The following is a 140,089-nucleotide window of genomic DNA, read 5'->3' on the forward strand; positions in this document are numbered from 1 at the left end:
AGTACATCTCTAAATGTAAGACGCTCAGACCACTGTACCACTGGGAATATCTAAACGCAAACCCTAAAGTAGTAACAAGAATTTTTAAATCATGCTTCCTCCTCAACAACAACAACAACTTACATTTATATAGCACAATTAGCATAGTAAAATGCCCCAAGGTGCTTCACAGGAGCATTATCAAACAAAATTTGACACCAAGCCATATATTAGGACAGGTGACCAAAAGCTTGGTCAAGAGGTAGGTTTTAAGCAGCGTCTTAAAGGAGGAAAGAGAGGTAGAGAGGCGGAGAGGCTTAAGGCCCCGGCAGCTGAATGCACGGCCGCCAATGGTGGAGTGATTAAAATAGGGGATGCGCAAGAGTCTATGAATTGGAGGAGTGCAGGGATCTCGGAGGTTGTAGGGCTGGAGGAGGCTACAGACATAAATAAAACAGAAAGAACACTTTGATAACTCTACTGATAATAATAAACCTGGACTAGCACGTGTATTGTAACTCTTAACATGTGGATATTCATAATGGCTCAAAGAGCCTCATGAGAACACGTCCACTGTTAGTACAGCTGTCTAGGATATACCTCTGGTACCCCTTGAAATTGAAATTAGGAGAATAAAAAGCGTCATCCATTGTTGAAGCAAGTTTATGAAATTAGTGTGGTGTCTTGCACTCCTTCCCAATCCATTTGCCTGCTACCAGGCACTGTACCCTAATATCATAGATTTCAATACAAAGCAAGCAGTCGTTGTTAAGTGATTTCTACTTTCTTTACAATCAAGATGTATTTATATAAGAATAATACCTTTAAAGTGACATTTTGCATACCAGATGGTAACGTCTACCCTCCCTAGTCTGGCGAAAGGAAGCGAATTCAAAGTGACTAGTCACATTTGATTGATAATTTAAAAACACATAAAATTCCTTATGATTTGAATTGGGACAGGTCCCTTATTTGTCAATGTGCATCATTTTTCCTGGCAGCAGAACCCTATATCAGGATTGTCATGTAAGGAATCAAAGGCAAACCTATATCATACCATTTGGTGCCCGCATAGCATTTTTAATACACCACTGATTCTGCTTTTAGTTTTATTAAAAAAGGTTAAAAAACTGGCAGGCACACACAACCCATCCATCCAAACAGGTACATTCAGAGCTGTGATTATGAGCCGAATAATGGAGACGCTTTCTTCAGGCTGAAAACCAAGGTGACAGATTGCAAGATAGATAGATGTGAAGGCTATTCAGCCCATTCAAGTTTATCATTCAGTAGCCCTCTTACAGAATCCACCTATTTCATCAATACTTCCACAGTTTTTGCCTCTACCACTCTACCCTGAAGTCTATTCCACACGGTAATCACATGAGATCATAGAAGGTTACATAGGAACATACAAAAGTACAGGACTGGAAAAGACCAGTGTGGTCCATCTGGCTGGCCCAGGATTGATGCGTGTCAGGAGAACTCTGTCCATAGGCAATGTTTATGCCTGTGGAATTCTTTTTTGACTCCCAGCGAGAAATAACCCCTGAGAAAGTACTGTATGAGAAAAGCTCATTTATACAATTCTTCAAGCCCATTTCCTCCAAAGACCCTATAAAATATGTGCTGTCGTGGATTTTGCCCAACCCAGTAAAGCTATGTGAAATTTCTCCCAACCTTCAAAAATAATTAACTGAACTCCGGTATATTTATGCAAACTTACATTCTAAACCAGGGGTAACCCACTTATCACCCTGTGAATGGATCGGGCTTGTGAGGTTGGGCTATCTTATGCAGGTTCGTTGTTGCAGGAGGTTCTCTGTCTTCAGGTACTGTCCTCCTCCCCTTCAAATCACCCCTCTCCTCAAAAAAACCCTTGACCCCTCTGTCCTTGCAAACTACCGCTCTAGCTCCAACTTCCCTCTTCTCTCCAAAATCCTTGAACATGCTATCGCCTCCCAAATCCGTGCCCATATTCCCTGCAACTCCATGTTTGAATCCCTCCAGTCAGGTTTCAGCCCCTGCCACAATACCGAAACAGCTCTTATCAAAGTCACAAATGACATCCTATGTGGCTGTGACCATGGTAAACTATCCCTCCTCGTCCTTCTCGACCTGCCTGCAGCCTTTGACACAGTTGACCACACCATCCTCCGACAACGCCTCTCCTCCATCGTCCAGCTCGGTGGGACTGCACTTGCCTGATTTCATTCTTATCTATCCAGTGGCTTCTCTTCCTGCTCCTGCACTGTTACCTCTGGTGTCCCCCAAGGATCTATCCTTGGTGCCCTCCTATTTCTCATCTACGCGTGCCCCTCGGCGACATCGTCCGAAAACATGACGTCAGGTTCCACATGTACGCTGACGACACCCAGCTCTACCTCACCGCCGCTTTCGACCCCTCCACTGTCTCTAAATGATCAGAATGCTTGTCCGACATCCAGTACTGGATGAGCAGAAATTTCCTCCAACTAAATATTGAGAAGACCTAAGCCATTGTCTTCAGTCCCCGCCACAAACTCCGTTCCCTAGCCACCAACTCCATCCCTCTTCCTGCAACTGTCTGAGGCTGCACCAGACTGTTTGCAACTTTGGTGTCCTATTTTACACCGAGATGAGCTTCCGACCAGATATCCACGCCATCACTAAGACCGCTTATTTTCACCTCTGTAACATTGCCCGACTGTGCCTTTGCCTCTGCTTCAGCTCATTTGCTGCTGAAACCCTCCTCCATGCCTGTGTTACCACTAAACTTGACTATTCCAACGCACTCCTGGCTGGCCTCCCATCTTGCACCCTCCATAAACTTAAGCTCATTCAAAACTCTGCAGCCCATATCCTAACTCGCACCAAGTCCCATTCAGCCAACACCCTGTGCTCGCTGACCAAATTGGCTCCCGGTTAAGCAACGCCTCAATTTAAAAATTCTTATCCTTGTTTTCAAAACCCTTCATGGCCTCGCCCCTCCCTATCTCTGTAACCTCCTCCAACTCTACAACCCTCCGAGGTATCTGCGTTCGTCCAATTCTGGCCTCATGCACATCCCCGACTATAATCACTCCACCATTGGCGGCCGTGCCTTCAGCTGCTGAGGCCCTAAGCTCTGGAATTCTTCCCTAAACCTCTCCGCCTCTCTTTCCTCCTTTAAGACGCTTCTTAAAACCTACCTCTTTGACCAAGCTTCTGCCCTAATATCTCCTTCTGTGGCTCGGTGTCAATTTTTTGCCTGAAAACGCTCCTGTGAAGCATCTTGGGAGTTTTACTATGTTAAAGGCGCTATATAAATGCAAGTTGTTGTATTGTTGCCGTAGACAGCTGTTTACTTGTGGACTGCAGGTTCATGATAAGCAACTGATTGACTTACAAAGAGATAGGCACCATTTAACTCTGATTAGTTGCTTACTCCATTCTGTCACAGAAACCAGTATGTTCTGCAGAGAATCTGATACAACAACAACAACTTGTGTTTATATAGCGCCTTTAACATAGTAAAACATCCCAAAGTGCTTCACAGGAGTATTGAAAGAGAAAAAATTTGACACCAAGCCACATAAGGAGAAATTAGGGTAGGTGACCAAAAGCTTGGTCAAAGAGGTAGGTTTTAAGGAGGGTCTTAAAGGAGGAAAGAGAGGTAGAGAGGCGGAGAGGTTAAGGCAGGGAATTCCAGAGCTTCGGGCCTAGGTAACAGAAGGCTCGGCCACCAATGGTTGAGCGATTATAATCAACGATGCTCAAGAGGGCAGAATTAGAGGAGCACAGATATCTCGGGGGGTTGTGGGGCTGAAGGAGATTACAGAGATAGGGAGGGGTGAGGCCATGGAGGGATTTGAAAACAAGGATGAGAATTTTGAAATCGAGACGTTGCTTAACCAGGAGCCAATGTAGGTCAGCGAACACAGGGGTGATGGGTGAACGGGACTTGGTGCGAGTTAGGACACGGGCAGCTGAGTTTTGGATGATCTCAAGTTTACGTAGGGTAGAATGTGGGAGGCCAGCCAGGAGTGCATTGGAATAGTCAAGTCTAGAGGTAACAAATGGATGAGAGTTTCAGCAGCGGATGAGCTGAGGCAAGGGCGGAGACGGGCGATGTTACGGAGGTGGAAATAGGCGGTCTTAGTTATGCTGCGGATATGTGGTCGGAAACTCATTTCAGGGTCATTTATGACACCAAGGTTGTGAACAGTGTGGTTCAGCCTCAGACAGATGTTAGGGAGAGGGATGGAGTCAGTGGCTAGGGAACGGAGTTTGTGGCGGGGACTGAAAACAATGGCTTCAGTCTTCCCAATGTTTAATTGGAGAAAATTTCTGCTCATCCAGAAGTGGACGTTGGACAAGCAATCTGACAATTTAGACACCGTGGAGGGGGTGAGATAAGTGGTAGTGAGGTAGAGCTGGGTGTCATCAGTGCGTATGTGCAAACTGACGCTGTGTTTTCAGATGATGTCTCCAAGGGGCAGCATGTAGATGAGAAATAGGAGGGGGCCAAGGATAGATCCTTGGGGGACACCAGAGGTAATGATGCAGGAGCGGGAAGAGAAGCCATTGCAGGTGATTCTCTGGTTACGATTAGATACATAAGAATGGAACCAGGCGAGTGCAGCCCCACCCAGCTGGACGACGATGGAGAGGCGTTAGAAGAGGATGGAGTGGTCAACCATGTCAAAGGCTACAGACAAGTCAAGAAGGATAAGGAGGGATAGTTTACCTTTGTCACAGTCACAAAGGATCATCCATATCTGTACTTACCCCTATGAACTTCAGTATTGTTCTTAAGCATATTTATCCAGTGCCTTTGTTTTTCCACACACCAAAAACTGGCTTTGCTGGGAGCCTATTCCACATATTCATGCTTTGTCTGGAAAATAAATCTAACCCCTCATCTTAGTTGAAGTTTGCTAATTTTGTAATTTCTAATTGCGTATCTTGCTTACATCTGTATCATCTTTGCCTCTCATTCTTTTAAAGAAATGGACCACATTTCCCTCAATCTATTTTACTCCACTGAAAACAAATTCAATTTTGTAGGTCAAGTTTTTTTAAACTTTGAGCTCTAACCCCAGAATCATTCTTCTCTGAACTGCCTCCAGTGTGTCAATATAAGGTATATTGAAGGTATAGTGACACATGCTGCCAATGTTCTAAATGTAGCCTTCCCAATGAGCTACATAAGGATAAAGTAGCCTGTTTAAACTTATAATCAAATGCCCTTGAGATGTAACCGAGTAACCGATTAGACATTTTGATAGCAGCTTCAGATTTACTGCATTCTTTGTGAATGGTCAATAATCACTCCCTGATCCCATTATCAGATACAGCCAAGTGTGCATTCAGCACTTTTACATTTGTTATTATTTTATATCCTGAGGATGTGTTGTATTCATGAACCACTCTGAACAGAATGGGTAGAGTGATCAATGATCTAGAGACCACTGGTGTTAAGTCTGTGTGTTCCAGTTGTATTAAGATTAATTACTGACACAGACTACAAGAATAAAGTTCAACAGGTCTTTACTAGTTGGAGGTCAGGACTATACTAAATACAATATCACTACACAGTATTATATACCGGTGGTCACCGCTGGTATTACGTATACAGCAGCCAGAGAAAGTAGTACATCTCTTAAGGTGGAACAGGCTTAAGTTCTCTTAAGGTGGAACAGGTTACATACACCACAATCCTCCCTTTTTAGCTTAACAGTCATATCCCCATTTAACATAACATAATAACATATATACATATATAACTTCAGGTATAAACAGTTCAAAGGTTCAGTCTCTCAGGAGGCCTTCTGATTCGGTTTGGATAACGCCTTTCAGTGGTCTCTGATTCTTGTTGCTGAGGTGACTCTTCTTGTTGGTTTCCTATGTATTGGACGTCATCATCAGGTACAGTCCCTGCCGAGGTAGATGCTTCAGGTTCATTAACGTCTTCCACAGTTGTCTCTGTCGCAACCATGGGTTCGACCCTTGCTCTTGATTCTACCAGTTGATCCGCATGACGCCTTATCACATTGTTACCAATATCTACTGTGTACATCAGAGGTCCTTGTCTGGCCCGAATTGTTCCGGACTGCCATTTTTCGTTTCCATAGCCCCTTGCCAACACTGGTTGTCCTACGTCGAAACTTCGAGTGGACTTGTTATTAATATGCCGGAACTGTTTGTTTTCCACTTCCCTCCGCACATTTGGTTTTAACAAGTCCAACCTGGACCGCAACCTCCTGTTATAAAACATCATGGCAGGACTTTGGTTAGTCACTGCATGAGCGGCGTTTCGATATGCCATTAGGAAATTGTCCACCTTGTGTTGTAACGGAATCTGATCATCATTCATGGCCTTTATTGCCTTTTTGAATGTTTGGACAAATCTCTCGGCCAACCCGTTTGTCGCCGGATGATATGGGGCAGAGGTATAATGTTTCACCCCATTCTTCTTTAAGAATTTTTGGAATTCTTCCGACACGAACTGTGGTCCGTTGTCCGAACATATCTGTTCTGGCAATCCGTTCCTTGCGAATATTGTTCTTAACACCGCAATTGTCTTTTCTGAAGTAATGGTATTCATCTTGATCACTTCTGGCCATTTGGAATGTGCGTCCACCGCAATTAGGAACATGGAGTCCATGAATGGACCAGCAAAGTCAATATGTACGCGTTGCCATGGGGCTGAAGGCCATTCCCATGGGTGTAGCGGTGCGATCGGAGGTGCATTTTGCACTTTTTGGCACCCAGCGCAGCTTTTTGTCAACTCCTCTATCTGTTGGTCAATGCCCGGCCACCATACATAAGCCCTAGCAAGACTTTTCATCTTAACTCCCCCCAGATGACCTTCATGCAGTTCCTTTAGAACTCTTTCCCGTAACTTGGGAGGAATAATCACTCTTGTCCCGTACATCAAAGTACCATGGCAGACGGACAGCTGGTCTCGCCTTGCCGAGAATGCCGGTAACAGAGGATCACCATGTGTTGGCCATCCCTTCACTGTCACCTCGTAAACTCGGGACAGTGTCGGGTCGTTCCTGGTTTCTCTTTCAATACTTGCATTGGTGACTGGTAAACACTCGATGATGGTCGAATGAAATAACTCAACAGGGTCAACTTTCGTCGTCTCTTCTGCTTCAGGTAGTGGCAGGCGCGACAGCCCATCAGCATTGCCATGCTGCTTTGTACCTTTGAATTCTATTTGATATTGATGTGCCCCTAGGAAAAGGGACCATCTCTGGAGTCGCTGTGCTGTCATCACCGAAACACCCTTCTTAGGGTTAAAAATGGCTGATGGTCTGTCAGAAGTGTGAATTTTTGGCCCTGCAGGTAATGATTAAACTTCTTCACTCCCCATACAAGGCTGAGAGCCTCCCTATCGATCTGCGCATAGTTGCGCTCAGCGAAGGTCAATGATCTGGATGCAAACGCGACTGGCCTTTCCGTGCCATTTGGCAACTTGTGTGAGAGTACTGCCCCAATACCATATGGAGAAGCATCACAAGCCAACCGAATAGGCAGTGTCGGGTTGAAGTGAGCCAACACTTCCTCTGAGGTGATCAATTCTTTGCTTTTGCGAAATGCCTTCTTACAGTTTTCGCTCCATTCCCATGGTACCCCCTTCTGTAAAAGAGCGTTCAGCGGGTGCAGTACCGTGGATAGATTCGGTAGAAACTTATGGTAATAGTTAATCAATCCCAGAAACGACCTCAACTGAGAGACATTATCCGGAGCGGGAGCCTTTACAACTGCCTCTATCTTGTCAGGAGACTTATGAAGCCCCTCCCGGTCAATGACATGACCACAGTACGAGATCCGCTTCTGAAAGAACTCACATTTCTGCCGATTAACTCTAAGTCCATACTCTTTCAGTCTGTTGAGCACCAGTTCCAAGTTTGCGAGTGTTAAGTCTGTGAGTTGTTCAAGTAATTAATACTCAGACTTAATCAGTAACAATAAAACAGGTCTTTACTGGTTGGAGGTAGGGACTATTCGTAGGTCTTTACTTCATGCCCACAGGCGGGAACTGAGGGGAGATCAGTACCCACAGTACTATTTATACCCCTATGGCCAGGAGTGGTACTGCGTATCACTACGCCCTACAAGTAGTGCAGTCCTGTCCATAGGTTCAAAGTAGCACACATATTACATACACAACATTCCTCCCTTCCTAGCTTTACAGTCATCTCCCCATTTAACATAACGTAATAACATATATACATATATAACTTCAGGTTTACATAACAGAATAACATAGATACATAGATAACTTCATGTCAAAACAGATCACAGATTCAGTCTCTGCGGAAAACAGTTCACAGATTCAATCTCTGTGGTGTAGTCGGTTCACGTTGCTGGAGTGACTCATTCAATAGTCCTTCCATGGATTTAACAGTTTGAACTTCCGAACTGAATTGGCTCCGTTCGGAGGGACCACGTGTGTGATCTGGTAGAGGTAATAATGGTTCAGATGGGTCATCTTCTGTTTCGACTTTTCCTTTTCTGCTTCTTGGAGACTCTCTGGGCTCCACTGTCAGCTGCCAGCTGCATGCGCAGTTCCTCCTTCTCTTCCTCCTTTTTCCGTAGTAGAGCCACCTTCTCCCGATGTTCCGTAGACTTTCGGTGCTCCTCCATGATTTCTGTATGGTGGGAGTCGAAGTTACAAGTTGGGCAGGACAGGACATAGTAATATTCGGTGTCGTCCTGATCTAGGCCAGCGAGAGGGTCTTCTATTTCCTCCATACCCAGCTGGGCGTTAGCCAGCTTTTGTTCCAAGTCCAGACATCTTTCCTGAAGAGACTTCTTCATGCGTACCTCTTCATCCAGCTTTTTCTGGGCTTTCAGCAAGTCGTTTACTAATGACCTCATTTGAGATTTTACTACTTCAACTTCTTTTGGAGATTGATTGATCGGACTATTCAATCCCTCTACCGGAGCAGCTGTTTCAGCGGTCTGTTGTTCTACGTTGACGTGAGTCAGCGTACTTTTGGCATCCAAGGGCTGCTCTGTTGCAGTCATCTCAGTCTGTGTTGCCACCTCAGCTCTTCCAATAACCTTTGAGAGCTCCGAACCCCTTTCGTTTGAATATTGAAGTTCGTGTTCAAGTTTTTCCCATTTCAGAGTCCTGTCCTTCAGCATATGCAGGAGTTGGCTGACCGTTAACTCCTCTGACATCAGACGTTTTGTGTGCTCCTGCTCCATTTTCTCCATCAGCTGCTTCTGTTGTCTTTCCAGATTCTCCAACTCTATATCAAAGAACTCTTTCGTTGCATTCAACTCTTGCTCACAACGGCGAAGCATTTGTTCTAATTGCTGTTGTAGTTTGAAATGGAGTTGAGTTCGAGCCCGGTGTCCCTCAGAAATGGGCACATCAGTAGACTTGCCAGACTCAGAATCCACAGTTAAACTATGTTGTTGTTGCTCAGTGGAATTCTGTGCTGAAACTTTGTCTTTTGCACCTGAGTTGGGCTTACCATCATCCGTTCCAGAGTCTGGGCCGACTATCTTCACCGAGTTCTCACTCGTTATTGTTTGTAGGAAATGCCAGTCCATATTCATTTTCCTAATCCACTCCCGTCCTAGTAGTGGAGAACCTCCTTCAGATATCACATATAAGTCCATTATTTGACTGTCTTCGCCCTTGTGGACCACTGCAACCTCTATTTTCCCGATGGGGTACACTCTTTGCCCCGTGTATGTTTTCAATATAATCTCCGTATCCTGTAGGGGAATATGTTGGAATAACTTTCCGTAATCTTTCTTATTTATGACCGTCAATGCCGATCCAGTGTCCAATTCCAGTTTTACTTGGACTCCTTCTATCTGAAGAGTGACCCAAATTGTCTGGAGGTCTGCACCCTTACCAGCGTTGAGTACTCTTAAGCTAGCCAGTTCATTACAGCTTAAGCTAGCCAGTTCATTACTGCTAGCGTCTGAATCGGACTCCTGTTCGGTCACCTTGTGTACCTTTGCGTGTTTTCCTTGCGGTGACTTCTTGTTGCTGGTCTTCTTCCCTGACCTGCATACTCTAGCTATATGTCCAAGCCTACCACAAGTTCTACATTCTTGGTTTTTAAACCAACACTGGTTCTGATCATGCGTTGTCTTTCCACAACGATAACATTTGCCAGAACTCACACCCAATTTGTGTGACCGTAGCTGCATTACTGCCGTGCCTCTCGCTGCGGCTTCGTGTGCTGCTGCCATAGTGACCGCCTTCTCAAGCGTCAGCTCATTCTCCTCGAGCAGTCGCTTTTGTGTATCCTGTTTAAATAAACCACACACAAATTTGTCTCGAAGTGCCTCTGTCAGTCCCGTTCCAAACTGGCAATATTTCGCTAATTTACGCAATTCCAGCAAATAATCAGCATTGCTTTCATGCTGTAGCTGCCTTCTGTCGTAAAATTTAAATCGTTCCGCTAGCATCAGCGGCGTGGGGTTTAGATGATCTTTCAGGACAGTAACAATCTCATCGAATGTCTTATCCGCCGGTTCATCTGGTGATAACAGGTGTTTCAATTGCCCGTATGTCTTCGCACCCATTAAATTTAATAATGTTAGAGCTTTATCTTGGTCACGAATTTTATTGGCCTTACAATAATTTTTTACTCTTTCAACATATATGGCCCAATCTTCGAGGTCACTATCAAAGGTGCTAATATTCCCGTGTTTAGGCATTGTAGATTTGCAATTTGTCAGATTTTTTTTTTTTTTACTGCTATCCAAGATGGCGGCTTCCCGCTCTTGCCGTCGTCCTCCGCCCACAAAATGGCGGTTTTCCCGCACTTGGCGGTCTTCACCCGTCCCCCAACGCCGTCTCCCTTCAGCCCCCGAGTGCGGCCCTTATCTTCGTCGCGATCGCCCGAGTGCGGCCCTTATCAGCGGATGCGATCGCTGGATCGCGAAGCGGCTCTCGGCTCTTATCAGGAGATGCGATCGCTCTGTTGAAACGCCTCCCGCTCGAAGCGGCTCTCGCGCCCTATTCCTCCAGCTCCCCCAGCCCCGTTCGTGCGGCCAACGCGGTCGACTGCCTGTCGCGTCGCTGCCCGGCTCAGACAACGGCTTACCCACCACCAAGCTGGAGAAGAAGCTGACGGTCGCCGATGGAGGCTCCGAGGTCAGGATGTCTTCCAGTGGGGCGGAGAGGGTGGAAACCTCTCTGCAACGTCCTGGCTGTGGACGAAGCTGCCGTGGAGTGACTGCCGCAGGGTCCGAATCAGACTCGTCGCCAGTGTTAAGTCTGTGAGTTGTTCAAGTAATTAATACTCAGACTTAATCAGTAACAATAAAACAGGTCTTTACTGGTTGGAGGTAGGGACTATTCGTAGGTCTTTACTTCATGCCCACAGGCGGGAACTGAGGGGAGATCAGTACCCACAGTACTATTTATACCCCTATGGCCAGGAGTGGTACTGCGTATCACTACGCCCTACAAGTAGTGCAGTCCTGTCCATAGGTTCAAAGTAGCACACATATTACATACACAACAGCGAGGTGTTCTTCATCACCATCACCTGTAATCAGAATATTGTCCAGGTAACATTGTGTGCCTGGAATTCCCTGTAATACCTGCTCCATGGCCCTCTGCCAAATTGCCGGAGCCGATGCCACTCCAAAAACCAGCCTATTATACCGGTACAAACCTCTATGCATGTTGATCGTGAGGTACTGGCGTGACTCTTCTTCAACCTCCATCTGCAAGTACGCCTGCGCCAGGTCTATCTTGGTGAAGTGTTTCCCGCCAGACAACGAAGCAAAAATATCCTCAATCCGCGGAAGCGGATACTGCACCGTGTGAAGCACCGGATTAACGGTGCTCTTGAAATCTCCACAGATGCGAACCTTCCCTGGTTCTCCTGGCTTGTTGCTCGAAGGACGTTTCATAACGGGAACAATGGGCGTAGCCCACTCACTCCAATCTACCTTAGACAGTACACCTGAACGTTCTAGCGCTTCCAGTTCCGCTTCTACAGTAGGTCGTATTGCATAGGGTACCGGTCTGGCTTTGAAAAATTTTGGTTGTGCATGTTCATCAATCTTGATGTTTGCCGTAATTCCTTTCAGTGTTCCCAGTCCTTGCTGGAACTCCTCTTTAGCATCATCCAATATTTTGGACAATCGTTTAGGTTTGACATCTGTTTCCCCGGAATCTACCGTTAGTGCTTTTAAGGAGTGCCAGTCCATATTCATTTTCCTAATCCACTCCCGTCCCAGTAGTGGTGGACCTCCTTCAGGTAGCACATATAAGCCCATTACTTGGCTTTCTTCGCCCTTGTGGACCACTTTTACATCTATCTTTCCGATGGGGTACACTCTTTGCCCCATGTATGTTTTCAATATAATCTCCGTATCCCGTAGGGGAATATGTTGGAATAACCTTTTGTAATCTTTCTTATTCATGACCGTCAATGCCGATCCAGTGTCCAATTCCATCTTTACTTGGACTCCTGCTATCTGGAGAGTGACCCAAATTGTCTGGAGATCTGCATCCTTACCAACGTTGTGTACTCTTAAGCTACCCAGTTCATTACTGCTAGCGTCTGAATCTGACTTCTGTTCGTTCGAACTGGTCTTTGTCACCTTGTGCACCTTGATGTATTTTCCTTGCGGTGACTTTTTGTTGCTGGTCTTCTTTCCTGACCGGCATACTTTAGCTATGTGGCCAAGCCTGCCACACGTTCTGCATTCTTGGTTTTTAAACCAACACTGGTTCTGATCGTGTGTTGTCTTTCCACAACGATAACATTTTACAGTACTCAAACCCAATTTATTTGTACTGAGTTCCGGTGACCGTAGCTGCATTACTGCCATGCCTCTCGCTGCGGCTTCGTGTGCTGCTGCCATAGTGACCGCTTTCTCAAGCATCAGCTCATTCTCCTTGAGCAGTCGCTTTTGTGTATCTTCTTTTAATAATCCACACACAAATTTATCTCTTAGTGCTTCTGTTAGTCCCGTTCCAAACTGACAGTACTTTGCTAGCTTACGCAATTCCATTAAATATTCAGCATTGCTTTCATCCTTCAGCTGCCTTCTGCTGTAAAATTTAAATCGTTCCGCTAGCATCAGCGGCGTGGGGTTTAGATGATTTTTCAGGACAGTAACAATCTCCTCGAACGTCTTATCTGCCGGTTCATCTGGTGATAAAAGGTGTTTCAATTGCCCGTATGTCTTCACACCCATTAAGTTTAATAAAGTTACTGCTTTCTCTGCATCTGGGATTTTATTTGCTTTACAATAATTTTGTATGCGTTCTACATACATGGCCCAATCTTCGATGTCGCTATCAAAGGTATTAATGTTCCCATGTTTAGGCATCGTTGCAATTTATTTTATCCCAAGATGGCGGCTTCCCGCTCTTGTCTTCGTCCTCCGCCTACAAAATGGCGGTTTTCCCGCGCTTGGCGGTCTTCACCCACTGGCTGCAATGGTGTTTGGCGTGCCGCTGCTGCTCCCCTTTCCCAGCGGTTAGTAACTCCCCCGACACTGTCTCCGCTTCACCGCGGCTCCCTCGGGCATTCGCGCTTCCCCGATGTCACGCCTCGCAGCCCTTCTTGCAGCCTGGTTATTAGCACCGGCTGCGTTCGCCTTCACCGCGGCTCTCGCGCCTTCAGTCGCCCCAGACGCTGCGCCTTTTTGGCCCAAAAGCGGCCCGGCCCTTATCACCAGCCGCGATCGATGTCCCCGCGCTGCGCCTTTCGGCCCGAATGCGGCCCGGCCCTTATCTCCGGTCGCGATCGATCTCACCGCCCTTATTCCTCCGTCTTCCTCCCCCCGTCTGTACAGCCAACGCAGCCGACTTTCTGCTCGCGTCGCTGACCAGCTTACCCACCATCGAGGTAGAAAGAAGATAGCTGACTGCCGCTGATGGAGGCTTCGAGTTCAGGATGTCTTCTGCACTCCGGGTTCTCGATGCCTGCCGCGCGACGTGTCTTCCAGCAGGGTGATGAGGGCGGATGCCTCTCTTCAATGCCCGTTCTGTGGACGAAGCCGCCGTGGATATAAACTGCCGCAGGGTAAGAATTGGACTCGTCGCCACTGTTAAGTCTGTGTGTTCCAGTTGTATTAAGATTAATTACTGACACAGACTACAAGAATAAAGTTCAACAGGTCTTTACTAGTTGGAGGTCAGGACTATACTAAATACAATATCACTACACAGTACTTATATACCGGTGGTCACCACCGGTATTACGTATACAGCAGCCAGAGAAAGTAGTACATCTCTTAAGGTGGAACAGGCTTAAGTTCTCTTAAGGTGGAACAGGTTACATACACCACAACTGGCATGTAGGATTGGTCTTGGTAGCAGGCAGTAAAATTCTGTTCTGTTTGCTGGTCTGTATTTCTATGCCCACATTGGTTCCATCTCAACAGTTTCATTACCAAATCAAAAAGTATGGGAGGGGATATAGAGGACACTGTGGATCTAAAAGAGTTGCTTACATTTGTGCTTATACATTGCATGAATTATTATTAGGGATGAGCAATAAATGCTGGCCTTGCCAGCGATGCCCACATCCCATAAACAAATAAAATTAAAAATTTTTTTTTTTTCCAAAACTTTATTTGATGAATAGAAATTTCCAACTAACCAGATCTGCCTCAACCCCCAGCTCCAGCAAGTGTGAGGGACTCATGGACTTTTTTGTCACTAAGATTGAGACCATCCATTCAGCTGCCTCTGCTGCTTCCCACTCTTCCCCTTGCCCGTCAAGCCAAACCCCCCCCCATCAAGTTTCCCCTGCCCTTGCCCGGAATCCTAGTTTCTCTCCTAGCTCCCTCATGCATTCTTCAAGCTCATATTGTCCATGAGACACACTTCCTGTTCCCTTCACCCATTCCCACTAAACTGCTAACCACCCAACTTTCTTTTCTGGCTCTCATGATAGCTGACATTGCAAACAATTCCCGCTCCGCAGGTATTATCCTCCTCCCTTTCAAAACTGCTGTTATCACCCCCTCCTCAAATAACCTTGACCCTTTACTTCTTCTACAATCTCCCTTTCCTCTCCAAAGTCCTTGAAGGTGTCGTCATCCCTGAAATCCATACCCATCTTTCCGAAACATCTCTAACCAAAATAACAAATGACATCCTCTGTTTTTTTTAAAATTCATTCACGGGATGTGGGCGTTGCTGGCAAGGCCGACATTTATTGCCCATCCCTAATTGCCCCTGAAAAGATGGTGGTGAGCCACCTTCTTGAACCACTGCAGTCCGTTTGGTAGAACTGAGTGGCCATTTCAGAGGGCAGTTACAAGTCAACCACATTGCTGTGGGTCAGGAGTCACACAGAGGCCAGACTGGGTAAGGATGGCAGATTTCCTCCCCTAAAGGACATTAGTGAACCAGATGGGTTTTTACGACAATCCGGGAGTTACATGGTCACCATTAGTGATACTAGCTTTTTAATTCCAGATTTATTTAATTAACTGAATTTAAATTCCCCAGCTGCCGTGGGGGTAAACTCATGTCTTCAGATCATTAGTCCAGGCCTCTGGATTACTAGTCCAGTAACATAACCACTATGCTACAGTTTCTTTGATTCTGTAGCTGTGACTATGATGCATTATCTTATCTTGTCCTCCTCAACCTCTTTGCAGCCTTTGACATGACTGACCACATCATCCTCCTCCAAGTCGTGTTGTTGATTTTCTTATGCTCCTCAGCATACTCCCAGTGTTAGCTTTGAATTTTATCATGACAGGTGTTTACCCAAAGTCGTTCATTTTTAGTCGTTCATTTTGTAAGTTTTCACCCCCCCCCCATCAACTTCTTTTACCTCCCAAGAGTGCCTGCCATATAGAGCCACACCTCCTCCTTGTTTGTCCATTCTATCTTGTCTAAACACTCTATACCCCTGAATATTATATTAATTTCGATCCTCTGGATTGAGCCATATTTCTGATATTCCCACCAAATCAGTGTTACCAACTGCCTTAACAGCCTCCAGTTCCAGCATCTTACTTCTAAAGGTTTGAGTGTTAATTTATAAACTTGTTATTATTGTAATGAAGCATCAAATATTACATGTATAAAAAGCAACAATCCCACACCATTGATTGAAGTGTTGCACGGAGCAGTACCATGCAATAAGTTTCTGAGCCACTTCACAGATGCCCAGGCCGCCTGTAACTTCTGCAGCCTGGATGAGTCTGTGTTTCACACCTACATGGAGTGCGAGAGGTTGCAGCCCGTTCCATTATTTGAAGGGGCTGTTCCTCAACTTCCGGCTCCGCTCCACTTCAGTCCCACGCTGCTGATCTTTGGTCACCCGGTGCAGAGGACGGCGGAGGACCTCCTCGCGGGTCTGGGCACCCAAGGTGGCCACTCACAGGTCCAAGTTGGACATGGCCTGCGGGGGGTGGGTCGCCCTGTCTGCCCGCCTCTCCTCCGTGGCTTTGTCCGAGCCCGGGTGTCCCCGGAGAAGGTGCCCGCCGGTACGATTGAGGCCTTGCGCGACCGGTGGGCACCGCAGGGACTGGGGTGGCATAGTCGACATGGGTGACAATATTAATTATTTAATTTTATAAGTTTTTTATTAGTTGTGCTCCATTTAAAAAGGGGGCACTTTTGTTAGTTTTTTTGCTTGATGACACTGAGGAAAGTGTCTCCTTAAAGAAAAGGCAAACCATTGATTGATTGAAATAACAACAGAAAATGCTGGAAAAACTCAGCAGGCCAGGCAACATCCGTGGAGAGAAAATATTTGGGTGAACCCTTTGTCAAGACTAAAGAAGCACAGGAAATGAAACAGATTAAGAGGCCAGGCTGGGAGAGAACAAAAGAGAAATGAAGAGACATTAAGAGGTATTCAAAACAAGACGAGATGGTGATAGGACTAGTGGAGACAAAAGATGGCTCTAGATTGGGTGTGAAATGCGCTGGCAGAATGGGAGACAGCTGCCATGTGGGAGAGAGAAAAAAAAGAAAGGGGGGGGGGAAAGGGCCAAAACAAAGGTGTGGATAAAAAATATAAGTAAAAATGTAATAGGGGCTGAGGTTATGATCTGAAATTGTTGAACTCAATATTGAGTCCGGAAGGCTGTAAAGTGCCTAATCGGAAGATGAGGTTGTTGCCTGGCCTGCTGAGTTTTTCCAGCATTTTCTGTTGTTATTTCGGATTTCCAGCATCTGCAGTATTTTGCTATGGTACCATTGATTGATTGATCTCTCCCCAGTACAATACTCCACTCAATGGCACCCTGCCCCTACCCAATTACTTCACCCTTTTCGCCCCTCCCCCCTGCGCCACGTATCCTCTTCAACGCGCAGGTCCAGTTCAGCAGCTGCTGCGCATGCGTGGAATGCCCTTCGTAATCCCATCCCCCCGGGGAGCTGTGGTCGAGTCGATCAGTTCCGGGTATAAACAGTCATCATTGGGGCTGTGTCGTGGGCACGCAGGAGGTGAGCTGCTGCTTCTCGGCTAAGGCCTAAGGTAAGAAGCTGTGATGCAAATATAAAGCTTTGTTTTGAAATGGTTTTTGCATAAGAGAGGAGCAGGCAGGCATGGGTGCGGGCTCCAACTCCTGGAAATCCTCTAAATAAACGACAGGTTTAAACGGAGCAGAATGAAAACAAATACTGTATGTTAATTAATTAATGTAAATAAAGGAATTCATTCGAATGAATGTTATAATCTAAAATGTTCAATGCAAAAGTACATCAAACAATTTACAAGAAATAAAATGGAAATGTAAAACTACTAAATAGGACTAGGCTTCTATGTAGGAATTGAATATATTGTGGAAAAATGATATAGATGAAGCATTTTTAAATTAAGGGAAAGCTAGCATTGTAAGAGTATATGTAAACTGAATTATTTAATATATAGTGATATTGTAACAACAACTTGCATTTATAACACACTTCTAATCTAGCAAAACATCCCAAGGTACTTCACAGAAATGTAATCCATCAAAATTTGACACTTGCGCTAAAGAAGGGGAGGACTGACTAAAAGCTTGATCAAAAGGGTAGGTTTTAAGAGCGTCTTAAAGGAGGAGAGAGAGGTGGAGAGGTTTAGGGAGGGAACTTCAGTGTTTACAGCCTAAACAGCTGAAGGTGTGGTGACCAGAGTGGTGGATGCTAAGATACCAGAGTTAAAGGAATGCAGGGTTCTCTGTTGTGTAAGACTGGATGAGATTACAGAGATAAGGAGGGGTAAAGCCATGAAGGGATTTGAACATGAGGATGAACATTTTAAATTTGAGGCATTGGTGGACAAGGAGCCAATGTAGCTCTGCAAGCACAGCGGTGATGGGTGAGCAAGACTTGGTGCAGGCAGCAGAGCTCAAATTTGTGGGGGATTGGAATGGTTGAGTCTGGCGGTAATAAAAGCATGGATGAGGGTTTCAGAAGCAGATGGGTGCCAGCAGGTGCGGAGACAGTGATGTTTGATGTGGAAATAACAGCAACTTGCATTTATATAGCGCCTCTAACATAGTAAAATACTCCAAGGCACTTTAAATAGGCAGTGATAGAAAGGATATAGGACCGGAACCTTTGCTTGAGGTCAGATAGGACACAAGATTGTGAATAGTGTGATTCAGATTGAGACAGTGGCCGGGGAGGGAGATGCTATCGGTGCCGAGGGAAAGGATTTTGTGGCGCGGGCCGAAGACAATGTTTTTGGTCTTCCCAATATTTAATTGGAGGACAGTGTGGTTTATCGTGGATTGGATGTCAGACGAGCAGATTGACAACACTGACTCAATGGTAGGGGTCAAGAGAGGATCTGGTGAGGTAGAGCCGGGTGTCATGAGCGTACATGTGGAACCTGAAATCATGTTTTTGGATGATGTCGCCGATAATAGGAGGGGGGGTTAGGATAGATCCTTGGTGGACCCCAGATGTAATGGTGTGGGGGTGGGAGGAGAAGACATTGCAAAGAGACTCGCTGACTGTGAGTGAGTAGGTAATTGTGGAACCATGTGAGGGCAGACAATGGCGGAGGAGGCGGGGCCGACCATGTCAAAGGCTGCAGAACGATCAAGAAAGACGCGAAGGAATAATGTGCCATGATCACGGGATATAATTTACAGTTTTGATTTGGACCATTTGTGCTGCAGCAGGGGCGGAAACCTGATTGGAGAGGTTCAAACATGGAGTTTTGGGAAAGATGGTCTAGGATTTGGGAGTCGGCAATATGTCGAAGGACTTTGCAGAAGAAAGGGAGTTTGGAAATGGGGTGGTAGTTTTGCAAAGACAGAGGGGTCAGGGGTGGGGTTTTTGAGGAGGGGAGTGATGATGGCTGTTTTGAAAGGTAGGGGGACAGTACCTGAAGAGAGAAACTTGTTCCCCATGTCCGCTAGCATGGTGGCCAGGAAGGGAATGTGGGTGGTCAGCAGTTTAGGTGGAATAGGGTCGAGAGAGCAGCGGTGGGTCTGATGGACAAGTTGGGTTTAGAGAGTGCATGAGGGGAAACAGGAGAGCCATTAGAGAAAATTGCAGGTTCAGGGCTGGGGCATGGGGGAATCTTGGGGGAAGTTTGGCTTGGTGGGGACAGGGCAGAAGAAGCAGCTGAATGGATGGTCTTGATCTTCATGACAAAGAAGTCCATTAGCTCCTTGCACTTGTTGTTTGAGGTGAGAGTGTAGGGGAGCAGGGGAGATGGATTTAAGAAGATGGTTGGTAGTGGAGAAAAGAAGCCGGGTGTTATCTTTACGTTGCTGGATGATCCTAATTGAGAAACAAAAAGAAAACAATTATGTAACAATTACAGTGCAGCCTCATTTTCTTTTCTCTACATTGTGGTGTAGAGGGAAGCCTATGCAGTTCTGCTTTTATATTTTTAAATCTAGTTGTTTTTTCTAGTTCCTGAAGGTACAGGGGTATGTTTGGCTCCATCCCAACTGGCCACTGCGATGAATCTCGACAGTGATGCTCCTTGCAATATTTAATTGGGAGGGGCAGCACTGTCGAGACTGATCCTATCCACACTAGATCTCTAAATGACAACACCTCTGACAGTGCAGCACTCTCTCAGCACTGCACTCCAGTGTCTGCCTAGATTATGTGCTCATGCTTTGGAATTGGACTTGAATCTACATCCTACTGACTCAGCAGCAAGAGGACAACCAAGTGCATTGAGCTGACGTGACAGCTTTGCATTTTGTTAGGGAACTGTACATGCGTCTTTGTGGTGAGACTGTTTTATAGAACTCTGTTATAGTGAGAGCTTTTAATAATCTAGTTGCTGTATGGCAAGCAAGGAAACCGCACAGGTGGCTTTGTGGTGAAAATGTGTTTTTGTACAGCTGTATTATATTTAGAGCTTATAATAATAATATAGCTAATGTATAGAGGAATTGTGGCATATAATAGCGTGTCCTGGTGAGAAACCACTATGAGTTACGTCAGGATGGAATCTAATTGAAGGGTTTAGAATATTTACATCTGATGTACACCGAGGAGTGAATTGCATGCTGGAGTTTAATCAAGGATTAAAAAAAAAAAAAAAAATTATCTACTATTGGAGCTCCCTTATTCTTGCTCACAGTGAGTTAGCGATGGGATGTTTCGTGCTATGTGACATATTTTATAGTGATTGAATAAGTGAAATAGTGTTATTACAAAGTATTATCAGATTGATAATATTTTTGGGATCAAATTATGTGATTATGCCATATTTTAGTGATAATTATAAACCGGTGGCCTTAATAATTTCAGTTTCTCAACGTTCACTTCAGATGGTTTGCCCACCTTTTTGGGAGGGGGGCGATGGAGGAAGAGTGAGAAAGACAGGAAGGAAGAAAACTTGAATGTGGACAAAGACTAAAATACTGGTTTAAAGAAACTGAAATAATTAGGGCCACTAACATATAATTACTACAAAAATATGCAGCTTTATTGTACTGTTAGTTTTCATTCATATAATAATCTGATAGATGATGGAATAATCATCATTTAAGACGCTCCTTAAAACCAGCTCTCTGACCAAGCTTTTGGTCACCTGTCCTAATATCTCAGTGGCTCGGTGTCAAACTTTGTCTGATAACGCTCCTGAGAAGTGCCTTAGGCACAATATTAAAATGAAAGTTGCTGTTGTACAATATATGTTCTCATTTTTCAAGGTAGAGGCCTGCCTGTCCATAGCTATCTCCAAGCTAACAGTAGGAAATTTGCTCAATTTTTTTGAGGACATGTCTTGACTATGAAGTGTGGAAGAAAATATAGTTGGTTAGAGTACATCTTCCTTGAAGCTGTTCAGAAGCTTTAAATGTGGTTCTCTGTCTGACTGCCCATTTAACCCTGCTATTTACGTTTTCTAGTGATGTGAAGACCAAAGAAGAATGGGCGAAATGAATTCCATCACCATATCTGTGGAGGGAATGACCTGCAACTCCTGTGTGCAGACCATTGAGCAACGGATTGGGAAATTACAAGGAGTCTGCAAAATCAAGGTGGCTATTGTACAGTTTTTTGAGTGCAAACTATTTGCCTCCCCCCAGTATGTTGGAGGATGAGGGAAGAATCCATGCTGCAGCGTAACCCATTGTTGAATAAATCTGAATTGCACTGAGATTTGAGCAGTAAACCAGGTCTGCCGCTGAAGTTCTCTGTTTATGACCCCTGAGTTACGCTTATTAATTTAGTACACTGCTTGGGGTGCAGTAACCTCCATTTTGTATGATACCATTTGTTGGAGGACAACTGAAGTAGGAAACTGAAAGTTACAGGAGGGTGTTGAGTAAGATTTATTGGCGAGAAGTAGTGGTTAGCTTGGACTTGTGCTGTTTCAGATGTCTTTGTGAAATAGCGAATGGAATGAACATTTTTTAAATTCCAGATGTTCTGAGTCATCATGTGGTGATTCAACACATGATATCGCTGTTGCTCTGGAATCTATAATTGAAATAAAATGAGTGAGCATTTGAAAATATAGAGGGGCATGGAATGCTTTGTCACAGAGTGATTGGGGCAGAGACCATTGGATCTATTAAAGCAAAATTAAATAAATATTTGAAATAGAGGAAGTTACAGAGCTATTGGGGAGAGAGTGAGGCAGTGGGATTAGTTTTGGATTGCTCTAGCATAGAGCCAGTACAGACATGATGGGCTGAATGACTGCCTTCTGTGCTGTAAACTTGTATGTTTCTAGTTTTTTTTTTAACAAGTTCATTTTTAAATGCTGGTTTGCCTTTCTGTGTTGGTGATGGATGAGGTGTTTTCAGTAGTACCACCATTCTCTAGAGAGTACAGTGACCTTGGTGTTGATGCACGAGTCGTCATTTCTTTTGTGCCTTTTCTCTCTGACCTTCTGTAAGCCATGCAGTTCAGTGTTTTAATCTGTATGTTGCTCTGTGCCTCATGATTTAGGTCAGATTTTACGGTAATAGGTTATCATTTGTATTTATCTTTAGTTGGAAACTATTTTGGAGCCTTTGGAAAGGCATTCCAAAGTCTCCTCATATATCTTTGAAAACAAAATAAACTTCCTTACCGAACTGTGTGCTAAGTGCAAAAGTTTACGGTTTCCAAAAAATAACATTTTGCTATTGTTTTCAGTCGGAAAGGCATCAGGTATCTCCTCTTTAGGCAGTCCCTCGGAACCGAGGATGACTTGCTTCCACATTAAAAATGAGTTCTCAGGTGACTGATGAGTCCAGTGCGGGACCTACAGTCTCTGTCACAGGTGGGGCAGACGGTGGTTGAAGGGGCAGGTGGGTGGGTGGGGTGCTTGGGTTGACGTGCACTGCCTGCGCTTGGCTTCCGCTTGCTCCCGGCGAAGAGACTCGAGGTGTTCGGCGCCTTCCCGGATGCTTCTCCTCCACTTTGTGCGGTCTTGGGCCAGGGATTCCCAGGTGCCGGTGGGGATGTTACACTTTTTCAAGGAGGCTTTGAGGGTGTCCTTGAAGCGTTTCCTCTGCCCACCTGGGGCTCTCTTGCTGTGCCGGTGCTCCGAGTAGAGCGCTTGTTTTGGGAGTCTCGTATCGGGCATGCGGACAATGTGACCTGTCCATCGGAGCTGATTGAGCGTGGTCAAAGCTTCGATGCTGGGGATGTTGGCCTGAGCAAGAACACCAACGTTGGTGCGCCTATCCTGCCAATAGATTAGCAGGATCTTGCAGAGGCAGCGTTGGTGGTACCTCTCCAGTGCTTTGAGGTGCCTGCTGTACATGGTCCATGTCTCTGAGGCATACAGCAGGGCGGGTATCCAAGCTATTGTGATCGGGTAGTTCATTACAAGGAGAAATTAAATGCATTAACCTTGAAACAGTGTCATAGACGGTCAGTTATTTCAAAAGGCCAAGGAGATATAACTGAGGGCAGGGTGACATTAGAATTTATGATTCCAAAAAAGATTGCTTCTAAGATTTTAACACATGACATTTGATAAGAAAAAAAATAATTGACTTGTACATTGGCTGTAAAGTTCTCAAGTAATTAACTGTAAATTACCTCTTCAATGACCCAGTCATTGTGCTTGAGAGCCTGCATTGAATGGTGTCCTCAGCATTAAAAATTAACCAAAACCCAATGAAGCCAGCAAAAAAGATAACTCAAGTTTCACTCTTGTGCTTTCTCATGTCATTTGAACTACTTGTTTTGGTCACTGAAAAAGGAATCTGTATATGCCAGAAATCTTAACTTTTAAAAACACACTTCTGGAAGTGCAGTGATCTGTATCTAAAAGAAAGAGTTATATTCCAGGTGTAATCTTTCATCAGAACTAGCCGGAAAAAAAAAGCCATTGAGTGGATTTTGGTTGAAAAATATCAGTGTTGCAATCATTCCGATGAGCTTTAAGCAACTGAGCTCTGCACTGATGTTAAAGTCGGCAGTTTCAAAGAGGTAAGCACTGCAGAAGCTGCCAGCAGGATTGCTGGAGATGGGTGAATACTTAATTTAGCACTCACTTCTGTAACTGGGTGGGTGGTGGTGGGGTTCGGAGGAGGTGGGGGGACGTAGTTGGTAGCGGGGCAGGGTTCCTTTGTTTCTTGTGAATCTATGACTGACCTGGTGACTGTAGTTACAGGCAAATGGATGGGGGGAGGGTGTGAGTCAGCAGGTCAGCTGGCTGATTAGCTGTACAGTGCCTGCTCATTTTACCAGCAGGAGGATTGTGCTCTGAAACAAAGATATGCTTTATTATCTTTATCTTAGTATCTTTGAATAACGTCCATAATGAGCATGGAGATAATCGACATTCCTCCATAGTTTTAAAAAGAAAAATGTGGTTGTTCATTTGCAATAGATTAATGTACTGGATGTATTGAGGCACATCAACCAAGATGTTGGAAACATAGAAACATAGAAAAATATGAGCAAGAGTAGGCCCTTCGAGCCTGCTTCGCCATTCAATATGATCATGGCTGATCCTCTATCTCAATACCATATTCCCACTCTCTCCCCATACCCCTTGATGGCTTTTGTGTCTAGAAATCTATCTACCTCCTTCGTAAATATATTCAGTGACTTGGCCTCCACAGCCTTCTGTGGGAGAGAATTCCACAGGTTCACCACCTTCTGAGTGAAGAAATTTCTCCTCATCTCAGTCCTAAATGTCCTACCCTGGACTGTGACCCTTCATTACAGATCCCCCAGCCAGGGGAAACATCCTTCCTGCATCCAGTCTGTCTAGCCCCGTCAGAATTTTATACATTTCAATTAAATCCCCTCTCATTCTTCTAAACTCTAGTGAATACAGGCCTAGTCGACCCAACCTCTCCTCATATGACAGTCCTGCCATCACAGGAATCAGTCTGGTGAACCTTTGCTGCACTCCCTCTATGGCAAGTATGGGATGGCAGGAATGACTTATGAGGAGAGATTGGGACGATTGGGCTTGTACTTGCTGGAGTTTAGAAGAATGAGAGGGGATCTTATTGAAACTTAAAAAATTCTGACAGGACTGGACAGACTAGATGCAGGAAGGATGTTCCCGATGGTCGGGGAGTCCAGAACCAGGGGTCACAGTCTAAGGATAAGGGGTAGGCCATTTAGGACAGAAATTAGGAGGAATTTATTCACCCAGAGCGTGGTGAACCTGTGGAATTCTCTACCACCGAAGGCAGTAGAGACCAATTCATTAAATATATTCAAGAAGGAGTTGGATATATTTCTTAAGGCTAATGGGATCAAGGGGTATGGGGAGAAAGCAGGGACCGGGGTACTGAAATTGGATGATCAGCCATTATCGCATTGAATGGTGGCGCAGGCTCGAGGGGCCAAATGGCCTACTCCTGCTCCTATCTTCTATGTTTCTATATCCTTTCTTAGGTAAGGAGACCAAAACTGCACACATACTCCAGGTGTGGTCTCACCAAGGCCCTGTATAACTGTAGTAAAACATCTTTGCTCCTGTACTCAAATCCTCTTGCAATGAAGGCCAACATGCCATTTGCCTTCCTAACTGCTTGCTGTACCTGCATGTTTGCTTTCAGTGACCTAGATCCCTTTGTACATCAACATTTCCCAATCTATCGCCATTTAAATAATACTCTGCCTTTCTGTTTTTCCTACTGAAGTGGATAACTTCATATTTATCCACGTTATACTGCATCTGCCATGTATTTGCCCACTCACTCAACTTGTCTAAATCGCCTTGAAGCCTCTTTGCATCTTTCTCACAACTCTCAATCCCACCTAGTTTTGTGTCGTCAGCAAACTTGGAAATATTACATTTTGGTTCCCTCATCCAAATCATTGAATAGCTGGGGCCCAAGCGCTGATCCCTGCGGTACCCCACTAGTCACCGCTTGCCACCCCGAAAAAGACCCATTTATTCCAACTTTCTGTTTCCTGTCTGTTAACCAATTTTCAATCCATGCCAGTATATTGCCCCTAATCCCATGTGCTTTAATTTTGCACACTAACCTCTTATGTGGGACTTTATCAAAGGCCTTCTGAAAATCCAAATACACCACATCCACTGGTTCTCCCTTATCTATTCTACCAGTTACATCCTCAAAAAACTCCAGTAGGTTTGTCAAACACGATTTCCCTTTCGTAAATCCATGTTGACTTTGTCTAATCCTGTTGATGTTTTCTAAGTGTTCTGTTATCACATCCTTTATAATAGACTCTAGCATTTTCCCTACTACTGATGTTAGGCTAACCGGTCTGTAGTTCCCGGTTTTCTCTCTCCCTCCTTTTTTAAACAGTGGGGTTACATTTGCCACCCTCCAATCTGCAGGAACTATCCATAATCTATAGGATTTTGGAAGATGACAACCAATGCATCCACTATTTCCATGGCTACCTCTTTTAGTACTCTGGGATGCAGATTATCAGGCCCTGGGGATTTATCGGCTTTCAATCCCATTAATTTCTCCAGCATTCTTTTTACTAATACTAATTTCCTTTTATTCCTCCTTCTCGCTAGACCCTTGGTTCCCTAGCATTTCTGGGAAGTTATTGGTGTTCTCTTCCGTGAAGACAGAGCCAAAGTATTTGATTAATTCCTCTGCCATTTCCTTGTTCCCTATTATAAATTCTCCTGTTTCTGACTGTAAGGGACCTACATTTGTCTTCACTAATCTTTTTCTTTTTACATACTTGTAGAAGCTTTTACAATCCGCTTTTATGTTCCTTGCAAGTTTACTCTATTTTTCCCCCTCTTAATCAATCTCTTGGTCCTTTTTTGCTGATCTCTAAACTGCTCCCAATCCTCGGGTTTGCTACTTTTTCTGGCAACTTTGTATGACACCTCTTTGGATCTAATACTATCCTTAATTTCTTTTGTTGGCCATGGTTGGGCCGCTTTTCCTTTTTGTGTTTTTGCGCCAGAAAGGAATGTATAACTTGCAATTCATGCATTCGTTCCTTAAATGTTAGCCATTGCCTATCTACCGTCCTGCCTTTTTAATGAAGCTCCTCAATCTATCATAGCCAACTCCCTCCTCATACCTTCGTAGTTTCCTTTGTTTAGATTTAGGACCCTAGTTTCAGATTGGACTTCTTCACTTTTCATTATAATGAAGAATTCTATCATGTTATGGTTACTCTTCCCTAAAGGACTCTGCACAACAAGATTATTAATTAACCCCTTCTCATTGCACAGTATCCAATCTAGGATAGCCTGTTCCCTAATACAAAAGCAAAATACTGTGGATGCTGGAAATCTGAAATAAAAACAGAAAATGCTGGAAATACTCAGCAGGTCAGGCAGCATCTGTGGAGAGAGAAACAGAGTTAACGCTTCAGGTCGATGACCCTTCGTCAGAACTGGAAAAAGCTGGAGATCAAACAGGTTTTTAAGCAAGTGCAGGGGCAGGGAAAGGGGGGAGGGGAAGAAAGAACAAAAAGGAAGGTCTGATAGGTTGGAAGGCAGTTCTGTTCTAGCCTGTTCCCCAGTTTGCTCCTCACCGTACTGGTCTAAAAAACCATCTCGTACACACTCCAGGAATTCATCCTCCACAGTATTATTGCTAATTTGGTTTGGCCAATCTATATGTAGATTAAAGTCACCCATGATTACTGTAGTACACTTGTTACATACATCTCTAATTTCCTGTTTGATGCCATCCCCTACATTACTGCTACAGTTTGGAGGCCTAAAGACAACTCCCACCAATGTTTTCTGCCCCTTGGTGCTTCTGAGCTCCACCCAGACTGATTCTACATCTTTATTTTCTGAGCCAATATCCTTTCTCACTATTGCTCTGATTTCATCCTTTACTAACAACACCACCCCACCTCCTTTTTCCTTTTTGCCTGTCCTTCCTAAACATCGAATATCCTTGGATATTCAGCTCCCAGCCTTGGTCACCCTGCAGCCATGTCTCCGTAATTGCAATTGTATCGTATCCGTTTACATCTATTTGCGCTGTTAATTCGTCTACCTTATTACGAATGCTTCGTGCATTCAGATGCAGTGCCTTTAGATTTGTCTCTTTAACATTTTTAGACATCTTAACATTTTTTTGGTACTATGGCCCTATTTGTCTCTACCATTTTTTCTTACCCAGACCCTATTTGTTAGTGCACTCCTTTTTTTTGTACGCTCTGTCCCTTCCTGACACAATCTGGTTATCTTTATCCCAATCACTTTCCTGCACTGCTTCCTTGTCTTTTCTCTTTAGCATTCTAGATTTCTCTCCACTGGTTTAGAAACAAAAATCAAGGAAAATATTAACGGGCACTTGGAGAGGTTTAAGCTAATTAAGGAGAGCCAACATGGATTTGTAAAAGGCAGATCGCATTTGACTAATCCAGTTGAATTTTTTGATGAAGTAACAGGGAGGATTGATGAAGGGAATGCAATGGATGTTGTCAACATGGATTTTAGGAAGGTGTTTGACAAAGTACCACATAGAAGGCTGGTTAACAAAATTGAGGCTCATGGAATAGGTGGGTCAGTGGCAGCTTGGATAAGGAATTGGCTTGAGGACAGAAAACAGCGAGTTGTAGTAAATGGCTGTTTTTCAGACGGGCGGTTGGTAGACAGTGGTGTTCCCCAAGGGTCAATGCTGGGGCCACTGCTGTTTTTGAATATAACTAACTAACCTGGATATTGGAATACAATGTAGAATTTTTAAATTTGCCGATGACAGCAAACTTGGGGGTGTGGCAAACTGAGGATGATGCCAATCGGCTGCAACAGGACATAGAAAGTCTAGCAGAATGGGCAGACAAGTGGCAGATGGAATTTAATACAGAGAAGTGTGAGGTGATGCATTTTGGCAGAAGGAACAGGGAGAGGCAATATACACTTAATGGCACAGTTTTAAAGAGTGTGCAGGGACAGAGGGTCCTGGGAGTTGATGTGCATAGGTCCCTGAAGGTAGTAGGACATATTGAGAAAGTGGTTAGCAAAGCATATGGGATCTTGGGCTTCATCATAAATAGAGGTATTGAGTACAAAAGTAGAGAAGTTATGCTGAACCTTTATAAAGCACTGGTTAGGCCACAACTGGAGTATTGTGTCCAGTTCTGGTCACCACACCTTAGGAAGGATGTGAATGCCCTTGAGGGTGCAGAGGAGATTTACCAGAATGGTTCCGGGGATGGGGGATCTTAGCTACAAGGTCAGGTTGGAGAAGCTGGATTTGTTTTCATTAGAGCAAAGGATGTTGAGGGGTGATTTGATAGAGGTGTACAAGATTATAACTGGTTTGGATGGGCTAGATGGGGAAAGGCTGTTCCCACTAGTCGATGGTACAAGGACTATGGGACACAGATTTAAGGTTTTGGGCAAGAGATATAGGGGGGATGTGAGGGAAAACTTTTTTACGCAGCGAGTGGTGAACACCTGGAACTCGCTGCCGAAGGAAGTGATGGAAGCAGAAACATTCAATGTTTTCAAGGGGAGAATGGATAGGCACTTGAGGGAAATAAACTTGCAGGGCTACGGGGATAGAGCGGGGAAATGGAACTGATTGGATTGCTCTACAGAGAGCCGGCACGGACTCAATGGGCCGAATGGCTTCCTGTGCCATTATGACTCTGACGGCATTGAGTAACAGGAATATCTGTTTCCTATTCAAATAGCAGTGGTCTGTGTAATGTAATCATGTGTCCATATGTTTCCTAGTGCTGCAATGATTTTATAGAGTCATACAGCACAGAAAGAGGCCCTTCGGCCCATCGTGTCTGCGCCGGCCATCAAGCACTATATTTTAATCCCTTTTTCCAGCATGGTCCGTAGCCTTGTATGCTATGGCATTTCAAGTGCTCATCTAAATGCTGCTTGAATGTTGAGGGTTCCTGCCTCTACCACCCTTTCATGCAGTGAGTTCCAGATTCCAACCACCCTCTGTGTGCAAAAGATTTTCTTCAAATCCCCTCCAAACCTCCTGCCCCTTACCTTGAAACTATGCCCCCTGGTTATTGACCCCTCTACTAAGGGGAAAAGTTCCTTTCTATCTACGCCCCTCATAATTTTGTACACCTCAATCAGGTCCCCCCCCTCAGCCTTCTCTGCTCTAAGGAAAACAACCCCAGCCTGTCCAGTCTCTCTTCATAGCTGAAGCACTCCAGCCCAGGTAACATCCTGGTGAATCTCCTCTGCACCCTCTAATGCAATCACATCCTTCCTATAGTGTGGCGACCAGAATTACACACAGTATTCCAGCTGTGGCCTAACTAGCGTTTTGTACAGCTCCATCATAACCTCCCTGCTCTTCTATTCTATGCCTTGGCTAATGAAGGCAAGTACCCCATATGCCTTCTTAACCACCTTGCCTACCTGTCCTGCTGCCTTCAGGGATCTATGTACATGTACACCAATGTCCCTTTGATCCTCTCTCCTTCCTAGGGTCCTACCATTCATAGTGTAATCCCTTGCCTGGTTAGTCCTCCCAAAATGCATCACCTCACACTTTTCAGGGTTAAATTCTATTTGCCACTGTTCTGCCCATCTAACCAACCTGTCTGTATCATCCTGTAGCCTGAGGCGTCCCTCCTCGCTATTTACCACTCCACCAATTTTCGTGTCATCTGCAAACTTACTGATCATACCTCCTACATTCATATCTAAATCATTAATGTACACTACAAACAGCAAGGGACCCTGCACCGATCCCTGCGGTACACCACTGGACACAGGCTTCCAGTCACAAAAACAACCTTCGACCATCACTCTCTGCCTCCTGCCACTAAGCCAATTTTGGATCCAATGTGCCAAATTGCCCTGGATCCCATGGCCTCTTACCTTCTTGACCAGTCTCCCATGGGGGGCTTTGTCAAAAGCCTTACTGAAGTCCATGTAGACTACATCAACTGCACTACCCTCATCCACACACCTAGTCACCCCCTTGAAAAATTCAATCAAATTGGTTAGACATGATCTCCCCCTGACAAAGCCATGCTGACTATCCTTGATTAATCCATGCCTCTCCAAGTGGAGACTAATTCTGTTCCTCAGAATTTTTTCCAATAATTTCCCTACCACTGATGTTGGGCTCACTGGCCTGTAATTCCCTGGTTTATCCCTACTACCCTTCTTGAATAATAGTACTACGTTAGCTGTCCTCCAGTCCTCTGGCACCTCCCCTGTGGCCAGAGAGGTTCTGAAAATTTGTGTCCGAGCCCCTGCAATCTTGTCCCTTGCCTCACACAGCAGTCTGGGATACATCTCGTCTGGGCTTGGGGATTTATCCTCTTAAGCCCGCTAAAACCGCTAGTACCTCCTCCCTCTCAATGCTAATTTGTTCAAGTATATCACAATCCCCCTGCCTGATTTCTATGCTTACATTATCCTTCTCCATAGTGAGCACAGATTCACTCCCCTACATCTTCCGACTCTACACACAAATTGCCCCTTTATTCCTTAATGGGCTCTACTCTTTCCCTGGTTATCCTCTTGCCCTTAATATACTTCTAAAACACCTTGGGATTTTACTTTATTTTGCCCGCCAGTGTTTTTTCATGTCCCCTCTTCGCTCTCCTAATTTCTTTAAGTACCCCCCTGCACTTTCTATACTCCTCTAGGGCTTCCACTGTTTAGTCCTTTGTATCTGCCAAAAGCCTCCCTTTTTTTCCTAATCCATTCTTGTATATCCCTTGACATCCAGGGTTCCCTGGATCTGTTGGTCCCACCCTTGACCTTTACGGGAACATGTTGGCGCTGTACTCTTTCCTTTCTGAAGTGGATTTTCCTACAAGTATCTGATCCCAGTCCATTTGGCCAGATCCTGCGTTATCATATTAAAATCGGCCTTCCCCCCCCAATTTAGAACCTTTATTTCCGGTCCATCTTTGTCCTTTTCCATGACTACCTTAAATCTCACCGAATTATGGTCACTGTCACCAAAATGCTCTCTTACTGACACTTCTACCACTTGCCTGGCTACATTCCCTAGAATTAGGTCCAGTACCGCCCCCTCTCTTGTAGGACTTTCTACATGCTGGCTCAAAAAGCTCTCCTGGATGCACTTTAAGAATTCCGCACCCTCTAAGTCTTTCACACTCTGACTATCTCAGTTAATATTGGGGAAGTTGAAATCCCCTACTATTATTACCCTATTATTTCTACACTTCTCTGAGATTTGCTTACATATCTGTTCCTCTATCTCCCCCTGACTGCTGGGAGTATACTATAGGCCCACAAACAAAGTGCTTGTCCCCTTTTTGTTTTTAAGTTCTACCCATATGGCCTCATTAGAGGAACCTGCTAAAATATCATCCCTCCTTACTGCAGTAATTGACTCTTTTTGATTAATATTGCGACACCCCCTCCTCTTTTACACCCCCCTCTGTCTCGCCTGAAGTTTCTATACCCCGGAATATTGAGCTGCCAGTCCTGCCCCTCCCTCAACCATGTCTCTGTGATAGCAACAGTATCATACTCCCATGTGTTCATCAACACCTTCAATTCATCTGCCTTACTCGCAAGACTCCTTGCATTAAAATAAATGCCATCCAGCTGTGCCATGCTCCCTTGTGTCATAACATATTTGCTCTGCCTTCCAGGCTGACTTGTGTTTTTTCCTCTATATTTGGCTGTGCATTGCCCCCTACTATAGCTCCACTCTGTATCCCATTCCCCAACCAAGTTAGTTTTAAACCCTCCTTCCCCCCCGCCCCCCCCCCTGCCAACAGCACTAGCAAACCTCCCCGCAAGGATGTTGGTCCCATTCTTGATACCTCTTTGACCAAGCTTTTGGTCATCTGCCCTAATTTCTTATGTGTCTCGGTGTCAATTTTTTGTCTTATAACACTCCTGTGAAGTGCCTTGGGACACTTTACTACGTTAAAGGCACTATATAAATACTAGTTGTAGTTGTAGCATAAAAAGGATTTTTTTCGGGATCATTTATCTTCATTTAATTACTGTATCACCTGCTTCCAGTCTCTGCCAATGGTGCTGTGTAATAAACAACTAGGAGGTGTGCAAGTGTTTCTTGGTAGCCTCTTTTTTTCACCCTTTCTAGAGAAGTACCTTCACGTGGCATTTTTTCTTTCCAATTTTTGTGCACTCACCCCATAGCCTTTCTGAGATCAGGAACTTGCTGGTTGCAGGAGTGAGCCCACTTCTGACCTATTCTTGTCACAGTATATAGATGCACATTTGACTGATTACACAAAATAACATTCAGCATCCTGAACACACAACCTCTTGGCTAAGTCCTAGATTGTTTTGTTGGATGTTAAAAATGAAATCCTGTCTCTTCATTTTTGTGCAGCTTCCTCTTGTTTAGCCTTTTTGGAATATGTCTAGCTCAGTCATGCACCCAGTGACTGTATGGAGGAAAAATTCAGTTGTTTGCGCCTCCCGTTAGCATCTTAAGAGTCATAGAGTCATAGAGTAATACAGCACAGATAGAGGCCCTTCGGCCCATCGTGTCCATGCCGGCCATCAAGCCCTGTCTAATCTAATCCCATATTCCAGCATTTGGCCCGTAGCCTTGTATGCTATGGCATTTCAAATGCTCATCCAAATGCTTCTTAAATGTTGTGAGGGTTTCTGCCTCCACAACCCTTTCAGGCAGTGAGTTCCAGACTCCAACCACCCTCTGGGTGAAAAAGTTCTTTCTCAAATCCCCTCTAAACCTCCCTCCCTTTACCTTGAATCTATGCCCCCTAGTTATTGACCCCTCTACTAAGGGGAAAAGCTCCTCAGCATCCATCCTATCTATGCCCCTCACAATTTTGTACACCTCAATCATGTCCCCCCTCAGCCTCCTCTGCTCCAAGGAAAACAAACCCAATCTGCCCAGTCTCTCTTCATAGCTGAAGCGCTCCAGCCCTGGTAACATCCTGGTGAACCTCCTCTGCACCCTCTCTAACGCGATCACATCTTTCCTGTAGTGTGGCGACCAGAACTGCACACAGTATTCCAGCTGTGGCCTAACCAGTGTTTTATACAGCTCCATCATAACCTCCTTGCTCTTATATTCTATGCCTCGGCTAATGAAGGCAAGTATCCCATATGCCTTTTTTACCACCTTATCCACCTGTTCCGCCGCCTTCAGGGATCTGTGTACCTGCACACCCAGATCCCTCTGACCCTCCGTCTTGCCTAGGGTCTTACCATTCATTGTGTATTCCCTTGCCTTGTTAGACCCCCCAAAGTGCATCACCTCGCACTTTTCCGGGTTAAATTCCATTTGCCACTGTTCCGCCCATCTGACCAACCCATCTATATCGTTCTGCAGACTGAGGCTACCCTCCTCGCTATTTACCACCCTACCAATTTTAGTATCATCCGCGAATTTACTGATCATACCCTTTACATTCATATCCAAGTCATTAATGTAGACCACAAACAGCAAGGGACCCAGCACCGATCCCTGCGGTACCCCACTGGCCACAGGTTTCCAGTCACAAAAACAACCTTCGACCATCACCCTCTGCCTTCTGCCACTAAGCCAGTTTTGTATCCAATGTGCCAAGGCACCCTGGATTCCATGGGCTCTTACCTTCTTGACCAGTCTCCTGTGCGGGACTTTATCGAAGGCCTTACTGAAATCCATGTATACCACATCCACTGCGTTACCCTCATCCACACACCTAGTCACCCCCTCAAAAAATTCAATCAAATTAGTCAGACATGATCTTCCCTTGACAAAGCCATGTTGACTATCCCTGATTAATCCTTGCCTCTCCAAGTGGAGACAAATTTTGTCCCTCAGGATTTTTTCCAGTAATTTTCCTACCACTGATGTTAGGCTCACTGGCCTGTAGTTCCCCGGTTTTTCCCTACTACCCTTCTTGAATAATGGTACTACATTAGCGGTTCTCCAGTCCTCTGGCACATCCCCTGTGGCCAGAGAGGTCCTGAATATATGTGTTAGAGCCCCCGCAATCTCCTCCTTTGCCTCACACAGCAGCCTGGGGTACATTTCATCGGGGCCTGGGGATTTATCCATTTTTAGGCCAGCTAAAACCGCCAATACCTCCTCCCTCTCGATGTTAATATGTTCGAGCATATCACAGTCCCCCCGCCCTATTTCTATGTCTACATCGTCCTTCTCCATAGTGAAAACAGATGCAAAAAATTCATTTAGAACCCCTCCTACATCTTCCGGCTCCACACACAGATTGCCACTTTTGTCCCTAATGGGCCCTATTTTTTCCCTAGTTATCCTTTTACCCTTAATATACTTATAAAACATCTTCGGATTTTCCTTTATTTTGCTCGCCAGTGTTATTTCATGGCCCCTCCTTGATCTCCTAATTTCTTTTTTAAGTATCCCCCTGCACTTTTTGTACTCCTCTAGGGCTTCCTCCGTCTTTAGCCTTTTGTATCTACCAAAAGCCCTCCTTTTTTTCCTAATCCATTCCCGTATATCCCCTGACATCCACGGTTCCCTGTGGTTTTTGGAACCACTCTTGACCTTTATGGGAACATGTTGCCCTTGTATGATCTCAATCTCCCTTCTGAAAGCCTCCCATTGCTCCGATCGCAAGAGGGCGCCAATTGCGGCGCAAAGCAACTAGAGGCCGGGCGCGGTGATGATTGTGCCGCTCTCGAAATTAACTAGACATTTTGCGGCGGCGCTAAACACTTCCGCCACGATCTACTGCGCCGGCAGATTGTGACGTCATTCGAGTGCGCAATGCCCCGTTAACGCCCCGGACAGGATATTGAGTGGCGCCCCCTGCCTTACCGCCTGCCGCTAGCAACAACAGGTTGAGGGGAGCATTAGGCTGTCGGAAAGGGACTAGGGGAGCGCGATTTAAAAGCGATCACTTCCTACCTTTTTTGTCGGTGACATTTTTGCACCACGCAGTCTGAGAGAGAGAGACTTCTGGAGAGATTGAACGCTGTGTGAAGGAGTTTTGAGTACTGAGCAGCACTTTGCAGGTTTATTTTGATTTGCCCTCCCTTGCTTCGCCAGCACTCTGAGATAGCGCCTCACTCCTCAGCCTTTGCGCCTTAAGACAGGTGTGAAGTGCCTGATTTTTAGCGCTCCAATCACCTCCAGGGGCGATAAAAGCCAAGTTTGCTGTCGGAGGCGATAATTAGCGCCAGGCGCTGAACTTTGCGCACGGCCGATAACGGCGCCCCAGATGGGGCGATACTGGATTTTTCCCCCTAACTGTCTAGATGAGATGACACGGTTCTGCCAAACCAAATTTTATTTTTCAGAAAGTAGATACTTGTGTGGCAGTGGCTCCCTTGATGGCTCAGTTGGTAAGTGATCATTGGCTTCTTGGTTTGCTGCTTAGCCATATAGACTGGGAGTCCCTGGTTTGGCCTCCAGCTTTAGTGCCCTTGGTGTTAAGGGGAAAACCAGGCAGGGGTTGTGCTTCTGATCACTCTTTTGTGCTCCCTGCTGTGTTTGTAGATGCTGGTTGAGAATAGGATTGGGCTTGTCTGATGCCCTTCCTGGCTAAATCAGTTGTCACTGGATAGGCTTGCATGTGAAGAATGGCCACATGACTGAGTATAGGAGGATTTTCGCATAGTGAAAGTGTTACTCTCCGCTGAATCATGAGGTGAGAAATAACTTGCTGCTTGTTGACCTGTACCCCACGAGGGGAGAAAAGGGAGGAAAATAAACCCTTGCCTTATCCAAGCTTTTTATCTCCACATTCAGGTTCTATTGCAAATGCTTTGGCCTAGAAATTCGACTCTTTAGTGCTGGCTGTTGAGGCCAGTTTTGAAGAAAAATTGGCGGTTGCCTCGCTTCCGCCCACTTCCGGTGCAGAACGCGGCAGCCGTCATATTGCGCAGGTCAACAGCGCTGCCACTGCCTGCACTCATCGCAAGTATTTTAATTACTAGGAGCGTGACATCAATTGGTGTGCAATGCCAAATTGATGCACGCTCATTGATTTTTGGATGTCGCCGCTCCTCTTGCCGCCCTCTCCAAAGCACGCCCATGTGTGCAGCCATTGACGGCGCGTAGAGCCGGGAGAAAGCGGCGGTGAGCTATAAACGGTACAGTAAACAGCTGCTGAGATAACTGGTAACTACGGAGAACTTAAACTATGTAATTGGAGTGAAAACTGCTTCCAATGAGATGCATCAAATCTCCCTCCTGGTCAGTCAAACATTACAGGTGGTAAATACTTTTAAACTATACCGTACTACAGATGTAAGAATCTCATGGAAAAAAATCAAAGCTGCATTTCGTTAAATTTTATACATTGGGTTTTCTAGTTTAGGAACTGATAAAATAATATGCAAAGTTTTGAAGTCTGTTTTTAAAAGGCCAAGAATTAAGGGAAATTTAACACCATATTCTCACCAAGAGTTCTTCAAAAGTCTGTTATTGTTAAAAATGTAATTGAACACTCCTGCATGATTTACACCAGTAAACTCATGGCCAGGAGGTTCATGGTTTCCTTTTTTGAAATGTATTTGAATTGATTTCTCTTGCAACAGTTTAATGACATCTATGCCCCAGTCTTTCACTGTTAACAGATGATTGCCTGAGAACGCTGCACCGATCCTTTAGTTGTGACCTTCGGCCTCCTGCTGATGTTACCACCAGCAAGAGCGCGTTGCACAGGAGCTTCTGCGCTCCGCTCGGTTAAATCCGCAGGCTGCGCTCTTTTTGCGGGCGGCCGGTAACCTTGACCCGCAGTGGCACCGCCCATTTTCGGGCTTAATCGGATTTCTAGGCCTTTAACTTAAAGCTGATCACTTTTCTGACTTGAGGTTTTTGCCCTGAATAAAAAAATTAATACATTTTACTTCCCCTCAGCACGGTGGCATAGTGGTTAGCACTGTTGCCTCACAGCGCCAGGGACCCGGGTTCAAATCCAGCCTCAGGTGACTGTCTGTGTGGAGTTTGCACATTCTCCCCGTGTTTGCGTGGGTTTCCTCCGGGTGCTCCGGTTTCCTCCCACAGTCCAAAGATGTGCGGGTTAGGTTGATTGGCCATGATAAAAAAATTAAAAAAAAATTGACCCTTAGTGTTAGGGGGGATTAAATACGCGGGGTTACGGGGATAGGGCTTGGGTGGGATGGCTGTCGGTGTAGGGACCGGGTGCTAGGGTTTGGATGATCAGCCATGATCTCGTTGAATGGCGGAGCAGGCTCGAAGGGCCGAATGGCCTACTCCTGCTCCTATCTTCTATGTTTCTATGTTACTGCAAACTATATACAGGAAACTCTCGATTTACCGGCACCTAAATAACCAGAAATCTCTGTTAACCAGCAAAATTCAGGAGTAGGTTCAGGTAAGTTTTACTTCATATTAGTGGCTGTTCCTGGATCTGTGGCTGTGTAACCGGGGCTCCTACACTTGTTGTTAAGCAACAGGGATGATTGGTCTGTGGCCGGAGTTCCTGCACCTGTTGCTAAGCAACAGGGAAGCCTGGATTTGTTGCTGTGTATGGAGCTCTCGTACCTTTTAACTATACCTCTCTCTGTAATCCGGACTTTTTGATAAACCGGCACCACGCCGGTCCCGTCTGTACCGGATAAAAAAGAGTTTCCTGTATCTTGCACTGGCGTGTTCTTTCACTGCTGAGAGGCTGGTTTTGATCACCTCTCTTGGCTTGGCCCAGGTGGGGCTGTCATTGCAGCTTGTTGCTTCTGGAGCAGCAGGTTCTATGACTGTGTGGGTGGAGGAACTTCATGCCCTTCCCTTTTCTTATCTTTGTTTGTTTTTCTTGACAATTTTCCTTGGCTCTGACGAGTATTTTGCTTCCCCTTGTAGTCCAGTTTGCGGTTGAATAACTTTGCCATCAGAGAAACACCTGAATGTAGATTTATCTTTTGAGATGGTCTGTCAAAAATCAGTGGAACTTTCTTTGTACCTTTTCAATATATAAACATGCAACTTTATATCTATAATAACCTGAAAAAGTTGCTAGTTGATTTACAAAAAAAAAAGTAAACCCAAATTATTTTATTCATTTTATAGAAGGAACACCAGAAATCACATGATGTATCTTCATTTGCAGCATTCCCTGATTGAAACATTGTTAACTCAGACAGAGTTAACATCTTGACTATCAATTAGTTTGTGTAAAGGTTATAATAGCAAAATACTGCGGATGCTGGAAATCTGAAATAACAACAGAAAATGCAGGAAATACTGCCTTCCACGCATTGCTCAATGTGTCGATACACTTGTGACGTGGCACTGAGCCGTACAGCTCAGAGGTCCCAAGTTACTGGTCTGTGCTGTTAGCTGGTCTCCATTAGGTAGCAGTGGAAGCACTATAACCGTCTCCACTATCCCCAGGCTAGGGAGAGGAACAAAGCAACCTGATTTCTCTCTCAAATACCTCTGCTGGAAGTGTGCATGCGAATACAAGGTGAGGAAAAGATCGGGCTTGGCAGTGATGGCCTTCATTCGCCTCGTGTCCCTGCCCCATTTCCCCTCCGCCCTCTTTCTCCCCCCACCCCCGACCCAAAATCGGCCAGCCTGCAACTGCTCATATAGGTTGATTTAAAAAAAAAAATATATATAATTCCTTCTCCCTCTTCACTGTGTTGCCCATCTCCATCTAACATTCCCAGTTGAACAATATCTGATGTGGTGTAGATTTTGTTCTAAGATTTCAGTTCTACCACTCACAATCGCCCCAACCGCAATACTATGTCTTTTGTACTCTCCATAAATCTGTTGCATCATCTCAATTACTCAAAAGTTCATTTCAGTTTGTTGTGGACCAGTGTTCGCAACGATATTGCGAGAGCACTGCAATACCTTGCCACTGGTAGCAGTTGTATCCTTGTACAGATTACTGAGCCCTCTGAATGATGCTGGTATTGAATTGATGTTTTAAATCCTGTAGATGTTGCATGATGCTGCCCTTCTACAATTTGGCCTTGGGACAGTATTGGTCTTTTGACCACATACTGATCAATCTTCAATCATCACTAAATTTAATTTTATCCCCATGAGTCATTGGTTTATATTGGGAACTCAAAAGGTACAACTCGGCTTTGGGTCTGTTAAGTAGATTTGTATCCTCTGTGACTGGACAAATCAAATAAAGACCTGCTTTGTTAAGCTTGAGGAGAAGCTAGGAGATTATGTTGTGACTATAATGCTCTGGTTAATTATTTTATTCCCTTAAATTATAATTAAAGCATGGCTTGTAATCAATTTGTGATTCAGTTATCTGTATTTATTACCATGGTGATGTTGAAGACAAAATCCGATTACCCGGAGCTGTTGAAGACGGAATCTTATTACCCAGAGCAATCTATTTAGAGTGACTACTTTTCAAGGGCAGTATAGCACAAAATAGGCCCGAGGAGGGATGACGTATGGTACAGTTTGTGAATACTGACTCTAAAGTTAAAATCCTCTGAATAAGGTTGTTTTGCTAGGCTGAAATTTGAAATGCTTGTAACTGTGTGTCCCTTTTTTATAATCGTATCCTAATGGTTCTGAACTTTTCAGGACAGTCCTGGTGCTCGTTGCCACGTACTGATTTTGTAACCCTCTTCTAAACTAAATAAAGTTGCATAGAATAAGCAGAAAATTTGCTTTTTTTAGTGGTTCCTCTTTTTAAAATCCCTTCCCTGACAAACTGTAGCTCCCATGACCGGAAAGCCCTGCAGCGGGTAGTCAAAACTGCCCAACGCATCACCGGCACCCGGCTACCGACCATAGAACATATATATCAGAAACGCTGCCTACGGAGGGCACGGTCCATCATCAAAGACCCTACCCACCCCAGCCACAGTCTGTTCGCCCTCCTACCATCTGGAAGACGCTACAGATGCATTCGCACCCATACGACCAGATTTAGGAACAGCTTCTTTCCCAGGGCTGTCATCCTACTGAACTCCACAAATAAACACTAAAGCCTGCACATCTGCCGATGCACTTTATTATGGTCATATTTATGCTAATATATATGTACAAATGTATGTTGAAATGTTTAAGTGTCCTAATCCAAATTGTACACTCTCGGGAGCCGCAAGCCTACATTTCGTTGTACTGCACTTGTGCACTAACAATGTGATGCGCTATCAATTACTCATAAAAGACTGAGAGTTAAGAGAGTAACTAAAGGCTTTTATTAACAAAAGAATGAAGGTCTGCCTCGAGTGGTCGACCGGTCCAGAAATACAAAGGGCTGGGGAGCAGTCACCTTTATACTAGGACTTGTGGGAGGAGTCAGCCGAGGCATGTCCAGGCATGTACACAGTGGAATACAAACAGTGGTTTACCACACAATGACAATAAAAGTTGATTTGATTTGATTTGAAGATGATGACTCGTGCAGATCCACAGGCACTGACATCCCTCCACTGCCTCACCCAATACTCTTCATGTGAGAGCTTGCATCAGACTATTTGACTGCAGGAGGCATCATAGCTGAGTCTGATCCTGTCCTTGTCCCACGCCCATACCTGCACTTTCCATCAAGTATCACAGGTTAGTGATCAAGAATTAAAACCCTGGCTCTCTCTTTCGCCTTCCCCCACCTTTTTTAGCTTCGGCCTACAGGCAGAATCCAACTGACTGAGGTCAGTGAACTCAGCAAGAATTGAACGTCCTTGCTGGCCTGTATGGCTGTGCCACACTTAGCTGTGCATTTACCACATTTTTATATTTCACTTTTTCTTGTTTTGAATTTTGAGTATTGCATTCATAGCTGTGTGCCAGATTAGAGCATATGAATTTTGTGATCAGCTACCTCGAAGGCCTCCGAGTAGATAAAGGCACCAGTATGAAAAGTACAAACTCTGTATTTACACCGAATTTTGAAAAAAAACAGGACATTCAATTGTTTACTTTGATTTTATTGCCTCACTGGTTATGTTTGCGTTTTTTTAATTGAAAGTTTACATTTTATTGTTGATTCCTCAGGTTTGAAACTTTTCCAGATGGATTATAGTGTACTTGCATACACAAGACATTGCTTGTATACAAGTAGAAAGTGGTAAAATCAGAGTTCCCACTTTTAACCATTGGCCAGTGACTTGATCAGTTTTTCTTTTTACAGCTGAATATCAAAACTGAAGCAAACCGATTCAACTCCAGTCTGAAACTTTATATCTCCGGCACTGATTCCATCTCTTTCCCCAGCTCTGTTCAGACTGAACCTAACAACATGCCCCTTGGTGTCCTGCTGAATCCTGAACTGGCTTTAAATCCCACATCCGGTCCACTTGATTCCATCTCTGGGACGTCACCAATCACATCCCTACTTCTCCTGCATTGCTGCCAAAACTCGCATCAACTTTGAGGCTTATTTTCTCAAATACTGGCCTTCTAGCTCCATTCTGCACCAACTCCAACTTGCCCAGAATTCTCTGGCTAAATCTTACCTGAACATAGTCTATCACAACAACTGCGCTCAGTGGCTCTCTGCCCTGCAGCATACCCGTTTCAACATTTCTTTCCTCCTCTTCCACTCCCTTCATGACCTCACGCCAACCTATCTCTGCAATTTTCTCCAACCCTACACTCCAACAAACACTCGCTGCTTTTACTATGCTGCCTCCTTCCCTGCACTCATCAGTTGCCGAGCCTTCAGCAATCACATCCCTGCATTCTGGAACTCTAATTCAACCTCTTTTTGTCTTGTTGCCTCTCTCTAGCTTCAAAAATCTCCTCAAAGCTTACCTCTTCAGCTGTGCTTTTCATTACCTCTCATAACTTGGCCCCAACATAATGGTGTCCTGCAGTGCTCCGATGCAGCACCTTGGGATGTTTTGTAACGTGAAAGATGCTAAATAAATGTTTAGTTGTTCAGTGCTGCTGGAAAATGCTCGTGGATATGGGCATCTTAGTGAGAATAGTATCGGATGAGAAGATTTGGGGATAACAATGAGTTAAGCTGATTGTCCAGTTTGTAATGCTTAATGCCAAGTTAGTCTTCGATTTTTGCTGCGACTGAAATTATTTAATAGTTAATGGCTGTGGTTCAAAAATTTGCAAATTGGTTGTTTTTTAAATCTGCAGTTCATAGAAATTCTGATCCAGGACTAACATTTCTTAACCGTGTTGTTGCACTTGTTATTGCCATTTATCTGCAGTACTTGGCCAGAAATGTCCTGTTATGTTACAAAGTTACCTTATTTGTATTAAAAAAAAAACTAATTTTAGAGTCCAGAACTCCTGTTTTAAAATTCTTTCTCTAACATTCTGACTTTCCAAAAATCCCAACTGTACTCAAGTTCTTCAATACGACATGGACAGACTTTTCATGTAGTCCAAATATATCTGTCAGCTGTTTGAGGATGCTACAATGAGGAACTTATGTAGAAGTTGTTCAGTGAGGGGAATTGGGGTTGCTTTTGCAATTATCTTCCAATGCATCTCTATTTTGAATTGGTTTTGTGTGTACTGCAGCAGTAAGGGAGCTCCGTGTGAGGCTGATCCATACAAGACCAGAAGATCTAGATTTGATTACTTAATCGCAGATCTCTGGTGGCAGCAGAGATGCTAGAATTGATTGTGTTACACTTGAGTTAAGGAGGAAAAAAATCTGCTCCAGTTTGTTATCCAGTGTCTTCTGCTGGAAAATGTGACCGGGGAGGACTCGGCTGTGATGCTATCCACAGTCAAATAGCCTGCCAGCCATCTCTGTCTAAGTGAATGGCTGCCTGAGCTAGTTACCAGAGGGCAACACCCTAGTCAGTGACTTAAGGAGAAGAAAATAAGCTTCACCTATTTCATGAAGTTTTGTATCCTGTGGAGCCCTCCATTCTGTTTTGACAGACAGATATAGAAACATAGAAGATAGGAGCAGGAGTAGGCCATTCGGCCCCTCGAGCTTGTTCCGCCATTTAATGAGATCATGGCTGATCATCCAAATTCTGTACCCTGTCCCTGCTTTCTCCCCATATCCCTTGATCCCTTTAGCCTTAAGAAATATATCTAACTCCTTCTTGAATATATTTAATAAATTGGCCTCAACTGCCTTGTGTGGTAGAGAATTCCACAGGTTCACCACTCTGGGTGAAGAAATTCCTCCTCATCTCTGTCCTAAATGGCTTACCCCTTATCTTTAGACTGTGACCCCTGGTTCTGGACTCCCCCGCCATCGGGAACATCCTTCCTGCATCCAGTCTGTCCAGTCCTGCTAGAATTTTATAAGTTTCAATGAGATCCCCTCTCATTCTTCTAAACTCTAGCGAGTATAAGCCTAATCAACCCAATCTCTCCTCGTACGTCATTCCTGCCATCCCAGGTATCAGTCTGGTGAATCTTTGCTGCACTCTCTCCATGGCAAGAATATCCTTCCTCCGATAAGGTGACCAAAACTGCACACAATACTCAAGATGTGGTCTCACCAAGGCCCTGTACAATTGCAGCAAGACACCCTTGTTCCTGTACTCCAACCCTCTCGCTACAAAGGCCAACATACCATTTGCCGCCTTAACCTGCTGCTGCACCTGCATGCTTACCTTCAGCGACTGGTGCACAAGGACACCCAGGTCTCGTTGCACTTCCCTTTTTCCCACTCTATTGCCGTTCAGATAATCTGTCTTCCTGTTTTTGCCACCGAAGTGGATAACCTCGCATTTATCCACATTGGGCAGATGCATGGCAGATGCAGTATAATCACCCAACCTGTCCAAATCATACTGGAGTTTCTCTGCATCCTCCTCACAGCACACACGCCCATCCAGCTTTGTGTCGTCTGCAAACTTGGAGATATTACATCTAGTTGCCTTGTCTAGATCATTAATATATATTGTGAATAGCTGGGGTCCTAGCACCGATCCCTGCGGTACCCCACTAGTCACTGCCTGCCACTCGGAAAAAGACCCGTTTATTCCAACTCTTTGCTTCCTGTCTGCCAACGAGTTCTCTATCCAAGTCAGTACCTTACCCCCCAATCCCATGTGCTTTAACTTTACACGCTACTCTCTTATGCGGGACCTTATCGAAAGCCTTCTGAAAGTCCAAATACACCACATCCACTAGTTCTCCCTTATCTATTCTACCAGTTAAATCCTCAAAAAATTCCAGTAGATTAGTCAAGCATGATTTACCTTTTGTAAATCCATGTTGACTTTGTCCGATCCTGTCACTGTTTTCCAAGTGCTCTGCTATTGCATCTTTTATAATGGGCTCTAGCATTTTCCCCACTACCGATGTCAGTCTTACCGGTCTATATTTCCCTCTTTTCTCTCTACTGCCTTTTTTAAATAGTGGGGTTACATTAGCTATCCTTCAATCCATGGGAACTGTTCCAAAATTCTATAGACTCTGGAAGATGACCAGCAATGCATCTACTATTTCTAGGGCCACTTCCTTAAGTACCCTAGGATGTGGATTTATCGGCCTTCAATCCCGTCAATTTCCCTAACACCATTTCTCTACAAATACTGATTTCATTCAATTCCTCCCTGTCATTAGACCCTGTTCCCCGACGTCTCTGGGAGGTTATTTGTGTCCTCCTTTGTGAAGACAGAACCAAAGTATGTATTTAATTGGTCAGCCATTTCTTTGTTCCCCATTATAAATTCCCCTGATTCTGACTGCAAGGGACCTACGCTTGACTTCACCAATCTTTTTCTCTTCACATATCTGTAGAAGCTTTCAGTTAGTTTTTATGTTCCTTGCAAGCTTACTCTCATACTCTATTTCCCCCCTCTTAATTAATCCCTTTGTCATCCTTTGTTGAATCCTAAACTGCTCCCAATCCTCAAGTTTGCTGCTTTTTCTGGCCAATTTATATGTCCTCTCCTTGGATCTTATGCTATCCCTAATTTCCCTTGTTAGCCACGGTTGAGTCACCTTTTTTGTTTTATTTTTGTGCCAAACAGGGATGAACAAATTCCGTAGCTCATCCATGCGATCATTAAATGTTTGCCATTGCCTATCTACCGTCAACCCTTTAAGTAACGTTTCCCAGTCCATCCTAGCCAAGTCGTGCCTCATACCATCGTAGTTTCCTTTATTTAAATTCAGGACCCCAGTCTCTGAGTCAACTACTTCACTCTCCATCTTAATGAAGAATCGAACATATTATGATCGCTCCTCCCCAAGGGGCCTCGTACAACAAGATTGCTAATTAATCCTTTCTCATTACATAATACCCAGTCTAAGATGGCCTGCTCCCTAGTTGGTTCCTCGACATATTGGTCCAGGAAACCATCCCGTATACACTCTAGGAATTCCTCCTCTACAGTATTGTTACTAATTTGGTTAGCCCAATTTATATGTAGATTACAGTCACCCATGATAACTGCTTTGCCCTTATTGCACGCGTCTCTAATTTCCCATTTACTGCCATCCCCAACCTCAGCATTACTGTTTGGGGGTCTGTATACAACTCCCACTAACGTTTTCTGCCCCTCGGTATTTCTTATATGTTTGGATGATGCAAGGGATTTCCTTGAACCACGTCTGTCTGTCCCCTTATTGCAGCTGGTGTAATCGGTCTGCTATGGTAAACATACAGCTTACTCTTTTTTAATTCAAAATTGCTTATTTCAAATTATTAATTCAAGTGGAAATCGTACAAAAAAGAAACCTTGTGTGCTGTTGTACTTAATTCGAATTAATGATTTCATTTTTTTTCCTCGAAGGAAGCAAGTTTGTGTAAACAGCAGTAGTTGTAAGAGTGGAGGGAGCGAGACATAGTCACAAATAAAGCACAGTCCATGCTCTCAAACCTGTAATGGAAATGGAGACTTGATGGGGCTTATTATGAATGTGCTTCAGGTAATGATGACCTTTGCTTTGTTGTTCATCGAAGGGCAGGTCACCTGTCGCCAACAGGCACGTAGAGTACTCTGTAATTTGAGGGATCGTCTGCTGACAGCAAGGAGCATTTTCATTGGTGTTGTGTTGGAAAGATAAGGGCTATTTCCTTGCTTGGTGTTGAGCGTACAACATGTTCTTCCAGTTTGGCAAACAGCAGTTCAGCGTTTACCGTGTAGCTGAAGTCATTTTGCTTTTAAAACTCTTGCATAGCTTGCGTTAAGTGGGGTGGCTGAAATTATCTTGGAGGTTAGAACGTCAAATTTCATCAGCAAATATCTGGATGATTGAAGTACATGCTGCTTTCTGTTCAAAAATTACAATTTAGCAGCTGTCTTGCTGTGGTAATTTGTCAGTAAGGAATGTTGAACAACATTGCAAGCCTTTCTAACAAGGTGAAAGAACTGAAGAACTATTATCCTAGACCTTGTGTTTTATTACATCCTGACCTGTACTTTATTCAAAAAAGTGATTACTGAGCCAACACTGCTGTCTTTCTTTTGCTCATCTGTTGGTATCTGCGTCAGAGAAAGGACTGTTTTTAAAAAAAAGAAAGAAAAAAATCCAATATGTCAGTTCAACGGATCTCCAGTGATGAGGTTAGGTTCTCTTTACAAATCTATGGATTTTTGCATTTTATGTCTGTCTGTGTTGGAGGGTAACAAGGGAGTGATGTACTTAAAATTGGCTTTTGCACTGTTCAAACCTAGGGAACATTAAAGCTGGTTTCAGCTCTGTTGTTGCCTGATGTTCACACGCAAGTAATTTCGGTCGGCATTGCTTGTTAACGATCAGGAATGAGAGTTATACAGTTTTTTTTCTCTCTTCCCTGCCCTGAGGTCATACAGTACTTTGTATATAGAGTCATAGAGTTTTACAGCACAGAAAGAGGCCCTTCGGCCCATCGTGTCTGCGCCGCCCATCCATCCCTGTCCAGTCTAATCCCATTTTCCAGCATTTGGTCCATAGCCTTGTATGCAATGGCATTTCAAGTGCTCATCCAAATGCTTCTTGAATGTTGTGAGGGTTCCTGCCTCTACCACCCTTTTAGGCATTGAGTTCCACATTCCAACCACCCTCTGGGTGAAAAAGTTCCTCCTCAAATCCCCTCTAAATCTCCTGCCCCTTACCCTGAATCTATGCCCCCTTGTTATTGACCCCCCTACTAAGGGGAAAAGTTCCTCTTTATCTACCCTATCTATGCCCCTCATTATTTTGTACACCTCAATCAGGTCCCCCCTCCGCCTTCTCTGCTCCAAGGAAAACAACTCCAGCCTGTCCAGCCTCTCTTCATAGCTGAGGCGCTCCATCCCAGGTAACATCCTGGTGAATCTTCTCTGCACCCTCTCCAAAGCAATCACATCCTTCCTATAGTGAGGCGACCAGAACTGCACACAGTACTCCAGCTGTGGCCTCACCAGCGTTTTGTACAGCTCCATCATAACCTCCCTGCTCTAAAATTCTATGCCTCGGCTAATGAAGGCAAGTATCCCATATGCCTTTTTAACCACCTTATCTACCTGCTCCGCTGCCTTCAGGGATCTATGTACATGTACACCAAGGTCCCTCTGTACTTCCTAGGGTCCTACCACTCATTGTGTATTCCCTTGCCTTATTTGTCCGTCCAAAATGCATCACCTCGCACTTTTCAGGGTTAAATTCCATTTGCCACTTTTCCGCCCATCTGACCAACCCGTTTATATCGTCCTGTAGCCGGAGGCTTTCCTCCTCGCAATTTACCACCCCACCAATTTTCGTGTCATCTGCGAACTTACTGATCATACCTTTTACATTTTCATCCAAATCATTTATGTAGATCACAAACAATAAGGGACCCAGCACCGATCCCTGAGGTACCCCACTGGACACAGGCTTCCAGTCACAAAAGCAACCTTCGACCATCACCCTCTGCCTCCTGCCACTCAGCCAGTTTAGGATCCAACGCGCCAAGGCACCCTGGATCCCATGGGCTCTTACCTTCTTGACCAGTCTCCTATGCGGGACTTTGTCAAAAGCTTTACTGAAGTCCATGTACACCACATCCACAGCATTTCCCTCATCCACCCCACTAGTCACCCCCTCGAAAAATTCGATCAGATTTGTTAGACATGATTTACCCTTAACAAAGCCATGCTGACTATCCCCGATTAATCCTTGCCTCTCCAAGTGGAGATTAATTTTGTCCCTCAGAATTTTTTCCAATAATTTCCCCACCACAGATGTTAGACTCACTGGCCTGTAATTCCCTGGTTTATCCCTGCTACCCTTCTTGAATAATGGTACTACGTTAGCTGTTCTCCAGTCCTCTGGTACATCCCCTGTGGCCAGAGAGGTTCTGAAAATTAGTGTCAGAGCCCCTGCAATCTCCTCCCTTGCCTCCCACAGCAGCCTGGGATACATCTCGTCCGGGCCTGGGGATTTATCCACTTTTTGGCCCGCTAAAACCGCTAGCACCTCCTCCCTCTCGATGCTAATATGTTCAAGTATGTCACAGTCCCCTTGCCCGATTTCTATGTCTGCATCGTCTTTCTCCATAGTGAACACAGATGCAAAAAATTCATTTAAAACCCCGCCTACATCCTCTGGCTCTACACACAGATTGCCACTTTGGTCCCTAATGGGCCCTACCCTTTCCCTGGTTATCCTCTTGCCCTTAATATACTTATAAAACATCTTAGGATTTTCCTTTATTTTGCTCGCCAGTGTTATTTCATGGCCCCTCCTCGCCCTCCTAATTTCTTTTTTAAGTATGCCCCTGCACTTTTTATACTCCTCTAGGGCTTCTTCTGTCTTTAGTCTTTTGTAACTGCCAAAAGCCCCCCTCTTATTTCTAATGCATTTTTGTATATCCCTTGTCATCCAAGGTTCCCTTTGCTTGTTGGTCCCACCCTTGACCTTTACAGGAACATGTTGGCGTTGTACTCTCTCTATTTCCCTTCTGAAAGTCTCCCACTGTTTTGATGTGGATTTTCCTATAAGCAGCTGCTCCCAGTCCACTTTGGCCAGATCCTGCCTTATCATATTAAAATCGGCCTTCCCCCAATTTAGAACCCTTATTTCCGGGCCGTCTTTGTCTTTTTCCATGACCACCTTAAATCTCACCGAATTATGGTCACTGTCGCCAAAATGCTCTCCTACTGACACTTCCACCACTTGCCCGGCTACATTCCCCAGAATTAGGTCCAGTACCGCCCCCTCTCTTGTAGGACTTTCTACATGTTGGCTCAAAAAGCTCTCCTGGATGCACTTTAAGAATCCTGCACCCTCTAAGCCTTTCACACTCTGACTGTCCCAATTTATATTGGGGAAGTTGAAATCCCCCACTATTATTACCCTATTATTTTCGCACTTCTCTGAGATTTGCCTACATATCTGTTCCTCTATCTCCCCCTGACTGTTTGGGGGCCTATAGTACACTCCCAGCAAAGTGCTTGCCCCCTTTTTGTTTTTAAGTTCTACCCATATGGCCTCATTAGAGGAACCCGCTAATATATCATCCCTCCTTACAGCAGTAATTGACTCCTTCATTAATATTGCAGCACCCCCTCCCCTTTTACACCCCCCTCTGTCTCGCCTGAAGATTCTATACCCCGGAATATTGAGCTGCCAGTCCTGACCCTCCCTCAACCATGTCTCCGTGATAGCAACAATATCGTACTCCCATGTGTTCAACAACAACTTCAGTTCATCCACCTTATTTGCAAGACTCCTTGCATTAAAATAAATGCCTTCCAGCCCTGCCATATTCTCTTTTGCCTTCACATATTTGCTCTGCCTTCCCAGCTGACTTGTTTTTCCCTCTGTATTTGGCCGTAAATCACCCCCTACTATAGCTCCACTCTGTACCCCAACCCCCTGCCAAGTTAGTTTAAACCCTCCCCAGCAGTGCTAGCAAACCTCCCCGCAAGGATATTGGTTCCCCCCTGGTTCAGGTGTAAACCGTCCGACTTGTACAAGTCCCACCTTTCCCAGAAGCAGACCCAGTGATCCAGGAAACTAAAGCCCTCCCCCCTGCACCATCCCTTTAGCCACGCATTCATCTGTTCTATCTTCCTATTCCTATACTTACTAGCACGTGGCACCGGGAGTAATCCAGAGATTACAACCTTTGAGGTCCTGCTCCTTAATCCTTCACCTAGCTCCCTAAATTCTTGCTGCAGGACCTCATCCCTCTTTTTACCTATGTCGTTGGTACCAATGTGGACCACGACCACTGGCTGTTCTCCCTCCCCCTCCAGAATGCCCTGCAGCCGCTCAGTGACATCCTTGACCCTGGCACCAGGGAGGCAACAAACCATCCTGGATTCACGTCTACGGCCACAGAAACGCCTATCTGTTCCCCTTACTATAGAATCCCCTACCACTATTGCTCTCCCACTCTTTTTCCCCCCTTCCTGGGCAGCAGGAGCACCCCCAGTGCCAGGAAGTTGGCCGCTGCTGCCTTCCCCTGGTGAGTCATCCCCCTCAACAGTATCCAAAGCGGTATACTTGTTTGAAAGGGGGATGTCCGCAGGGGTTCCCTGCACTACCTGCCTGCCTTTGTTGCTCCGCCTGATGGTCACCCCCTGTGCTGCCCTACCCTGAGGCGTGCACAACTCGCTAAACGTGTTATCCACGAGCCTTTCAGCATCGCGCATGCTCCAAAATTCATCCACCCGCAGCTCGAGCGCCGCAATGCGGTCTACAAGTAGCTGCAGCTGTAATACAAATGAAGATTTTCAAGCCCTCAGGTTTTAATGGCAATATAGAAATATGCTATTTTGATCAAGTAACCAGTTGGCATACAGATTTGAAGTAACCCTTTTGGTATATTTATTTTTAAATTTGGGAGTGATTTGACAAAAAGTAATTTGTATTTTCCATACTGGTTGTTAAGTTCATCTGAAACTCGACAATGTTTATTCCTCTTAGTGTTTGGGAGGAAGAGGTGCTAGATTATTTTCTAAGTGGAACGTAATAAAAAAAGCAGTGAAACTGAATTATTTAATGTTGACTTTCTGCCTTCCTCCTCTGAAGGAACTGGTTCATGCTGGAGTACAGTTTCATGGGCCTGGATCTCCTCGGGTGCTTTGTCCATGTACTTCATGTGTACGCCAAGATGGTAAATGTTGGCAGGGTACTTGACCTTGGAGGATTTCAACATAGAGCGTGACTCTTGTTGCCTTACTCCCACACACATGCACTTTCTAGCAGAGCCATGTTAAGATGGTGTGCATTGGCATGCTTTTGGACCTGGGAGATGTCATTTTAGAGCCTGAATCTGTGCTTAAGTCCATGTGCTTGAAGGACTTTTTCATCGGGTCAGTAAACAGGGATTAGTAACAGGGAATACGATCCATCTCGCCCCAGAATTGTTGAGGCCAATTCTAGTGCCCTGCTAAGACTTGACCCAGATCATACTCGAGACCTATAAGTCTCTCTGGCTTCATACAACAAGGGCATCAGGGGAGTACTTTTCACTGGCACTCACTTGTGTACCATAGTATTAGGTCAGAAGTGACTTTGGAAAATAATTTACTGGCATGGGATTATTGTATCATGCAATTTGTGGGATCACTGTTAGACAGATTACAGATGTCATTACAAAAAGAGGAAATTCCTGTCCCCGAAATTATTTCAGAAAAAATAATGATTAAATTGATCAACTTCAAACCAGTTTAAAATGTTGACATCTGCTCTGGAAAAAGTTGTAATATTATTATGTAAACAATTGCAAGATTGTAATGGAACAAAGGATTATCTGACCTGAGATCTAAAGTATTGCAGTGTTTTGGGTATGAGAAACCGGAACTGGCTAGTTGTCTTTTTGAATGGTCAATGTTATACTCAACAGGAGGCATAGTAGGGTAGCAAAATACTGCGGATGCTGGAAATCCGAAATAACAACAGAAAACGCTGGAAAAGCTCAGCAGGCCAGGGCAGCATCCGTGGAGAGAGAAACAGAGTCAACGTTTCATAGAAACATTGAAGATAGGAGCAGGAGTAGGCCATTCGGCCCCTCGAGCCTGCTCCGCCATTCAATGCGATCATGGCTGATCATCCAAGTTCAGTACCCGGTCCCTGCTTTCTCCCCATACCCCTTGATCCCTTTAGCCTTAAGAAATATATCCAACTCCTTCTTGAATATGTTTAATGTATTGGCCTCTATTGCCTTCTGTGGTAGAGAATTCCACAGGTTCACCACTCTCTGGGTGAAGAAATTCCTCCTAATTTCTGTCCTAAATGGCCTACCCCTTATCCTTAGACTGTGACCCCTGGTTCTGGACTCCCCGACCATCGGGAACATCCTCCCTGCATCTAGTCTGTCCAGTCCTGCCAGAATTTTATAAGTTTCAATGAGATCCCCCCTCATTCTTCTAAACTCCAGCGAGTACAAGCCCAATCATCCCAATCTCTCCTCATACATCATTCCTGCCATCCCAGGTATCAGCCTGGTGAATCTTCGCTGAACTCCTTCCATGGCAAGAATGTCCTTCCTCCGATAAGGCGACCAAAACTGCACACTACTGAAGATGTGGTCTCACCAAGGCCCTGTACAACTGCAGCAAGACATCCTTGTTCCTGTACTCAAACCCTCTCGCTATGAAGGCCAACATACCATTTGCCTTCTTAACAGACTGCTGCACCTGCATGCTTACCTTCAGCGACTGGTGCACAAGGACACCCCGGTCTCGTTGCACTTCCCCTTCTCCCATTGCCATTCAGATAATAATCTGCCTTCCTGTTTTTGCTACCAAAGTGCATAACCTTACATTTATCCACGTTATATTGCATCTGCCATGCTTCTGCCCAATCACCCAACCTGTCCAAATCATCCTGTAGTTTCTCGGCATTCTCCTCACAGCACACACGCCCACCCAGCTTTGTGTCGTCTGCAAATTTGGAGATATTGCATCTAGTTCCCTTGTCTAGATCATTAATATATATTGTGAATAGCTGGGGTCCAAGGACCGATCCCTGCGGTACCCCACTAGTCACTGCCTGTCACTTGGAAAAAGACCCGTTTATTCCAACTCTTTGCTTTCTATGTGCCAACCAGTTCTCTATCCAAGTCAATACCTTGCCCCCAATCCCATGTGCCTTAACTTTACATGCTAATCTCTTATGTGGGACCTTATCAAAGTTTCGGGTTGATGACCTTTCGTCAGAACTGGAAAAAAGCAGGAAATGGAAAGCCGGTTTAGGGGCTGGGAAAAGGGGGAGGGGATGAAAGAACAAAAGGGAAGGTCAGTGATAGGATAGAAAGCAGGAGAGATTAAGAGACATTGAAAGACACTAAGAGATATTCAAGGCAAGAGGAGGTGGTAATGGGACAGGTTAAGGAACAAAGGATGGCTCTAGATGGGGTGTGAATTGCGCTGGCAGAATGAAGGACAGCTGCCATGTGGGAGGGAAGAAGAAAAAAGGGTCAAATAAAAATTGTGGATTAAAAAAGAAAGTGTGTGTGTGTGTTAAAGTGGATGAGGGCGTCGGAAGAGTAGGTGGGCAGAGACCGGACAAGGGGAGAAAAAATAGAGTCGAGATAGGAAGAGAATTTCCGTGGGCCAAGAACAGGCTGAAATGATGGGTCTACCAGGGCGGTCCTGTTTGTGGATCTTGGGAAGGAGGTAGAAGCGGGCTGTGCAGGGTTGGGGAATTATGAGGCTGGCGGCTGCGGGGGGGGGGGGGAAGATCGCCAGAGGAAATTAGGTCAGTGACAGTCTTGGAAACGGTAGCTTGATGTTCGGTAATGGGGTCATGGTCCAGGTGGAGGTAGGAGGAGGTGTCGGAGAGTTGGCGTTCAGCTTCTGCTAGGTAGAGGTCGGTTCGCCACGGGGGCAGTTTGCCATGAAAAGATCTAGAGAGGGTAAGAGGCCAGAGGGAGGGGTCCAGGTAGAACGAGAATACTGAAAGCAGGAGAAAGGGTCAGCCATGCGGGGGGAAGACTCCTGGCCAAAGAAGTGGGCACGGAGACGAAGGTGGCGGAAAAAGAGCTCGGCATCGTGCCGAGCTCGAGCCTGGTAGCTCTGACTGTAACATTGTACAAATTCTCTTCAGTGTGTGAGAAATGACTCCTTATCAAGTCAAAATCCAAGGAACCACAAAATGCTAAAAATGCATGGTATGTCAGTCAACATTAGGAACAAAGATGTGTTAATGTTTCACAAACTCTTCGTCGGAACTGGATACCTTGCTTCATAGGTCTCGCCAAAACTGGGGCGCTGAACAGCCCGTAGCATATGGCCAGCATTTCCTGTTTTTATTTGATATCAAGCTATCAAACAAAAACGGAATGCTGGAAATCAGTGACTGGAAAAATTTCCCAATTTAGAAAGCATCATCTTGAGAGTGCTTGCTTCAGAGTCTTTTTAAGATAAGACTTGAGATCCATGTGGGCTATGTTGATTTTATCTTTTAAATTGTATAAATATATCTTAACTGCACTTGCAGAGTTTTTTCCTGATGTGAGGAGTGCTCAAGTGGTTTCAGTAGCAGAAATGATGTGACAATGGGAGATGGAAGGAAAAAAATGGAATTCCTTTCAAAGGAGGTAGATGGTAGACGAGGCAATGCAGTAAGCTGGAAAGTAGTTTTTCCACTTCTGTGTTTCAGGTTTAAGCCCCAGATGATTCTTAATTCCCTATCCTAATCTAGGAGCATTGAGACCAATTGTGCTCCTGACGTCAGACAACCTGAGCACAGAATAGGAATCAAACCTGGGACTTTCTGGTCTCTTTGACTCGGTACCATATCAGATGGTGCATTTACCCATTGAAGGGGAGCTCGTGGATCCATTTATTAAGTGACTTTTTAATTTGTTTTCAAATGTCCTATATAAACACTGTAATTTTATGGGGCTAAATGTTGGCAAGGACAAACTCTGCAACACATTTAAGAACATAGCATAATAAATAGGAGCAGGCCGTTTGGCCCTTCGAGCCTGCTCCGCCATTCAGTAAGATCATGGCTGATCTTCTACCTCATCTCCACCTTCCTGCACTATCTCCATATCCCTTGGCTTCCTTAGTATCCAAAAATCTGTTGCTTTCTGCCTTGACTATACTCAATGACTGTGCATCCACTGCCCTCTGGGGTAGAGAATTCCAACGATTCACAACCTTTTGAGTGAAGAAATTTCTCTTCATCTTAGTCCTAAATGGCTGACCCCTTATCCTGAGACTGTGACCCCTAGTTCTAGACTACCTAGCTAGAGGAAACATCCTCCCAGCATCTACCCTGTCAAGCCCCTTAAGAATTTTATACATTTATGAGATCACCTCACATTCTTCTAAACTCTAGGGAATAGAGGCCTAGTCAATTTAATTTATGCAGCATTAGCAGTGTCTGGTAATCTGGCCTTTACTGGTTTATGCAGAATATTAGCAATGGCTTGTTTGTGGTAAAGTGGTAAATGTGAAATCTGCGAAGTAAGGCCTAATCGAAAATGTCCTGATTTACAATATATTTCTCTCTCTGCCTGATGCTTCCAAGCACTAGTCTACTTTGTTGATAGCCATTGTGCCTGCTGTCAGATGAGCAACTATTGTGAGCTTAGCTGCTGGAACAGATTTCCATGAAGCTGGGAATGCTAAATGTTTTATTTCTCTTGCAGGATAGAAAAATAAATGTATTTTTTTCGTGCTAACTATGTTTGGTGGTTGTCGGGGATTATTTAACTTTTTGCCCTTCTGGCTTTTAAAGCACTTCAATTTTGTTTTTGAATTTTTTTTTTTGTACAGGTGTCCCTCGAAAGCCACAATGCTGCTATTGTGTACAATCCAGAGTTCCAGACCCCAGAGTCACTGCAGGAAGCAATTGATGACATGGGATTTGAAGCTACGTTGACCGACACAAGTCCAGTGCCCATCACCTCAGAATCAGCCCTTCTCAATAACCCAGGACTTGCTTGCCAGCCGATTGTAAGCCAAGTGCCCAGCATAAAGGACGGTGATAGAAAAAGGCTACTTAATCAAAATAATGCAGCCTTGGCCTTTGTCTCCACCACGGAGAGTCTCAATGAGGAGATCACTGACTTGGCTGTGGACAGTTCTCCAGTGGACAGGAAGTTAATGCCTGAAGAAATTCAGTCGAACCAAGGCAGTGAAATGGTGGTGAAGATGAGGGTTGAAGGAATGACTTGTCACTCCTGTAGCAGCACGATTGAAGGCAAGATTGGGAAGCTGCAGGGTGTCCAGCGTATTAAAGGTGAATTTTAAAAAAAATGTATTCTTTGCACCTTGCACCATTCCTGGACCTGTCAAGCAGACATTTCGTCTGATCCCATGGATCTGTCAATGTTGCTTTTTTTTGTGTGGGAGAGAAAAGGAGTTTAGCAGAACAGGTAATACAACACAGGTAATGGATCTATTCTGCCTACAGTGCGAGAGCAGAGTTTGCTCGCACATCAACTGAAATATGCTTCATATAGTTTTACCAGGTTACAAGCAAGTACAGTCAGAGGCTATGCCTTTACTTCTAATCGGTTGCCTCCTCCAAGAAGGCATTATCTTTTTATATTTCTAGTTTTACTACTTGAACAATGACGAGACGCCATGCTCCGGGCAGGGAGAAAGGGCCATTACTGTGCTTGCGCTTAAGAGCACAGATGCTTTCTGGAATGATGATTCCTCATGATGGTGCTTGATAATTTTTTTTTCTCCCAGTTGACATGTTTGGAAATGTTATAGCTATATACAATGTTGACAGAAAAGCACAACTAAAAATCATAAGTAAAGTGTGTGCCATATGTAGATATGTAAAATGTTTTGAGTATCTGTCACAGTCCTGGTACTTCACTGTATAAACATCAGCAACTCACAACTGAGAAATCTTTTTTAAAAGAGAGGACACAGAAAATATCCCAGTTATTTCCCGATGTACTTTTTCTCTGGCCTGGAGAAAACGAAGAGAGGAGTCCAGCAGTTGCCAATCTAGAGAAACATTCAGCAACAGTAGAATGATTGGCCTGTGATCGACCTCGGGGCCTAGTTGCAACATCTCTCCTCAAAAGGCCATAAATGTCTTAATTATTGTGTATTTTCTCCAGTTTTCTGTTTATTTTGTATTTAATTAGCTTTACCATTTACCATTTCAGTTTTGTCTTGGTGTTGGCAATTCTGACTGCCAAGTTTTACTGTGACTTGGCATCACATAACGGGTGGTGGGGACAGGGGCGGTGGGATTACAGGATTTTAATGGTTGATCGATGTTTGAACATATGCAATTTCTCTGAAAGAAAGTACTTTTTTGAAGAAGTATTGGAGATAAAAAGAAAAATGAAAATGTGATTTAAAAATATTAAAACTAGACGTGTACAGATATCAGTTAACATCTAAAGAAAGGAAGACTTGCATTTATATAGCGCCTTTCATGATCACTGGACATACCAAAGCGCTTTACAGCCAATGAAGTACTTTCTGAAGTGTAGTAACTGTTGTAATGTAGGAAACGCGGCAGCCAATTTACGCACAGCAAGCTCCCTGTGATAATGACCAGATATTCTGTTTTTGGTATGTTGATTGAGAGATAAATATTGACCTGGACACTAGGGATAATTCCCTTGCTCTTCTTCAAAATAGAGCCATGTGATCTTTTACGTCCACCTAAGAGAGCAGACAGGGCCTTGGTTTAACGCCTCATCCAAAAAAAACGGCAACTCCAATAGTGCAGCACTCTCTCAGCACTGCACTCGAGTGTCAGCCCAGGTTTTTGTGCTCCAGTCTCTGGAGTGGGATTTGAACCCACAACCTTCTGACTCGGAGGCAAGAGTGCTACCCACTGAGCAGCAACTGTCACGGGAAAAATAGATTAATATTTCAAATCGAACCCTCTGTTCTGGGGAAGAGTCGCTCATGAAATACAGAGATACGGGATGACCTGTTGTATGTTTTCTGTGGTTTTGTTTCCATCCCTGCATTTTGTCGTCCTCCCTTTCCTTGAGGTGCTGACTGTTGCTAGGTGTAAATCCACAGATGCTGGAAGCCCTCTGGTATTTTGCCCAAGAGACATTCTTCAAATGGGAGCATAGACGGTGAGCGTTGGCAGAATCCTGCTCGGCCTTAACAGTCGAGCCCAATTCTATGTTCGCCTGACGTGAGCACGCATGCACTCTTCAGCCAGGTCACCATAGTACAGTGAGGACCTGGAACCCTTGATGAGATTTCTTTTCTTTCCTCCTGCGCCCCCCCCCCCCCCCCCCCAAAATCCAGGAGCAGTGAGCCCAATTGGAGTTTCCCAATCTGATGAATTTGTTGGTCTCAGCTGGGAATCAATCCTGAGACCTTCTGGTCCGTGTGGCTTAGTGCTACATCGCGTGGAGTTTTTGGCCATTGGGAGAGCTGCATTTTTTGTTTTGATTATTGAAAAATTAAAGTTCTACAGGGATTTTTTTTTGGTATAAATTTATATAATTGCATCATACTGTTTTAATCAATTTCAATAACATGAATTAAAATAATGTTTTTTTTTAAATGTTAGTTTCTTTGACTAGCCAGGAAGCCACGATTGTGTACCAAGCTCACCTCATCACACCAGAGGACCTCAGGAGTCAAATCGAAAGTGCTGGGTTTCTCGCCACAATCAAAACCAAGGCCAAACCTCTGAAGCTGGACGTTAACATTGAACGCCTAATAAATGCAACTCAGGTGACCAAACTTGATCCACAGGAGGTGACCAACAGTCTAATAAACTTGACCCTCAGAATAGATGGCATGCACTGCAGTTCCTGTGTAACGAACATTGAAAGTAACTTGTCAGAACTTCCAGCTGTGCATAAAATCAAGGTTTCTTTGGAAAATAAGAGCGCTATCATACAATACAACCCAGCCACGATTACTCCTAATGCCTTACGACAGGCTGTTGAGGCCTTGCCACCCGGTGATTTCAAAGTTTCGTTCCCTGATGAGTGTCACTCTGGAAAATCTGCGCCCAGTGCTGCTCAGCATCCTTTCATATCTTCACCACAACCACCTTCCTCCGATTCAAGAAAGCATCAGTTCGGCAGTGTGACAGTGATTAATATTAAGGGAATGACTTGTAATTCTTGTGTCAAGTCTATAGAGGAAAACCTATCAAATAAAAGCGGAGTGATATCAATTCATGTTTCTCTAGCACAGCACAATGGAACTGTGGAGTATGATCCTCTATTTACCAACCCTGAGGAGCTGAGGGACATGATAGATGATATGGGATTTGATGCTGTTCTTCCTGGTAATGCTTTTTAATGCAAATAAGTAGATTCACTAGATTTCTTTTTTTATTTCAAATGTATGTGCACTGTTCCTGATCGTTTGCTGATCATCCTTCCTGAGCCTCGTGATCTTAATGACAAAGTGCACGTTTGGCTCCCAGATCGTTACCACTCGTGGTAGGTGGCCAGGAGGCACACCAATGTCCAGTGGAGAAGTCCCATCCTGTTTGTTTATTTTGTGGTTGGAGTGAGCCTTGCTTAGATACAGCACTGCTTAGAGAGAACTTGAGGTATGCAGTAATATCAGAATGCTGACGTTAAAAGTTGTATGTGCATTCCTTGACTGGAGTGAACAGAAGCATCATTGTCAAATAGAGTATTCTGCTCAGTAAGTATAGTGTATGCTCCAAAATACTTAACTTTTCACACAAGTGAAGAAAACAAAACTTGGTCAGTGAATGCACTGCAGACTGTGGAAGTGGCCCATATAGACTGAGAGCACCCAAAAGAGAGCCCTGAGTTGGCTGATCTTGACCAGGATGCTAATAGGCACTTAATGTAACCTTACCACCCCTGGATTAAGGAGGGGAGAAATCAGCCAGAGTTCTCATTCCTGAGTCCCATGCATTGGCTCCTGCTGAAAGTGGGTGTTCCATGTGAGGAGAGGATCGGGCTTGGCTGTGACGCCGCCCTCCTTTTAGTCTGCAGACTACAAATACTCACTGCCTAGGCTCACATATTGGGTGAGGTAACAGGATGATGGGAGCCATACCCCAGCTTGAGTCCTTTTAGGAAAGGATTTCTATCATAGTAGAATTGTGCATACTCCTATTACCTGGGTTTAAATCCAGTCTAAAGTAATAGGCTGCCAAACTGCTTGTAAGGATCCTACATGGTATAGTTCTAGACAAACCTTACCTAGTTCCTAGTGAGCAAAGTGGCAGCAATTCAGTGACAGTCTCACTCAAAGGCTTGGGTGGGTGGTGTGTGATTATGGAAATGTCACGCAGGCGTAAAGGGGGTGCTCTTCTGGGACTGGGGCTAAGACACGTTACTAGGGAAGTGTAGAGAGGCCCTATGTTAAAACTCTGTACTTTCCCTGAGTGGGGCCACTCAATTGCTGAAATCAAGTGGAAAAAAGTGGAATACAGGAAACTTTGGTTTATCCGGAGGTTAACTGTCCGGAATGCTCGAGCCACCGGCAAAAATCAGGAGCCGTTTCGTTAGGTTTTTTTTCTTTTCGTTGCTTTTTTTTCATCAGTCAGGTTCTGCAAGGTCTCACTGAAGCTGTTGCTAAGCTACAGAGACGCTTGCAAGGTACGGCCGACTGTTTAGAAGCTGTTGCTAAGCAACAGGGTTTGTTGCCAGATACGGAGCTCAAAATCTCCGTATGTTTCAACATTAGCGCTGGTTTGTCCGGCAGTTTTGATGGGACGGCAACAGCTCGGTCCCGTCGGTGCCGGATAGCACAAAGTTTCCTGTAGTTGTTTAGTTGCTGGCCTTGATGAATTCACACACACACAAATTTTGTAATGCAATTTATCATAACTGATAATGTAATGCAAATTGTACAATTGCAGCGAGTACAGAACCTGCAGTGCTACCAACAGAAGTTTTGCCCAAAGTTTCTGTAAAAGACAAAAAAATGAGGAATGGTATATATGAAACCTGGTCGACCAAAATTAAAGGAGAGATGCTGCCACAGGAGTCGGGTATCACCCACCAGAACTTGGAGGCTCCAACACCAGAAAAATGTTTTATTCAGGTTACCGGCATGACCTGTGCATCCTGTGTGGCTAACATTGAGAGGAACTTGAAACAGGAAGATGGTGAGAAAATTTGGTCTCTACATTCTATGGGATTTAATTTACTACAAATCTTTTATGAAGTTTTAATTTGGTCTTTTCTCTCGCATGTTGAACATTCCCTTGTGTGTGAAAGTGGGCAAGACTGACTCCTCCTAATTTTTCCACACCTGAAGCTGCTGATTAATGGCATAGTTTGGTTTCCCTGCTGCCTGCAGCTTTCCTGAGATTTGGTATTCATGTCTTGAGCATATACAGTGAGACCATGAAGAGCATAACATCTCGGCTTATTCCTGCCCTCAGCTGGTGTCCATAGAGCTGCAATCACTCGGCAGTGATCAAGAATGAGAACCTTTTTTTTTTTTTCTTTTCCATGGCAAAGATTGCTGAGGCCACCTGTAATGTTACCAGTTATAACAACAGAAAATGCTGGAAAAACTCAGCAGGCCAGGCAACATCCGTGGAGAGAAATTAAAAGTCGATGTTTCGGGTGAACCCTTTTTCAAAACTGGAAAGGAAATAAAATAGATGGAAGGCAGGGCTGCCGTAGAACAAAAGAGTACACGAGAAGGGAAACTGAAACTGAAAAATTGTTCACCCGAAACGTCGACTTTTAATTTCTCTCCACAGATGTTGCCTGGCCTGCTGAGTTTTTCCAGCATTTTCTGTTGTTATTTCGGATTTCCAGCATCTGCAGTATTTTGCTATCGTACTAGTGTTTGGTTCACTGCCACACCTTTTCTAGGAATGCCTACCTTGAAGTTCTGCTCTTCTCTTTGACGGGATATCCGTTTGGCTCTTCAACCTTGTTCATTTTCATTACTTTCAGTTTCTCTTCTCGTGTACTTCTCTTTTGTTCTATCGCAGCCCTGCCTTCGATCTATTTTATTTCCTTTCCAGTTTTGAAAAAGGGTTCACCCGAAACATTGACTTTTAATTTCTCTCCACGGATGTTACCAGTTGTTGCCTTGGCTGAGATCAGCCAACTCCGTGTAGACTGGGAATCAAAACCAAGACCCTACAGTTAGTATGTCTTAGTGATGCACCTTTACGTAGTAGACCACTGGAGGAGCTCTTTCTACTGATCTGACAATCATGGATGCATCCTCTCATTCCTACATTGCAGCACGTGGAAAACTTGCACCACTTGGTCACAGCTTTGCTGCTTGCAATTATTTGGCTGCCTTCATGTTTGATAAATTTCATATTCAAAATGGAACATTGGATGCTCCTTTTTAATTACATTGGTGATCTTGGGATTGTACACCAGTCTTTATATAAGCAGTAGTCTTCTGGTGAGGCTTATTGCCAGTTCATGCCTCCATCTGTCCGAATATCTCCTTCCCTCCGTCCAGGGTCCCAAACATTCCCTCCAGGTGAAACAGCGATTTACTTGTACTTCTTACAATTTAGTCTACTGTATTCGCTGCTCACGATGCGGTCTGCTCTACATTGGGAGACCAAACGTAGATTTGCAGAACACCTCCGTTCAGTCCGCAAGCGGACCCCAGCTTCCGGTCGCCTGTCACTTTAATTCTCCCCTCCACTCCCACTTGGACCTCGCTGTCCTCCGGCTCTTACACTGTTCCAACGAAGCTCAACGCAAGCTCGAGGAACAGCACCTCCTCTTTCTATTAGGCACTTTGCAGCCTTCTGGATTTAACATCGAGTTCAACTATTTCAGACTATAAATTGGCCCCTGTATTTCTTTTTTTTCCTCTCTTGTTTCCTCACATGTTAGCTGTTAATGGTGCTGCCATCATCCACACATCATCTAGAGCCATCTTTTTTGTTTCTTAACTTGTCCCATTACCTCTCCTTTTGCCTTGCACTATCATCCCTTTTGTCATTTAATCTCTCCTGCCTTCCATCCTATCACAGACCTTCCCTTTGTTCTTTTCTCCCATCCTCCCAGCCCCTGCTTAAACATCTCTCCTCCCTAACCCTTTCCAGTTCTGACAAAGGGTTCGACCCGAAACGTTGACTCTGTTTCCCCTCTCCTTGATGCTGCCTGACCTGCTGAGTGTTTCCAGCACTTTGTTATTTTCTTAACTCCTTACGTGGCTTGGTGTTCAGTTTTGTTTGACCTTCCTGTGAAGCACCTTGAGACGTTTTACTACACTGAAGGCGCTATATAAATGCAAATTGTTGTATGTAAGTTACCAAGCTTGTTGCAAATTCTTTTTGTGCAGGAAATTCTGAAACAGCAGGGCAATCAGCATATGAAAGAGGAAGAAACATTAACATATTGGTTTGGTAGGAAACAACCTTTCTGTTTCAGATGCCAACTGACCTGCTGTATAATTACAGCTTTTTGTTTTTATTTCAGACATCTAGCATTTGTTTTTTTTTCATCATGACTGCAAAATAATTCCCTGATTTATATTCTGAATTGTGTGATGACGTCTCCGCTTTCTCATATTGAGCCTTCAACCCCTCTCTCCCTTTATGCAATTTTTCTAATCTCTCTATTTCATCAATACTATTGTCGGTACTTTTTTCTTCTTCTTCCTTCTAACTCTTAAGTAAGCCATCCTATATGCTTTTCCTTCTCCTTTGTAACCTCACCTTTGTTGAAATTGAGACCCATCACCCAGTTTCCAACTCTAACTCATTCTTTCCCAGAACCTTAAATCTGGAACTCCTAATCACCTCCTTGTATTTTCCTTTCCTCCTACAACCTACAGCTTTCAAAACTCAAACTCAACCTTCACTATCCTGCAGTAAAAATAGCCCTCTGGGTACTCTGCCTTCCCAGTCTGACCAGAGCCAATCAATTTGACAACTTAATTAAATTTAATTCTGCTTTAGTACGTATTAAATACGAGGAGAAAAACCTGTTTGTGAATCAGTATGGGGTTGTAATGTAATTTTGGCTTTCAGATGACATCCATAAGTTACTCCAGTCGTACTTGGCGTTCTTTTGAACTACTTGATTAAATTATAGCCTTGTTAGTCACTTTCAATCCTCTTTCATTTCTATCAGTATTGTACGCATTTAAGATTTTGTAGATTTAATTTTGAACTGATTGGAAAAAGTGTGGATTGAATTTATAAAGTAAAATTCAGAAAACTTTTCCAAATAATATGATTTACAGGCCTCCACAGAAAACATTGTTAATGTTTCTGATGTTAAAGAAGCCGTACACTTCAATTTTTGCATTTATGTGTCTATATTATAAAAAATTGTGTACATAACTTGTATTATTGTAAACTGCCACAAATCTTGCTGGATGTGACCACTCCGATGCTGAGAATCAATTTCACAAAGGCACATACCATTCCCCCCAGTCCTAAGTACTCCCAGACCCTTCACACCACGTTACCAGCACCTCTGTGGCATCCACTTGCTCCCACCCCTGTTAGAGCTTACCAGCTTCAGACTCTGGACATGCTCCTTTCGCAATAAGTATTTTATCACTGAATAAAAACAGAAAATGCTGGAAATACTCGGCATGTCAGGCAGCATCTGTAGAGAGAGAAACCGAGTTAACGTTTCAGGTCAATGACCCTTCATCAGACCTGGGAAAAAGTTGGAGATGTAACAGGTTTTTAAGCAAGTGTAGGGGCAGGGAAGGAAAGAACAAAAGGGAAGGTCTGTGATAGGCTGGAAGGCAGGAGAGATTAAGAGACAAAAGGGATGATGGTGCAAGGTAAAAGGAGATGGTAATGGGACAAGTTAAGAAACAAAAGATGACTAGATGAAGTGTAAATGGCAGAATGATTGACAGCTGCCATGAGAAAGAGAACAAAAATGATAAGGGCAGAAGTTATGGTCTGAAATTGTTGAACTCAATGTTGAGTCCAGAAGGCTTAACGTGCTTAATCAAAGGATGAGGTGCTGTTCCTCAAGCTTACGTTGAGCTTCATTGGAACAGTGTAAGAGGCCAAGGACGGAGAGGTCAGAGTGGGACTGGAGCGGAAAATTAAACTTGACAGGTGACCGGAAGCTCAGGGTCACCCTTGCGGACTGAATAGAGGTGTTCCGCAAAGCGGTCACCCAATCTGCATTTGGTCTCCCCAGTGTAGAGGAGACCGCATCGTGAGCAGCGAATACAGTATACTAGATTGCAAGAAGTACAAGTAAATCGCTGTTTCACCTGGAAGGAGTGTTTGGGGCCCTGGACAGTGGGAAGGGTGGAGGTCAAAGGGCATGTGTTGCATCTCCTGCGCTTGCACGGGAAGGTGTCGGGAAGGGGTGTTGGGGGTGATAGAGGAGTGGACCAGGGTGTTGCAGAGGGAGTGGTCCCTTCGTAATGCTGAAAGGGGAGGTGAGGGGAAGATGTGTTTGGTGGTTGGGTCACGCTGGAGGTGGTGGAAATGGCGGAGGATGATCCGTTGAATGTGGAGGTTGGTGGGGTGAAAGGTGAGGACGGGGAACCCTATCGTGGTTTCAGGAGGGAGGGGAAGGGGTGAGAGCAGAAGTGCGGGAAATAGAACAGACACGGTCAAGGGCCGTGTCAACCGTGGTAGAGGGGTTCTCCGTCCTTGGCTTCTTACACTGTTCCAATGAAGTTCAACGGAAGCTCGAGGAAAGCACTTCATCTTTTGATTAGGGGGCAGTTTACAGCCTTCTAGACTCCACATCGAGTTCAACAATTTCAGACCATAACCTCTACCCCTATCATTTTTTCTCTCTCTCTCTCTCTCTCACATGGCAGCTGTTCTGTCATTGTCATCTTTTGTTTCTTAACTTGTCCCATTACCATCTCCTTTTGCCTTGCACTATCATCCCTTTTGTCTCTTAATCTCTCCTGCCTTCCAGCCTATCACAGCCCTTCCCTTTTGTTCTTTCCCTCCCCTTCCCCTCCCTCCCCTTCCCCCCCCCCCCTGCCCTACACTTGCTTAAAAACCTGTTACATCTTCAACTTTTTCAAGTTCTGACGAAGGGTCACCAACCTGAAACGTTAACTCTGTTTCTCTCTCTACAGATGCTGCCTGACCTGCTGAGTATTTCCAGCATTTTCTGTTTTTATTTCCGATTTCCAGCATCCGCGGTATTTTGCTTTTTTATTTTATCATGGCGTGGCTTCAGCAGAGTCCCAGCCATGAGCCTCTTTCCCTCTGTATGCTTGCGGCCCAATTGTCTTTGGCAAATGATGTTTGCCAAAGGAAACCTGCCATCCTTACCCAGCCTATATGTGACTCCGCTCCTGTAGTTGATGTTTAACTGCTACCTGAAGTGGCAAGCCAATCTGTTGTATCCAGGGCAATAAATGTGATTGATGCCCACATCCTGAGAACAAATTAAAAAAAAAAAAAAACAAGAACACTTCTATTGATTAGGCTGTGGCTGACTAGTATTTATTCAAGTACTCCATTATGTTTTTGTCTGTGATTAATGCTCTGGAGTTCAACTTTGTTTAATTTAAAAATTAAAATTACTCACTCCACTGATGGATGAGTTTGTCCAGTGAGTAGCTGAGAACATACAGACCAGACCTGATCCCCATCCTCTGCTGGGTTAACTGATTTTCACTGAGGTAGGAGCACTGCTGTTGGTCTCCGAGCAACAGGATGAAGGAAACAAAATCATTCGAGATTCTTACTCTGATTGCTATCAAAGAACTCTGACTGAAGTGAGTGTGTCTGGAGGTTAGGTCAGAATAGGATTAGACTTGGCTATAATACTTTATTGTGGTGGAATACCCTGCTGACAATCGCCATTGAAGCTCACATATGAATAACAACCATTTGAGGGAGGTGCCAGAGAGCGACCGTTGCCTGTGAAACTGAACCCCAGCAGGATGACGCCTTCAGCAAGGAAGAGGAGAAAATTGGTGAGGGGGGAAGGAATAGTGTTACTGTACTGAGTTCAGAGTCTTAATACCAAAATGGTGGTCATGGCACAAGAATGCTCCACAGTGTAGTAGAGAACCAAGGGTCTAGCGAGAATGAGAAACTGAAAGAAATTAGTATTAGTAAAAAAATAGTACTGGAGAAATTAATAGGACTGAAAGCCGATAAATCACCTAGGCCTACATCCTAGGATTTTGAAAGAGGTGGCTATAGAGATAGTGGATGCATTGGTTGTTATCTTCCAAAATTCCATAGATTCTAGAACAGTTCCCGCGGATTGGAAGGTAGCAAATGTAACCCCACTAATTAAGAAAGGAGGAAGCGAGAAAACGGGGAAACTGTTTTAACTACTACCTGAAGTGGCAAGCCAATCTGTTGTATCCAGTTAGCCTGACCGCAGTAGTAGGGAAAATGCTAGAATCTATTATGAAGGAAGTGGTAACAGGGCACTTGGAAAATAAAAAGGATTGGGCAGAGTCAACACTGATTTATGAAAGGGAAATCATGTTTGACGAATCGGTTGTAACTAGCAGAATAGATAAGGGGGAAACCAGTGGATGTGGTGTATTTGGATTCTCAGAAGGCATTCGATAAGGTGCCACACAAGATTATTAAACAAAATTAGGGCTCATGAGATTGGGGGTAATATACTAGCATGGATTGAGGATTGGTTAATGGACAGAAAACAGAGTAGGAATAAATGGGTCATTTTCGGGTTGGCAGGCTGTAACTAGTGGGGTACCGCAAGGATCAGTGCTTGGGCCTCAGCTGTTCACAATCTATATCAATGATTTGGATGAGGGGACCAAATGTAATATATCCAAGTTTGCTGATGATCCAAAGCTGGGTGGGAATGTAAGTTGTGAGGAGATTGCAAAGAAGCTTCAAGGGGATATAGACAGGCTGAGTGGGCAAGAACATGACAAATGGAATATAATGTGGAAAAATGTGGCGTTATCCACTTTGGTAGGAAAAATAGAAAGGCAGAGTATTTTTTAAATGACGAGTGATTGGGAAATATTGGTGTTCAGAGGGACCTGGGTGTCCTTGTACACAAATCACTGAAAGTTGACATGCAGGTACAGCAAGCAATTAGGAAAGCAAATGGTATGTTGACCTTTATTACAAGAGGATTTGAATACAAGAGTAAAAGACGTCTTACTGCAATTATATAGGGCCCTGGTGAGACCACACCTGGAGTATTGTGTAGAGTTTTGGTCTCCTTACCTAAGGAAGGATATACTTGCCATACAGCGAGTGCAACGAAGGTCCACCAGACTGATTCCTGGGATGAGGGGATTGTCCTATGAGGAGAGATTGACGAGACTAGGCCTATATTCCCTGGAGTTTAGAAAAATGAGAGGTGATCTCATTGAAACATAGAAAATTCTTACAGGGTGGATGCAGGGAGGATGTTTCGTCTGGCTCGGGAGTCTAGAACCAAGGGTCAGACTCTCAGAATAGGGGGTCGGCCATTTAGGACTGAGATGAGAAATTTCTTCACTCAGAGGGTGGTGAATCTCTGGCATGCTCAACTCCAGAGGGCTATGGAGGCTCAGTCGCCTAGTATATTTAAGACCGAGGTCGATAGATTTTTGGATATTAAGGGAATCGAGGGATATGGGGATAGTGCAGGAAAGTGGAGTTGAGGGAGAAGATCAGCCACGATATTGAATGGCGGAGCAGGCTCGAGGGGCCGAATGGCCTACTCCTGCTCCTATTTCATATGTTCTTAACACAACTTTAATTCCCCCCCTCTGCTGAGCTGCTGATCCTAGCTCTGCTGCAACAGGAAGGTTCATTCCCTGGTCCTTGTTGGGGAAATTGGGTGGGGAGGCTCATGCATTTCTTGGATGAGTTCAAGAATAACATTGACAAATGCATGGAAAGATGTTACCCATTCCCTCTTACACAGAAGATTGAAGTCCCAGGGGAAATCTGCACGGGGAGCCATGATCTCGTTGAATGGCAGAACAGGCTCGAGGGGCTAAATGGCCTATTCCTGTTCCTATAAGTGGGTGGAAAGAACCTACATGTGCTTACAGAAGATTTCCATCACTTATCCACTTGTGCTGAGGTCTAGTGCAGAGCTCCTACTGTTTAACTGAGATCAGTGGAGACTTGGGATCCTGGGCTGTGTGTTTTTTGCCTAGGTTAGTCACAAAGACCAAAGCGAACCTGGCCATGGTTGGGGAAAGATCTAGCCAGAAACTTTCTTTAAATAAGAAGCTAGGAGGTAAAATCCCTGCAATCACTAATTTTATGTTAAAAATCTGTGTCTAGAACTTTGTTCCTGGCTTAAAATTCACACTAATATTTTCACATTGTCTTACTTTGAATTCTTTTCCTAAATGCATAAAATACATTTTATGCCAAGAATCGTCAGTCAGGGTTCAGTCACGAAATAACCTAAAGTACTACTTCTTAACCTTTCAATTTACTCCGAAGCTCCTGCTTTTAACTCGCTCAGTAGCTACAAAATGTTAGCAGTATGTGGGTATTGATGGTGCCACACATTTTGAAATTGTTTTGAGAGTTAAAAGCAGGAGTTGTAATGCAGCATTTTAGCTAACTGCAAATTTTGCACTCTTGTTTCTGCCAAGGTATATATTCTGTGCTGGTCGCCCTAATGGCTGGAAAAGCAGAAGTGAGGTATAACCCAGCTATCATAAAGCCCCCAGACATTGCCGAGTTGATAAAGGAGCTGGGGTTTGGAGCCTCTCTGCTGGAGGACCACGATGGATCAGACGGTCACTTGGAACTTGTTGTGAGTACTCTTCAAATATTGTTGAATTGTTCACAGTATCAAGTGAAGGAATCACAACCACCCAAAGATTCCACCGTGAGATACATGGCTACTGCCAACCCTGACCTGTTACATGTTTAGAAATACTTTTTACGGCCAGAGTCCTTGATAAAACATTAGGGTTAAGGGATCCGTTATACTATGCCTCACTTGAGTATTTCAACTTGTAGGCGAACAATGGGCCACATAACCGGCCAGAAATCCGAGGTGTGAATTGTTGTTCTTTTCTGTTGATTGGTGATGTGCAGTCTGCCAGTAGAGGCAAGGCCACCTTGCCCCATCTTCCCTGATGGAGCAAGATAACTCTTGTAGTGTCTTGTTTACGGTGGGTTACTGGCAATGGTCCGGAGATGAGTTCTCATAATTTTTTTTTTTTTAATTTGTTCATGGGATGTGGGTGTCGCTGGCAAGCCCATCCCTAATTGCCCTCGAGAAGGTGGCGGTGAACCTTCTTGAACTGCTGCAGTCTGTGTGGTGACCTCTTTGTGGCGGTTTGCTGAGTGACTTGCTCGGCCATTTCAGAGGGCAGTTAAGAGTCAACCACGTTGCTGTGGGTCTGGAGTCACAAATAGGCCAGACCAGGTAAGGACAGAAAATTTCCCTTCCTAAAGGACATTAGTGAACCAGATGGGTTTTAACGACAATCCAGTAGTTTCATGATTACCATTACTGATCGCTTTTTATCTAGATTTATTTAATTAAATTAATTTAAATTCCCCAGCTGCTGTCGTCTGATTTGAACTCCTAGTCTCTATCATTAGTCCAGGCCTCTGGATTACTAGTCCACTAACATAACCACTATGCTACCGTACCCGTACATCTAGAATGGCATGTGTGGGGTATGAAGAAAACATACTTTAACTTTCACAGCTAAATGGTTAACAAGTGGTGTTTAGTCAAGTATTTCTTTAACTTTTACCTAGGTGCGAGGGATGACTTGTGCCTCATGTGTTCATAATATTGAATCAACACTCATGAAAACCAAAGGTATATTGTATACATCAGTAGCTCTTGCGACCAATAAAGCACACATCAAATTTGATCCAGAGTGCATTGGGCCTCGTGATGTCATCAAATGCATTGAGGTGAGTTTATATTTTTTAATATTTTGTTATAAACTGACAATTTGTAGGTACTTTATAAATATGTTATAGTTGTGTGTTGTAATGTAACGTGGTGTTGCTTGAGCATGCCGTATCATGAATTGGAAAGTTCCAAATTGCCTACCTACTTGCTTTGGTTATCACTGCCTCCCATTGTTTAGGCATGGTGAGGTGCGAGTCCATTAACACTCGAGGTCTATTTCTGCTTCTTACTTGGGAAGTTCTAGCCACCCCTGGAGTTGCCTGAGGAACAGGGTAATGGTGATTGTATTTCACTTGACTGCATATGGCACAGACACATCTGACTTAATTATATTTATGATGCCTGATAAACACCATATCAAACATATGTTTGGTGTGTTTTCTGTTACGTTGTGGATATTGTGGACACCTTAAATGTCCACACCCTCCACTACCAGCGCACCGTGGCTACAATGTGTATTATCTACAAGATGCACTGAAGCAACTCTCCACAGCTTCTTCAACAGCACCTCCCAAACCCGTGACCTCCACCACCTATAAGGGCAGGGCAGCAGGTGCATGGGAACACCATCACCTCCAAATTTTCCTCCAGGTTGTACACCATCTTAAATTGGATATATATCACTGTTCCTTCATCGGCGCTGGGTCAAGACCCTGGAACTCCCTACCTAACAGCATTTGGGGAGTGCCTTCACTACATTGACTGCAGAAGTTCAAGAAGGCAGCTCACCACCACCTTGTCAAGGGCAACTAGGGATCGGCAATAAATGCTGGCCTTGCTAGTGACACATATGAATGAACTAAAAAATTTTACACCGTTAAGCCTAACCCACCGTGCAAAAACTGTTGAATGATTTTGTCAAGATGGTGAAAGGAGCAAATGGCATCATGTAGGAGCCCTGAATCTTAATTTGTTTGTTTAGGATCTAGGCTTTGAGGCTTCCTTAGTCAAAAAAGATCGCTCTGCTAGCCACCTAGATCACAGAGAAGAAATTGGACGGTAAGTTCCATGTTTGAAGTTAACCTCCAAATAATCAAAAATGATTTGTAAAATGTTAAAAACTAATTTTGAAAGAGTGAATAAGTAATATATTGGATAATGAAGTCTGAGACATGCTCCTACACACTGAAGTCTTGCATGCAGATTTCCTACCTTTTTTTCTGTTCACTTTTTGTTACAGATCGCTTTGTGTCATGGTGGACAGTAATGGGTGGGCAACTCTCACTTGTGTACCATGATTAGACTTAGTCGTATCACATTTTTATTTTACTGGATGATACAGGGAACCCTATAGCTTCTAAATGGTGTAACTATTGGATCTGCTCCACTGTCTGCTAATACCATTTCATAGAACCATTGGTTTCCTCTTGTACTGAAAACCTTTCAGCTCATTGCATTTGTGCCAGCTCTTTGCTAGTGCAATCCTAAAACTAATCCCACTGCCTCCCGATCTTTCCATAGCCCTATATCTTCCTTTGCCTCAAATATTTATCCAGCTTACCTTTGAAAAATGCAATGCTCTCCACCTCAACCACTTCCTGCGACAAAACATTCCATGCTCCTACAACCCACCGTGTAAAGACATTTCCTCTAACCTCTCACTCACTCACTCTTGGTGATAACTTTAAATTGTTTTCCCCAGTCATTGATTCCCCCTTTGTTGTTGTTTTCCTAACTAGAGAAAATAGTCTTTCCCTATTCAATCTATTAAAACTCTTCATAATTTTAAAAACCTTTACTAAATCTCCCCTTAGCTCTCTCTCTGCTCCGAGAGCTATCTCAAGTCTATCTTCATAACTATAGTTTCCCATCTCTGGTGAAGAATGTTATTGTTGCATTCAACATTTGACGAGGAATTGATGATTCATAGAGACTTAAGAATTGCTTGATGCGAAAGAGGAAACTCAGCTTTTTCTAGCACACCCCAGCATATAGTTGCCAATGCAGATGTGGGAGTTTGTTTGAGGTCCGAAGCGATGGGTCAATAATGTCAATGTGTGAAAAAGATTAAAGGTGTACCCAAACTTAAGAGATGGTAGCTGTTAGACTCACGAGAGGAAACTGTCTGAACAATTGCAAGAATTTAGATTTTCATTGCTCCATTTGAAGGGTAGGGAGGAGATCAAGATTTTGTGAATTAGTTGTTTCATTGTGCAGACTGGAGGTTGTAAACATTGAGGTTCTGCAATCTGAAGAATGTTGATAAATATAGAGTGGAATCATCAAGAAAATAGTGTATAATGAATGGAGGAGGCTATTTAAGTAACAAAGTTGGATAGAGGCCAAAGCCCTGTGCAATCCATGAGTTAATAGAAGGAGAATCGAGGATGAACAGTGAACTACTGTACAGGTAGAACAACTAGAGAGGAAAGTAGGGACAGGGTACTGAATTTGGATGATCAGCCATGATCTCATTAAATGGCGGAGCAGGCTCGAGGGGCCGAATGACCTACTCCTGCTCCTATCTTCTATGTTTCTTGATATCTATGGACATAGTTTTTGGTAGGAGGCTGTATGATAACTTATCGAGAAGAGCGTGGTTCTAGATCATACCAAAGCTTTGGAGCTGTCCAAGGTGTTGATGGATGAGTCACTAAAGTGGTCAAGAGCAGAGTTCCAGAGGTGCCTGAAAACCACACTGGCAATCATGGAGAGACCAGAACTTTCAAGGTAATTTTTAAAACCGCATCCATGTACTGATACAAAGGTAACAGGGATAAAGTTAGGAGGGATCTTTTTTCTTAGGATTAAGGTAACAATAATCAAACAGGAGGAGGAAAATTGAAGTCATGGCATAAGAGATGGTTGGAGGCATACCTTGGAAGATGGGAGTGATTCCATCAGGAATTCTTATTGGAGTCCAGAGATTTGGTTTTTATATTCAAAAAATTTTTCTCTTTGCCGCCACCCCCCCCCCCCCCCCCCCCCCCTTCATAGAGAAGTGCAGCAGCTTTCAGTGACCTCTTCCATCAGATGGCTTGGCTGAGATCAGGAATTCCCATGTTAAGGGAATTGCAGACATAAATTTGAGTCCTTGAACCATCCGGGTTTTGTGTATTCATGCATCGCTACTGATTTTGAAATTGTAGTTCGTGATTCAGTGATGATTTTGAATCAGTATTGTTAAGTAGTACTCGTGTCAACAATGGCATGGTTTCATCTGCCTGCAAATGAAGCCTTGCCTGCTTTTCAATGCAATGGCTGTGGGCACTTGTTTATACAGAAAAACTGGGAACATAAAATAAACAAAAAACTTAAATTTTTATACACTATTTTCCTGATGATTCCACTCTATATATTTATCAACATTCTTCAGATTGCAGCACCTCAATGTTTACAACCTCCAGTCCGCACAATGAAACAACTAATTCACAAAATCTTGACCTCCTCCCTACCCTTCAAATGGAGCAATGAAAATCTAAATTCTTGCAATTGTTTAGACAGTTTCTCTCGTGAGTCGAACAGCTACCATCTCTTACGTTTGGGGGGAGGGAGAGTTGGAGGTGGAGAAGGTTTGCTGATGAAAGTTGAATATTTATTCCATTTTATGAGATCAATTTTACGCAGATTGAAGCAAGAAAAGATATCTATGCTGTAAACAGTAATGGCCCAGAAATTTGGGTCGGGGGCTTCCCGCGGATGCAAGCCCCCGACCTGCACTCGCCTTGTGTACCGGCCGTTGAGCTGTGGGCCCCCGTGGAATTCCGATCCGGGGCCTGGTCCAGCTGCCGGCGCGCAGTGCTTGCGTATCCCAGGGGCGCAGTTCATTCGAAGCATCCCCTGGGATCATGGGGAGCCAATCGGAGCAGGGAATGCTCCATTCATAAGTCTGACAGGAAGTGCTGTCAAACTTAGAAATACTATGGGCCCCTTCTTACAAAACATTCTAAATCTTCAAATAAATTTTGAAAAAATCACATTTTAAATAAACTATAAATTAAATGAATATTTTAAACAATTTAAATTTTTGAAGAAAATAAAATTATTTTCTAACAGGGCTAAAAATAAACTTACCTTGCTTTAAAGTATTTAAAAATAATAAACCTGTGGAAAAAATGTTTTCATTTTAATTATTTCACCACTTACCTTGTAAAAAGCAGGCCTTGTGCCTGCTTTTTACATTTCTAAATTCTGCAGGCTTACCTTCCCGGGAAAACCTGTTTTATAAAAAAAAACGAAGTTCGATGCGCAGCCTCTCCCGCGCACGCGTTCGACATCTGAACCCCTGCTTTCAGGGGAACGGAAGTGCCGGTTTCCCGTGCATGCAGGAAACCGGCACTTCCATTGGGCCTACGGGTGAGTACCCCGTGGAGACCCGAATTTCTGGGCCTATATCTTTCCACTTTGCACACCTAGTTGTCTTTAGGTTATGCAGATTAGATGCTGGATAAAGCTTGCATTTTGCACCACTGCACCAATAGGGCAGCAGGGTGGCATTTCCTTTACACACACCAGTCATCCTTGTGACTTTCCAGAATGAGAATCAATAAAGTGAAAATCAACAGAGAGTACTGTGAGCACTGGATTGAGACCAAACTCATTTTAATGTAGGATCCTTAAAATAGCAACAACAACAACTTTACATAAGAACATAAGAAGTAGGAGCAGGAGTAGGCCATACGGCCCCTCGGGCCTGCTCCGCCATTCAATAGGATCATGGCTGATCTGAATCTAGACTCGCGTCCACTTCCCTGCCCTCTCCCCGTAACCCCTAATTCCCTTATCTGCTAGGAAACTGTCTATCTCCATTTTAAATTTATTTAATGTTGCAGCTTCCGCAGCTCTCTGGGCTGGCAAATTCCATAGATTTACTACCCTCTGAGTGAAGAAGTTTCTCCTCATCTCAGTTTTGAAAGGGCAGCCCCTTATTCTTAGATTATGCCCCCTAGTTCTAGTCTCACCCATCAGCGGAAACATCCTCACCGCATCCACCCGATCAAGCCCCCTCACAATCTTGCATGTTGCGATAAGATCGCTTCTCATTCTTCTGAACTCCAATGAGTAGAGTCCCAACCTACTCAACCTTTCCTCATACGTCAACCCCCTCATCTCCGGAATAACCGAGTGAACCTTCTCTGAACCGCCTCGAGAGCAAGTATATCTTTTCTTAAATATGGAAACCAAAACTGCACGCAGTATTCCAGGTGTGGCCTCGCCAATACCCTGTATAACTGCAGCAAGACTTCCCTGTTTTTATACTCCATCCCCCTCGCAATAAAAGCCAAGATTCCATTGGCCTTCCTGATCACCTGCTGCACCTGCATACTAACTTTTTGTGTTTCATGCACCAGGACCCCCAGATCCCTTTGTACTGTAGCACTTTGCAGTTTCTCTCCATTTAGATAATAACTTGCTCTTTGATTTTTTTCTGCCAAAGTGCATAACCTCACACTTTCCAACATTATATTGCATCTGCCAAATCTCTGCCCACTCACTTAGCCTGTCTATGTCCTTTTGCAGGTTTTTTATGTCCTCCTCACTCACTGCTTTCCCTCCCATCTCTGTATCGTCGGCAAACTTGGATATGTTGCACTCGGTCCCTTCCTCCAAATCGTTAATATAGATTGTAAAGAGTTGGGGTCCCAGCACTGACCCCTGCAGAACACCACTAGTTACTGATTGCCAGCCGAGAATGAACCATTTATCCCCACTCTGTTTTCTGTTAGATAGCCAATCTTCCACCCGTGCCAGTATATTACCCCCAATCCCGTGATTTCTTATCTTGATCAGTAATCTTTTGTGTGGAACCTTGTCAAATGCCTTTTGGAAGTCCAAATACACTACATCCACTGGTTCCCCTTTATCCACCCTGTATGTTACATCCTCAAAGAATTCAAGCAAATTTGTCAAACATGACTTCCCTTTCATAAAACCATGCTGACTCTGTCCTATTAAATTATGTTTATCCAAATGCTCTGTTACTGTTTCCTTAAAAATGGACTCCAACATTTTGCCAACCACAGATGTTAGGCTAACTGGTCTATAGTTTCCAGCTTTTTGTCTACTTCCCTTCTTAAATAAGGGTGTTACATTAGCAGTTTTCCAATCTGCCGGGACCTTTCCTGAGTCCAGGGAGTTCTGGAAAATGATCACCAATGCATCCACAATCCCTACCGCCACTTCTCTCAAGACCCTAGGATGTAGGCCATCAGGTCCGGGGGATTTATCCGCTTTAAGTCCCATTATTTTACTGAGTACCATCTCCTTAGTGATTTTAATCGTGTTTAGCTCCTCTCTTCACCCCCCCGCCCCCCCCCCCCCCTTGACCCCGGTTTGTCCAGTGTAGTCAAACGTCCCAAGGCGCTGCACAGGAGTATTTTAAGACACAAAATTTGACACCGATCCACATAGAGAAATTAGGGCAGGTGACCAAAAGCTTGGTCAAAGAGGTAGGCTTTAAGGAACGTCTTAAAGGAGAAAAGTGAGGTAGCGAGGCGGACAGGAATTCCAGAGCTTAGGGCCTCGGCAACAGAAGGCACAACAGGAAAACTCACTGAAAGCTATTGAGCGTGACCTTGTCACAAAGTTGAAAGGACAATGTTGACCAATTCAGCACTATTAATTTTTTTTAAAGACTGCATATATTTTAAAGATCTGCTAATGATTAAAAGGATTTTATTGTGACTTGTTTTTCTCAGATGGAGGAGATCCTTCCTGATCAGTCTATTTTTTTGCATTCCTGTGATGATCATGATGATTTACATGATAGTTGCAGATCATGCATTCCACAGGAGCCATCAGAATGGCTCGACTAGTGATGAGCTTGAAAAACACCACGCCTCAATGTTTCTGGAGCGCCAGCTCCTTCCTGGACTGTCCATTATGAATTTGCTGTCCTTCATACTCTGTGTTCCAGTTCAGGTATGTACCGTTGTCTGATATGGGTGTGCTGAACCTAATTTTTATTCTGTATCTGGATACATGAACATGTAAAGGGGCCATAAGCCTTAATTGCTGTTGTGAATTTGTGATTTGACCATTAGCAGTTAGCCAATTAAAATAGATATTTATAAAAGTTTTTTTTCCTCTCCCTTTTCTGAAGTTGTTGACTCCTTGCTGGTGTGTGCTTCCATTGTCCAGTGGTCATTCTTCATGTGTAAGCCTAGACTCTGAGCATGGACAGGCTGTTAGACCAGCATATCACAGACAGTTAACAGTTTCCAGTTTCCTGGCCCGAACCGCCTCCTTTTCACCATGGACGTACAATCCCTCTACACCTCCATCCCCCACCAGGATGGCCTGAGGTCGCTCCGCTTCTTCCTTGAACAGAGGCCCAACCAGTCCCCATCCACCACCACCCTCCTCCGCCTGGCTGAACTTGTTCTCACATTGAACAACTTCTCCTTTGATTCCACTTATTTCCTCCAAATCAAAGGTGTCGCTATGAGTACCCGCATGGGTCCTAGCTATGCCTGCCTTTTCGTGGGATATGTGGAACACTCTTTGTTCCAGTCCTACTCGGGTCCCCTCCCTCACCTCTTTTTCCGGTACATTGATGACTGTATCGGTGTCGTTTCCTGCTCTCGCCCTGAACTAGACGATTTCATTCACTTTGCCTCCAATTTCCACCCTTCCCTCACCTTCACATGGTCCATCTCCGACTCTTCCCTTCCCTTCCTCGACTTCTCCGTCTCCATCTCTGGGGATAGGTTATTGACCAACATTCAGTACAAGCCCACTGACTCCCACAGCTACCTGGACTACACTTCCTCCCAACCCGCCTCCTGTAAGGACTCTATTCCATTCTCCCAGTTTCTCCGTCTCCACTGCATCTGCTCCGACGATGCCACCTTCCATACCAGTGCTTCCGACATGTCTTCCTTTATCCTCAACCGAGGATTCCCCTCTACCGTGGTTGACACGGCCCTCAACCGTGTCTGTTCTATCTCCCGCACTTCTGCCCTCACCCCTGCCCCTCCCTCCCGGAACCACGATAGAGTTCCTTGTCCTCACCTTTCACCCCACCAGCCTCCACATTCAACGCATCAGCTTCCACATTTAACGCATCATTTTCCGCCACCTCCCACGTGATCCCACCACCAAACACATCTTCCCCTCGCCTCCCCTTTCAGCATTCCGTAGGGACCGCTCCCTCCGAGACACCCTAGTCCACTCCTCTATCACCCCCAGCACCCCTTCCCCTTTGCCCGGTACCTTCCCGTGCAAGCGGAGGAGATGCAACACCTGCCCTTATACCCCCCCCCCCCCCTCCCCTCCCCTCCCCTCTGCTCAGGGCCCCAAACACCCCTTCCAGGTGAAACAGCAACTTACTTGAACTTGCAATCTAGTTTACTGTCTTCGCTGCTCACGATGTGGTCTCCTCTACATTGGGGAGACCAAACGCAGATTGGGTGACCGCTTTGCGAAACACCTCCGTTCAGTCTGTAAGGGTGACCCCGAGCTTCTGGTCGCCTGTCATTTTAATTCACCATTCCATTCCCACTCGGACCTCACCGTCTGTGGCCTCTTGCATTGTTCCACGGAAGCTCAGCGTAAGCTCGAGGAACAGGACCTCATCTTCCGTTTAGGCACTTTACAGCTTTCCGGACTCAATATCGAGTTCAACAATTTCAGATCATGACCTCGGCCCCTATCATATTTATATATTTTTTATCCACACTTTTGGTTTGTGCCTTTTCTCTCCCACATGGCAGCTGTCTTTCATTCTGCCAGCGCATTCCACACTTCATCTAGAGCCATCTTTTGTTTCTTAATCTGTCCTATTACTATCTCGTCTCGCCTTGAATATCTCTTAATGTCTCTTTTTACTTCCCACAAACCTTCCCTTTTGTTCTTTCATCCCCTCCCCCATTTCCCAACCCCCAACTTGCTTTTTCATCTGTTTCGTTTCCTGCTTTTTTTTCTCAGTTCTGAAGAAGGGTTTCGACCCGAAAAGTTGACTGTTTCTCTCTCCACGGATGTTGCTTGGCCTGCTGAGTTTTTCCAGCTTTTTCTGTTGTTATATCACAGACAGACAAGCCTGAAATAAAAAAAGAAAATGCAGGAAATACTCAGCAGGTTTGGCAGCATCTGTAGAGAGAGAAACAGAGTTAATATTTCAGTTCAATGACCTTTCGTCAGAACTGGAAAAAGTTAGAGATGTAACCGTTTTTAAGCACGTACAGAGGCAGGGAAAGGGGGAGGAAAGAACAAAAGGAAAAGGGTAGAAGGTAGGTGTGATTAAATGACAAAAGGGATGATGATGCAAGGCAAAAGGGGATGATAATGGGACAAGTGAAGAAACAAAAAGATGGGTCTAGAAGAGCTGTAAATAGCAACAGCAGCACCCGAAGTCCGAAAAAATGGCTATGATCTGAAATTGTTGAATTCTATTGTTGAGTCCAGAAAATTGTAAAGGCCTGAGCCTGCTCCTGTCCCCACACATGTGCTTTCCAGCAGGACCACTGGATTGCAAGCAAGGGTCCCAGTCCAGGGATGCTAAGGCCCATTGTAGAACCCCCCTGTAGTGTCCGTGTGTAGATAAAGACACTGAAGACAGGAGTTGGTTCATAGGTATTTACTAAGCAAGTCTGGGGGGGGGTTCTAAAGGATATACACAATACACAGGCTTATATAGCCCAAGTGGCAATTACCGGCATTACGCACACCTGGGGCTCTTAAAGGCACATACACCATAATTGCTCTTAAAGGCACATACACCACAATTCCTCCCCTTCTAGCTAACTAGTACATCATATTTTAAGTAATTATTAATTACATGTTATATGCAAAATAATATACATTGCTGTATTAATTAATTATAAGTTAGTCTCTCAGGAGGCTTCCTGACTCAGTCCGGATAACGCCTCGGGGGTGTAGTAGTTTCTGGTGGTGTAGTAGGTTCTTCTGGCAAGGCTGATTCGGCTTGAAGGCCAGTGTCGGGTTCATCGGGCTCCAGTATCACCGGATCGGAGGTAGATATGGGTATCTCTACTTCATCGTTAGATGTATAGAGTGGTGGTGTAGGTTGTCCCTATTCGGATGACTTGATGATTTGGTCAGCATGGCGCCTTATTATGCTGTCTCCGATGTCCACGGTATACATCAGTGGTCCTAATCGTGTGCAGATAGTACCAGGCTGCCATTTCTCGGTACGGTAGTCCCGGGCCAAAACCGGTTGGCCTATCTGGAAGGCCCTAGTTGGCCTTTCATTCATGCCCTGAAACTGCCGGTTCTCCACGTCCCTTCGGATGTTGGGCTTGACCAAATCCAGCCGGCATCTTAGGTTTCTATTGTAGAACATCATGGCGGGAGTTTGGTTAGTAACCATATGTGTTGCATTCCTATATGCAAATAAGAAGTTATCCCCCTTGTGCTGAAGTTTTATGTCTTCATTACCCATGGCCTTGATGGCCTTCTTGAAGGTCTGGACAAACCTTTCAGCCAATCCATTGGTGGCGGGATGGTATGGGGCGGACGTGTAGTGCTTTACCCCATTGTTCTTTTAAGAACTTTCTGAATTCTTCGGACACAAATTGCGGTCCATTATCAGAACATATCTGCTCCGGCAGCCCATTCCTGGCAAATATGGTCCTTAATACTGTGATGGTTTTTTCCGTGGTGGTGGAGGACATCTTTATTACCTCTGGCCACTTGGCGTGTGCATCAACTGCGATTAAGAACATTGAGTCCATAAATGGACCAGCAAAGTCGATGTGCACCCTTTGCCAGGGAGATGAGGGCCACTCCCATGGATGTAGAGGGGCCTGTGGCGGAGCATTTTGGACCTTCTGGCATCCTAGGCAGCTCTTGGCCATGTCTTCGATGTCTCCATCGATACCTGGCCACCATACAAACGCCCTGGCTAGGTTCTTCATTTTCACTCCACCCAGATGCCCCTCGTGAAGCTCCTTTAGCACTTTATCCTGGAGTTTGGGTGGAATCACCACTCTGGATCCACACATCAAGGTTCCTCGGCACACTGACAGCTGTTCTCTTCTTTGCGAGAATGCTGGCAACAGTGGTTCGCCATGTGCTGGCCATCCCTTCACTGTTAAATCGTAGACCCGTGAGAGAGTAGGGTCATTTCTTGTCTCCCTTTCAATGGCAGAATTTGTCACCGGTAGACATTCCACTATGGTAGAGTGGAATATCTCTACTGGGTCTACTGTAGGTGCCTCTTCTATCGTTGGCAACGGTAGGCGTGATAAACCGTCAGCATTCCCATGCTGTTTTGACCCTTTGTATTCAATGTTGTATTGGTGTGCCCCTAGAAAAAGGGACCACCTCTGTAGTCTTTGTGCCGTCATAATGGGGACACCTTTTTTAGGGTTGAATATGGAGATGAGGGGTTGATGGTCAGTCAGCAAGGTAAATTTTTGTCCGTGTAGGTAATTTCTTCACTCCCCATACCAGGCTGAGTGCTTCCCTGTCTATCTGGGCATAGTTACGCTCAGCTGAGGTCAATGAGCGTGACGCAAAAGCTATCGGCTGTTCCGAGCCATCAGGGAATCTATGGGACAGTACCGCTCCTATGCCGTAAGGGGATGCATCGCACGCCAGTCTGATTGGTAGTGATGGGTTGTAATGAGCCAAAATTTTCTCGGATGTGATTAAGTCTTTACATTTATGGAAGGCACGTTTACAGTCTTCGTTCCATTTCCAAATCACTCCTGTCTGTAGAAGATCATTAAGAGGGTGTAGAATAGTTGATAAGTTCGGTAAAAATTTATGATAGTAATTTATTAATCCCAGGAATGACCTTAATTGTGTAACATTTTCAGGTGCTGGGGCTTTTATAACTGCTTCAATTTTTTCAGGTGACTTATGCAACCCTTCCTTATTAATTATGTGGCCACAATATGATATCTGATTTTGGAAAAATTCGCACTTGGGGCGATTTGCTCGTAGGCCCCGTTCTTTCAGCCTAGTGAGCACCTGCTCCAAATTGGCATGGTGCTCGTTGTCGTTTTCTCCTGTTGTTATAAGGATGTCGTCTAGGTAGCATTGAGTCCCCGGAATCCCTTGCAGGACTTGCTCCATAGCTCTTTGCCAGATAGCTGGAGCTGATGCTATTCCAAAAACCAGTCGATTGTACTGGTACAGGCCTTTGTGTGTGTTTATTGTGAGATACTTTTTAGAGGCCTCCTCAACCTCCATCTGTAGATATGCCTGTGCCAAGTCAATTTTTGTGAAACGTTTCCCTCCAGATAGTGAGGCGAAAATATCTTCTATCCTCGGAAGAGGATACTGTACCGTGTGAAGGACCGGGTTTACAGTCACCTTAAAGTCCCCACAGATGCGAATTTTTTTCTGTTCCTCAGAGTTATTTTTCAATGTTTTTTTCATGACTGGAACGATGGGTGTTGCCCATTCGCTCCAATCTATTTTGGATAATACGCCTGCCTTTTCCAAATTCTTCAGCTCTGCCTCGACTGCCGGACGTATTGCATATGGCACCGGTCTTGCCTTAAAAAATTTTGGAATTGCTGTATCTTCCACTTTTATTGAGGCGGTGATGCCTTTCAAGGTTCCTAGTTTCTCTTGAAACACTTCTTTGGCGTTGGCCAAGATGTCTTTTAATCGTTCAGGTATGATGTCATCATTGTTTTTTTCCTTACTGGTCACCGTCAGTGCCTGAATGGAGTGCCAGTCTAAACGTATCTTCCTTATCCATTCACGTCCCAACAACGGTGGACCACCATCTTGTAGAATGTATAAATACAACTTTTGTATTTCTTTGCCGTTGTATACCACAGGCACCCTTATTTTTCCTTTGGGGTAGACTTTCTGCCCCGTATATGTTTTTAAGATAATGGATGTGTCTTTTAGAGGTATATGCGAAAATAGCCTCTCGTAATCTCGTCGATTTATTACGGTTAGAGCTGATCCTGTATCTAGCTCCATTTTAACTGGGGACCCTGCTATTGTGAGGGTAACCCAAATGGTTTGGTAATCCTCTTTGGCAAGTACATTATGTAATTTGAGACAGCTTAGTCTCTTGTTTCCGGAGTCGCTATCGCTATTCTGGTCTTCGGAGCTATTGTCCGTCATCATTTGTACCTTCCTGTACTTTTCTTTATTGATTTTTTGTTTTCTGTCAGTGGATTTATTTTGTCCAGATTGGCATACCCGTGCAATGTGTCCAATCTTACCACATTGCCTGCATGCTTTGCCCTTGAACCAGCAGTCCCTCTGGTTATGGGTGGATCTGCCGCAGCGATAACATCTTCCGAACTCCTGTGTCATTTTATGGGTGCCGAAGTCCTGTGTCTCTTGTTGTATCTCTGCAGCTCCCTTTGCTGCTGCTTCGTATGATACAGCCATACTGAAAGCTTTGTCCAATGTTAAATCTTTTTCAGAAAGCAGTTTTTTTTGTGTTCCTTCACTTAAGAGACCGCAAACAAATTTGTCTCGAAGATAATCCGATAGTCCTGCTCCGAATTGGCAGTACTTTGATAGCTTTCTTAATTCGGTTAGGTAATCAGCGTTACTTTCATTCTTGTGTTGATTTCTCTTGAAGAACTTGAATCGTTCCGCTATCAGCAGCGGTGTTGGGTTTAAATGCTCCTGCAGGGTATCAACAATTTCTTTAAAAGTCTTGTCCTTTGGTTTGGCTGGAGTGATTAAATTTCGTAACAGCCCGTATGTCTTCGCGCCCATTAAGTTCAGAAGTACTGAAGCTTTTTTTTCATCTGTTATTCCATTTGCAGTGCAATAAACCTCTACTCTTTCCACGTATGTGGTCCAATCTTCTATTTCGCCATCAAAAGCCTCAATATTACCAGATTTAGGCATTTCAGAAAAGATATGGCGCTTCCCGCGCTTTTTTTTTCTCTCTCTAGCAACGATATGGCGCTTCCCGCGCTTTCCTGCCGCTGCTACCGATAACAACGCTGTTTTACTGTGGTTTCCGTTTATTCACTGTTGGAGACTCGTTCCCGACGGAGGTCTAAACGCTGACCTGCTTGCCGCGCCGGCCGTCTCTCGAGTGCACCCTCCCAGTCCGTTATTGCTTGCCTCCGATTTCGCTGCCTGTCTCGGCTGTAGAGCCCGCCGCTGGAGCTCCAGCCTGACGCCCAGGAAGGATTAGCGCAGTACCTGTCACCAGCTTGGCCAGCTGGTGAAACCACAGTTTGTCTTACTTCCTTGAGTCTTCTGGACGCTGGAGGAATCGATGTCCTTGAGGTGATGCCGAATTGCAGGTAAGTCCGTTTCCACTTCGTCGCCACTGTAGTGTCCGTGTGTAGATAAAGACACTGAAGACAGGAGTTGGTTCATAGGTAATTACTAAGCAAGTCTGGGGGGGGGGTTCTAAAGGATATACACAATACACAGGCTTATATAGCCCAAGTGGCAATTACCGGCATTACGCACACCTGGGGCTCTTAAAAGCACATACACCACTGCCCCATTTGAAATATCTAACTCCGCACAGATTAAGGATTAAACCTGGATTTTCAGTTCCATACAAATACATTGCACTTGCCACTGAGCCATCGGGAAGCACTATAAAAGTTTTTATAAATCCAAAATGATCAATCTTCGGAAACAAATATCTATTCTTCTTTTCAACATTCCCATTTTAAAAGTGATCTGTCTTTGCAGACTGCAACAGTGCATTTCCACCCACTGACACCAAATTTTGGAAGGAGGCAGTAGGGATTCCTTAAAACAATTACGGGGGTGGGGTGGGGGGAGGGGATAAGCAGTACTGTCGTGGTGTCAGTCGTGCCTTAGTGATAGCATTCTTGGCTGTGAGTCAGAAGGTTGTAGGTTCATGTCCCACTCCAGGGAGTTCTGCACAGTCTGCGGTGTCGTCCTTTGGATGAGACGTCAAACTGCGGCCCCGCCTGCTTTCTCGGGTGTATGTAAAAGATTCCATGGTACTATTTTGCAAAAGAGGAGGGCAGTTCTCCTTGGTGCCCTGTTCAACATTTATCTCTATCAACACCTAAAAACAGACTATCTGGTCACTATCACATTACTGTTTGTGGGACCCTGCTGTATGCAAATTGGCTGCCGTGTTTTCTACATTACAACAGTGACTACACTTCAAAGGTACTTAATTGGCTGTAAAGCGCTTTGGGACGTCCTGAGGTTGTGAAAGGTGCTATATCAATGCAAGTCTTTCTTTGTACTGTGGAGCTGTGAAAGAACTGGCATTCTCATTTACAAAATGGGAAGAGGCAAAAGTAGATGAGGTATTCAGCTCCTTAAATCTGATCTTCTGGCCACCCAGTTTCTCTGAATAAACCAGCACCTGTCGGAAGCAGCCATGGCTTCTTGCTATTGATAAGTAGTCCCTCAGGTTTTCAGTCATTTCTGCTATGTGTGCCAGTCTTGGCATATGGTAAGTTTAAGTGCAGCTGTGCAATGCTGAATTCTGACATCTATAGTGACTGATCCTTTTATTTTAGCTGTTTACATTTACCACACCTTTGCTCTAAACTGATTCAGATTGGCGGAAGTGCTAGTGAAAAGGGTACATTGCAAGGTTATTGCTGAGAATGTTACATATATTTTGTTATTTTGCATTTTCAAATTGTCAAGATGTAAGTTTTGAACCAGTGGTTCTTTCAGTTTGTAGGTGGGTGGTACTTCTATATCCAAGCGTACAAGGCACTCAAACACAAAACTGCCAACATGGATGTGCTGATAGTCCTAGCTACAACTATTGCTTTCTTGTACTCCTGTGTTGTTCTGGCCATTGCTATGATGGAACAGGCCAAAGTGAACCCTATAACCTTCTTCGATACACCTCCGATGCTGTTTGTCTTCATTGGTTTGGGACGGTGGCTTGAGCACATAGCTAAGGTGAGGAAAGAAAAGACCAACTTTATTCATTCTGTGACTTCAATTTTTAAAAAAAATATTCCTTTCCCATTTTCTTCCCTTCCCTTCTGTCCTAAAAGGTGCTGATTCTAGCTTGGTTCCACAGTGAGAGTCAACACCAGTACCTCATCCAAGTGACCAGCATTGATAAGTGAACTTTGACCATGCGTATAGAGAAGCTCTTTGAATGGGGTGATGTTGTGGCTGAACCTGAAGCTGTCTTCACCCTGAAAACCACATGCTCACCTTTACCAAAGCTTGCTGATGACTTCAGAATGATGAACCCTGACTGTTTATTTTTCTCTCGGGTACTGAGACCAATTGTAGTGCTCTTGTCTGATCTCAGCCATGGTACTGACAATTCAGCTCGGATGTGGAATTAAATGTGGGACCTTCTGGTCCATATTTTTCAGCAATTCCCTAGGCCATCAAGGGAGTTTGCGGCTTTATGATCAGTAGAACTTGGGGCCTTGCTCACATGCGTCCCAACAGCTGGCCGCAGATTGACCTTCTGCAAATGTGCCTGGGGAGAAATGCTGCTTATGGAAAGCTCTTGGCTGTGAACTGTGACGGTCTGCAGGCTATGGTTGAAACAGTGGGAAAGTAAAGGTGAATGAATATTCTGGATTTCGCTGTTTACCTTTGGGTATCAGACATGTTTACACGTAACTTTCACTCGGGAGATTAAATGGGTGGAGTAGAGTCTCAATTGTACGTGGTTTGTGGAAGAAGGGGGTTTGATTTGCCAAATGTCCTTTTCTCATTTCGCAATTTATGTCCTGAGTTACAGTATTTTAATTTTTCTGAAAATATTGAATCCCCGTTTGCCCCCTTTTCAAAAGGTGCAAAGGCCTCTATCAACCTGATCCAGCTGTTTGCAGATGCAAGAGTGGCCCAGAAATGGCACACCTTCTGACTCCAAGCAGATCAGGAACTTGGCAAAGTGAGGGTTTGAATTTCATCCGGTGCTATGGCACGGCGCATCTGTATTCCAGCAGTATTGTTGCTGTGTCACCTACCCATAAAATTCTTCTTTTTTTTTAATGTACATTCCCTTTTCAGTGTTGAGATCTAGCAAAATAGCCAATGAATGACTAACAGTGCAATTATAATAAATATGCATATGAATGCTAGTACAGTTCTGATTTTTAATTAGATGCCACTTGCACATTTAGTAAATGTCGCTTGGAATTTCTGCAGGCGTTGTTTGCCGGGAGATTGGTGGAACCCCTGAATCACTGGGTGAAGTTGGTCTGGTTTTGTCTATGCTGCTATCCTGTGATTCAAGGAATAGTTGATTATTTATTTATCATTGCAACTTTTCTGAATATATAGTTTTTAAAATTAGATGTATTCTTGTTGCAGAGCAAGACATCAGAAGCACTTGCGAAGCTGATGTCATTGCAGGCGACTGAGGCAACTGTAGTGAAGATAAATGATGACCATTCCATTTTAAGGTGTGTGCTTTTCCCAAAAAAATCCATTAACATGTATAATGCACATCATATGCCCAATTTATCTATAGTTATTGTCACTGACACTTATTTTTGTGAAACAAATCTTCTTGCATTGTTGCACAAGAACAGTTCATCAATTTGAACTGTTTGGGCAAATTGTGATTGACTAATGCTATTTTTTTTTCTCACTGGCTCCTTAGTGAAGAGCAAATTGATGTGGAGTTGGTACAACGAGGGGACATTATAAAGGTGGTCCCAGGTGGTAAATTCCCTGTAGATGGCAGAGTGATTGAAGGGCATTCGATGGCTGATGAATCTCTGATTACTGGTAAGAAAGAGAGAATAACTTTCCGTGTCAGTTAATCAAAAAACAACATTCAAATCTTTGAATGTTCAGTGAGTGCAGGTGGGAGTGTTCATGTACACTCAACATTAAAAAAAAACAAATCCTCTGCTTAAGTTTGTAAGATACCGAGGAAGTCCAAGTGACCCCTGACTCGCGAGTTATTCTCCATGCAGCATTAGGCCTAAGCAGTGAGAGACTATTCCCCAGCATTGCAGTTCCAGAGTCAGATTGGAAACCACAATGCAGCAGTGTAAAAGTGGCATTATAACAGCAGCCTTAAAGTATTGAGTGGCGATTATACTGCACATGCCTGACTGTGTATAACATCTGTCAATTTGAGCATAAGTCTCTAGTATTTATAAACAGAATTATATAGCATTGCACTATGAAGTTATGGGTCCTGAATTCACACGCTTGATTTTCCCCAATTTGTCCTGCTATGTCCCAATTTTAGCTGTACCAACCGGAAGTTCGATAGGAGGCTAGGTGCTGCTCCACAAGGGGAAGAGGAGGGAAAACTGAAGGGAAAGCCACCTTAAGCTGCTGTCTTGCACCTCTTCACAGTTGGCAAAGAGCTTGGTGCTGGCTGGTTGCCCTCATTCCTTTTTGGCTAGGGGTCGGCATGTCATGAAGAGAATCATTTAAGTGAAAGTGGGGAAATAAATAATTCCTGTTCTTTTTAACAGCAGTGCAGAAAAAAATGGTGTGTATGTATACAACACCTCTGTGGTCCATTCATTGAATTTCGGTGATAAATGTAAACCACTCAACTGGATTAATGACCTGAAATTCACTGAAAGATATGTAATATGCTCTGTTCTCCTTGGATGCCATGTTGCTGTACAGAAATATTCTCAGTGAAAAGATGCTGGAGTTTGTTACTGCTACGTGGAGGCTATTAAATAAAACCTGTTGGATTAAGTATTCAGACAATAGAGCTATTGGTAATAAACTATCACTTCAGTCTCATTTGTGTTTTGCATTGTTTGTAGGTGAAGCAATGCCAGTCACTAAAAAATTGGGGAGCAGTGTCATTGCAGGCTCCATTAATCAGCACGGGGCTTTACTGATTGAAGCCACTCATGTCGGGTCCGAAACCACCCTCTCCCAGATTGTGAAACTTGTCGAAGAGGCACAAACCTCCAAGGTATGGTCCTGTGAACACTTTTCTGACCTTGAAGTACATTATTGGGATTGTTATGTTATTGAAAGTAGATCTGAAAAGGGAGATGCTAAATATTATCTGTAGACCCTTTTTAGGTTTTGCTTTTCAAATTCTCTCACTAATTTGTGATCTGTGTTATCTAATTATTTAAATCCATGGCTGCTTTTTGCCCCTCCTGAGCTGAGGCCTGTTGAGGTCAATGGAGGTAATTTGGGGGAAAAGTGCTGTTTGCATGTTTTGAAATAAATTCCCTCTTTCTCATGGGAACAATATAATTTTCTCTTGGTCACCTTCTGAAAAATAGCAGCTTCGCAGGCTTTTTACAAAAAAAAGAACAAGCATGATTTATAAGACACCAGCAGATCGTAAATAATGTCGCTGATGGTGAGTCAGTGGGAGGAGGAGAGGGTGGGGGCTGGTGGTATCTGGAAGTGGAGGAGGGCTGCACTTCTACAGTGGAAGAATTTTGAAAGAGATCGTCCCAGAAATGGTGTATTAAGTGATTTTTGATTGCTTCTTGGAAAACAAATAGTCTTTTCCTTGCCCTATCCAGATAAATAAATAAATACCATTGTAATAATGGGAGAACAGCTCTTTATTGTCCATCTGTTCAGGGTTTGGCTTTTTATGATCTAGGCTGCGAAATGTATAAAACTTGAATCTTTTCTTACTTGTACCTTTCCTTCTTTACCAAATATCTCTGCATGAATAGAATCATAGAATGGTTACAGCACGGAAGAAGGCCATTCGGCCCGTCGAGCCCGTGCCAACTCTTGGCTAGTCCCACTCCCCTGCCCTTTCCCCGTAGCCCTGCAAATGTTTTCCTTCATATACTTATCCCACTCCCTTTTTGAAAGATAAGATTGAGTCTGCCTTGACCACCCTTTCAAGCAGTGCATTCCAGATCTTAACCACTCGCTGTGTAAAAAGTTTTTTCTTACGTCGCCTTTGGTTCTTTTGTAAATCACCTTAAATTTGTGTCCTCTGGTTCTCGACCCTTCTGCCAATGAGAACAGTTTCTCTCTATCTACTCTGTCCAGACCCCTCATGATTTTGAACACCTCTATCAAATCTCCTCTCAATCTTCTCTGCTCCAAGGAGAACAACCCCAGATTCTCCAGTCTATCCACGTAACTGAAGTCCCTCATTCCTGGAATCATTCTTGTAAATCTTTTCTGCACCTTCTCTAAGGCCTTCACATCCTTCCTAAAGTGTGGTGCCCAGAATTTGATAAGGTCCCACATGGCATACTGGTCACGAAAGTAAAAGCCCATGGGATCCAAGGCAAAGTGGCAAGTGGATCCAAAATTGGCTCAGAAGTAGGAAGCAAAGGGTTATGGTCGATGGGTGTTTTTGTGACTGGAAGGCTGTTTCCAGCGGGGTTCCGCAGGGCTCAGTACTAGGTCCCTTGCTTTTTGTGATATATATCAATGATTTAGACTTGAATGTAGGTGGTATGATTAAGAAGTTTGCAAAGGATACAAAAATTGGCCGTGCGGTGGATAATGAAGAAGAAAGCTGCAGACTACAGAAAGATATCAGTGGACTGGTCAGGTGAGCAGAGCAATGGCAAATGGAATTCAATCCGGACAAGTGCGAGGTGCATTTGGGGAGGGCTAACAAGGCAAGGGAATAAACAATAAATGGTAGGACACTGAAGTGCAGAGGGACCTGGGTGTGCATGTCCACAGAACCCTGAAGGTAGCAGGACAGGTAGATAAGGTGGTTAAGAAGGCATACGGAATACTTGCCTTTATTAGCCGAGGCATAGAATATAAGCAGGGAGGTTATGCTTAAACTGTATAAAATGCTCGTTCGGCCTCGGCTAGAGTACTGCGTGCAGTTCTGGTCACCACATCACAGGAACGATGTGATTGCACTACAGAGGGTACAGAGGAGATTTACCAGGATGGTGCCTGGACTGGGGAATTTTAGCTATGAGGAAAGATTGGATAGGCTGGGGTTGTTTACTTTGGAACAGAGGAGGCTGAGGGGAGACTTAATTGAGGTGTATAAAATCATGAGGTGCCTAGATAGAGTGGATAGGAAGGACCTATTTCCCTTAGCAGAAGGGTCAATAACCAGGGGGCACAGATTTAAAGTAATTGGTCAGCAGTTTAGAGGGGATTTGAGGAATAAGTTTTTCACCCAGAGGGTGGTGGGTATCTGGAACTCACTGCCTGAAAGGGTGATGGAGGCAGAAACTCTCATCACATTTGAAAAGTACTATGATTCTATGAAAAAGGGAAAAATTCTCTCTCTTTTTGTTTTGCTGTGATCAGAGACTTGTGTACTAGCAGCTGACCTTCTAGCAGCATATATTCCTGTTTGCCGCAATGGCAGCAGATATTCCACCCATCATATGCCTGTGCCCCTGACTCTGGACGATCTCCCTGGGATTAGGCGCGTTGTCATAACTTGGGTGGATGCTGGGGCTGTTTATGCTGCCTCCGAGCCAGCCATTTCAGGTGGCGAGGGGAGAGGGATATTCTTGTGGTGCCTTGCAACAGCGTAACGTGGTGTCTGTGCCAGCTGAAGTTTTTTTGCATGTTGAATTTACTGCTTCAGTTAATGCAATTGATTGAGGCAGGCAAGGTGGCTTTTTAAAATTTAACTCCTCCCTTTCCCCCCCCCCCCCCCTCCCCCACCAGCACCAAAGCATTGCTGGCTGCCAGGAATACATTAGCATTCTTTTTGTCAAGCATTGGTAAGGCACAAATGACGGGAAATACATCATGTGAAGTGATCCTTACAAAATCAATCAAATCAAATCAACTTTTATTGTCATTGTTAGTGCACAAGTGCAGTACAACGAAATGTAGGCTTGCGGCTCCCGAAAGTGTACATTTGGATTAAGACATTTAAACATTCAACATACATTTGGCTTGTAGTATATTAACATAAATATGATCATAATAAAGTGCATTGGCAGATGTGCAGGCTTTAGAGTTTATTTGTGGAGTTCAGTAGGATGACAGCCCTGGGAAAGAAGCTGTTCCTAAATCTGGTCGTACGGGTACGAATGCATCTGTAGCGTCTCCCAGATGGTAGGAGGGTGAACAGACTGTGGCTGGGGTGGGTAGGGTCTTTGATGATGGACCGTGACCTCCGTAGACAGCGTTTCTGGTATATGTGCTCTATGGTCGGTAGCCGGGTGCGACTTTTGCAACTTATACACTCTCCCATATTTGGGCAGATTTGTACATCTTATGTCACTACCAGAAAATCTTTGCAATGGTGGCAGAAGCTGGCAGAATGGCCTCCTCCCTGATTTTCCTCCGCCACCTACCCAGATTACACCAGTCTAGAGGATATTCACTTTTCTAGATTCTCTATTGAAATTTCCTACAGAATCCACAATTTGTCGTGTTTACTTTTCAGGCCCCCATTCAACAGTTTGCAGATAAGCTGAGCGGATACTTTGTCCCGTTCATCGTTGGGGTTTCTGTTGCCACTCTGATCGCCTGGATTATCATTGGATTTTTCAATTTCGAGCTTGTGGAAAAATACTTCCCTGTAAGTATTGGCATTTTAGCAGAATGATGCGTCGAGAAAGGTGGTAAACGCAGATTGTGAGGTTTGAAATCTCAACCGTAGCCAAGACTGGAACATTGCCGATTCTTCAGTTGGTGATTGTATGTCAGTTTTGGTTCTGGGCAGTGTTGCCACAGATGCACTTTTGAATTAAAGTAGGCAGTGCGGAATTTAAAAAAAAAAAAAAAAAAAATGTAAACCTGCCGTCACACCTGACCTACGCATCAGAACATCCCAGGTTTGGTTCTCTGGCAGTAATACTCGTGAGTTAAACAAGACATGAGGGCCAAAAATCTGTGGCTGCCCCAGCGGATTCCCAACATCACTTCGGCAGGAGTCACCCAGAAGCTACGGCACTGGGTCCCAGCCTCGTGCACCAGTTTCCTGGATGGCCTTGGAGAGGCCACCCCCTTACAAGGTGGTCGACATAAGGTGGGGGGGGGGGGGTGGTTGGCAGGAACTACAAATGTCTGAGTTCTTGAACTCTGTGCCTATTTGTATGGCTGACACTGGTATGGCTAATGAGACTAGGGGTACTGGCCAACTTAATTGCAGAAGTGGGCCCCACCTTGGAGATTCTGGCCTGGACCTAAAGATTGAAAAAAAGAAAATATTTAAAAAAAAGATTTTAAGGTGGCCCCTCTATGGATGGAGGCCACAGGAGCCCCTCATTTTTCTTCTAGGAAGAAGACCCCCCCCCCCCCCCCCCCCAACCCAGGCTCCGAACTTCCTGCTGGACTTTCCAGCTGCTTTGCCAGGTGTAGGGAGTGTCTCCGATCCACTATGCAAATCATGTGCCCTCGCCCAGGCCCCACAAACGTTTGCGAGTTCAAGGGTGGGTGCATCTTGGCACTTTAGACAGAGAAGCAGTTGCCCCTGTAAATTATTGGGACCTCAGTAAACGTAGACAAGCATGACTCGAAATAGATGAATTAATCAATGAAATTAGGACCAGAAACAAGCTGCAGCAAGAATGATGAAAGGGTCTCCTGAGATGAAAATTTGAACATGATAAAAGGGTGGTCAGTGGGACAAAGAGGGACCTGGGGAAAAGGCATGGCTGCAGACACAAAATATAATTCAGAACTTTTTTCAGCAATATAACAATAAGAGAACAGTCAGGAGAGGCGAGAATCCTAAAAGATCCAAACCAAGCTGAATTTGAAGATAATATGAGGTGCGATTGGGTTATGTCCTCCAAATTTGCAATAGGGAAGTCCTAGACAGATTAAAAAGGCCTGAAACAAATCCCCGGGGATGGATGTTATTTGTCCCAGACTGCTAAAAGAGACAAGGGATGAGATTTGTGAGTTACTGACTATATCATTATAAGGGAGTCATTGAACACTGGTGAGGTCATGCTAGATTGGAATCATGGTGCTACATGGTGCCATTCTCAAAGGCCCAGTGCATTACAGATTAATTACTCTAATATCTATCAAGTAAAATAATGACATTATTTATCGGGGTAAACTTGAGGGTTACCAATAGCCATATAAACAGCAGCCAACATGGACTCAAAAGGAGAAGATCCTGCCTGATCAATGTCCTTGACTTTTATTGAGAAGTGACATCCCGAGTCAACTATGGAAAGTCCCAGATAGTTGTACGCCTTGACTTTGAAAAAGCAATTGACAAAGTTCTGCACAAAGCTACTACAAAGGGTTGAGGATTCAAATTTGACTTGGAATTGGATACAAAATGGTCTTGGTGTTTGGAAGCAGTGGGTATTTAAGAGGCATTATGTCAGGATGGGGAGAAAATACTGAGTGGGGTGCCCAAGGGATCAGTGTTGGAACCTGTACTTTTTCTAATTTGCATAACCACACTGATTCAGAAGGTTAATGCAAACTCGTCAGATACACAGCTGATACCAAACTAGGAGAGCCAGCTGAATGCCAATCGGGAGCCACAACTGTAAATTTATGGAACAATAGCATGTGAAATTTAATGCAGACAAGTGTGGAATACTGCACCCCTGAAGCAAAAATGGGCAATACAAGTACCCCACGAATAGTGTAAAAATAGCTAATGACAAAATTGAAATAATTTAAGTAGACTCGATGATCAAGATCGGTGTGGAGCCACAATGAGCAATATGATGTTGAACTATATAGGCAAAACACTAGAGTGCAAGTCAGAGCAAGTAATGCTGTAGTGCTCTGGTGAGACCCCACCTGTGGTACTGTGTCCAATTCTGGTAGCTGAGGTGTAAGAGAGACAGTCAAGCCATTGTGGCACTTCAGAGAAGAGCCATGCGACTGATTCCTAGCTTCAAAGGACTAAGTTATAAAGAAAGACTGGAGAAACTTGGATTTCTCAACCTTGAAAGGACCCAACCAAGGGGCAGCCTAGAGGTATATAGCAGAATACACTATATAGAAAAGATATACCTTATCTGGAATACTATTACATACTAAACTGTGACAGTAGGACCAGGAGACCTATTTACACTAGTAAAAGGCAAATTATAACTGATGTCATGAGCTTCCTCTTTACACAGAGACTGATCTTTGCATAGGTTAGTAAAGGCTGGAATGATCTAAAACAGTTGGATGCTGTGATGGTGGGGGACTGCAGGATTTTCTGGATAGATGAGTAGCTGTCTTCATTTGTATCGAATTTGTAAACCATTCTCAAAGTGAATGTGTCCGGTTTAATGATGGTCATTGTAGCTGCCTGTTGATCATTTTACCATAGTGTTTTGCATACTCGGTGAATTTGAGATCACAGCCTGAACAATGTGCATTGTAGTGGAGGATGTTCCAGTAAGAGGCCAGCACAGAGGGCCAGGGCAACATCCAGGGCCAGGGCAGCAGCAAATATTTCATTAGTGGTTTATTCAAACCTCAATTTAGACTGGGAACAGAAATGCTCTTTTTATTAAAAATAATGATTACTAATCAAAATCTAGGCAATTTTTTTTTTTTTTGTTCCTTTCACAAGTAAGTAACCTTGCTCCCAAATAATAATTTACCTTTGCAGCATTGTCCCTTTTCTCTCCGATCAATGCTTGCTTATTCCGGTTATACCTGCCAGCTGAGTGATTTGCTTGTTTTGTGTTTAGGGTTACAACCAAAGCTTGTCACGACCTGAAGTGATTGTGCGTTTTGCATTCCAAGCCTCCATCACTGTCCTTTGCATTGCCTGCCCCTGTGCATTGGGATTGGCAACGCCTACCGCAGTAATGGTGGGAACCGGAGTAGGTGCACAGAATGGTATCCTAATTAAAGGAGGGGAACCATTGGAGATGGCACACAAGGTAGGTGCAGTAACGGGCTGTATGTAAAGCCCTTGCAAGTCAGGACCAATGCTAGATAATTGTTGTGTATACAAACTGATATTGATTGTTAAATCATTTGATTTTCCTGCTGGAGCCGGCTGTCCATTGCTGTTTAATGTGACACCTGCATCTGGCAATTTTTTTTTTGCCAGAAATGGAATAAAAGTGCCCTCTAAATTTCACCTGTACATATTATAACCAACAACTGATTCACAGGAACCTAGAAAGAGCAACAAGGAAAGAAACTTTAAAAAAAAAAGTAACGTTTTAAAATAATCCGCCTCAATTGGATCTGTGTAAATACTTTGCCTCCATACTTCAAAGTCAGAAGAGAAAATCTCTCAACACTGATGCAGTGCATCCCTGATGTGTCTAGTTCATGACACTGATACATCCCTGATGTATGTAGTTGGTTTTTGTAAACTAAATAAGACTGTTCATTTAAAAGGAGCTGTTCGCTACCGTAAAACATAATCGAGACGCTCCTGTTTCATTTTGGACTACTGACCTCCATTGTCGTGGTTTTGTAATGTTTTAATATTGCCACTTCAGGAACCCCACAAAGTCTGAGCATAATTGCGAAACTGGTTTCTGTTCAGTACCACTATCGCTGAGGAAAAATTGGAAGAAGTTTATCATTCTCTGTAATTAAAGTCTTTCTTGCATGCTTAGGCCTACAAATCACATTACCTCCAGTCTCCCAGTAGTGGCATTGGCAGAAGCCTGGGAACAGATTGACTCCATTTTAAGCACAATTGGTGTGTGACCTGGGGGGGAAAAAATGGGGAGGAGGGAATAGAGTTTACTTTTTCTTTTCCTTCCCAATTACCCCCAAAAAGTGCGTTTTCAGTGACCTCATCATGTCGGCCCTCTGCTTTGAGAGTGGTCTACTGTAGCAAATTTGCAGTCTGTTCTAGGCTTGGTTTTCTGGTTAAGGTTGCTCCTTCACTTGCAAAATCCAAACCAGTTTCTTGGACTGAGCGTTCTGAAGTTTAATACAGTTAATAAGTGGATTGGACTCTACTGACGTTGATGTTTCAGCAGATTAACAAGGTTCCTGTCGTCTTCAGATTAATACAGTAGTTTTTGACAAAACTGGAACAATCACTCATGGAACACCCAGAGTAATGAACCTGAAGTTGCTGGCAGAGAGTAATTACATATCTCCGATGAAGCTGTTGGCCATTGTTGGCACTGCAGAAACGAACAGTGAACATCCACTGGGTGTGGCAATAACCAAGTACTGTAAACAGGTATGATCCTCTTTATTATTGGTAATTCATGATGAGTACATTTGCAATCAAGTGTTTTTATCAGAAATCAATTGGAAAAACTAGCAGCATTGCTGTAGTTGGGGCTTTCAGTATAAAATATCCCTTGTAAGACAGGAATACAGAAAGTGATGGGGCTTGATGCAAAATCATACATTTAAAGGCAAAAGAAAATTTAGGGGTAGTAAGTTTTTTTTCCTGTTGTTTATTTGAAGGGGAATAAAATAGTGGACAAATTATGGTTTGTGCACATAACAGAGCAATTTCAATGATTCAGACCAGCCCGGGAAGGAGCTGCACAAAAATGTGAAAATTCCTCCCCTGTTGGGAAACTCTATACTCGGCACGGTTCAGGTCAGGAAGTGAGCATAGTAGGGATTGAACATGTATTTTCCTGTTCCTTGTCACTGTGCTACCCTCAATGTAAATATATAATGGCCTGTAATTGGCAGTCAGTGGTGAAGCAGAGGCACTCGCCGCTGGCCTCGAAGAAAGCTGCCCACAGAGAACTTGCGATCTCTGTGGTGAGAATTTACCTTTCTCGACGTGCAATTGATTGTAGCACTCTGTAATGGGAATTCCCAGCGAAGAGCGTTTGGCTGCACATGCGCTAAATCCTGAAGTTGCGGTCAGTTTCAGAGGGGTAATGATGGCGAACACTGACAGTTTTGCTGTCATTACCAACCGCAAAATCCAGGCCAAAATGGTTTTTCTTAACTGGTGATGTAAAAATCCACCAGAGCTTTGAAGCCTAGCTGCCTGCCATGATGGCTTTCTAAAGGAGGTGGCTAGTACACCCCATAGCGTAATTCATGACCAAAGACTGAAAGTGTATCATGTTAACCATCAGGAAATACACACAGAGGGTGTGTCATTGTTTGTAACATGCAATGAAATAAAACCCACTGTCATTCCAGTTCACGTAGTAATTTCAGTTCTGTTGCTGTTGGATACAGCTTGTGCTCCCAGTGCAAAAAAAGCCAATAGTAAGTAATGCATCTCCTTAGAAATGGTACTGATAAATTGCTGAAGCTTTACTGTTACAGTATGCCATCTCGGCCATTCAATGGATTACTGCTTGTAACACATACATCCTGTGTGTATTATATACAGGATGTTTGACTGAAGAGGTTACATTATGCAGCATAACACCACATTGTCATATTTAAGTATCAAGTGACTCTAGCACATAATGGCACTCTCTGCAGTGTGAACAGTTCTCTCACACCATGTTACCTTTTTGTGTAGGAGAGGGGGAGTTGTCAGCTGAACCCATGTCCGAACACTCCATGAGACGGCAGCTTGCGATTAATTGTCCCCTTTCATCTCTTGTGTAATTTTTGAAAAGGTTTTCTTGTAGGCAAGATGTCCAGCTGTTTGTGTCCTGAAAACAAATTGATGGCTCCCTTTGAATTAACTAAATGTTAGAGCTCCCTCTGGTGGCCTTTAAATATGAGTATCAGCAGACCCTCCCATGGGGTTGCTCACAAGAAGTTGCAGGATACATTGTTCTTTAACCACTTTACTGTATTCTTCTGCTACGGTGGAACTGTGTCTATTTAAGACCACACGGTCTAATTGCTGTAAAAAGATTCTGCAGGAGGTTACAGTCTCGATCCCCTTGGAAATAGCCTCAGGTGAATTATATATTTTTTCTGTCGATCGACAGCTGATTGTAAATCTCAGGTTTTTCTCCTCCAAAGCCCAAAAAATCAGCAGGACATAACTGTTATTCTGTCTTTTTCGTTAAGATTGCTTTGCCTCTTGGGTCTGCAATGTAACATGATCTCAATATTCTTATGTGGATAAATATTCTGATGTTTGAGAAATTTCATTCTCTTCCGCCTGCCCGCCGCCCGGCCCCCCTCCCCCTGCCAAATAGAGAGAATTTATACCAGAAATTGGAAACTTTTAATTTGACCCTCATTCTTTGTCTGGGAGCAGATTTCTCTTGCATCTTCCTTGCCAACTCCATGGGTTTTCCAAAGCCCAGTGCTCCTATTACAAGAGCTCCGCATGTGCCACAACTGTAAGAGTGATCCCTGGGATGAGAGGATTGTCCTATGACGAGAGATTGAGTAGATTGAGCCTCTCATCTTTCTCAACTCTCCAGGAGTTTAGAAGAATGAGAGGTGATCTCATTGAAACATGAGATTCTGAGGGGGATTGACCGGATCGATGCTGAGAGGTTGTTTCCCCTGGCTGGAGAGTCTCAAACTTGGGGGCATAGTCTCAGGATAAGGGATCGGCCATTTAAGACTAATGAGGAATTTCTTCACTCGGAGGGTTGTGAGTCTTTGGAATTTTCTGCCCCAAAGCGCTGTGGATGCTGAGTCATTGAGTATATTCAAGGATTCTAGGGAAGCGAGGGATATGGGAATCGGGTGGGAAATTGGAGTTGAGATCAAAGATCAGCCATGATATTGAATGGCGGAGCAGGCTCGAAGGGCCGTATGGCCTACTCCTGCTCCTATTTCTTATGTTCTTATATAGTGTTCTATAATTGCAGAAAAGAGTAACTGAAACCAATTGTGGAATATAGTTCGGGGGGTGGGGGGGAAAAAAGCAAAAAAATGTTCGCACCATTTCCCGCTTGAACGTCTTACACAACAGATGTGGTGCTTGAAAGTTTAACCCAGCAACTTTATCAGTGCCAGTGTGAGGATGTGGATTGTGATCATTGTAACAAGCATGAGAATGTGATTTTTTTTATTTGTTTATGGGATCTGGGCATCGCTGGCAAGGCCAGCATTTATTGCCGATCCCTAATTGCCCTCGAAAGTGGTGGTGAGCTGCCGCCTTGAACCGCTGCAGTCCGTGTGGTGAAGGTACTCCCACAGTGCTGTTAGGTAGGGAGTTTCAGGATTTTGACCCAGTGACGATGAAGGAACAGCGATATACTTCCAAGTCAGGATGGCGTGTGACTTGAAGGGGAACTTGGAGGTGGTGGTGGTGTTCCCATGCGCCTGCTGCCCTTGTCTTTCTAGGTGGTAGAGATCATGGGTTTGGGAGGTGCTGCCGAAGGAGCCTTGGCAAGTTGCTGCAGTGCATCTTGTAGATGGTACACACTGCAGCCACGGTACACCGGTGGTGGAAGGAGTGAATGTTTAAGGTGGTGGATGGGGTGCCAATCAAGTGGGCTGCTTTGTCTTGGATGGTGTCGAGCTTCTTGAGTGTTGTTGGAGCTGCACTCATCCAGGCAAGTGGAGAGTATTCCATTACACTCCTTACTTGTGCCTTGTAGATGGTGAAAAGACTTTGGGGAGTCAGGAGGTGAGCCACTCGCCCCAGAATACCCAGCCTCTGACCTGCTTTTGTTGCCACAGTATTTATGTGGCTGGTCCAGTTAAGTTTCTGGTCAATGGTGACCCCCAGGATGTTGATGGTGGGGGATTCGGCGATGGTAATGCTGTTGAATGTCATGGGGCAGTGGTTAGACTCTTGCTTGTTGGAGTTAGTCATTGCCTGGCACTTGTGTGGCATGAATGTTACCTGCCACTTATCAGCCCAAGCCTGAATGTTGTCCAGGTCTTGTTGCATGTGGGCATGGACTGCTGTATTATCTGAGGAGTTGCGAATGGCACTGAACACTGTGCAGTCATCAGCGAATATCCCCATTTCTGACCTTATGTTGGAGGGAAGGTAATTGATTAAGCAACTGAAGATGGTTGGGCCTCGGACACTGCCCTGAGGAACTCCTGCAGTGATGCCCTGGGGCTGTGATGATTCTAACTGTATAGAACGAGCACAGATATGAGAGCCCAGACTCTGACCAAACAGATAATTGCAGTTAACACAAAGATGCAGCCAGTTTGAAAAAACACTTTGACTGTATAATTGAAGGCAGCATGAGACTATGGCCACAGTGTAGCTTGGTGCTCCCTGCTATTTTGTGACACACTCAATTTTTCAGGACACAATTGGAAATATCAAAACTGTTATTTATTGGTGATGTGAATTACCAACAACACACTAAGGTGATGTTCTGTAAGTATACACAGCTATTGTTCAAATCCTGTACAGAACTGGTTCTGAAAGCAGCTGAGAGATTCAGGCGACCGACCATTGAAGGGTGTCATGGGCACCTGATCCAGTCACGTAAGCTTCTTTAATAGTTGTACACAGTGCAGCATTTGCCAAATCTTTGGACGGCTGATTGCCTGTCCTGTAGGTTTCTTCATGTTGCTTATGACCTACAGAAGGAAGAGAGGGAAATATAAAAAAAGGATAATGAAGAAGCAAACTGATGGGGACAGTTGCTCACCAAGTAAAACAAAGAAATCTTTTTTTCCCCAATTCAGGAACTAGGTTCAGATATGCTCGGCTCATGTTCAGATTTTCAAGCTGTTCCTGGCTGTGGTATCATGTGCAAAGTCTCCAACATTGAGTCACTACTAAACGGAAAGAATCTTGAGGTCGAGCAGAAGAATGCACGGAACATTGTGCTGATCCAGATCGATGAGAAAAGCTGTGGCGATGCCTCATTACACCCTTTAATCAAAGAGCCCCAGTCTGAAAGTAAGTGGCTTTTCCTGTCTGTTGTAGCGCAACAAAGCATGACACCACCAGTGTGGTGAGATGTAGACTTCTCCCTACCCCAAAGAGGTGACTTCCTGCTTACTTGTACATTATTCTGAGAAATGTCAAGCAGTTACCCTTCGAGAAAGACAGTAAATGGGGACTTGTGCTGCCCCTCGCATACCTGCTCACAGCTAGCTGGAAATAGCTTAAGTGAATGGCCTGAGAGTGGATGGCCATAGTTGGTTATAGAAACATAGAAGATAGGAGCAGGCGTAGGCCATTCGGCCCCTCGAGCCTGCTCTGCCATTTAATGAGATCATGGCTGATCATCCAAATTCAGTACTCTGTCCCTGCTTTCTCCCCATACCCCTTGATCCCTTTAGCCTTAAGAAATATATCCAACTCTTTCTTGAATATATTTAATGAATTGGCCTCAACGACCTTCTGTGGTAGAGAATTCCACCGGTTCACCACTCTCTGGGTGAAGAAACAAGATTGGAATTGTAGGTCTGGATTCAAAATGTTGATATTTTGTGGTGCATAATGTCATCTGAATCTCTTATTACATTAGTGCCTAGTCCTTGTGCTCTGATATTTGTTACTATTTACCTAGCTATAATGAACATGGCTTAATTTGTATCTCAAACATTGAGTTTCTCGATGTAGTGAGGATTATAATGTACTGAATGGGTTCCTGCCCTATTTCTGCTGTTCTTGTGTGGAAATTTTCCCAGTGTGTTTTGATCAGTTGCCTCGCTATTTCTTAAGTTTTCTGCTGGGATTCAATAATAGAAAACAGAACGCAATGAATCAAAACTTTCTGGAAAGACAGCGAGAATAAATTGATACTCAGTTCATTAAATTGATGTGCAAAAATACGAGTAGTGTTTCAATGTACTCTTGACACAGGTTCAGGGAAATCGCAGATCTTTTCGGTACTGATTGGAAATCGTGAATGGATGAAGAGGAATGGTCTACATGTCAGTAACGATGTGGACAGTTACATGACCGAACACGAAAGCCAGGGACACACAGCGATACTGGTCACTGTGGATGGTAAGAACATGAGATGATACAAAAATTGGCCGTGAGTTTGATGATGAAGACGACGACTGCAGGAAGATAGCAATGGACTAGTCAGGTGGGCAGAACAGTGGCAAATGGAATTCAATCTGGAGAAGTATGAGGTAATGCATTTGGGAAGGGCTAACAAGGCAAGGGAATACACTATAAATGGTAGGACACTGAGTAGTGCAGAAGATCAGAGCGACCTTGGAGTGCATGTCCATAGATCCCTGAAGGTAGCAGAACGGGTAGATAAGGTGTTTAAGAAGGGATACTTGCCTTTATTAGCCGAGGCATAGAATATAGGAGCAGGGCGGTTATGCTTGAACTGTATAGAACACTGGTTAGGCTGCAGCTAGAAATACTGCGTGCAGTTCTGGTCACCACATTACAGGAAGGATGTGATTGCACTAGAGAGGGTGCAGAGGAGATGATGGGCCTGATGGCCTCCTGCTATGCTGTAAATTTCTGATTCTATGAGCAGCTTCCCATTTCAGTCAGAAGTAGTCCACCTTGAGATGGGAACAGGAACATGCATGTGTGTGGAAATCCAGTGAGGAAAGGGTTGTGTTTGGCTGTGATACTCTAGGTGGTCAAATAGCATGCTGTCACCTTTTAGACTTGCACAGGAATAATCACATCTTGAGCAAGATGGTCGAGGTCTGCTGGTGCCTGTTGAACTATGCCCCCAGCAAGTCTTTGGAGTAAATTTTCAACTTGCTGCCCTGGCATTAAAGTGGCTTTGTGGATCAGCCGCTCATTTGAAATCGATGTAAATGCCAATCGAGTGGTTTCCATAATGGACGGCCGATCAGCAACGCCAGACGGGTACAATGAACTAAATCAGAAGTAAAGCACAATCACATTTATTATTTTAGCATCAAGCTTTAAAACTAAAACCAATTCTGTATCTCATCTCTTTCCTCTACCCCCCAAATAGTGTTTATTTGACTAAAACCAGAAAATGCTGGAGACACTCAGCGGGTCAGGCAGCATCTGTGAAGAGAGAAACAGAGTTAACGTTTCAGGTTGAAGACCTTTCATCAGAACTGGAAAAAAGCAGGAAATGGAACAGATTATAAAGCAAGTTTAGGGGCTGGGAAATGGGGGAGGGGATGAAAGTACAAAAGGAAAAGTCTGTGATAGGATGGAAGGCAGGAGAATTAGAGACCTTAAGAGATATTCAAGGCAAAAGGAGATGGTAATGGGACAGGTTAAGAAACAAAGGATGGCTCTAGATGAAGTGTAAATTGTGCTGGAAGAATGAAAGACAGCTGCCATGTGGGGGAGAAGAAAAAAAGTACACTTTGTGCCTTTTGTTTGCTTTAAAATCTGTTCCATTTCCTGCTTTTTTTCCAGTTCTGACGAAAGGTCATCGACCTGAAACGTTAACTCTTTTTCTCTCTCTCCACAGATGCTGCCCTGGCCTGCTGAGTATCTCCAGCATTTTCTGCTTTTATTTCAGATTTCCAGCATCTGCAGTATTTTCTTGTTGTATTAGTGTTTATTTGACTCTTCTGTTTGCTTTATTTTAAAAAAAAAATAGGGGTACTGTGTGGAATGATAGCAATTGCAGATACTGTGAAGCCAGAAGCAGATTTGGCTGTCTACACACTGAACAGTATGGGGCTGGAAGTGGTTCTTATGACCGGAGACAATAGTAAAACAGCCAGGGCCATTGCTGCTCAGGTGAGTTGAAGTCAGATTTGCTGATTTTTTTTTTTTTAATTTGTACTTTTTTTCCTCCAGTGATGCTGATCAGTGTCAATAGCCCTTTAGTACCTAGCCCAAGTGACCATTCAAGTGTGAGCTTTGAGAATGGACATGAGCAGGCTAATCAACCATGGGAGCATCGTTGACTAGCCCAATCCTGTCCTCATCTGGCACAAATTAACAATCGCAAAAGCTGTGGGCTAATGTCTGGCTTCTATTTGCCACATCTGATAGCTACACAATCGAGATCAACTGCTCAGCCAGTTTTTGCTTAGGAAATCTAGTCATGGCCCAAGGGAAGGGAATTCAATGGATAAGTCATCTTCAGGCGTCTTCCCTCTTCAAGCAACTGGTTATTGAGTGTCATTGGCAAAGATGTTTGGGATGGAAGGAGATTACCAGGAGTGGAGAAAATAACTACAATATTGTGAGTGGGATGGGGTGTTGTATTTTGTGGCTTGTGTGAAAGATGATTATCATAACTTTGATTTATTGCCTTTATTGTCAGGTTGGCATCACCAAGGTGTTTGCTGAAGTCCTTCCCTCACACAAAGTAGCAAAAGTGACACAGCTGCAGAAGGAAGGGAATATTGTGGCAATGGTGGGTGATGGTGTGAATGATTCGCCGGCACTGGCAATGGCTGATGTTGGAATTGCCATTGGTACAGGCACGGATGTAGCCATTGAAGCAGCGGATGTTGTTTTGATTCGGGTGAGTAAGAGTGAGCAGCTCAATAAACGTTTGGTTCTCTTGGCTTTCTTCATCTGAACACTGATTTCCTTGCGATTGTTTTACCTATTTTGGAGTTCAGGTGACTATTTATGCTGTGACTGTGATTTCATCTGAACTGTTCACTTCTAACTGTTAATCACAGTTGATTGCTGATCAGTTGATACGTTAGCAGCAATTGCACAGCAACTGGTAGTCCTTCAGATTGATGTTCATGCATTTGAACTATATGCAGTGCACTGGCTGAGTTGACGCCTGTTAGCGATGGGAAGAAAAACCTGTCTCCTCATTTCACTGTTGAGGTGACTGTGTTTTAAACTGACTGAGCTTTGCTTCCATGGAGCAGTGCTGGACAGAAGCCCCACATTTCCCAAAGGGAAATCGGAGTTGGTCATTCTGGGCAAAGCCAATTTCAGAGTAGCATAGGAAATGCCTGAGAGCAGACTGGTGTTGGATGGTGCTGGGAGACCGGAGAAAGAGAGAGAATGAAAAATGCCTTCCCTCGGTTACATACATTGAGTCATGCATACTGTATACCATGAATGCAATATATGCATATTCCAGCTGAACTACTGAAGTAAAAAATAGTGTTACCAGCAACAACTGGGCATTCTAAGGAAGCTTGGGAGCAGGCAGGTTACATTCCTCTCTACATTACAGGAATGCAAGATTTGTCTTTTATTTATCCCTGCTTTCTTCGGCTTTGCTCTCTGGCTACCTCAAAACCCATGCTGTACGAATAGTGGCCCAGAAATTCGGGTCGGGGACTTCCCGCGGGTGTAAGCCCCCGACCTGCACTTACCTTGCGCGCCAGCCGTTGAGCTGTGGGCCCCCGTGGAATTGCAATCCTGGGCCTGCACCAACTGCCGGCGCGCAGTGCTTGCGTATCCCAGGGGCGCAGTTAATTCGATGCGTCCCCGGGATCACGTGGGCCATGGGGAGCCAATCGGAGCAGGGAAATGCCCATTCATAAGTTTGACAGGAAGAGCTGTCAAAACTTAGAAATACTACGGGCCCCAAAACATCACTAAATCTTCAAATAAATTGGAAAAAAAAAAATCACATTTTAAATAAACAATAAATTACATGAAATAACTATTTTAAACAATAATTTAAATTTTTGAAAAAAGTAATTTTATTTTCTAACGGGGCTAAAAATAAACATACCTTTCTTTAAAGTATTTAAAAATAATAAACCTGTGGAAAAAATGTTTTAATTTTAATTAATTCACCACTTGTAAAAAGCAGGCCTTACGCCTGCTTTTTAAATGTGTAACTTCTGGAGACTCCCCCCGCCCCCCCCCCCCCCCCGGGAAAACCTGTTTTAAAAAAAACGTAAGTTCAATGTGCATGCGCAGCCTCTCCTGCGCACGCGTTCGAACTCTGAACCCCTTCTTTCAGGGGAACTGAAGTGGCGGTTTCCCGTGCATGCAGAAAACCGGCACTTCCATTGGGCCTAGGGGTGAGTACCCCGTGCGTACTCACCCGTGGAGACCCGAAGTTCTGGGCCATTGAGTATTTGCAGTGCTGCAGGACCTATGGCATCTGGTGGGATGGCAAGGAAGTGGCCTTGAATGAATTGTGTGATTAACAGCAAGAGACGAATTGGGGGAGTTGACTGAAGGCATGGTTGAAAAGATAGGTTTTGAGCAAGTATTTGATGATGGGAAGAGAGGTAGCAACGTGGATTGGTTTAAGAAGACATTTCCAGAGTGTACGACCAAGATAGCTGAAGGTTCTGCCACTGAAGGTGGAGCGAATGGGGGATGGGGGTCGAGATAGAAAGGCAGACAATGTTTTAAAGAATGAAGGGCCTGCACTAATGCAGGATGCAGATATAAGGTTGAGCAAGACCACAGAGGGATTTGTAAATAATGATGAGGATTTTTGAATTTGTTACATTAAGGAGCATTGAGCTAATGAAGATTGGTAAGTGCAGGAGTGATAGAGTGGAACGGGGAATTACAGACCGGTAAGCCTGACATCGGTAGTGGGGAAAATGCTAGAGTCCATTATAAAAGATGTAATAGCAGAGCACTTGGAAAACAGTGACAGGATCGGACAAAGTCAACATGGATTTACAAAAGGTAAATTGTGCTTGACTAATCTACTGGAATTTTTTGAGGATGTAACTAGTAAAATAGATGAGGGAGAACCAGTGGATGTGGTGTATTTGGACTTTCAGAAGGCTTTCAATAAGGTCCCACATAAGAGATTAGCATGTAAAGTTAAGGCACATGGGATTGGGGGCAAGGTATTGACTTGGATAGAGAACTGGTTGGCAGGCAGTGACTAGTGGGGTACCGCAGGGATCGGTCCTTGGACCCCAGCTATTCACAATATATATTAATGATCTAGACAAGGGAACTAGATGTAATATCTCCAAATTTGCAGACGACACAAAGCTGGGTGGGCGTGTGTGCTGTGAGGAGGATGCCGAGAAACTGCAGGATGATTTGGACAGGTTGGGTGATTGGGCAGAAGCATGGTAGATGCAATATAACGTGGATAAATGTGAGGTTATCCACTTTGGTGTCAAAAACAGGAAGGCAGATTATTATCTGAATGGCAATAGAGTGGGAGAAGGGGAAGTGCAACGAGACCTGGGTGTCCTTGTGCACCAGTCGCTGAAGGTAAGCATGCAGGTGCAGCAGGCGGTTAAGAAGGCAAATGGTATGTTGGCCTTCATAGCGAGAGGGTTTGAGTACAGGAACAAGGATGTCTTGCTGCAGTTAAACAGGGCCTTCGTGAGACCACATCTTGAGTATTGTGTGCAGTTTTGGTTGCCTTATCTGAGGAAGGATATTCTTGCCATGGAAGGAGTTCAGCGAAGATTCACCAGGCTGATACCTGGGATGGCAGGAATGACGTATGAGGAGAGATTGGGTCGATTGGGCTTGTACTCGCTGGAGTTTAGAAGAATGAGAGGGGATCTCATTGAAACTTATAAAATTCTGGCAGGACTGGACAGACTAGATGCAGGGAGGATGTTCCCGATGGTCGGGGAATCCAGAACCAGGGGTCACAGTCTAAGGATAAGGGGTAGGCCTTTTAGGACAGAAATGAGGAGGAATTTCTTCACCCAGAGAGTGGTGAACCTGTGGAATTCTCTACCACAGAAGGCAGTAGAGGCCAATTCATTAAATATATTCAAGAAGGAGTTGGATATATTTCTTAAGGCTAAAGGGATCAAGGGGTATGGGGAGAAAGCAGGGACCGGGTACTGAACTTGGATGATTAGCCATAATCGCATTGAATGGCGGAGCAGGCTAGAGGGGCCGAATGGCCTACTCCTGCTCCTATCTCCTATGTTTCTATGAACTTGGTGAGGGAGAAGGAATTGGAGTTTATGTAGGGCTGAGCATGGGAGGCCAGTGAGTGCATTAGACAAGGCAAGCTTGGATGTGACAGGTAGTCGGCAGCGATGGAGGTGAGTGTTGATGCAGAGATGATATTAGCCAAAGTGGGTGGAATAAGGAGGACAAGTTGAAGAAGCAAAAGAAAAAATGACGGAAGGAAAATGCTGTGTTGAGGGAATTAAAAACTAATTTTTAAGAGTGGGAGAAGCTGTTGGTAAATCAGTTTGCCTGATAGACTTGTATTCTTAAAAAGGCTTTTTTCCCTTGCAGAGAATATTTATGGGCTGGGCACTGGTCGTTTGGTACAAGTAACAGATCTGTATGCATTTGCACTTTTCTAGAGAGTAACATCATAAGTATGAAATTAAAACCGAAAATGCTGGAAAGAGTCAGCAGGTCAGGCAGCATCTCCTAGAATGACACAGCACAGAAGGAGGATATTCGGCCCATCATGTCCGTGCCTGCTCTTTGGTAGAGCGGGCCAATTAATCCCACTTCCCTTCTCTTTCCCCAGAGCCCTATAAATGTTTTCCTTTCAAGGTTTTTATCCAATTCCCTTTTGAATGTTAATATTGAATCTGCTTCCACCACCTGTTCAGGCAGTGCATTCCAGATCACAACAATTCACAACATCTGTGGAGAGAGAAACCGAGTTAAGTTTTCAGGTTGACGATCTTTCATCAGAACTGCCTTCATTATAACTTCCATCATAAGTATGAAATTGTAGTATTGTGTGATAGAGTAGCCTGAGTTCAGGGCACGGTAATGTTGTGGTTATGTTATTGGACTAGTGATCCAGAGGCCGTGAGTTCAAATCCCACCGTGGCAGTTTACGAATTTGAATTCACTTTTAATAAAAAACCTGGAAATTATATTTTTTTTTAAAAAGCTGGGATCAGTAGAAGTGACTATGAACCTGTTGGATTGTTGTTAAAAACCCAACTGACTGACGAATGTCCTTTTTAGGAAAGGAAACCTGTCGTCTTTACCTAGTCTGGCCTATATGTGACTCCAGTCTGACACCAGTGTCATTGACTCTTAACTGCCCTCAGAAAAGTGGCCTAGCAGGACCGTTGCTTCAAACCACTACAGAAGGCCCACCACCACCTTGGGGAAATTAGGGATGGGCAATAACAGATGGGCCTTGCTGGCGACACTCGCGTCCCAAGAATAAACGTTAAAAATGAAATTAAGATAACCTCAGCACTCCTCCTCCTGTACAGTTATGCGTGTCTTGGTTGAGAACAGGATTGGGCTTGGCTGTGATTTCCCCCACTGATTAATAGCCTGCTAATACTTGATGTCGTGGCACACACATGAAGAACTGGCACTAAAACAACACTGTGGATCCAAGCAGTAACATGAGGCTGAAACACACTCATACTATCTTTCTTTACTCTTCTCTGCTCCACAGAATAATCTCCTTGACGTCGTCGCAAGTATTCATTTGTCCAAAAAGACCGTTCGGCGAATTCGGATAAATTTTGTGTTTGCTTTAATTTATAATATTGTTGGGATTCCCATAGCTGCTGGTAAGTGTGAGCTGTTTTGTGTGTATACAAAATAAAAACAGGTGGAATTTACAATAAGATGCCCCATTTTAAGCCTTTTATGTCTGAGAAGTGGAGGATATGCAATGGTTAAGTTCTTTCAATACAAACTTTATCCCAAGAGTGAATGGGGGCTTAATAACTCCCTGGTTGCAGTGAGATCATTCTGTATGTAATGCTTTATCTTATTTGTACCAAAATCCTGCTGTGACGGCATGACTAAAAGTGTTTTTTCAGGCTTGCTTCCTCTATCGTATATCAATTATTCCTCATAACTATTCCCTCTGACACTGATGATTAATGCACTGACTCTAGCACCTGGTTTGCACCCCTTGTGTCGCAGCAACTAGATCTGTACCCAAGCTTCAGCCTGATCAGGGCACCCTACAGCTTCAACATAGCTTCTGGCTATTTAAACTCGTGATTTAGCAATATAATCTAGCATCCGATTCGTTCTGTTTATTGCTGCCTCTCACTGTTTAGACCTGGTGAATTACAAGTCAACTAACATCACTGTCTCAATACCTTCTTTGGCAAGCGCTATCTGACCATGGTGTACATATGCCTACTATTCTTTCTTCTGATTTGTATTACCTTGAATTCTTCTGTATTAAACTTTTTTTTAAATCACTGATTAGTCTAGGTGCAACCCCTGTCGAATTCTCTTTTGTAAGTTATTGGCTGCCCTGTGTCCAAAGTTATATCTTCTGCCGCCCGCGTCCCCCCCCACCCCCACCTCAGTTTCATGTCAATTTAACACCATTGGGTCGATTTAACTATTAAAAGCCACTTGAATCTCACCATTTAAAACCCTGAATGAAACCGTTGCATTCCGTAATCACTTCTGGGAATCTGTTACTTTTAGTGTTCACTTTTCCCATATTCGTTCCTCGTGGATCGCAAGTTTTAAGCTGGCCACCACCAAATGTGGATGGTTTTTTTCTACTCCTTGTGAGGATATGCTTAACCTAACCAGTACTTCCCAATGCATTTAAAATCAGGAAATTAGCCCCAGTATTCCAGCATATGATACACTACACAAGCCACTAATTTTGAATGATTGATTCATTTGTATGGAAAGACATCAACTTTAAATGATGAGTAATGTATTTTTGGACAAGTATGAAGATAATTGAATTCTGCCCCTTTCTCTGACAGACTACATTATTTGCTTTTCAGGGGTCTTCCTACCAGTGGGACTGATATTACAACCGTGGATGGGGTCTGCTGCAATGGCAGCATCATCTGTTTCTGTGGTGCTTTCTTCTCTATTATTAAAGCTGTAAGTATTTGTTTCTTGAATCTAGTATTACTGTATTATAGTGGGTGATTGGCCTGAGGGCTGCCGACTTAGGGAGGGGGCAAAAATGAACCAGGGATTGCACTCCAGTAATTCCTAATGGAAAGTGGGTAGGTGTCAGGTATAGGCAGCATCAGGGTCCCACATGAAGAATGGTAACTTGGATGGTGGCCAGTAGGACTCAAAGGGCCTACTTGGGGCAGAACTGCCGAAGAAATGTTGATGCATTTTGTAATTGCATTTTGTTTTTTAAATTTCATTGACCTCTTTTTCCTTGTACCGATTAACTTGTTTTTGTGAGACACTTTTTTTATAGCAATATAATGTCTTTTTCTTTTTTTTTCCCCAGTTACAAGAAACCCAATCCTGCCAAGTTAGAAACCAGAGCTCGGAGTCACATGAAGCAGAGGTCTCTGTCCGAGATCAGCGTGCACATTGGTATGGGCGAGGCTAGGCGGGAGTCGCCGAAGCTAAGCCTACTGGACCGAATAGTATACTACAGCCGAGCCTCCATTAACTCTCTCAGGTCAGAAAGGCGATCCATGACCAACATCCCACTGCACGATCCAGACAAACACAATCTCCTTTTGGGGAGAGATGAGGATGATGCAGTTTGAGCAAAGCCCCAGCTGTACGCAGGACCTGTCTTCTCGGCCTCTACATCTAACACCCAGGATCTCTCATATAGGACTCTCATGGATGAGTTGGAGGATGGGGCAGATCTGTGCTTTACTATGAGCTAGTATACTTGATACACTAGTGTATAATTGTAATTTATCTTTTTTAAGCTTTAGTTTTTAATCTTTTCTGCTTTCCAGGCTCCTGGCAGTCTCTTCCCCCTGCACCCAGGAGGGAAAACCTGCTGTGAATAAGTCTCCTGATTTTTATCGACCATGTATTATGAACCCCTATCCTCCATGATCAGCCAGCAGGAATTGTGATGGACATACTGGATGTCCGCTTTTTCTGCATTCACACACAACTCTATCTCGAAGCCCATCTGGGAAGCTTTTAACTTGCCCTGCTGAGGGCAGGAGGTTTGAGTGACTGAACTGAATTCCCAACCTCCTCAGTTGTGTGAAGCACGTTTAGCCACTTTAGTGATTTGAAATGGTGCCTATGGTACCCTTTCTTATCCAGTAAGGACCAAATCTATCCTTTGAGCTGGTTACTGACTATTCCAAATTTCCATGTCCTTACATTAGCTTTTAATAATGAATAAAAAATATATAATATGTAGGACAAGCCAAAGTGACCTCAGAAATCCCAGATTCTGTACTAATGCCTGAATCTGATAAACGGGTATGTGATATAATTAAACCAACGTAGCAGACATACTACGTGATGGAGATGCTATTCAACAAATGCTTAGCAATGAGTTCCGTTCATTCTGGCAAGTTCGTACTCTTGCTGTGATCATAAACGACACCTTAATATTAAGGTTCCAGGTTGAAGAAGATTAAAAATGCTGGATCCATTTTCCAAATTGATATGCAAAAGAAGCTTTACTCAGCAATTTTAAAAATGCTGGTTTGCATTTTTCATTGCATGTTATTTGGGGCTGAGTAGAGGCCTATCAGTTGTATTTAAATGAACACAATACAATTGGTACGAAACACAGCATCTGATCTCTTGCAGTACTGTCCCTCTGTCTCCCCTTTTTTTAAACTTACTTATTGATGTCTGGAATTGTCTTTTGTTTCTAACTGAGGAACCAGCCCAGCTTGTGTTGGCTGGATTCTGAGAGAGTTAATTCTGCGATTGTTTTCCTCCGTTGCTTTTAATGGAAACCGCATTAGCTGCTCTTCCCCTCCCTATTTTGACAACAGAGTAGAAATGACAGCTTAATCCTAGAGGAAAATCCAAAGTTTGGAAAGGGTACTTGTCACTGAGGGAGATGGTTTATTTTTTTACTTTCAATAAATTTTGTACACGCTTAGTGCTGCGATTATATCGTGGAATACAGGAACAGTGTTGAAGTGTCTGCTGTATCACAATGAAGTACTTTAGCTCTCTAGTTTTGCAGAAAAATGAAAAACTTTTTTCTTCCCAAGGGAATGAACTATTCAGCTAATCAGTAAGTCTGCAATGTTAAAAAATCTTGTAATTTTATATGTGTATATATTATATATATATGTGTAATATATATCTTAAATGCTATTGTGAAATGAATGTCTCCCTGCTCAAAAATCCAGTCACTCCAATTTTGATATATAAAGTGATGTCATTGATAATGGGACTTATAGAAAATTACAGTTAAATCTATGACTTTTATGCCAGCTAGATCGTACCATCACATGGTACCTTTCATCCACTGGTGCCTTGGTCTCGATCTTGGGTTTGCAGGTCTTCATCCAGTGCGAAGATGCAACCTGCACACTAGATTCTATGACTGGTTATTATTAATATTTCAGCTGTTTCCCCTTGGCTAGTACATGGTGTTACCTGGTGATCTGTATTGTCATAGTGTGAATGCCAGGGGTTAGTTACAAACATTAACATATCTATTTTTTTTGTTTTCTCAATCCATTCAGTTCATGCACTCCTAAGATGTGCAATTGCTTTGACTTTGAGACTTGTTCATTGGTTTTCTTTGACTGCATCAAGTGTATTGTTCTGTCATCCACACTTTGTTCTCCCTATTACAAACACTGATCTTTGGTCATTCATCCACCTATCCATCCATTCAAGTCATGCTGTTCAAGCAGTCTTAAATTATCCAATCATTGTGAAGAGTAAACAGATTTGTTTTTCTTTCCAGTATTTCCCTCCTTTTCTAAAGGTGCTGACTATTGGGTTACAGAACTGGCAGCTCTTTGGTACCTCACCCATGTCCTCATTCCTAAGATGAGAGTCGAACCAGTGCGTGCTGGGGACCATAGCAGCTGAGTCCAGTCCTGTCATGATTTAACAGCTACATACACATTTTGCAGCAAGTACCATTGGATAATAATCAGGGGCAACAATCATGATTGGCTTTCTGACTTTCTCCCCCACCCAAGCCAGGTATGCTTCGGCCATTTCTACACCACTCTAAATAACATCACATAATCCATCACAGACCAGGATTGAATCTCGGATCTACCTGATCTCTCTAACACACTGGATAGCGCATTTATCCACTGAGTCAATAGTGCAGAAAAGTTGATACTTGGCTGCGATTTAATGCAAGAGTTTGAACGTCAGCAAAAGCTGTGTATTACTGCCCCAAACTTGCTGCCAGATATTTGGTATTTTTTGTAGTATATAACTTATGAAAAGACAATGATTTTGTCTTTTTAAAACCTTAATATGGCGACAGTGTGACAGATGATAGTTCTATAGAAGTAGATGCTAAATGGCAACTTATAACTGGTACTATGGCAACAACAGTTAATTATTTTTCTAATAAAATGCAGAAAAATATATATATACAATATATTTAAACTCAAATTTATTTATAATGTTACAAATCAGTTCTAGTCATTTAAAATGTGTGCAGTACATTTGAGATTATAGGCGCAATGTTAATTACATTTTCTGCAGCCAATGTGGTTTCTGCATTTAAAATGGTGATTGATGCTTTGCTTGAAGAATTTCCTCTGACTTTGGGGGACCCACTTTATGTTGTTCATCCTCTCAATTCATAATGGGGAAATAATTGGTTAAGAGGGAGAGATTCAGAAAATACAAATGTAAATCTCCTGCAAATAAACAAGTTAAAATCTCTTTAGAATACAATGGCAAATTAAACTAATAGTTTTATATTGAAATCTGCCTTTTATTCTAACTGTGATATGTTACGGAAATTTAAGTTAGAAAATTGCAAAAGAAAAAAAAAAGGTATTGTTGGCATGATCAAGACCTCCTTTCCTGATGATGCCTCATTAGGAGATGGCTTGGCCAAAATTAGAGGGCTTTTATTGCTATATAAGTTTCTGTTTTAATGCAGGAATCATCAATGATATATCCAAGATTGCGATGCAGAAGATAATGTTCTGTTGAGGAGCTGCTGTACTTACTGATCCTGTCCTACAATTGGACTCTTATCAAGGTTCAGATATCTATTTGCTTTTGTCTTTTTAAGCAACTGAAGCTGAAACATTGGCTTGGTTTTCTGTTCCCTCATTTGAACTTATGGGGATCTCCCATCAGTATATAAATGTATCAATGGCTGCTTTATAAAATGATTATGCCTGCTTCTGTTAGAATATAACATGCTGCAGAGGGCTTCACCTCCAATCTGCTCTCGTCCATGATAAAATTTATCTTTTTATTTTAGTGGGAAAATACTTTACAGCTACAGCACATTTTACTTTGGTGCTAAAACCTCCAATCTGCTGCACTTTGTCTCCCTGGTCCCTGTTACAATCGAAGAACAGATGAGGAAGGCCATTTTGCCAAACTTGGCTCACCCCATCTAGGAAAAACTACAGTCCCTTAGCACAGCATCTAACTGTCTCAACTCCAGGAATTTTGTTTCCTGTATTTGACTTGGAAAACCCTTCCATGTGCTCATCATTTTGAATGAAGAAGCAGTTCCTGAATTTGATTCTAAATCTGCCTTTCCCTAATTTGAATCTATGCCCCTTTCTCCTGCTTTTAAGATGTACCTCAATGTAGTGCTCTCCTGGGCTTCACTTCCATGCCATTTATTGACTCATTCCTCTGCAGCATCACCTCTCAGTTGCCCCCTTTCAAGACTACAGAGAGCAGTTCCCTCTAAAATAGTACTTGTGTATATATTGACACAAAGGGAATCTTTAAGTTGCTTACTTGCAGGAGCAAAATGCTGAGCTGATGGACTGCCCCTTGGACAGGTTCCGAACTGATGATTTTTATAACTTGACACTTTATATAGTTTTTCATTAAGGTTCAAAGCACTAAAAACCCATCACACTCCTCACCAAGTTTTAGGGTGAAGTTTGCACAAATGTGAATGTATAAGGACAGGACTGATTCCAAATAAAAAAAAATTTTCCTAACTTACAAATGTTTTTTTTGTTTAATTTGTTCTGTTGTCACAGATGCGATGCAAACTGCCCCAAATGCACTCCCACTGATCTATGTGAAGGTTGCAGCACGTTAAACCGAGATGGGAACGAATAAACAAAAATGAATCATTCGAACATGGGTTGTCCTGTTCCTGAGCAGGACAGGTCCATTACTTCAAATGTAAAGTTCTCATGGTCCTAAATTGAGTTTTAAAAACATCCAATTACTGTGCAATCCCATGAATATTATTACTGTTGAGCATATTGATGTACTTAAATAATAGTGTCTGTGGGGGGGAAGAAAAGATGTGCCTTGAATGTAAGGTACATTGAGTGTTTTTTAAATAGACTTAACAGAAGTACTTCAAAAAAGAATGTTTTTTCTTGACTGATCTGATTGTACCATTACCACCCCTGCCATTTTGGAATCTGAACTCCAAGCAGCTAGACTATTCCATCATGAATTTGTATAGCATTGTAGAAAATGTGTGTGTTTTAATAAAGTTACTGAAAGAATTGGATCGTGTTGCCCATAAATGTGGTGGGTCAGCATTTCTACAATTCATACAATTAATTAAAAAAAAAAAAAAAGCCTTGTGCTGCCTTTGAGACCTACAGCGTTTGTTGATTATGTTTCACTTTCGAGTAAACTGAGCAGATGTTCTAAGAACATAAGAAATAGGAGTAGGCCAATCGGCCCCTCGAGCCTGCTCTGCCATTCAATAAGATCATGGCTGATCTGATCCTAACCGCCAATCCACTATCACAGAACCATCTCCTGAATCTAACAGAATTAGACACACGAAATAGGAGCAGGATCAGGCTACACGGCCCCTGGGCCCGCTCCGCTACCCACGGGCATGACCGATCCGAACCTAGACTCATGTCCAAATTCCTGCCCGCTCCCCATAACCCTTAATTCCCTTTACTTCTAGGAAACTGTCTATTTCTGTTTTAAATTTATGTAATGATGTAGCTTCTACAGCTTTTTGGGGCAGCATATTCCATGGACCTACCACCCGCTGAGTGAAATAGTTCCTCCTCATCTCAGTTTTGAAAGAGCAGCCCCTTATTCTAAGACTATGCCCCCTAGTTCTAGTTTCACCCATCATCGAGAACATCCTCACTGCATCCACCCGATCAAGCCCCTTCACAATCTTATGTTTCAATAAGATCGCCTCTCATTCTTCTGAACTCCAATGAGTAGAGTCCCAATCTACTCAACCTCTCCTCATATGTCCATCCCCTCATCCCCGGGATTAACCGAGTGAACCTTCTTTGTACTGACTCGAGAGCAAGTATGCCCTTTCTTAAGTATGGACACCAAAACTGTACGCAGTATTCCAGGTGCGGTCTCACCAATACCTTGTATAACTGAAGCAATACCTCCCTATTTTTATATTCTATCCCCCTAGCAATGAAAGCCAACATTCCATTGGCCGCCTTAATCACTTGCTGCACCTGCATACTAACCTTTTGAGTTTCGTGCACCAGGACCCCCAGATCCCTTTGTACTTCAGTACTTTCCAGTTTCTTGCCATTAAGATAATAACTTGCTCTACGATTTTTCCTGCCAAAGTGCATAACCTCACACTTTCCAGTATTGTATTCCATCTGCCAAATCTCTGCCCATTTACTTAGCCTGTCTATGTCCCCTTGCAGGTTTTTTATGTCCTCCTCACTCACTACTTTCCCTCCCATCTTAGTATCATCTGCAGACTTTGATATGTTACTCTCGGTCCCCTCCTCCAAATCGTTAATATAGATTGTAAAGAGTTGGGGACCCAGCACTGACCCCTGCGGAAACACCACTAGTTACTAATTGCCAGTCTGAGAATGAACCATTTATCCCAATTCTCTGCCTTCTGTTAGATAGCCAATCCTCTATCCATGCCAGAATATTACCCCCAATCCCGTGATTTTTTTATCTTAAGCAATAATCTTTTGTGTGGCACCTTGTCAAATGCCTTCTGGAAGTCTAAATACACTATGTCCACTGGTTCCCCTTTATCCACCCTATATGTTACTTCCTCAAAGAACTCCAGCAAATTTGTCAAACATGACTTCCCCTTCATAAAACCATGCTGACTTTGTCCTATTAAATTATGATTATTCAAATGTCCTGTTACTGTCTCCTTAATAATGGACTCCAAAATTTTACCTACCACAGATGTTAGGCTAACCGGTCTATAGTTTCCAGCCTTCTGTCTACTGCCCTTTTTAAATAAGGGTGTTACATTAGCAGTTTTCCAGTCGGCCGGGACCTTTGCCGAGTGCAGGGAGTTTTGGAAAATTATTACCAATGCATCCACAATCCCTACCGCCACTTCCCTTGACCCTAGGATGTAAGCCATCAGGTCCAGGTGATTTATTTGCCTTGAGTCCCATTATTTTACCGAGTACCACTTCCTTAGTGATTTTGATCGTGTTTAGCTCCTCCCCCCCCTCCCCCCCTTAGCCCCCTGTTTGTCCAGTGTTGGGATATTCTTAGTGTCTTCTACTGTAAAGACTGATATAAAATATTCATTCAGTGTTTTTGCCATCTCCATATTTCCCACCATTAATTTCCCGGTCTCATCCTCTAATGGACCAACATTTACTTTAGCCACCCTTTTTCTTTTTATATATCTATAAAAACTCTTGCTATCTGATTTTATATTTTTTGCTAATTTACTTTCATAATCTATCTTCCCTTTCTTAATCAATCTTTTTGTTATTTTTTGTCTTTTAAAGTTTTCCCAATCCTCTATCCTCCCACTAGATTTGGCTACCTTATATGCCCTTGTTTTTAGTCGAATACTATCCTTAATTTCTTTACTTAGCCACGGATGGCTGTCTTTTCTTTTCTTTTACACCCTTTTCTTAGTGGAATATATCTTTTTTGGAAGTTGTAAAATAACTCCTTAAATGTACACCACTGATCATGTATCGTCTTACCCTTTAATCTATTTTCCCAATCCACTCTACTCAATTCTGCTCTCATACCTTCATAGTCTCCTTTATTCAAGCTTAGCACGCTTGTTTGAGATCCAACCTTCTCACCCTCTAATTGAATATGGAATTCAACCATGTTATGATCACTCATTCCAAGGGGATCCATTACTAGGACATTTTTTATTAATCCTGTCTCGTTACACAGGACCAGATCTAAGGTTGCTTGCCCCCTGGTCGGTTCAGTTACATACTGCTCAAGAAACCCATCCCTAATGCACTCAATGAACTCATCCTCAAGGCAGCCCTGCCCAATTTGATTTGTCCAATTAATATGATAGTTAAAATCCCCCATAATTATAGATGTTCCCTTATTACAAGCCTCAACTATTTCCTGATTGATACTCCGTCCAACAGAGTTGCCACTGTTCGGAGGCCTAGAGACTACGCCCACTAGTGCTTTTTTCCCCTTATTATTCCTTATCTCCACCCAAACTGTTTCATTATCCTGATCTTTTGACCCAATATCATTTCTCTGTATTACAGTGATTCCTTCCTTTATTAACATAGCCACCCCACCTCCCCTTCCTTCCTGCCTGTCCTTCCTGATCGTTAAATAACCTGGTATGTTTAATTCCCAGGCATTGTCACCCTGCAGCCATGTTTCTGTAATGGCCACAAGATCATACCCATATGTAGTTATTTGTGCCATTAACTCGTCTATTTTGTTATGAATGCAAGCTTAGCTGGTGCAGAAGTAGCTGAGGCTCACGTAAGAATAATGACCACTTGGGTAACGTGACTGACATGAGTGGAACAATAACACATGGAGGAATCTAACCGTTTCAACAAAACCGGAAACAAAAATAAGTTCAAGAAGTTTGTTACTAATGTTGATGTACAAACAATGAAAAGTGTTTAAGTGGTCTTTTCTTAAGAGTAGTTTAAAAAAAAATTCTCCCCTTTTTTAATTGAATTTGGGATAACACTTGCTTTGATTTTGAGGTTGTGCCCTTGTAGCTTAATGCTTGCTTCGCTGGTTGTGGCTGTAAGGCGTCGGCCAGCTATCAAGCTAACCCAACTGGTGCTGTTGAGTTGAATTACATCCCTCCTCAGTCTGATAAACTGAGCTTTCCAATTTGGAGGAAGTTGTGCGTGTAGAAGCAAACGCTGCCCATATCTCACATCCCAAATTCAAGTATTTTTCCTCATCAATTTTTAGCTTTCTTGGCAGCCTTTTTATTTTATTGAGGCTCCTACGTCATGGGTGAAAGTCCTCGGTGCAGGACACCACTGAGGTTAAAAAGTAGAAACTCTAGGATAAATTGAGAAGTAGTTGACAGTTCACTCCAAGCTTGGGTTTTCAAAGAGCTGGCGAACCAGCGGCAGGGGAGAAGGGAAGATCCGATAAAGTTCAAGTGATTTTAAGTATGAGACACAAGATATAGGAGAGGGGTCTAAAATTGGGTGGCAATCACTTCAGGACGCTGCGACATCTTTGCAGGACTTGGTGTTGATGAGAGACAGTACTCTGTTGAAGGCCACATTGTCCTTTGAATAATAGTTTTGTTATTTCATATTGTCTTTTAAATATTCTCTTCACACCTTTTTATTGATTTGCCCAATAAAATAACAAGATTTAGTGAAATGCTCTTGTGTACCATAAATTAAGTGACTGATATGTTTCTTAAAACAAGCTATATAAGATGACTGAGGTAGCAACATAGAAGATAGGAGCAGGAGTAGGCCGTTCGGCCCCTCGAGCCTGCTCCGCCATTCAATGAGATCATGGCTGATCATCCAAATTCAGTACCCTGTCCCTGCCTTCTCCCCATCTCCCTTGATCCCTTTAGCTTTAATAAATATATCCAACTCCTTCTTGAATATATTTAATGAACGGGCCTCCACTGCCCTCTCTGGCAGAGAATTCCACAGGTTCACCACTCTGGGTGAAGAAATTCCTCCTCATTTCAGTCCAAAATGGCTTACCCCTTATCCTTAGACTATGACCCCTGGTTCTGGACTCCCCGGCCATCGGAAACATCCTTCCTGCATCTAGTCTGTCCAGGCCTGACAGAATTTTATAGGTTTTGATGAGATCCCCTCTCAATCTTCTAAACTCCAGTGAGTATAGGCCCAATCGACACAATTTCTCCTCATACGTCAATCCTGCCATCCCAGGTATCAGCCTGGTGAATCTTCGCTGCACCCCTTCCATGGCAAGAACGTCCTTCCTCAGATAAGGCAACCAAAACTGCACACAATATTCAAGGTGCGGTCTCACCAAGGCCCTGTACAACTGCAGCAAGACATCCTTGTTCCTGTACTCGAACCCTCTTGCTACGACGGCCAACATACCATTTGCCGCCTTAACCGCCTGCTGCACCTGCATGCTTACCTTCAGCGACTGGTGCACAAGAACATCCAGGTCTCTTTGCACTTCCCCTTCTCCTATTGCCATTCAAATAATAATCTGCCTTCCTGTTTTTGCCACCAAAGTGGATAACCTCACATTTATCCACATTATAGTGCATTGGCCATGTTTCTGCCCAATCACCCAACCTGTCCAAATCGTACTGGAGTTTCACGACATCTTCCTCACAGCATACCCTCCCACCCAGCTTTGTGTCGTCTGCAAATTTGGAGATATTACATCCAATTCCCTTGTCCAGATCATTAATATATATTGTGAACAGCTGGGGTCCTAGGACCGATCCTTGCGGTACCCCACTAGTCACTGCCTGCCACTCGGAAAAAGACTCGTTTATTCCAACTCTCTGCTTTCTATCTGCCAACCAGTTCTCTATCCAAGTCAATACCTTGCCCCCAATCCCATGTGCCTTAATTTTGCATGCTAATCTCTTATGCGGGACCTTATCGAAAGCCTTCTGAAAGTCCAAATACACCACATCCACTGGTTCTCCTGTATCAATTTTACCAGTTACATCCTCAAAAAACTCCAGTAGATTAGTCAAGCACGATTTACCTTTTGTAAATCCATGTTGACTTTGTCCGATCCTGTCACTACTTTCCAAGTGCTCTGCTATTACATCTTTTATAATGGACTCTAGCATTTTCCCCACTACCGATGTCAGGCTTATCGATCTATAATTTCCTGCTTTTTCTCTACCACCTTTTTTGAATAGTGGGGTAACATTAGCTACCCTATAATCCATGGGTACTGTTCCAGAGTCTATCGAGTTCTGGAAGATGACCAGCAATGCATTACTATTTCTAGGGCCACTTCCTTAAGTGCCCTAGGATGTAGATTATCAGGCCCTGGGGATTTATCGGCCTTCAGTCCCATCAATTTTCCTAACGCTATTTCCCTACAAATACTGATTTCTTTCAGTTCCACCCTTTCAGCAGACCCTATGTTCCCTGGCATCTCTGGGAGGTTATTTGTGTCCTCCTTTGTGAAGACAGAACCAAAATATGTATTTAGTTGGTCTGCCATTTCTTTGTTCCCCATTATAAATTCCCCTGATTCTGACTGCAAGGGACCTACGCTTGACTTCACCAATCTTTTTCTCTTCACATATCTATAAAAGCTTTTACAGTCAGTTTTTATGTTCCTTGCTAGCTTACTCTCATATTCTATTTCCTCTTCTTAATTAATCCCTTTGTCCTCCTTTGTTGAATCCTGAACTGCTCCCAATCCTCAGGATTATTGCTTTTTCTGGCCAATTTATATGTCCTCTCCTTGGATCTTATGCTATCCCTAATTTCCCTTGTTATCCACGGTTGAGTCACCTTTTTTGTTTTATGACCATATATACCTGATGTTATTTTTCCTTTAGAAGGAAATGTTCAAAATAGAACCCTTGTAAACTCGCATTGCAAAAAAGATAAATGGGGGATATTTTGGGCAAAGGGTGAAAAGAGGCGCTAAATGGGTGCTGTGCTCATGAGACACACCTGTTTGAAAGTCTGGATTGGAACATTATTTTGGGCCTAATTGCTGATTACCATAATTTGAACTTGCCTGAAGGCACTAAAACAGATACCTGCAGGTTCAGCACTCAAACGCTGATTGAAGCAATTTTCGTGGAGCAGTATGTGTAGACTCCACGCACCCATTTCCACTGAAGGTATGGAGTGCACTGGCTGACACACAACGGCACATAAGAACATAAGAAATAGGAGCAGGAGTAGGCCATATGGCCCTTCGAGCCTGCTCCACCATTCAATACGATCATGACGAGGAGGGATAGTTTATCACAGTCACAAAGGATGCCATTTGTGATTTTGAAGGGGAAAAAATATCTAACCTTCATCGGAGAGTTGCTTTGTCTCACACATGTAAATGTACCACAAAATCATGTCAACTGTTGCTTTTCAATCCTGTTTTGATTAACAGTTTTGTCTACGATGCAGAATTCATTTTGATCTTCCTTTGTTTGATTTCAGCCTTTACAAGTCATGCGGGGGTAAAGCTCCTGATTCATAGTATTTATGAACTTTTACTATACCAGGCAGTTGACGAGCTGGGAATAATCCATGAAAACTCAATTTCATGTATAATCTTCACATTAAGGGTATTGGTCCAAAGTGTTATCGCAGCGAGCCTTTAGTGAGACATTTTTATTGGTTTCATTTGAGTTAAGTCAAGTTTCATAATTTAAAAGAAAAAGACCATGTTTACTCTTGCTTTCATTTCATTTCTTGATATTTAAAGCCTGATAGCTATTATCTGTCAGGCTGTTATTTCTCCCTTTATTGAAGACCTCAGTAAAGTACAAAGCGCCTTGTACAATATTCTGTGATCTTGTCCAGAGCACAAGGAGATTGATTGGTTGTTCACAATGGTCAGAAATAAATCAATAAGTTGAGCATAATGTCAAACTTTGCAGCAAGGCCTTGCTTATAAAAGTAAACTTTTACATGGGAACAAGAAAAAGTATATGTTAAGTGCCCAAATCATAACTATCTAATATTTCCATATCATTAACATAATTTAAAAGGTTAACGTTTTTGAGAAACTTTTCCACAATTTCATAAATAGGTGATTGACTCGTGGGCCCCGATTTTCCCGGAGCCGTTGGGCGGGGTTTCAGGCGGCCGGGGGCTGAAAATTGCAGAAATAGGAGGTCGCGAGCCCCCCCGCCCCCCGACCGATTCCCCGCCTCGCCCGACTTTCGCCCCCGTCTTTCAGCGCGACCTGAATCGGTCCCGCCCGCCACAGGCAGGAATGGTCGGCGGGAGCCTAATGACCAATAATTGGCATGTTTAATCCTATTTTCAGAGGCCCTTGGCATTTTCAGCCTTTCCCCACGTAAAACACGCCAGGTGGGAACACCGCTGGTGAAACCTGGCGTGAACAATGTCGGCTTGCTTGCTTTCAGCTGCAGGTCAATCAGGGCTGAAGAGATTTAATCAGCCATCATTTGTCGGCTGCAGGACCTTGTTGCTGAAGGCTTGGGGCAACTTGTTGAAGGCTTAGGCACAGCTGTGGAAGGTTGGAGCCTCACACACTTCTCCAGTGTGAGCTCCTGGGAAGCCCCTCTCAGCACCCTAACTCAGCGCCTCCTCAACGGAGGCTTCTGCCAGAAGCATGGGAGGCCTTTTGTTCCTTCCCTTCTTGGCATTAGAGGATTTCCAACAGCACAGGGGGCTCCAGCAGCTGCAGCAGATCCAGCAGCAACAGCAGATCCAGCAGCAACAGCAGATCCAGCAACAACAGCAGCACCAACAGGAGCGACAGGCTGCGGCTCAGCCACCTGAGGCAGCACAGGCTAGAAGGGGCCAGTGCATGGAAGGCCGTCGGCGCAGGAGATACCCCCCAAACAGGGTCTACAGACCCAGGGTGAGCTACCTCAACATGACTGAGCAGCAGTGCCAGAGGCGGCTGCGACATTCGCAAGAGGTAGTGACTGACATCTGCGCAATGCTGCAGCAAGACCTGGAGCCCAGAGCACCAGGTCGACACTCCTTACCAATGGCCATCAAAGTCACCACCGCACTCAACTTTTATGCCTCAGGCTCCTTCCAGGGATCAGCAGCAGACATCAGCGGCATCTCCCAGGCGGCCGCACACACTTGCATCAAACAGGTCACCTTTGCCCTCGTGCACAATCACATCCATTTCACCCGGGATCGCGCAAGTGTGAGGGCGCGAGCGATTGGATTAGCTCAGCTGGCAGACTTTCCAAGGGTGCAGGGCGTCATTGACTGCACACATGTGGCCCTTAGGGCACCCCACCGCAATCCAGGAGTTTTTGTCAACTGCAAGGGCTTCCACTCCCTTAACGTTCAGCTGGTGTGTGACCACAGAAAGGTGATTTTGCATGTTTGTGCCAAGTACCCTGGCAGCTGCCATGACTCCTTCATACTGCGCCAGTCTACTGTGCCTCCGCTATTCAGTTCGCCAAACGAACTTCAGGGATGGCTACTTGGAGACAAGGGATATCCCCTGCGCTCCTGGCTAATGACGCAGTTGAGTCCAGCCAACGAGGCTGAGGAGCGCTACAACTCCAGCCACATTTCCCCAGATGCATTATCGAGCAAACCATCGGATTGCTGAAGATGCGCTTCAGATGCCTCGATAGATCAGGGGGAGCCCTACAGTACTCATCAGCCAGGGTCTCCAAAATCGTTGTGGTATGCTGTGTGCTTCACAACATGGCACAGCGTCGTGGCTTGCCGATTCCGCAGGACCAAGAGGCTCCTCACAGAGCCTCCTCGGATGAGGATGATGCTGAGGCGGAGGAGGAGGTGGAGGATGGGAACGAGCGGCACCAGTGCGTGAGAACATTGCTGGGCGAAATGCAAGGAGCGCACTCATCCTGGGCAGATTTGCCTAGCCTGGGTACATCAAACACTGCAGCCTCACTGCTTCTTAACTGACCATGGACAGTGGCCCATGCCTGCACATTTCTACCTATTTGACCAGCTTGCTTACATCTGCAAGTTATCCTAAGGCCTCAATGTGATATCCCCATTCGCCAAATGACAGGCGCCGTAACTGCTGCAGCTGCCACCAGATTTTTTATGTCCAAGAAAGTGATGGCATTATAAATATTTACAAGACTTTTCACCCAAGTGACTACCCTTGTGATTAGTGGTGCTTCATTTTTCTCTTACGCGTGCTCCTACGTAGTGCTACCCCAGTGGCTTCAGCAGATGTGGAGGCCCTTTGCTCACTTTCCTGCTGCGCCTGTCTCGACACCTTTGGCGGGTGTCCTCTGGGGTGGCGAGCCTGTGAGGGCTCGCCAGCAGTCTGCTGCTCCTGCGGCTGTGCAGGGCTTGAGACTCCTATCTCACTGGGGTGTGGACTCCGGCGGGGCTCTGAAGTGGCATGGAAGTGCGAGCGTGTGGAGGGGAGCCCCCACTTTCTTGAGGTGTGCCAACAACCTCCCTCTCATGGGTCAGCTCCCCCTCAGCACCTGCAAGTGGCTGGAGAGCACCTTGCTGCACATCAGGGGGGCCATGGGGACCCGTCTCTGTACTGGAAGTCCTGATCAGAGGGACTTCCATGAAGGTCTGGTCTTGGTGCTCTATAGATGCCCATCGCTCCTCAAGAGATGTCATTCTATTCAGAGCACTCACCATGTTTCCGATACCCTGGCGACTAAACTCCTCCATGGCCGTAGCCGTCCTCTCCTCAGCTGCAGCCCTCCTCTCCTCGACTGCAGCCCTCCTCTCCTCGGCCGCAGCCAGCATTGCCACGGAGGTAGCCATCCTTTCCGTGGTGATGCTTTGATGCGCCAATGACTCCAATAAGGCTTTGCTCATGCTCGCCATGGACTCCTCCATTCGCTCCACACTCGCAGCGACCCTGGAGACAAAACCTGCCAGAGACTCCTGCATCTGTGCATGGAGATCCATCACCTCCTCTCTTGCGGATGGACCCAGAGGCATAGGGTCGACATGCAGCTGAGCTGAGCTGGCAGAGCCCTGCGCCCTCCGACGAGGACTCTCCACTGATGTCCCTGTCTCCACAATCTGCTGATGCTCATTTGTGAGCTGTGATACACCAGGTGACAACTCTACTCTATGTCCCGAAGGTCCCACCGAGGTGTGAGTGTCTGCGCTGGTGCTGGGTGCGCTTACTTCTGCTGACGATGCGCCCTCAGAGGCTGGAGCTTCCTCTGAGGAGTCTGGCTGCAAAGCCTCTTCCTCCTGGGCAGTGGTGGTGGGCGCTCCGGATGGTCCTGTGGGGGAGTAAAGGAAAGAGTTAGAGATGTCATGCCAAGGCTACTTGCACATTGGATTTGGCAGATGCTCATAAGTCCAAATGATGTGGCTTCAGAATTATATCAGCAACTCATGCTATGTCAATGAGAGAGATGGGGAACTATTCTGTCACCAGCTTGCGGGCTTGCTCTTGTCTCTCCTGCCCCAGCTTCCTCAGGCACGTCAGCCCCAGCAATCTCCAAAACTGCTTCTTCCCAGGGGGTCAGGTGGGCGAGTGAGGGTGGTCCTCCTCCAGTCTTCGCTCATTCTCTCCTATTTTGAGCTCTCTTTTCCTGCAATGAGGGAGACAAGTGGAGCTTGAGTGAGAATGAAGGAGTGAGTGTAGAGATTGCATAGCAAAGATACTTAGAAGGAGACAAAGATGGTGTGAGGCTGCAAGACCAAGGGCCCTCCGTGTGTGCTGGCAGTTGTGTTACAAGCATCAGAGTGAGAGGCAGTGTGAGGGCTGCATGGTGGAAGAGTTATGTGAATGTGAGCATAGATAGAGAGAGAATGGGTAAGGGTGCATGGATGTGACTGTGAAGTTGGATATGGAGGAGGTGATAGCTGAAGCTGAGTGCTGTTGGGGAAAGGCAATGGGGAGCAACCTGAGGGTGATGGGAACTTCATACTTACTTTTCCTGTGTGGTGCAGGTCATGGAAGCGCTTCCTGCACTGCATCCAAATACGACGGGTCACTCCCACAGAGTTCACCTCTTCAGCCACCTGCATCCAGGCAGCCCTGGTCTCTTTGGGAGGCCTCTTCCTCCCTGAGATAGGGAAGAGGACCTCCCTGCGGGCCCTAACCTCATCTACCAATGTCTGCAATGATGTTTCGTCGAATTTTGCAGCAGCTCGGCCGCTGCCGCTGGCAGCAGCTGGTGCAGGCTCCTCTGCCATTCTGATAGGCTGCTTGGGAAGCCTGCAGAGGTTGAAAAGCTTGCTGGACACTTTAAAAGCACCACGAATGATGACATCATACTGTGGGGCTTTCTGACTGGAAATGGACAATTAGCAAGGGTCCTTACACGCTGGAACTTAATTGGCCACTTGAGGGAAAATTGCGTGCAGCTGGCTGACCCATTTATATTCGGGTCGGAACCCGACATTCGGGGAACCCGAAAATTTCCCGCGTGATCGGGAAAATGGGGGCCGTGGTCTTCAGTGATTATTGGGGTAAGACGGTGGACTGTTTTCCCATTGCCATTGCTGCTTTTAAAACAATGGACTTACTGTTATAAGGGAAAGGAAGTTGGAAACAATGGTATAATAGCAACAGTATGTGAGGGAGAATCAGGAACTTCTGGGCTTCCCTAATACTGCCATGACTAAATATACCACATGATAATCTACTGCATTATATTGACCAGGAAGATGCTTGGTTCAATCCAAGGTCTGTACTGAGTAGCACCAGGAGAGGGCAATACAATGGGCATCAAGTGTCCCTGATTGCGAAAGAGGGTTTGTACCCTTGATCACTTACTAGTGACTTGGAAACTGCATATGTAAGGGCATTCAGTGAGGACTCCATTAAAAAAGGTGGTAGAGAGAAAACGGGAAATTATAGACCGGTAAGCCTGACATTGGTAGTGGGGAAAATGCTAGAGTCCATTATAAAAGATGTAATAGCAGAGCACTTGGAAAACAGTGACGGGATCGGACAAAGTCAACATGGATTTACAAAAGGTAAATCATGCTTGACTAATCTACTGGAATTTTTTGAGGATGTAACTGGTAGAATAGATATGGGAGAACCAGTGGATGTGGTGTATTTGGACTTTCAGAAGGCTTTCAATAAGGTCCCGCATAAGAGATTAGCGTGCAAAGTTAAAGCACATGGGATTGGGGGTAAGGTACTGACTCGGATAGAGAACTGGTTGGCAGACAGGAAGCAAAGACTTGGAATAAACGGGTCTTTTTCCGAGTGGCAGGCAGTGACTAGTGGGGTACCGCAGGGATCGGTGCTAGGACCCCAGCTATTCACAATATATATTAATGATCTAGACAAGGGAACTAGATGTAATATTTCCAAGTTTGCAGATGACACAAAGCTGGGTGGATGTGTGTGCTGTGAGGAGAATGCCAAGAAACTCCAGTATGATTTAGACAGTTTGGGTGATTGGGCAGATGCATGGCAGATGCAGTATAATGTAGATAAATGCGAGGTTATCCACTTTGGTGGCAAAAGCAGGAAGGCAGATTATTATCTGAACTAAATAGATTGGGAGAAGGGGAAGTGCAACGAGACCTGGGTGTCCTTGTGCACCAATCGCTGAAGGTAAGCATGCAGGTGCAGCAGGCGGTTAAGAAGGCAAATGGTATTTTGGCCTTCATAGTGAGAGGATTCGAGTACAGGAGCAAGGATGTCTTGCTGCAGTTGTACAGGGCCTTCGTGAGACCGCACTTTGAGTATTGTGTGCAGTCTTGGTCGCCTTATCTGAGGAAGGGTGTTCTTGCCATGGAGGGAGTGCAGCGAAGATCCACCAGACTGATACCTGGGATGGCAGGAATGACGTATAAGGAGAGATTGGGTCGATTGGGCTTATATTCGCTGGAGTTTAGAAGAATGAGAGGGGATCTCACTGAAACTTATAAATTTCTAACAGGACTAGACAGACTAGATGCAGGAAGGATGTTCCCAATGGTGGGGAAGTCCAGAACCAGGGGTCACAGTCTAAAGATAAGGGGTAAGCCATTTAGGACAGAAATGAGGAGGAATTTCTTCACCTAGAGAGTGGTGAACCTGTGGAATTCTCTACCACAAAAGGCAGTTGAGGCCAATTCATTAAATATATTCAAGAAGGAGTTAGATATATTTCTTAAGGCTAAAGGGATCAAGGGATATGGGGAGAAAGCAGGGACAGGGTACAGAATTTGGATGATCAGCCATGATCTCATTAAATGGCGGAACAGGCTCGAGGGGCCAAATGGCCTACTCCTGCTCCTATCTTCCACGTTTCTATGTTAACTCAGTTATAATGCTACTTCATATAGTTTCAAACACGTTGACTAGGATCCCCATGAAGCATAACCAGTTAAGCAATGTACAGGATAGTGGCTGGCACCAATGGACTTGTACACCAGCATAAGTCCCTACTTTCAGAATAGGCAGGGGGAAATGCAAGGGAAAATAACTGACATCTTGGGGGGTCACCATTGACCAGAAAGTTAAATGGATCCGCCATATTAACACTTGAAGAGCTGTGCAGAGACTGGGTACTCTGTGACGAGTGGCTTCCATCCTAACATCTCAAAGTCTATCCACCATCTACAAGGAGTGCAATGGAATATTCAACACTTGCCAGAAAGACTGCAGCCACAATTACACTCTAAGCGCTCGATACCATCCAACTTATAGCAGTCCGCATAATCGGTACCCCAAAATAAATTTGCCTTTATGCTACAGGCTGCATTGCCCATTGTTCAGCTTATGAGATGATATTGGTATGATTTCATCATAAATGCCAACTTCATGGAAAGCTTGACCGCTCAGAAACAGCACTCAATACGCATCTTCTGACACATGAAGATGGGGACACAGGGTTGGAAGTGTGCTAACTTAAACTGTAGGAATGTCCAACATTTGATCACTTTTATTGTTGGGGACAATCCTAAAGTAAGTAAAAGTGCAGTTTTCAGCAATGGTGAATGCATTAGAAGGAGAATGAGTGCTGACGTGTGAAATGTATTCTCTTGGGAGGGTCTCGGGCCTCGAGACATTTTGATTTTTGACACTTTGTACCTTTTTCCAGAATTTTGAGGCCTACTATAATTCCACCTTTCAAGCCAAAAATAATTTCACCTGGAAGGGTTTGATATATTTGAAATGTTGTATGGACTTCAATACACCTTTCGTTAACTTATTCAGTTGATATTCCTCTGTCCACTATTTTAAGTGGTCGTCCACTATTATCGCCTACAGTCATTTTTACCTGATATTCTTTTGAATTTATGATCAGGTTTATTTGCTTCTATCGAAAATAAAAATCATAACACACTGCAATCATTTAAAATAAAGTGATATGCACAAACATGTTGTTTCCAGGAACTTGCATGGGAAGCTGAATTTTGTGCTCTCGGGCGCACCTCACGGCTAGGGGGTGATAATTTATTAAACTCTTAAACATTATTAATAACACTCCTCCTATTTCCTTGTGGTTAAAATACATGGTCGGGCTGCTAATTGTGTTTACTCCATGGGGAGGAAGGGATCTCAACTGTGTGAGGGGAAAGGGCAGGAAAGTGGAGTTGCAGCAGAAGATCAGCCATGATCTTATTGAATGGCGGAGCAGGCTCGAGGAGCCATATGGCCTGCTCCTGCTCCTATTTCTTGCGCTCTTATGTGTGTGCATAGAGAGATTGAAAAGGCTAAGTTATAGAACATAATGGACACTATGCCTTACAAACAAACAAGTCAATAGTCCGACCGCACATCTCAGCAGTATACTGCGATACAATCCTACTGTAGTAAAAAAACTGACAGGTGGCATGTATGTTCCATGAGTGCTGGCAGCCTTCCAGTAACTCAATCAAGTAGCCATTCTTCATGTTTAACTGCTGGTAGGCTATTCACTCGAGTATGATCATCGAAACATAGAAGATAGGAGCAGGAGTAGGCCATTCGGCCCCACGAGCCTGTTCCGCCATTTAATGAGATCATGGCTGATCATCCAAATTCAGTGCCCTGTCCCTGCTTTCTCCCCATATCCCTTGATCCCCTTAGCCTTAAGAAATATATCTAACTCCTTCTTGAATATATTTAATAAGTTGGCCTCAACTGCCTTCTGTGGTAGAGAATTCCACAGGTTCACCACTCTCTGGGTGAAGAAATTCCTCCTCATCTCAGTCCTAAATGGCTTACCCCTTACCCTTAGACTGTGACCCCTGGTTCTGGACTCCGCCACCATCGGGGACATCCTTCCTGCATCTAGTTTGTCTAGTCCTGTTAGAATTTTATAAGTTTCAATGAGATCCCCTCTCATTCTTCTAAACTAGCGAATATAAGCCTAATCGACCCAATCTCTCTTCATACATCATTCCTGCCATCCCAGATATCAGTCTGGTGAACCTTTGCTGCACTCCCTCCATGGCAAGAACATCCTTCCTCAGATAAGGTGACCAAAACTGCACACAATACTCAAGGTGTGGTCTCACCAAGGCCCTGCAGCAAGACATCCTTGCTCCTGTACTCGAATTCTCTCACTATGAAGGCCAACATACCATTTGCCTTCTTATCTGCCTGCTGCACCTGCATGCTTACCTTCAGCGACTGATGCACAAGGACACCCAGGTCTCGTTGCACTTCCCCTTTTCCCAATCTATTGCCGTTCAGATAATAATCTGTCTTCCTGTTTTTGCCACCAAAGTGGATAACCTCGCATTTATCCACATTATACTGCATCTGCCCAATCACCCAACCTGTTCAAATCACACTGCAGTTTCTCGGCATCCTCCTCACAGCACACATGCCCACCCAGCTATGTGTCGTCTGCAAACTTGGAGATATTGCATCTAGTTCCCTCGTCTAGATCATTAATATATATTGTGAATAGCTGGGGTCCTAGCACCGATCCCTGCGGTACCCCACTAGTCACTGCCTGCCACTCGGAAAAAACATAGAAACATAGAAGATAGGAGCAGGACATTCGGCCCTTTGAGCCTGCTCCGCCATTCAACGAGATCATGGCTGATCATCCAAACCCTAGCACCCGATCCCTACACCGACAACCATCCCACCCAAGCCCTATCCCCGTAACCCCACGTATTTAATCCCCCCTAACACTAAGGGCCAATTTTTTTTTTATCATGGCCAATCAACCTAACCCACACATCTTTGGACTGTGGGAGGAAACCGGAGCACCCGGAGAAAACCCACGCAAACACGGGGAGAATGTGCAAACTCCACACAGACAGTCACCCGAGGCCGGATTTGAACCCAGGTCCCTGGCGCTGTGAGGCAACAGTGCTAACCACTATGCCACTGTGCTGACTCGTTTATTCCAACTCTTTGCTTCCTGTCTGCCAACCAGTTCTCTATCCAAGTCAGTACCTTACCCCAATCCCATGTGCTTTATTTTGCATGCCAATCTCTTATGCGGGATCTTATTGAAAGCCTTCTGAAAGTCCAAATACACCACATCCACTGGTTCTCCCTTATCTATTCTACCAGTTACATCCTCAAAAAATTCCAGTAGATTAGTCAAGCATGATTTACCTTTTGTAAATCCATGTTAACTTTGTCCGATCCTGTCACTGTTTTCCAAGTGCTCTGTTATTACATCTTTTATAATGGACTCTAGCATTTTCCCCACTACCGATGTCAGGCTTACCGGTCTGTAATTCCCCGTTTTCTCTCTACCACCTTTTTTAAATAGTGGTGTTACATTAGCTTCTCTCCAATCCATGGGAACTATTCCAAAGTCTATAGAATTTTGGAAGATGACCAGCAATGCATCTACTATTTCTAGGGCCACTTCCTTAAGTACCCTAGGATGTAGATTATCAGGCCCTGGGGATTTATCGGCCTTCAATGCCATCAATTTCCCTAACACCATTTCCCTACAAATACTGATTTCATTCAATTCCTCCCTCTCATTAGACCCTATGTTCCCCAACATCTCTGGGAGGTTATTTGTATCCTCCTTTGTGAAGACAGAACTAAAGTATGTATTTAATTGGTCTGTCATTTCTTTGTTCCCCATTATAAATTCCTCTGATTCTGCCTGCAAGGGATGTACGCTTGACTTCACCAATCTTTTTCTCTTCACATATACATAGAAGCATTTACACTCAGTTTTTATGTTCCCTACAAGCTTACTCTCATATTCTATTTCCCCCCTCTTAATTAATCCCTTTGTCCTCCTTTGCTGAATCCTAAACTGCTTCCAATCTTCAGGTTTGCTGCTTTTCCTGGCCAATTTATATGTCCTCTCCTTGGATCTTATGCTATCCCTAATTTCCCATGTTAGCCACGGTTGAGTCACTTTTTTGTTTTATTTTTATGCCAAACAGGGATGAACAAATTCTGTAGTTCACCCATGCGATCTTTGAATGTTTGCCATTGCCTATCCACCATCAACCCTTTAAGTAATGTTCCCCAATCCATCCTAGCCAACTCCCGCCTCATACCATCGTAGTTTCCTTTATTTAAATTCAGGACCCAAGTCTCTGAGTCAACTACTTCACTCTCCATCTTAAATGAAGAATTCCAACATATTATGATCGCTCCTCCCCAAAGGGCCTCGCACAACAACATTGCTAATGAATCCTTTCTCATTACATAATACCCAGTCTAAGATGGCCTGATCTCTAGTTGGTTCCTCGACATATTGGTCCAGGAAACCACACCGTATACACTCCAGGAATTCCTCCTCCACAGTATTGTTACTAATTTGGTTAGCCCAATCTATATGTAGATTAAAGTCACCCATGATAACTGCTGTGCCCTTATTGCACGCATCTCTAATTTCCCGTTTAATGCCATCCTCAACCTCAGCATTACTGTTTGGGGGTCTGTATACAACTCCCACTAACATTTTCTGCCCCTTGGTATTTCTCAGCTCTACCCATACAGATTCCACATCATCAGAGCTAATATCCTTCCTTACTATTGTGTTAATCTCTTTAACCAGCAATGCTACCCCACCTCCTTTTCCTTTTTGCCCATCCTTCCTGAATATTGAATACCCCTGGATGTTGAATTCCCAGCCTTGGTCACCCTGGAGCCATGTCTCTGTAATTCCAATTACAGGAAACTTTCGATTAACCAGCCACTAAATAACCAGAAATGACGGTTAACCGGCAAAATTCAGGAGTCAGTTCAGATAACTTTTTTTACTTTTAGTTACTTTTTTTTACTCATTTCTGGCTGTGCAAGCGTCTAACTGAAGCTGTTGCTAAGCTGCAGAGACGCTTGCAAGCTGTGCTGATTGTTTTGAAGCTGTTGCTAAGCAACAGGGTTTATTGCTAGATACGGAGCTCAGAAGCTCCGTATGTTTTAACTATAGCGCTCGATTCTCCGGCAATGTTGATAGACCGGCACCAGCTCGGTCCCGTCCATGCCGGATACCAGAAAGTTTCCTGTACATCATATCCATTTACACCTATTTGCGCAGCTAATTCACCCACCTTATTACGAATGCTCCTCGCATTAAGACACAAAGCCTCCAGGCTTGTTTTTTTAATACTTTTAGTCCTTTTAGAATTATTATTTACTGTAGCCCTTGATTTCTCTGCCTTCCACTTTTGCTTTTCTCCTTCCTGTCTTTTGTTTCTATCCTTGCTTCCCTTTCCTCTGTCTCCCTGCATAGGTTCCCAACCCCCTGCCATTTTAGGTTAAACCCTCCCCAACAGCACTAGCAAACACTCCCCCTAGGACATCAGTCCCAGTCCTGCCCAGGTGCAAACCGTCCAGTTTGTACTGGTCCCACCTCCCCCAGAACTGGTTCCAGTGTCCCAGGAATTTGAATCCCTCCCCCTTGCACCATTCCTCTAGCCACGTATTCAGCTGAAATATCCTTCTATTTCTACTCTGACTAGTACGTGGCATTGGTAGCAATCCTGAGATTACTACCTTTGAGGTCCTATTTTTTAAATTTACCTCCTAACTCCCTATATTCAGCTTTTAGGACCTCATCCCATTTTTTACCTATATTGTTGGTAGCTATATGCACCACAACAACTGGTTGTTCACCCTCCCCCTCCAGAATGCCCTGCAGCCGCCCCGAGACATCCTTGACCCTTGCACCAGGGAGGCAACATACCATCCTGGAGTCTTGTTTGCGGCCGCAGAAATGCCTATCTATTCCCCTTACAATAGAATCCCCCATCGCTATAGCTCTCCCACTCCTTTTCCTCCCATCCTGTGCAGCAAAACCACCCATGGTGCCAGGAAGTCTGCTGCTGCTGCCTTCCCCCGATAAGCCATCTCCCTCAACAATATCCTTTTCTACACCAGTAATGCACTTTCTCGCAGAGGCCCCAAAAGAGCAAACAGCAGTGCGAAATGTAGTTGATTTCCCATTTCTCCAATTCCTAGCCCAAATTTGTTGACATCAATTAAAGCAACCTCCATCACCCCAACTGAAATCGCCTATCAATACAGACCAGGGATTGAACCTGGGATCCTTCTAGTCTGCATGGTTCGGCACCACACCAAACTGTGTATATGCTCACATGCATTACAATGAAAAAAATGATTCTGGAATTGATTAAAGTTTATGAAATAAAATTAGAAACATAGAAAAATAGGAGCAGGAGTAGGCCATTCGGCCCTTTGAGCCTGCTCTGCCATTCAATATGATCATGGCTGATCCTCTATCTCAATACCATATTCCCGCACTCTCCCCATACCCCTTAATGCCTTTTGTGTCTAAAATTGCATTGTTTTGTATCAAATGAAGCACTTTGAGCTTTTTCAAGGTGATAAGGTGCTTTATGACCACAGGTATTTGTTGATTTATTGCTTTGAATCTGAACTTGTTGCAGACTTCTCTGCATGCAATAATAGCTAAAACATTATCAGCAGAAGACTTGGTGCTGAAATAGTTAAACTAGTTCCCTAATTATAAATAATTCAAAAGAAACACTTCCTCTTTCCAAAAATGTTGACACTATTATGTCAAAAGTCAGTATGCCCTGGGTGAGGAGTGGCACTCAGGAAATTACTCAATAGCACTTGAGATTCCAAACTTCCTCCATGATATTTATTCAGTGATTAACAAGCCAGATCAAGAAGGTTCCAGATTTCATTCCCTGTCTGCTGAATTAGCTCATCGCAGTGGAATGGTAAGTGTTATATTTCTGGTTTTCTCTCAAACTTTTTCTCATGCAAATGGCTTGAGGTCAGTCTATGAACTGAAATGTATATTTTATTTTCTGCCACATTACCTATGTGCAGCCCACATCTACTAATTGCGTATTGGAGAACATGTAGGATGCTTACTATGGGGTAATTTTTAATTTTGCCAACTGGGCAATAACTTAGTAGAACTCTCCCAATTTTCATCCCATTGAAATCTCTCAACTTGCCCAACCGCTCCAATCATCTCTCGCATCTCTCTGTAATGTCCTTGAATGTGTCATCATCTCCCACCTCCATACATATCTGTCTGCAAACTTCCCATTTAAACCCCTTCAGTCTGGCTTCCATCATGCTCACAGCTCTGAGGCCACCCTAACCAAAGCAATAAATGATGTCCTCTGTGACTCTGACTGCTGTCCCTTCCTGTCCTCCTCAATCTCTCTGAAACGCTCGACCCAGTCTACTATTGCCTCTCCTCTGATAGCCAGCTCTGCGGGAGTACTCCGTGGTTCCATTCCTACCTTTCCCAACACAGCGAATACATCTCCAGCAATAACTTCTCCTTCTACCACTGCATAGTAACTTCTGGAACCCCCAAGGATCTATACTTGGTCCCCTCCTCTTCGTCATCTACATGCTGTGTCCCTTGGTTACATCATCTGCAGGTACGGTGTCAGCTTCCATATGTGTGCTGGCAGCACAAAGCTCTATCTCTCCACCACTTTCCTCAACCCCACGATTGCCTTTGTACTGTCAGACTGCCTTTCTGATGTTAAGTCATGGATGAGATAAAATTTTCTCCAAATGTCGGCGGGAACTCAGCGGCAGCAGCGGGGCTATAAAAGTCCCAGAGACCAGGTAAGGCCTCAGTGTGTCGGCGGGAACTCAGCAGCAGCAGCGGGGCTATAAAAGTCCCAGAGACCAGGTAAGGCCTCAGTGTGTCGGCGGGAACTCAGCAGCAGCAGCGGGGCTATAAAAGTCCCAGAGACCCAGGTAAGGCCTCAGTGTGTCGGCGGGAACTCAGCGGCAGCAGTGGGGCTATAAAAGTCCCAGAGACCAGGTAAGGCCTCAGTGTGTCGGCGGGAACTCAGCAGCAGCAGCGGGGCTATAAAAGTCCCAGAGACCAGGTAAGGCCTCAGTGTGTCGGCGGGAACTCAGCGGCAGCAGCGGGGCTATAAAAGTCCCAGAGACCAGGTAAGGCCTCAGTGAGTCGGCGGCAACTCAGCGGCAGCAGCGGGGCTATAAAAGTCCCACAGACCCAGGTAAGGCCTCGGTGTGTCGGCAGGAACTCAGCAGCAGCAGCGGGGCTATAAAAGTCCCAGAGACCCAGGTAAGGCTTCAGTGTGTCGGCGGGAACTCAGCGGCAGCAGCGGGGCTATAAAAGGCCCCAGAGACCAGGTAAGGCCTCAGTGTGTCGGCGGGAACTCAGCGGCAGCAGCGGGGCTATAAAAGGCCCCAGAGACCAGGTAAGGCCTCAGTGTGTCGGCGGGAACTCAGCAGCAGCAGTGGGGCTATAAAAGGCCCCAGAGACCAGGTAAGGTTTACCACTCTTCAGTCTCGGAACTCGGAGGGAAGGAGAGAGGTAAAAAGTAATCCAATTGTGACGTCACCAGAAAGCGGGTAAGTGATTGGTTGGTAAGTATTTCTCCCTTTTTAAGCTTAAATCTCTGTGGTTTATAGTTTCTAAGGTGTGATATTCATCATCTAGAATCGGGGCAGAGGGTATTTAAGAATAATATTAATAAATTTAATTAATTACATAGAATGAGAGATCAGGTGATGTGTTGCTGCTGCAATATGTGGGAGCTGGTGGACACCATTGATGCTCACAGTGATCACATTTGCAGTAAGTGTTGGCTGCTCGAGGAATTCCGGCTCCGTGTTGAAGAGCTGGAGTCCGAGCTTCAAACACTGAGACACATCAGGGAGGGGGAGAGTTACCTGGACTCTGTGTATCACGAGGTATTCACAGCAATTAGATTAATTAATTCAGATGTAGTCCGTGGCCAGGGTCAGGATGGTGTGACTAGAAGTGA

General features: G+C 44.2%; 1 protein-coding gene across 2 annotated transcripts; it reads left to right on the forward strand.

Moving 5' to 3' along the window:
- The first annotated feature begins 17,290 nt into the window (after positions 1–17,290).
- LOC147125248 (copper-transporting ATPase 1-like) lies at positions 17,291–117,749 on the forward strand. Of its 2 annotated transcripts, XR_015079829.1 has the most exons (24): positions 17,291–17,399; positions 21,235–21,366; positions 56,160–56,625; positions 58,897–59,628; positions 61,189–61,437; positions 69,816–69,979; positions 70,942–71,103; positions 72,027–72,103; positions 77,743–77,965; positions 86,627–86,860; positions 88,244–88,335; positions 88,536–88,663; positions 89,674–89,828; positions 93,228–93,362; positions 96,448–96,642; positions 97,734–97,916; positions 102,236–102,452; positions 103,365–103,511; positions 105,067–105,209; positions 105,742–105,945; positions 110,737–110,854; positions 112,052–112,154; positions 112,522–115,178; positions 117,179–117,749. XR_015079829.1 is itself a non-coding variant. In XM_085999894.1 (23 exons), exons 2-23 carry the CDS (start codon positions 21,256–21,258, stop codon positions 112,787–112,789), a joined length of 4,506 nt encoding a protein of 1,501 aa, XP_085856020.1. In that variant the 5' UTR covers positions 17,291–17,399; positions 21,235–21,255; the 3' UTR covers positions 112,790–117,749. The 2 variants fall into 2 exon arrangements, 1 of the variants encoding a protein (XP_085856020.1); XM_085999894.1 differs by having other exon boundaries at positions 112,522–117,749.
- The last annotated feature ends 22,340 nt before the right edge of the window (positions 117,750–140,089 follow it).

This window comes from Somniosus microcephalus, chromosome 1, assembly GCF_052327205.1.
Source record: "Somniosus microcephalus isolate GS21.2 chromosome 1, FLI_Smic_1.0, whole genome shotgun sequence".
Lineage (NCBI taxonomy): Eukaryota > Metazoa > Chordata > Chondrichthyes > Squaliformes > Somniosidae > Somniosus > Somniosus microcephalus.

Excerpts from the sequence above, each read along its gene's own strand:
- LOC147125248 (XM_085999894.1), top strand. The coding sequence starts at position 21,256 with ATGGGCGAAATGAATTCCATCACCATATCTGTGGAGGGAATGACCTGC. Across the intron at positions 56,626-58,896 it reads GGGTGTCCAGCGTATTAAAG|TTTCTTTGACTAGCCAGGAA; the intron begins GTGAATTTTAAA and ends TTTAAATGTTAG. Across the intron at positions 59,629-61,188 it reads ATTTGATGCTGTTCTTCCTG|CGAGTACAGAACCTGCAGTG; the intron begins GTAATGCTTTTT and ends GTACAATTGCAG.